Source organism: Epinephelus fuscoguttatus, linkage group LG8 (genome assembly GCF_011397635.1).
Source record: "Epinephelus fuscoguttatus linkage group LG8, E.fuscoguttatus.final_Chr_v1".
Taxonomy (NCBI): Eukaryota; Metazoa; Chordata; class Actinopteri; order Perciformes; family Serranidae; genus Epinephelus; species Epinephelus fuscoguttatus.
This window is the reverse complement of record NC_064759.1, coordinates 18347763-18473088: the sequence shown is the minus strand read 5'-3', so window position 1 is coordinate 18473088 and position 125326 is coordinate 18347763. Positions and strand designations below refer to the sequence as shown.

The 125326-nt window shown below is 42.2% G+C and overlaps 2 protein-coding genes across 9 annotated transcripts; one reads left to right on the top strand and one right to left on the bottom strand.

The window, feature by feature from the left end:
• Positions 1-22584: 22584 nt before the first annotated feature.
• LOC125892904 (polycomb protein SCMH1) lies at positions 22585-109590 on the top strand. Of its 7 annotated transcripts, XM_049583238.1 has the most exons (19): positions 22585-22609; positions 23070-23159; positions 24689-24864; positions 84133-84264; positions 87286-87337; positions 87609-87686; positions 87944-88014; positions 88142-88376; positions 89681-89769; positions 90032-90278; positions 97912-98156; positions 98750-98944; positions 100085-100211; positions 100460-100660; positions 101041-101211; positions 102674-102796; positions 105101-105232; positions 106836-106969; positions 108713-109590. In XM_049583238.1, exons 5-19 carry the CDS (start codon positions 87313-87315, stop codon positions 108830-108832), a joined length of 2193 nt encoding a protein of 730 aa, XP_049439195.1. In that variant the 5' UTR covers positions 22585-22609; positions 23070-23159; positions 24689-24864; positions 84133-84264; positions 87286-87312; the 3' UTR covers positions 108833-109590. The 7 variants fall into 7 exon arrangements, with proteins under 7 accessions (XP_049439195.1, XP_049439196.1, XP_049439194.1 ...); XM_049583239.1 differs by lacking the exons at positions 22585-22609; positions 23070-23159; positions 24689-24864 and adding an exon at positions 44601-44807; XM_049583237.1 differs by lacking the exons at positions 22585-22609; positions 23070-23159; positions 24689-24864 and adding an exon at positions 83364-83504.
• A 12227-nt stretch (positions 109591-121817) lies between these two features.
• Positions 121818-124983, bottom strand: cited4b (Cbp/p300-interacting transactivator, with Glu/Asp-rich carboxy-terminal domain, 4b). Of its 2 annotated transcripts, none has more exons than XM_049583255.1 (2): positions 124736-124983; positions 121818-123830 (listed from the first exon to the last, which is right to left on the bottom strand). In XM_049583255.1, exon 2 carries the CDS (start codon positions 123823-123825, stop codon positions 123058-123060), a length of 768 nt encoding a protein of 255 aa, XP_049439212.1. In that variant the 5' UTR covers positions 123826-123830; positions 124736-124983; the 3' UTR covers positions 121818-123057. The 2 variants fall into 2 exon arrangements, with proteins under 2 accessions (XP_049439212.1, XP_049439211.1); XM_049583254.1 differs by having other exon boundaries at positions 121825-123834; positions 124736-124980.
• Between the last annotated feature and the right edge of the window lie 343 nt (positions 124984-125326).

Here is a 125326-nt window from a genome sequence, read left to right as displayed (position 1 = left end):
GAATACATACTAAGGTTAGGGGGGCATATTACATCCAAGGTTGCTAAGCAACCATAAACAGCACCGCATCACAGCCTACTTACCTGTAATGCAAAGTTGTGGAGGTGATCTTCTTTCAGGCGTTGTTTTTTAAACTTGTATTAGGCCTAAAATGTTGCCTGTAGAATGGATGTTAAAGGGCCAGTGTGTAATATTTGGCATGGTTTATTGTCGATCTGAATCTGAATCTAAATATTCTACACATTAATATGTTCATACAAGTGTATGATCGCTATAAAATAAAATTCGTTTGGTTTTCATAGCCTTATAATTATGCTTATATATATATATATGTATATATATAGCAAGGGCCTTGCTTTAGAGAGATTGCCATCTTGCGCCGCCCTGTATGTACGGCAGACCGAGTGTACAATCCAGCCAGCCAGAGAACGCGTTTCGTGTGTATAAATGAACCAACAAAGACAGTGGAAGGAAGGAAGAAGGGGGAGGAAACAGCAGAGAGTGTTAGTAGTTCGTCGATAGAGAGTAGTGAAAAGTTTTTTTAGTTATAAAGTTTGCGAATGGACCACACTTACCACGCAACAGGAGAGAATGAACCCGAACCGTCATCTGCGAGGAAAAGAAGATGCAACTTCACTCCTTGTGATGCACTCTCTGCGGTGCTTTTCCTCCTGATGATATATCTCCCCAACGATGGTAGCAGTAGCACCGAATCCCATTCTGTGCATTCAGCCTCTCTTCTCGCCCGCTCAGCATCAAACACATGGAGTTCCTCATCTGTATGCTTCGGCTCAAACAGGTATGGCTCAAAATCGCGTTCAAAGTCGTCCATTGCAGCTGCTATAGTCCGGAGATATCGCTAGGCTAAATAAACAGCTGAGCACTGTTTACAGGCTACGCTGTCAGTCAGTGTGCGGGCTGGAGATTGGTGGAGCAGAGAGGGGAGGAGGGTCCCCACTCAGTATGGTAAACGAGTATGTGTGTAAAGTTATGAAGCGTGTCTGTTACACTAGAAGAGTCAGAGTTTGGGACGGAGTGGAGTGTTACCGGAGTTTCTGGAGCGCTCAAATAAACTGGCCTTTTTCCTCTGGTCTCCTGCTCATGAGGGATTCATTACAATATCGTAACATGGTTTAGATTTCTAAATAAATATTCACCTCGTCGCTAGATAGACCTACTCCTGGAAAAAACGTGCGCAAGGCTTTTTGTCCCTACGAGGCCACCGTCATTTACCCGACGGGAGGGGTGAGCGAGTGAGCCCTGCAATCTAGAATTTGACCACTGATGTCACTGTTTTCAACCCATTTTACACACTGGCCCTTTAACCCATTTCCACAATTCATACTTGTTATTCCTGTGGTCTAAGACAGTCCAAAAATAAAAATATGAACAGTTCTTCCAAATCCAAAAACTATTGTGCTAAAACTCAAACTTTTGATGTTTTTGATGATGATATAAAGTCTGGAGCTGTTCCATTGACAGTGAGTTGGGTAAGACATTATGGATGACACTGAGAGCAGCCAGGGGAATGTCCTGAATATAGAGGCACACTTTCTGTTTTAGAGGTGAGAACAGTACAATAGAATAAAGCTCATTGGGGTATATAAAGGAAAACAAATATTATGTGGATCCAATTGCGCTGCCATTCATTGTCTATAGAGTGGCTCCATACTTAATACCCTATGCCAACACAAGTTTGAAACTGACTTCTCTGGTTTCTGGCTTTGACAGAGAGAGAAAGTAGCTCATGTGCACAAATATTGCTAACACTTTCCTAGGTCAAGGAAATAACATACTGGAATTCTTAATTTAGGTGGCGTTCCCCTTTAAGCTCTGGGAAGCCCTGCTGTAACGTGATCAACTTCTTCATATTTATCATAGACTGATTTTTTACGGAAGAAAGGGAAGATATCCACTGGCTGTGTTCTCTCATCATGTGACATGCAGTGAGTGTTGCTGCATTCCAAAAGTTGGAAGAATGCTTGCACGCCACAACAATGTCACTCTTGTTTTTGAGTGCACCTTCTGTACGTCTACACTGAAAACCAACCCGGTCTCACTCCAAAGTCATGGAAATCTGGAGATTGGCAGTGACTTGCGGCATCAGATACCGACAAAAGAAGCATCCTGTAATGTCGGAATGATACATAGCCAGTTGCTGTTTTAGTTTAAAGGGGCCCTGTGGTGTCGGGGGGAAATGCAATTAGACAAGAACGTAAGTTAAGGTGACGAAAGTCTGAGTGGGGTGGGTAGTGGATGAGGTGGTGGTGGACTTTCACCCAGGAGAGCAGTGTTCGCATCCGGTAAGATTATGAAGCCCAACCTTCTTCTTTTTTCTGAAACTTAACCACGTGTGTTTATGTTGAAGGAAAAAAAAAAATTGTGGTGTTGTACCAACGTCATGCATTTATTTTGAAAGAGACTGTATATAAACAGTAAATTTCCTTTGAAAGAAGACAATGCATGTAACAGGCAGAACTTGACATCCCAGGACATCAACAACCAATGCACAAAGGGTAGATCGTATCTGGACATGGAATGAGGTTGGAGTGGAAATGTGTTATGAAAACAATGAATTTGAGGGCGCTAAAATCATGGTATGTGTACGGGCCCCCACAAGTTCACCCCCATGGGCTCTAGTAACTAGAAAGTAAAAAAATTGTTCTCATCATGTGGCAGTTACATTATTAGCACATGTGTTTCCACCTTCTGCACCTATTATGCTTACTTTCCCTGAGCTGTTGTCATTTGCCAACAATATAATTTTGTTACCGTGTAGCTCGGTTACCTGCTGAGTAACCAAGCTAGACTGTAACAAAACATTGCTAGCAATTGACAACAAGTTACCTCATTAACTTGCCATAGATGGTTGGTGTAGTTTGTTCGCTTTGAGTGGAGATAAAAGGCGGATGGATTTGGCGGCAGCAGCAACAGGTATTTTTCCAACGAAGCGACAGGACACAAAGGCTTCCCTGCCTGCTCAGACATAAATCCCTATTGTCTCTGCTCTCTTTGTTTCTTTACCAGCATCTTTGTGTTTTATGTGCATTCATTTTTAAATTTCGTGCGACATCACGAGGGAACAGACGTTGGTATCTATCAAGCTTCCTTGCTGGTTTTGGTGGCCTTTTTTTTCCCTTTATACTCGTGAAATATTGAAGCAGCCTAATGGCTAACGGAGACAAGAGTGGAGATGGATTCTGGGGAACATGTGTAACTGAGTACTTGTGATGACTTTGCCAGTGGAGAGGTCTCACCAGAACAACAGAGGTCCCCCTGGTGTTAGCAGAGGTCCCGTGGTGGAGCTCCGCCATGGGCTTGTCTATGAGGAAATAAAAGAGGCCTCTGCAAGCTAGAGTGTGTGTGATGGTGGAATTTGGAGGGCAGATTTTTTTTTTTTTTTTTTTTTGTCAGCCTGTGAGAGTAGAGCCCTAACAGGCAATCACAGTGGAGGAGGGTGTGTGTGAGGGCATCCATCATAATATTGTCTGCCCAAGGGCCAGTTTCTCACACACTCGAATTATAGAGATAGCAATGACAGTAGCACACACTGTCACTCAGACATGTCTGTGCACGATATACACAAACAAGACACACTCATTCCCCACAAAATACAGCTCTGCCAGTGTACCCCTCAGACACACACACACACACACACACATGGCCAGTGCCTTCACATGCTGCTTCTACACACCTCCTAGACATACACCCTTCAGACACACCACTCTCCACACACACACACAAACCTTGCCTCTCGCTATTCCCTCAGCAGCAGCAGCAGCAGCAGCAGTAGGCAGGCAGGGTACAGTGTGTGTAGTACAGTGCAGTGTGGTGGTGGTGGTGATTCTTTGCTGAGAGGAGCTGCCCAGTCTAGACGGAGGCGATAGACATCTCATTAGGCTTTTGCTTGCTCTCCCTCCTCTACAGCACCCGCCGGCTAGCAGCCTGTCCTCACTCTGAGGGCCAGAATAGAGAGGAAAGAAGGGAGGAAGACGGTGGAAAGGAGGAAAGGTGGGAGAGAAGGATGTGAGACGTATCAGAGAGGGAAAGAAGAGAGAGAGGCAGATGAAATGGGAAGGATGGCGGGAGGGAGTAAAGGAGGGGAAAATTAGACAAGGATAATAGCAATAATAGTCTTGATCCTCCAGGAGGCCCACTCCCAGAGGCTCCTTCTCTCTCCTCTCCCTCTCTCTCTCTCACGCTCCTTCTCTCCTTCAGTCCCTCAGCCGCCCTCCCTCCCATCTTCCCTCCTGCTGCTGTTTCACTCTTAATTAATTTCTCACTACTCACCAGAGCCCAGAGCTGCAGCTCTCCTCAGCCGGCCTCAGAGACTGCTCTCAGATCAGCGCTCCCATTGCCTCACAGCCACAGCGGCTCATCTCTGCCTGCACCGCGTTTGGCTTCAAATCAGTGCTGAAGGTAGGCCTGCACCGTGACATTGCCACGAGGCATGGATCTACACTTAGATCAGTTTCACTTGCTAAAGTCACTGTGAGGCTATGTGCTCTGTCAGTCCATTAGGCTTCATGGGGGTCAGATGATGTGCACTTGGGTGTGCGGCAAAGTCAAATGGCCTGTACTCAAATCAGATTGTTTTCTTCCATGACCGCAAACCACTTGTGTGATTTCTAAACACCACACCAGTCATCTGCCTGCATTCGGTGCTCAGCAGTGAAATCCAAGCAAATTACACCAAAGAAACCAATTGCCTTTTAAACTGTCTTCTTTAAAGGTGAAAGCATCAAAAATGGTGGAAAATATTAAAGAATAAATCCAGTTTATTAAAAGTTAGATCTTATTCTTGTGGTTTGATCACTCCTACTATCAGTGTTAGGAAGATTTTACTTAGGGTTGGGGGTAAACCCTGACCATTGTTTTAACCCCCCAAACGTAAAACCTAACCAGCATCCTGTAAGTATCTTGTTTTGAGATTTTCATGTGGATGTATTATATTTAGAGGAGGTAATAACATTTGAATGGAGCCCATGCACCATGCGCTACACCCTTGTGATGAAGACCACCTCTCTTTTAACATAATCCTAACCCTGCTAGAAAAAGTTGTTCAGATAATCATACAAAAAATCCAAATTAAAAAAAAATAGCCAAACAGTAAACTTAGTGCCTCTGCTGTCTCTTAAATACATCAGTGGACTCCTAAAATTGAGCAATGGCTGCTTGTGACCCCTAATCACATGTTATGGCCCTAATGTAGACATGACTGGTGAGCAGCTCAACCAAAGAGATTTTCAGATTGTTTAGTATGAATGACTTTTAAGGCCCAGACACACCAAACCAACAACAAAGAACAAGTGACGACAAAGGCAGACTGTTGTGTTGCCTGATGTTGCCAGTGTCTGAGCCAAAAAGTTACACTTGAACCCAACACAAAAGCCCAGATTTCACCGAGGAGTACAGCACGGTACCGTTCAGTTTGATACTCATTTTATCCCAGTTCCACGTTGAAAAGTTGTGGATGGTACCAATGGAATCCGCTCCGTACCGTCCCCATTTTTGGTCCCCCCTCTGTTGGGGTACCTAGCACACAGATCTGGTACCAAAAGGTGGAGCTGTGAACACTGCAGTCTGTTGATTGGTCAATAGCGGATGGTCACTCATGTAACCACTGTTCATACCGTGGAGAGTTTTACATACATTAGTAAACTAATTATAAATTGAATTATAAAGGATGTTTTGCTGCCTCTTACAGTAGCTGTAGTCCGAGATAAAAAAAACAACAACTTAATTTATCAGGCAAACTGCCGGCAACCTGCATGAGCTGAAGACGTGAATCTTTGACCATTACTTTGGTTTTTATATGACACACACTTTTAGTAATAAGAGGATCTTCAATATATTTCATATTATATTATAATATGTTTCATATTATATTTATTTCAACCGGATTATGTGAACTGCATATATTCTAATCCTCACTCAGAGTAAAAAGAAGCGTCTCGGAGTATCGTTCCTGTGGGCTACAGCAACACCAAACCCCTGAGCTTGCCTGAGAAGGACAAAATGCACAACACACAACAACCCCGCCCACATTCAAGAGTACTGTTTGCAGTGGAAACGCTAGGGTCTAGGTACCACGTCTGAAGGGTTACTTTTGGTTCCAAAGGTACCATACAAAAAGTGTTTTGTGGAAACAGGGTTAAAAACTACAGCAGTGATCAGCTAGCATGTTCTGTTCCGCTCCTGCTGAGAGGAAATATCTCTCCATATCAGCAGGCAGCAGTAGTCTGTATTTGTCATTCAAAAAGAGAAACCGGGAGACTGATAGGATGGATTCAATAGTTGCCCATATTGATGTAACATGGGTAACTTGCTTTCCTTACTGCTGTTTATCTTCATGTCCACTGAGCTGAACTGCCAGTCAGAGTGGTTTTATTCACTAACAGGCTTTGTCGCACAAAAAAAAAAAAAAAAAAGCAGACAAGGGCCGACTAGTGCCATCGATGCAGGACAAAGTGCAAAAATTTGAGCGACAGATGCTCAGACAGATGACCGATGGCTAGCCTTCCCTTCACGGTCCCAAAGAGGTGAAAGTATCCAGTCATTTACAACAAATAATTAAAAAATTAGTTAACAGACCAACTTCCAGAGTCAACTTTGACCCATTGTGCTTCCCATATTCATGGCCAGAACTACAAAATGAAATCCCAAGTTGTATCGAAAACTAAATCATCTCCGAAACGGTCGCTGGGCCAGATTGATTCTTCAGACCAAATACACTCAATCTCTGCTGACATCAGCAGCACCTTAACACACACACACACTCTCTCCAACATACTTCCACACACCCTACACACACTTACCTCTTCGACCTTTGCCTTCCTCGCTAATTCCCAGCCAATAGTAATCCTAGCCCAGGGCATACCCCAAAGTGCTCACTGAAGCTTTTTTTTCTGCCAGCTTCCTAGTGCATCAAGAAAAGAGGAAGGGGCCATGACCCAAGGTTTGCCACCACCCACCCACTCCCACACACACACACACTCATATTCACACACATTCACACACAGTCTCTTATACCCCAGAGCACTGGGTCTCTTCCCTTGGCAGAAATTGAGATTCATTTATTTGTGAGCTTCCTATAGCGGTTATTTGGTGAGTTAGGGGAAGGATGGTAGGACAAAAAAAAAAGGAAAAGCGAGAAACTAAGCAGACAATCTCAAGGTCGTTCTGCAGTGTGTGTGTAGAGACAGAGAAAGAGGGAAAGAAAATGCATGGATGAGCTTAAGGCCAGATCTGTGTTGTGACCTTCCTCAGGGGAACCAATCACTACTGGCCTTTAGGTTTGACCTTTAACCCCTGTGGCCACCAATTTAACTAAGAGTAAACCCTACACAGCACTGCACTCCCTCTTCTCCCAGCCCGACTACTCACAGTGTTTATCTCTCCCTTCAGAGACCACTTGCCCTCTCTCTCTCATTCAGTGCACTTTACTTACCTGGATAGTCTCAGTTGTCTGCTGCTTTTCTTGCATCCCACGTCACGTTGCTAAAACGGGAAATAAAGAATGAAGATAGAGATGGTTGACACAGCTGATGGAGATACTGGATTTCTTGCCCATAAACGAAACATGCGTGCATCTGTATGACAATAAGACAAAGAGTATCACTGTGCAGCAGTTCAGCTGGATGAAAGGAAATATCTGTACTCATAGCAATGTGTCCTTGGATCCAAAGTGACTGAATACAAACTCTGATTGAAACTGAAAAGTTTAAATAAGTCACCTTCTGTGGGCACATTAAACAGATTTCAACCAGTAATCAGTTTTTTTATGCATGTAAATTTAGCAAACTCCAATTGTCGTAGTGACTAAACAGTGGTACTGCAATTTCCGTGGTCCATACGAGACGCTCTGCTTTTTCCCAAGAATTTTTCCTGTAGACTTACATGGCAAAAGAGGCGTCTGTAAATTTGTGGAGCGTTTTAAGCATCACAATGACTTGCGTCACCATCAGGTGTGATCCATTTGGTCTGATAATATTTGGAAAGTCTAGAAGAGCTGCAAGATTTAATCTTTTTATCCCAATTCGAGTTAGAGGCGTTCTAAACCGAACGTTAGCCACTTGGCTAGCCAAAATTAGCCTCTCTGTCACACTCGGCAGAGCTCGGTGGGTGCAGTGTGCTTTCTCTATGGGCTGCACAGTGTGTAAGTAGTGCCAATAATCCCTGGATCATGCACGTAATTTTATACGCAGTGGAAAAACCATTTTGGCTTCATGTCCCCCTGAACTCTCACAGGAATGACCAGGCTCCACATTAAGTACTGTATCCAGTTCTCTTAATACATCCATGAAATGTAGTCATTGTCTCAAACCTCGCTCTGTCTGAGCTCTGTCATTCTTCCTCTCCTCTCCTCTCCTCTCCTCCCCCTCTTCCTCTCCCTCTTCCTCTCCTTTCCTCTGCCTGCTTCCCTGGTTAAATGAGCCACAGGGGAGCATCAGACAAGCCATAACCTAGCAGCTGGAGCTTCCAGCTGGGTTAAGAAGGAAGAAGAAACGGAAAGGGAATGAGAGACACGGTAGAGTCTGCTCATGGAGACGGCAAAAAGCAAGGCTTACTGGGATACAGCCTGATGCTTAAAGTCAAATGTGTTGTTTGCTCGACTACACATTTAGGAATACAGAAAATATACTCTCCACTGCTCTGTGTTTTTAACCATCTCCTTCTTTTCTCGCAATCTCTTGTTTGTAAAAAATACACAGTTGTAGTATATTACAAAGGTTTGGACTGAAATCACATGAATTGGACTTGAGTCAGACTCAAGTCACAAATCTGATGATGTAAGGCTTTACTTGAAAAAAATCAATGAAGACTTGCAACTTGACTTGAAACTGGAATACTGCACGATGTAAACACTTTGTCCAGTTTCCTGATCAGTATCTGCTCTCAGGTGAGTAATCAACAGGAGTAATGTGGTACATACTCAGAAATAAAATCAAGACAGATGCTATAATGAGGAAAAGTTGGACATCACTTGTAGCTTTATTTTTCCACTGCTAGTAATAAGATAGAGGTGCTAAATCCAGTGTAAAATGCAGCAGTACACCTGTGTATTTGAGAACAGGGTAAGAATCATAACCAGGATACTGGTTTTAAAAAGCTGTGTCTTTCTGTTGCGTCATTAGCCCCAGTCTCTCCGTCATCCACCATCTTCTCTTATGACTTTGTGCAAGTATCTCTCTTTTTTGTCCTTCTTCTTTCTTCTTCACATCTGTACTCCCACCTCAGACCACAAACCAGCAACCTGAGGTTTAAACTGGAAAAAAGGTAATGCCCAAACCTGATGGGAAGATACCACTGGGGCAAATATGATGAAAATCACATGGCTAACAAAGAACTAACCTGGAGCCTGTTTCACCAAATAAATCATTTACCCTTTTTGACACATATTACTCATCAAAACAAATGCCCTCCTTGCCTCCAAATAATGGACATGCGAGCTCTGTGGGACTTGCAAATTTGACATAGCTGCTTGCAAATTGTTTTTATGAACCAGTCCCCTGAACCACATGCATACAACTTGCATACACTTAAAGTCTTGCACTTTGGATTGATGTCAGTGTATGCAACCATAACAGCACAAGGTTCAAAAAATAGACTTCTTTCTGGCCCCAGTACTGCTTGTTGCCTCCTTTGTTCTCATGTTGGTGCCATGATTTTCACTACAGTTGTCCTCGTCTCCTAACCTGACGACACATTCTCACTTCAACCTCGTCACATACTGATGTTTGGTCATGGACCTTGCATGTCCAGATACGATGTGAAAGGTACCCTGGGTGCGTTGGTTGTTGATGTTCTGGGACGCGCTTCTGTTTTCACAAGAAAATTTAGTGTCTTTCAAAATAAATGCACTATGTCCGTACAACGTCTCGAAATGACTTTTTTTTTTTCCTTCAACAACTAATGCATGTGGTTAAGTTCAGGCAAGAAAAAAGGAAAAAAAGAACAAGATTTTGCCTTATAAACTTGCAGGACGTTTTCCCCTAATGTCATGGAGCGCCCTTAAACTGTAACATCGACCAGCCGCGTGTCATGTCCATGTTAAAGAACGGCTTTTTTCATCAGTGTCTGATGCCGCAAGTCACTGCCCAAGCACCTGATTTCGACGATTTAGGGAGCGAGACCGGCTTGAACCTGATGGAATTTGACCTGATGAAGACAGGTACAGCCAGGCCAGTGTCGCCAGTTGTGATCTCTTAAGGCCCAGACACACCAAATTGATATCAAAGAACTAGTGGTAGAGAAGACTGACTGTTGTATCACCTCATGTCCTGTCTCAGCCAAAAAGTTGCACTTGAGCACATCGCAAAGACTACAGCCAACAGCAAATTAGCTTGTACGTTCTACACTTGCATTACTGGAAATAACTGTATACCAGCAGGTGACAGGATGGATTCAAGATGCTAGTTAGCCAGTTAGAACATTAACAACACAATCCAGTGTTGAAATAAAAAATTATATTTACTATGTCCTAGTGAACAATAACACAAACAGTTACAAACCATTTCTGCTAAAGAGCTCAATGGCTGGAAAATATAATCGTACCTAATCCTAAGGTAATAAGTTGTTTCAGACTCAGGCCCTCTTGACTTTAGTTTGTTTACTTTCCTCACTTCCATCTACGATGCTGATTCAGCGACCAGCAAGCGCAGCCTAGTGCCAATGGTGCGAGACGCACTGCAAAAAATAAGGCGACAGATACTCACCAACAGCCATACACTAACCGATGGCTGATATATAGAGCTTCCAACTACAGCTTTTATTGGAAAGATATCTCAGCATGGTTGAATGTGACATCACCAAAGCTTATGAACTTTCATGCATGCCACTCTCACATAAAGCTGTCGGGTGTAATATATAATTTTTTGTCTGTCAGTATAAATCAGATAATTAGTAGAAATAATGTAATGTGTTATTCATTGGGTCTAATAGGATCAGGAGGGATTGAACTGATGAATGAGTCGAGCACTCTGATGGTAAATTATGTAACTTTCCTCATAGTCCTGTGGGAGCGATGTTGACACAGGAGGTATACTTAGAAAGGTGGTGATAGTGAGTGCTAATCCAGATAATTTGGACTATTCCACATCACCCAAAAATGTGCAGCTTCTCGCACCTTGAACTACAAATTTACACATCACTTAAGTCTTTCGATAATGAGATTTGAACTGAATAATAAGATTTGAAAACATGCAGAGGGGTTAATCTGGGATTGTTATTTTTGATGCCATTTTACACATTTTGTTGCAACCATTTAATGTTTGATGACAAGCCTACCTCACCATCTGTGCACCATGAAAAACCATGATAAATGTAAACGTCTGACTTGAACGTGGCATCCCATGGGATTTTTTTTCTTTTATTTTTTTTATCCTCCATGTTCTCACATTTAGAATCACACTGTTATCACATTTAGGAAATTATATCAGATCAAACCGTCGGGAATCCCCAATGGTGTCTCATTCATTATGATTTGAAAAGCCCTGAAGTGAACCTAAATCAGACCTCCTATTGTGTACAGGGGATGAGGGGGGGTAAGGGGGTCGATGGTAAAGGCCAAGCACGAGCAGACGAGCAGGCCAAGTATACAGGGACTGCTCCCCAACCTCCCACCCGTGAACACTGACACTAATTGAGAGGTCTATGAAATATAGATGATCTCTGTGGTGGCCCCCCTCTCACTCTCCCCTCTCCTCTCCACTGTTCCTCTCATCCTCTGTCTGCCTGCTTGAGTGACTCGAGATCAAGATTGCATGCAGACGCCGTGTTGGCATGCACATGCCCCGCTGCACACTAGGTGTATCAGGGATGGTCCAATGGACATGATTGGTCAGCCAAGTCGGTCAGTGTGAGACAGGGACAGCAAAGACAGGGAGGAGGCAAATGTGAATGTATAGGATTGTTATTATCTGAACAAAAGCGAAATAAATCTAAGTATATAACAAGTTTATGCGCTTGTATGTGTGTGGTCTTGTTTGCTTTTCTGTATTTTTATTCTTGTAATCACAAAATACCCTGACGGGACAAGAAGGGAAATATGAGAAAAATACTTCAAAACAAAATTCCCCTTTCTTGAGACACTATTTCAGTGCAGCTTTAGGTTGAGGTTGTGGTTAGTCTGTTTAACATCGTCCACATCAGAAGGGGCAACTTGGTGGTAAGGAGTCATGGTGGGCAAGAATGTGGTGGGAGAGGAAGTAGTAAACCGGAAACTCACAACCCAAAGTATGCCAATACCAATTTAGGTGACAGTGCAGTGGGTGGCAAATAAGCCTGTGGGAAAATTTTCACAAGTTCCGTCCGCCGGCCGCAATCAGACTTAAATGCCAAACATTGTTTTGGTGGCAGAACTGCCATTTTTCATAGTGGCCCCGTATCTGTAAAAATAATGTTCCTATTGAATCTGCAGCTTGGGATTTCCGCTGAGTGACTAAATTCATTGACAATGCTGGAATTAGCGTGTTATTTAGGGTACGGAGGTCAGGGTAGTGGATGGGTGTGTGGTGTGTCTGACTTTCATGCCCAAGACCCAGAATAACAATCATCTTGGCTTTTTTAACTGTAACCATGATTTTTCCCTAAAGAAACATTTTTTGGGGGAAAAATGCATATTTGTTTTCTTGCTGGGTGCTTTATGAGAGGTATGATACCACTTTTATGCCTGTATGACAGAAATATGAAGCAGCCACTAGCAGCCAGTTAGCCTAGCTTGGCACGGACAAAAAACAATTAGCCAGAGTGTAAAAACGACAAGTTGCAGTGTCAACAGGGGATTACTGCACACACAACCCTCTGTAACACTGCTGTTTGTACACTTAAGTATAAATGGCAGTGTTACAGTTAGTTACTAAGCTTTAGAGGTGCTGGTAGGCTGATATTGTTGGAGAGGTGGGCCAGATCAGTGGTTGCCAACTGGTGGGTCGCGGTTCAAAAGTGTGAGTTGCCAGTGCACACTTTATTTTGAAGTCCACTGAATTTCCAGCATGTAGCTTTTATTTTGGAGTGCTGTTTCCTGCTGTAGAGTGTGTGACTAAAAGACAACTATTTAACAGAGACAGCAAACTAGCTCGATGCTGTATGACGCTGACGATTAAACTGATATCCAGCACCTGGCTGTAGCTACATATTAAAGGTGCAGTATGTAATTCTGGTGAAAGATGGTTGATTGTTGAGTCTCATTCCCAATGCAGTCTCATCAGTGGATTAATGCAGACATGCGTATCGGATTGCATTTGCAATTTACAGTCAACCTCAAAGGTCTAGTATGTAAGATTTAGGGAGATTTAGTAGCATCTAGGATGAGGTGAGGAGTGCAGATTGCAACCAGCTGAAACTTCTCCTCGTTGGAATTCCTTCAGTGTTCATCGTTCAGGAGGTTTTTACCGGTAGCCGAATTATCCACAGAGGTCTCCTCCTCTCTAAAATAAACTGACCTGGTGATAAGACCGGTAAAAACGCAGATTAAAGCAGTTTCATGTTAGAAATCAGTGTTTCTCTGATGCTGTTTGGCAGGTCAGAGACAGTCAGCTCGCCCACTATCTGCTAATGTGCACTCACCTTTTTTCTTTTGTAACTTGAAATCCAGACATTCAGGAGGTTTTCACTTGGAGCCGAATTATCCACAGAGGTCTCTTACTCTTCTTTCTGACGCTGCTAGTTACAGATGGGGTTCTAACTACAGTAGCCAAAGTGACAACAGGAACAGCCCAATCTAGAGCCAGTGTTTGGTTTGTCCATTCTGGGCTACTGTAGCAACATGACGGTGAACATAACAGCCCATTCTAAGGTAACGAAAACACAATTTTCAGGCGATTATACACTAAAGAAAACATGCTTTTTAAACCATATTCCATTTCTGCCAGTATATCCAACTAAATCCCACACACTGGACCTTTAAGTTTGTTTCTGTCTTGACTAAGCCAGACTGACAATCAGTAATATGGCTCTCCAAATGAGCCCAGGGGTCCAGGAGGGCGCTTACATGAAGACACACAGATCATCCAACAGTCAGGTGAACAAGGGGAGCTCTATACTAAAACTTGTTTGGAGTCAATTATGTAGCAGGCGCTTGCTCTTATCATCATGTGTGTAGTGCAGGGAGTGAAGGTCAGGGTGAGGGGTTAGTCTGTGAAGGTCTTCACAAGTGTAATTATACAAACTTGTATGAGTGTGTGTGTGTGTGTGTGTGTGTGTGTGTGTGTGTTTAGAGGGAGCACAAGGATGGAGAGGTCACTAACTCGCCCTGCAGCTGCAGAGGAGATGTTTGAAGGCCAGTGGTGGAGGACAGATGGGGGCCTGTTGCTACTGAGGTTATTTTTATGGGATCCACACCAAGCACATTAAGACCACAGTCACTGGGGAGTTACAGTATATCTAATGTATTTCTTTTGTCTTTCTCTTTAAATCTCTCAGTCCATCTTACTGCTTTTTTTAAAAAAATGTTTGGTTATATCGTGATATTGTTTGCTTGTTTTTCTCATTTCCCTTCATTTCAGTTCACTTAATTCATTTTAAATGGAGCCGTTATTCTAACTATTTAATATGAATATTACATAAGATGGATAAAAATACTTTTATCTTAAGAAGTAGTAAAAAACACTATGAGAATAATTGTAAAGCTCTGCCCCAGTGTATATATATCTGGCACACACACACACACACACACACAATCCCTCTTGTCCCAGCTTTCGAGAATTCCAGGAGAATGTTGCTTACCATCAGCACTTTGCCTTGGCTGTCAGTCGTCTCCCAGCTCTCTCCGATGGCTCACACACAAGTGGGAAATCATGCCTCTGTGTGAGTGTGTGTGAGCGCATGCTGTGTGTGTATGTGAGCGCTCTCATGTGCAGATGCACTTGACTGTTAGATTACATGTGTGTTTGTGCATGATCAGCTGAAAAACCTGGCGTCTTTCTCCGACAAACTGTGCTGCGGAACAATGCTGGGTGTAGCTCAGGGAAGCAGCTCACTCTGTCTGGAAATGAAAGATCTTAGTTTTCGATGGAGTGCCGGTGCTCAGTTTTGCCCTTTTCCAGATGATAAGTGACACAAGCTGACATCGGGGTCAGCCATGCAGTCAATTGTGGAGCCGTGGAAAGCCATTCTGGGCCACTCCAGCGATGTTAAGCCCCTTTAAATCTCATTATCTCCCTCATTGGCATCTGCAATGCATTTTCCGCCAAATGTCACATTATAATTTGTGAGAGTCCAAATCAGCCATACTTTTCTTTACAGGTGAGTGTGAGAAAATCAATGAAGTGGGCTACGGGAGAAAGTCAGGGCATGGGAGAGGAGACAGACAGCAATAATGCTCCTGTGCTTTCTTTCCCGTCCACTCATTTCTCAGATTATACATCCTTGATTACTTTCACATGCTCCTCAGATGGTGCCATTTCCAAAATTAAGTGAAAGTGCTTTTACACTACATGTCACGTTCACCCATTCACACACACATTCACACACTGGTGGCCAAGGCTACTGTACATGGTATCAACTGTTACTCGGTAACCATTAACACACACTCACGGAACAGCCATCAGGAGCAATGTGGGGGTCAATGTCTTGCCCCAAGGATACTTCTACATGCAGACTGGAAGAGCTGGGGATTGAACCGCTGACCCTCTAATTAGTTGACGATCCGCTATACCTCTGAGCCACAGCCGCCCCTGATATGTTATTTTATTACTCTGATCATGTAAAGTTTTAGGCTTTATAATACAAAGAAATTTTGTCCAGGCTTTCAAACTTAACAAGGTCACTCTACGTGGACAGCTTCTAATTGGTTACAACCTTATACCGCATTCCAAACTACATGTGAGCAAAACAGACATGCAGTATCTTACTATATAATGACGAAAACTTGTGTGTGTCTGTGGGTGTGTCTGTCTGTGTGTCTGTTCCACGTTTTTCTCCTCAATGACTTGGTCAATCCACGTGAAATTTGGCACAGTGGTAGAGGGTCATGGAAGGATGCGAATGAAGCAATATTACATCAATTGGCCAAAGGGGGGCACTATAGCAACCGATTGAAATTGCAAACTTTGAATGGGCATATCTCATGCCCCGTATGTCGTACAGACATGACACTTTGCACAGATATGCCTCTCCTCATGGGGAACAAATTTGCCTCAAGAACCCATAACTTCCGGTTATATAGATTTTCCACCATTTTGAATTTTTTGAAAAACCCTTCAAAGCGATCTCTTCCTAGGAAGTTTGACCGATCTGCATGAAACTCAGTGAACATAATCTAGGGACCAATATCTAAAGTTCCCTCTTGGCAAAAGTTGAAAAACTTACTAAAACTGAGCTTCTACAAGGCAATGAATATTGCGGAGGGCGTGGCTCATCACATAAAGGTGTATAACATCTCACAGGTTTCACAGATCACCACGCAACTTTGTAGACATATGACCACACATAGTCTGAGGGGACCCCTCCATTATTGACCCCATCAAACAAAATGGCGGAGCTAGAGAGTTAATTTCTTATCAAGGCCTAACCACCATATTGATTTTTACTAAACTTGGTAGATATGTAGAACAGGACGCTTCAAGGTGACTGGAGAAATTTGGTATGGTATGCTGTACATAATCACGGAAACTGTCAGTGTGTCATTCTGTCAGTCAGTCATTCTGTCTGTCCCACGTTTTTCTACTCACTGACGTGGTCAATCTATGTGAAACTGCACATAGGCATTGAGGACTGGCATAGGTAGAAGGTACAAAATAGAGAAATAAGAAGAGCCCTTTATGTAGTAGTGCGCTGTTCATTGCATCAAAGCAAAGGAACTCTCATACAGGTGAAAATCTTATTAACCTTTTAGTCCATATTTATTTTGAACATGCTCAGGGTTCAAATCAAGCCTGGAATATACAGTAGAGTGTATATAAAACTACATCTGCTTTAAAGGACCTGCACACCTACACAGGTGTTTTCAATTACCCTGGGTGATTAGACCTCTGTGCAGGTCTGTGCTGGGAGTTAATTCATGTTGTGACAGAACTCTATAAACCAATAGGAATGACAACCCCTACCTTATGCTGTCCTGGCCCAACAGGTGCAACAAGCCAACAGGAGAATGTGGGAAAGTATATAAGCAGAAATGAGTGGACTGTGGATGTGCAGGGGCTTTAACACACACAGTAGCAGAGAAGAAATGTTTTAAATTAGCTAATTATTTTGCTAACGACTACACCTGTCAAGCTACCGTACATGAACTAAGCTAGCCCACTTACCTTGGCCACAGCTGTATAACCTTTAAACATTAAGCTAATATTCCAGTGGAAACCTTGAGCTCTGGGTTGCTTCTAATACAATAGTAGTGGGTGAAAAGCCACTGGTAGTTTGCATTTTGACAGCACTGTTTAATTGAATTTAATCTAAAAGAGCTGTGGTGCTATGGCTTGGTTAAAGTTGTGCAAGGTTAAGTTAAAGCTTTTTTTATGGATTTTCCACCTTTTGTCTCCAGTGTGTACCACCAAAAAGACTTTCCTATTGGACGTTGCCAATGGACATTCTGAGTTCTCATAACGGAAGAAGCACAGGTGTAACTAACAGTGTTGATTACTGCTCTGATCCATTCAGGTGTTTCAGTAAGAGACTTGAGCAGCACTGATTCTCTCCAGACTTGAATACAAAGAATGCAGCCATTTTTAAGGTGACAAATGAGGCAACATTTCATCCAATGGCGGAGGTGATCCAAATAGTGCTGGCTCTAATTTTGCTAACTTTTTACACGTTAACATATAAATGTAAAGTTACTTCTTCCACTGTTTTGAAGAACAGAGGCATCAGGATTCCTGCTCCAGGTAGCCTTTCAATCCTAGCTTTTTTTCAGGCTTCTGATCGGCCAACATTTCCTTCTTCTTTTTTGTGCTGCTTTAGGGTTATAATGCTGTTTGTTGGTTTGACATGCTCTCAACGTTTTCATTTGAGTGGTTTTCTTTTTTATAACAGTGATTTTGTGGACAGGATTTCTTTTGAGAACGAATGAGGGGAAAACCCTGTTTTCAAAAATACCCATGTCCATGTGGACTAGACCTCAGACTGTGTTTCTTGTCATTGCTCACTGCAACTGTTAGACTGAGTGTAGACCAGTGGCAGCTGCTGGTCTTTCAAACGGGGGGGCTCACTTTAAGTTTACATCATAAAATTTGTCATATTGTAGTGAGGCAGTAACTTATAAAAGGAACATTTAATTGAAGCCATTTTTCAACCACACTCATGCCATAGAACCACAGCAAAACACACCTCAAAGATTTTCAGATTGGTTTAAACACCTGAACTGTACTGTTCAAACGGTGAAAATGAGCTATATGGCTTATGGAAATAAGGAACTCCGGACAGCACTCTGTCAGAAGACTCCACTCGTAAATATCCGCATGGAACTGAGCTCGAAATGCAAAACGCTGTCAATCACAAAGGGGTTCAGCCTTTTAGACTGTTCCTCCAATCATCATGCATACACCGAGCATCCTCTCCAACCTACCGCTCCATTAGGTCCCAGGGAAGCTGAGCCTCCCTGGAAGTGACGATTTTGTCGCAATTATCCAACGAGCATTTTGCTTTGCTGCATGAAAAAAACCTGCACAGCGCTGTCTCATAGGAATGCTTGGAGGCTCCGCGTCCACTGTGCTGACACGAGAATGTATGACAAGGAGGTGGCGTTTGAAAACTGGTGATAAACAGCTGACGTTTGAACATCATAGTGATGATGTTAGACGCATCCTAGCGCACGTTTAATGCAATGTAAATTCTTATTTTAATGTAAATTCAATAGCAAATATTTGACAATTTCTTCTATGAAATTTTAGGGGAAGTTCAGCCTCCCTTGTTGTCTCAGAGCAATCACCCCTGGTATAGACAGACCTTAGGTGCTTCTCAAAGTCAAGGATGCTTCCTTGGTGGGACAAATCCTTCCAAGTTGGGTCCTACAGATTCTAGGCAAGACTCCCTCCTAGCATCTGGTGAACATACATTGCAACAGGCTAGCTAGTGCACAGGTGGGCGTCACTGAAGAGGCTCCGTCTTCAATTCTGTGCCACAATTTCAAACATTTGTGGAAGGAGATGGATGCAGCATTGGCAATTGTTTTTTCCACCATTTTGTTGAAATAGAAGGCAAAATGGAAGAGGAGCATCGATGTCAGTCATCTCAAGGGAGAGGGAGAATGTACCGTAAGCGCCTTTGCCAACGACATGGAAAGGTAGGTCAATAATGAAGGTATACAGGTATACCTTCATTATGGGAAGGTAGGTCAATAATGAAGGTATACAGGTATACTAATTGGCAAATGTTAGCTTCCCACTTACACTACACTTTAGTAAGCATGTCAATAAATTAAGTATCCATAATTAGTTCTTTAGACTCTCTACACATAGAGTTATATACACTTGTATTTGTCAGCCACCTCTTGAGCCCTGTTGGTAGGAAGGTTGTTACATTAATGGTGGTTTACACTGTGCAAGTTAAAATGGCAATGCATGGAAAATAAATGAATCATTGAAATGATAAACACGTTTAATTTAAAATGTTTATATAGTTATGTCTTAGTAAGCTTGAGGTATAGTTCGCCATAATGTCTCACCTCCAATGTGATACAGTGCTTCCAAAAGCCACTCCTCTTCCCTGATTTCTTCTCTCTTTCGTAGCCCTCCCACCTCTCTTGTGTCTTCCTTCATGCGGGCCACAGTCTCTCCATCCATCTCTCAAATCATCAGTTTCTTTCTTCACCCACCCTCCCCTCTCCCTCTCCTTTTCTCCCCTTCCTTCCCTGTCCTCCGATTTCCTTCTCCCTCCTCACCCAGGTATGTCGTCTGCCACTGTGGCATGCTAACACTCTGACAATGCGGGGAGCTGAATAATTGATGTGTGGATGTGAAAGTTTGATGCCTGACTCGCGGGCAGATTGAACCTGCAGGCAGCATGCCTTTGCCCATCAGCCAACTCCCTGCTCTCTGCGCCACTCAACACTCTCTCTTTCACACATACACACACACACACACACACACACACACACACACACACACACACACACACCTCACCATACAGTATCTCCCAATGGACTCCTCCACTTCTTCTCTCAAACTCATTGTAAAACCTCTCAGATATTTGCTGCAAGATGCTGTAACTGTTATAGAAACTGACCTAAAATGTGTTGTGCTATCACTTATATACTGATGGAATAAACAACATTTACTGAAATAAAAAAACATAGAGCAAGTTAAAAACACCATCCAGGTGTTGAGAGAGGAAACAACTTATTTATTCAGTGCAACAGAATGACACAGTGACAGAAACATGAAGTCTGGAACTCATATGACGCTCATCATTTGACCCCTAACGTACATGTTGGACACACTCTCACAGCATATGATATGACGCATAATCTTGCATACAAAGTCAAACTGTGCAGCACTGGATTCATGAGTCTTTTGTGCATCGCTTGATTTATCACCTGAAGAGCCAGTCTCTCCTGTAACGACTAACCAGGAAATGTCTCTTTTAATATTACCTTCATAAAACTTAGACCGGCTTATAGGGGTCTGGATATCATTACATCTTGACAATACGTTTCTCCTTGACAGCCACAATCCACCCAGAAGAAGACGTGCTATCACCAAACTAGAGGAGTCAGTAAGTGCTGTGTGTGCAAGACTTGGGAATTTCAGTGTCAGTAACAGTTCAAGTAAACTTACATTACAGTTGACTCATATTTCCCAAGTGAGAGGATTTGCTGTAGGCTATACATCAATTAGTTAGACTCTAAATACACTCTCTAAGTGCTTAACTAGAACCTGGTTTACTTGAAAAACTTGATTTAATACACCTGTCTTTAGGGTGTTGTGTGGCCCACAACCACTTTAGAAACATGCACAGCAATGAATTATATTTGATATTACCTACTTAACCTATGCTTACAACCTGTGACTGCATTTACAAAGTCTTTAAGCATCTAATATTAGCTGAGGACTGCTTTCCTCATTTCTTTCAGCATCATTCATATTCAGCACCCACACAAATTAAAGATGAAATCAGGACTATATTTAGGAACAAGTCGTTTTCTTTTGCAGCTAAAAATAACTTGGTCACCACTTTTTTTTTTTTAATGCCAGTACAAAATTATATGTTCATGAACAGGGTCACACTGATTTTTTCCAATGAACAGTGGGTTTCATAGTGGTATATATAGGCTGCTAACTTATGTCCAATCATTAATATTAAAGGTGTAAACATTCATATTTACTGTCTCTGTGTGCAAGGCAGCCATAATACAGGATGGGGGGTTTTATGTGTTGCTTTTCAATGCCAGACAGTCACTTATAAATTATTGGAGATCAGGACTGCAACTAGGCCAATAAAGATGATTTTCAATGTCAATTAATCTGTTAATAATTGTCTCGATTAAAGGTCCACTGTGTAGGATTTAATGGCATCCAGCAGTGAGGTTGCGGAAGTGAGACTTGTAGGCGATTGACAGTGGCCAATGCCAAAATGCAAAAACACGAATGACCCTATCCAGAGCAAGTGTTTAATCTGTCCATTCTGGGCTCCTGTAGGGCAACATAGACTCCATGGACGAAGACCTACTCCAGATATTAACAGCTCATTCTGAAGCCCTGTTTCCACCAAACACTTTATCAGTCTGCACCTTGTTTATCGTCCACAGAGCGAGGCTGCACGCAGACATTATCAGAACAAAATGAAACAGACAGCAAAAAGAGTCTCTTCATGAGATATTTAGAAATAGCAGGTTTGTGCATTCAGTCCTTCGAAGGCAAGTGCGGGGGTTTATTAATGCCAAAGTCCACAGAACGTTTGAAGATCCACTCATTACTAAAAGTGTATGTCGAATAAAAACCTAAGTATTGGTCAGAGTCATCACAGTGAAATTTGAGGCGTTTTGACGGATTCACGTCGTCAACTCATGCATTGAGTAACATTACAAGTAAACGTTTGACCTTGAAAGTTGCCTGTTTTTTTTCTCCGACTACAGCTGCTGTTAGAGCCAGGGAAACATCCTTTCATTTTATAGTTACAGTCTACTAATAAAACTCTCCACAGCATGAACAGTGGTTACATGAGCCTCAAAACCAGCCACAGCTCAGCCCTGAGCAGAGTGACCGTCTGGACGTCTGGACCTTTTAATCTATTAATCATTTGGCTTATGAAATAGTGGAGAAAAAACATAATGTCCTTTAGCCCTAAGGATACTTCTTGAAATTGCTTGTTTCAACCATAGACTGTATAATAAACTTATTTTAGTCTATTTGTACGGCACAGTGCAACACTCCAGTACTTTAAGATATTCAGTTTCTGATCACTTGAGACAAAGACAAGCAGCATTTTCTCACATTTGAGAAACTGAAACATCTGAAATAGTTTATGATTTAGTTTCAGTCGATCAAATAATTTACTAATCGACTAGCTTGTTGCAGCTCCTCTGCATATTTCAAGGTGTCAAACACCTGAAACTGTGCATTTGCTGAGGATAGTCCATATTCCCAGGCCCCCTGAACTACCCATCATGTGCCCTCTTCTGAACTACGTGCGTTCGCTCTGTGTAACGGAAGGTGACCGGAAACACCTAGCCCAGGTAAGAAACTCGATGTAGCTAATACTAACAACCAAGTCAAGCTAGCAAATGTTAGTTTTTTTTGACGCAACGTCAAAAATAGCAGCCAGCCATAGCCTCAAATACCGTAGTTTTTTATTTTACAAACCTTCAACAATAACTCTCAGTGTGCAATGTGTCTCATTAAACCCTAATAATGATATAACATTACAGGGATAAAACTTAAAAGGTAGGCTATGCTAGCGCACTGTCTTGTTGACCAAGCACCACGTCACAGGTCTAAACTGTAGTAAAACTGGATCTAAATATTTCTATATGAAGCCTTGAGTTATACCCTAGTAGTCTCCTACAACTGCTGCAAGATGTAAAGGCATTTCTTCTTTAATCTACAAGGCCTCCTAAGTGTTTGTGCTCCTCTTGAATATACTGCGAAAGTTACTGTTTATAGCCCTAGGATTTGTGTCTCATATTTCTCCCCCAGGTCACAAGTGAAATGGGCCAAAAGTGCCTCCATGAACTTCATCTTAATGGAACTTAGAAATGGCTTTAAGCAGCAGGAGCCGCTCTCCAGGTGAGTTTAACCTGTCAATGAAGAATCTGAAGGCAGACTTAACTTAGACTCATCAGTGGCGTAAGATGGTTACAATGGGCCCCAGTGCACACCATGATGATGGGCCCTAGTGCATGCTATCCTGCACATATGGGGTCATCCCTATGTTTCCAGGGTTCTATGTTTCCCACTTAACCCTGCAAAAAAGCTTCTATGTTCCCCGCTTACACAAAAAGGGTTCTATGTTTCCCGCTTGGTTGAGCGGGCAACATAGAACCCGGAAAACGTAGAACCTTTCTGGTGTAAGCGGGGAACATAGAACCTTTTTTCCAGGGTTAAGTGGGAAACATAGAACCCTGGAAACATAGATACGCTCCCGCACATATTGTCTCGTCACATGATCAGAGACTTGACACTGAATAACATTAACATACATATAACTCAGCAATCATCAAAGCATATCTGTAATAATCTGTAGCATATCAAATAAACTAAGAAGTTCTTAATTTAATTTAATTTAATTTAATTTAATTTAATTTTACTTTAATGTAAGGATTTGCTGCCTTTCTTTGTCTTCTATAATAGTAAACTGAATATATTTAGGGTTTGGATCATTAGTTGAAACAAGAAATTTAGGGTGCTTTCAGAACGAGAGTTGTCTTGCTTTGGTCCGAATCAGGGACTAATTTTGTTACAAATTTGCATAATTGCCCAGACTTGGTTTGTGTCTTCACGGCAGCATTTACAAGCTGACCAGATACAATGCCTTGTGCGAGAAAGCTGCTTTTGATTGGTCAGAATTTCGATGCGGAAAAATTCCAGGAAGCAAACCAAACGTTGAAGAAGAGCACACTTACAGGATAAATGTGACACTTTCTAATGTCACAATGGAGGGACAACTACGCAGGTTGATTTTAGCGCTGCTCATCGTGGACTATATTGCTGTCATTGTTCATTTTAGTCAAACCACACAGTTTGAAAACGAGGTGCGGCTCCAACTAGAAAACAATGTTTTGATGCATTGGATGTGCTGAATGTGCATATTAAGGCAGTACAGGAGGAGGTGCACATTAATAATCCTCCAGGACTGTAACATGCTCGTGTTTAACCCAAACATGGAACACATTCTCACCACAAACGAACCGCACCAGAGTTTGTTTGTAACCGGACCGAGATTTCGCAATTGCTTTATTCACATCTGCTCAAACGAACCACACTAGGGGGGCAAATGAACTTGAGCTCGATTGAACTGAACCAAACAGGGCAGGTGTGAAAGCACCCTTAAAGAAGCATTGTGTAGGATTCATGGGACGGTGTGGACCGTGTTCTCCCATGTGCCAGGTGTGAACTCCTGAACTCCTCTCTCTGAGAATTATTTTAGTGTTTTTCTCTGATAACTTCAGATCCAGATGTTGAGGAGGTTTTTAACAAGAGCCAAATTATCTGCAGAGGTCTCTTTGTCTCCAAAACAAAATGGACCCAGGGATTTAAATAGCTAAAAACAGCCAGTAAAGCAGTTGCACATTAAAAAAAATATTTTTTTGTTTCAGACGCTGCTCCTCGCAAAGGGACTGCTAACTACGGTGGCTGACTCAGAAACACAAATGGTTCTGTCGAGAGCCAGTATTTGATATGTCCGTTCTGGGCTACTGTAGAAACATGGTGGTGCAACGTGGCGATGTCTGTAGATGAGGACCTGCCCCCTGTGTAAATGGCTCATTCTAAGGTAAAGAAAACACCAGTATTCTTCTTTTCAGGTGATTCTAAAGTAAAGAAAACAAACTTATTATATTATATCTTTGCCAGTATATCCCCCTTAATCCTACACACCGGACCTTTAAAGAAATCACCTTCAACTCCAGATGAAAATAATTGTTGGTTGCAGTCACTTTTGTGTTTGTATGCATTTTGCTCTGCATTTTGCACCCGTGTCCCCTCCTCTCTATCTCATTCTCCCTCTGTCTACTGTATGTGAATGTGTCATGGAGGAGACATAGAGCCCTGCATGCTGATTTATTCATGATATGACTTTTAATATCATTTACTGGGACATGGGAGTCTGCATCTCAAATAGGCCTGCCGGCACCTCTGTGTGCATGTGCGTGCGACAGAGGAAAAGAGACACAGTCTGCACTTCAACATGCTCACATGCATGTATATGTATGTGTGTGTAGTGGTGCATACATGTAGGTATGTGTGTAGGCATTGGTGCATGCTTGTGCAGTTACATTTGTGCGCGTCAGGGCCGAAATCGAGACAAATTGCGTTTGCGGCAAAGTGTGTTTGGGCCAGGGAAGAGGTGGACCTCATGATGATTGCCCATAGTAGGGTTGTGATTGAGTTATCGGACAACAGTAGGAAGTCATTGTGTAATGGGCAATAGCCAGCAATGGGGGCTGATACCAATCTGTTAAGCAGCATAGGGTGTGGAGAGGAATGTAGGAGGAGGTGTCTAGTTTCTGTGGTGGGTGACTGTTTTGTTAGCCAATGTGCGTGCTTGCTTTCTTTCTTGCATGTGTGTGATTCCATTTGATTTATTGCCATGTATTTGTCGGTACATGTTTGACAGTTGATACTGAGCGCTGCCAAGACAGCTAATGTAAAATTAGCTTTGCCTACTGTATGCTAAAAATCCAGTTTCCATGTTTTATTCTTCCTGAATATAGATTCGATTCAACAGCCACAAAGACAGATAACACACATATTTTTGTCAATTAGCTCCATATGTGTGCAGAGGTTTTTTTGTGCATCTAACCATACCTATTAGTGACTATAATTAAATGATGAGGAATAGGTGGGAGGATGGAACAGGAGGCAGACAGAGAAGGGGGCGGCTGGAAAGCGTGATTTAATTTGGTTATGATCTAATTTGCTTTGATTAAAAATGTATGCAAATCCCTCTTAGCATAAGGGATCAGTGAGGAGAGGCGACACCTCTTGCTCTCTCTTTCTCTCGCTATCTCTCCCTCTCACTCCCGCTGTCACCCCCTCCTCCTCCTCCTCCTCCTCCTCTACTTTTCAGTCCTCCTCCTCCTCCTCCTCCTCCTCCCTCTGTCTGTGGCCACTAAAGTGAGATGTGTGAATTGGAGAGCGTGGCGTGTACATGTGTGCATGTGTTGTTAGAGGTGTGTTCTTTTGTAAAGCGACGAGATGAACCCACTCACATTGGGTGTTATTGCACCTCATATCTATTGGCTGAGTATCTGCTACAGGCTGGCTCTTGGTGTGAGGTGGTTTTGTGAGAAAGTGTGTGTGTGTGTGTGTGTGTGTGTGTGTTTCTGCATGTGTGTTTGGCTTGACCCCGTCTGCCAGTGAGCCCTGTGTAGGAGTGACTTTGCCAAGCCGCACATGTCTCCCAGAGGTTGATCCTCCCCACAGCCCGACACTGAAGGTCACACCGCTGAATGCTATCTCCTCCTCCCAGTTTCCTTCAACATTCTTCATTTCTTGTTGATCTTTCTCTCGATCCGTCCGCCTTTTTTGCTTTCTTTCTTTTCTTTCACACATGTAGACACACGACCTTACCCTCCACCTTTGTCCAGTCTGTCCTCTGTGCTGCCGGCCACTGACAACCTTCAGCCTGAGAAAAATAGCCTCGCACAGTGTGCATGTGCACCTTCACTGTGAATGTTTCTGTGTGTGTGTGTGTGTGTGTGTGTGTGTTTGCCTGCTACTCTCTCTTTTGTGTTTGTGATTCTATTCTATTGTGTCTGTATAAGGAGCAGGCCATCTAGGTAACTGCATCTATTTGCATGGGGGCTCAGAGTATTCATGCCACTCTCAATTTCTTCCCGTCTCTGCACTCTCTCTCAGCCTGTCACCACTGCCTCTCCAAGTTTACTGTAATGAACTCTGGTTTGCCTCCATTCTCCTCTCCTCTCCTCTCCTCTCCTCTCCTCTCCTCTCCTCTGTCTTGCTCGCTGTCCTCCAGCCAGCCAGGCAGCCAGCCAATCAGACATTTTATCAGACATCTAGGCAGCCCGCTTACCTTATCAGTCATCCAGAGTCAGTCAGCCTGACAGCTGTCATGTCAGGAGGATGACTAGTTATGCGGTCAGCTGGTGACTCGACTAGGTCGCAAAGGTAGGCACACAATTGTTGACTCAGTTACAGCGAGGTTTTGACATCACAACTAAATGGACCAAATGCATTTCAGTCTCGGCCAATCGGTGCTGACCACTGGGAGAAAATATATTGCAGTGTGTGTTATTTAAAGAGTAGTTTCTCATCACAGCGGGAGAAAAAAATACAGGGAGAAAACTGTAAAAATAATATGATCTTTCGCAAGAGAGAGGGTTTTATTTTCTGATCCAAGGAAGGGTTTCTGTGCAGAGCCACAGCTTACCTGACGTTCATCTGCACTCTTACGGAGCTCTCGCTCTCCTCCACGTCTCTCTGCAGAGTTTTACAATTTTGCATTTTCTTGTCTTTTTCTTGCACATCCCAGCATGAATTGTGGGAGACATACTGTTTTTTAAGGATTTTGGTATAGGAACATATCAGCATTCATTCTCACAGGAATTTCGGGGTTGACTACTGTAGCTGTGCAAGTACCTGTTACATTTGATGGCTGACAGTGTGCAGATTGACAGGAAATGTAGGAAGAGAGAAGGTACCCAGGACACCTCAGCTGTGCAGCTCTAAAGGCCTGTACACACCAGAGGTGTAATATGATAATAAACGACACAAAAATGCAAAATACTTAGATGCGAATATTTCGCATTTAAACTGTTCATTTGGGCGATGTTGGGAATATGCAACAGTTGCAACCCCTGCCTAGTAAAAGCCATTGATGTGAATAGATTTGCCGGCAGTGACGCAAAATTGCGACAATACTTAGTGCAATTCTGTTGACCCAGAGCAGTCTGTCTGAGGTAAGCTGTATAACCTAAAGTACTGTAAGCTGTTTTCTTTAGTTTCCTTTTTGTGAAATGCTCTGAGTGAATTTGATTTCAGAAGCAGAATCAGAAATACTTTATTGATCCTTGAGGGAAAATTGTGATTCGTTACAGTTGCTCTAAATTTAAAGAACGGAGAATTATAATTGTTAGAATTCTAATATATAAGTAAGAATAAGAGTTTTGAAATAGATGTATGTGAGTGGAGTATAAAGCAATAAAATAAAGAAAACAGAAATGAAAATGTGCATTAAAAATATTTTATTTTAATATATTATGCTGCAGTGTAAAACTAGTACTTAAAATACTAAAAATATTAAAAATAAAAGACATGTTGAAAAATTTAACTTCAGTATATACATCAATATAATAAAACAATAAAATAACAGTAAACATACGAAATATGTTTGACTTAATTATTAAATTCAATGTTAAAACAATAAGGCCTTGAAAGTCATTAAAAAGTCTTAAACTTAAATTTGTGAGGTCTTATCTACTACAATTTTTTTAATCTAATTTCATTTATCCATTTTTTAACTTATTTTAATGAAAATGAGTGAAGCCTTTATATGTAAAAGTCCACATTTCCAATATTACATATCCTTAAAAAACTATAATACTGTCATTGTACTTCAAACTTGCACTTACCTGTTGACAAAATGTAGATTGACTTAACTCACTCTAATGACCATATTCCTACATAACACCTACCTCTGCACAAGACAACATATATGCTACGTGCCTGCAATTCTTACCTTCATTCATTCATTCATTTTCTGTAACCGCTTATCCTGTTCAGGGTCGTGGGGAGGCTGGAGCCTATCCCAGCCGACATTGGGTGATTGTAGAGACGCTCACGTTCACACCTACGGGCAACTTAGAGTCACCAGTTAACTTAACTGGCATGTCTATGGACTGTGGAGAACCCAGAGAGAACACACGCTGAGACACACGCCAAGACCAAAAATATGTTTACATTGATGGAAATGGACGTGTGTCTAGTTGTAAACTTCAGTGATCTAAACATGTTTTCAGCTCATCAGTCAGTCAAACCAGGCAGTTTCTTTTTTTGGCAGTTTGAGAGCCATTCAATCAGTCATCTTGTTTACTGAGTCAGTTGGTCAGTCAGTCAGTAACTCAGCCGTTCATCCAGTCAGTCAGTTAACTCAGTCAGTCAGCCTGTGTCTGCTCTCTTACATAAGCTGGGCGACAGATGCTGAATCATGAGCTGCCCGCTGGAATGCTCTCTCTACCCAGAGGGTGCCAGGAGGGAAGACAGCACACACACACACACGCACACGCACACACACACACACACACACCCATATAGTCCCCTCAAACACACACATGCACAAACTCAACCGTATGCATTCATGCAAACATTGTGCGCACACCGGCATGCATGTACAAACGCTCACACACACACACACACACACACACACACACACTGCATGTCATGCACTATTTCACATGAGACTCACTCCTCATGATTGAACTCCAGAGGGGAGATAGTAGAGGAGAGAGGGAGGGAAGAAGAAGAGAAACACAGGGGTGAGAGCGCGAGAGAGGTTGAGTGTGAGACAAGAAGACAGACTGAGAGAGAGAGAGAGGGAGAGGGAGCGAGGCTTGCAGATAGACTGACAGAGAGTTCAAGAGAAAGAGAGAAGAAAGGAGAGTGAGATCTTCCCTCAGCTGTCTGTGAGGGTTTTGATGTGGTTTAAAGGGTTTTTCATGTTACGCAACTTTGAAGACGAGGCGTTTGATGTTTAGTTTGCTAGTTTGTTAGCTATTGGATTAATCTCTCTACCTTCTACTTCTCTTTCTCTGCAATTTATCTGATTAGTGCTAGGGGCTTGCGTCACCCTCTTTTTGCCTTTTGTCTCGAGCGATACTCAGAAGGGTGTTTTTCTGTGTCTCTTCAGAAACTTGGCACCTATCATCTATTTATGGGAGAAGCAATTGAAACTGGAATAACGGCCCTATTTGCCTGCCTGTCTAGCCTTTCAAAAACACGACTGAAATGCTGATGGAACAATGACAACCATTTCTCCCTTTTTTTTCACTCTCATCTCCCAGTTTCTCTCACTACCTCTTCCAATCTCGCCTCTCCACGTCCCCTCAGCATGGGTGATTCATTTGTCTCCAACACAATATAGCACAACATGGGCTCGCCACCGTCCATATTGCCACAATGCGTATTTGTCGAACGCCGGGGATTTCATAAATGTATTTCCACATTCCCTCCTTCCAGCGTTTTCCTTCTCTGCCCTTCCACTTTCCCCCCTCATTCACTTATTCCCTTTCCTCTCCGGCAGCAACGCACACTTTCCCGGTCTCTACCTCCTCTTCCTCCCTCTCTCCCTCCTTTCCATCCCTCTCTCTTTCCCTCTCTCATCAGACGAATGTAAGAATAGAACAGGGGAAGCCCTCTCACCTCTCCCTGCACACTGGCTAATTAGCATATTCATGAGAGGTTCCATAAATTATACATGAGATCCGGAGGGGAAACAGAGGCAGAAGAATGAGACGCAGACACACATACTCTCTCTCTGTCTCATACACACACACACACACACACACACACACACATGCACGTGCACACATGCACTCCTATATGCAGGTATGCTCACATTCACACACACAAATAAACACACACATAGACACATCCTCACTTTCTCTTCCCCTCACACCTTCTCTCAATCACACAACACAGACGGCGATATACAGGCAGGTAATTGGTGAGAAAGAGTGTGTGGTACAGTACACTGGCAGTGTGCAGGGGGAGACAGCGTACACAATACTGAAAAGGGAGAAGTAGAAGTCAGTCTCATTCGAAAACAGAAAATGCAGTGCACACACAGGCACAATGCTTAGGTTAGCTGTATTTTTCTCCACACTTGAAGGTAAGAGGGTTTAGGCACTTTGAGGCACTAAGTAAGGTTAATGCAGTGAGGGTTAATGCTAAAAGGAAGCTCTAAAGTCGAGAGCGTTAGATTCAGACAGATTTGGAGGTCATGCTGTTACTTTATAACCAGTAAGAGAGGGAACTGAAAGGCCAGAAGGTCCCTGAGATTATTCCAAAATGTGACATCCGTGTTAGAGTTAAAAAAAAAAAAAATCGCAGTTTGCAGAGCTTGAAGGTGATTAAAACGTCACAAGTTTAGCCTCCATTTGGTAGAGCAAGTGCCGAGAAGTTATGCACCATCATTCAAACTATACCATATTTGTTTTAAATCCAATTAATGTGTTTTTCTCTCTTACTTGATGGATATCCCAATTTGGAGCCAGACTCTGACTCAGCACGCTGACGGATGATCTAGACATCTTTAGCCACATATATCATATTTACATGTGGTCCAAAATAAATGCAGGAAGATGAAAGCTGACAGGAGGCTGGAATACCTCCAAGATTTGTGTGCTTTTGGAGGGGTCTTCTTCAAGTCTTGAGAATAAAGACACTCCACGGCAGCATTGCTCAAAGGGACACTTTGCAGATTTTCAAGCAGCTTTTAAACAGTGTGGGTATGTGTAAATGAACTGGTAAACTCCGCTCCATCTTACCAGTGCCCAGATCTCCCTGCTCCTCTCCCAGCTCAAATCAAATTTTCACTGGCTCAAGGGCTGCTGTTTGAACTAAATATTATACTTGCGCATTTTCGTTTGCCGACCACCACGGACACAAAGAGTATAGAAGCAGATCTAGAGAATGACCCACCCTTCTCTTTCTCTCAAATGCAGACCAAACTCTGATCAAACTGTAAACCAAGGCAGTGCTGATCAAATACAAACAATGCTTCTGTTGCTGTATTGCCTGTTTCTCTTCTGAAATATCTTCAGAAATATTTTAGTGCACTGTTTGGCTGTAATGCAAAAATGTGTGAACAGGAAGTGGGCGCCAAACTGTTTCCTGAGGCTGGAAAAGCTTAGATCAACTTGTAAAACTAGGCAGCTCTGATCAAATATGACCCAAGATTCTGTTACTGCGTCGCCGATTTATCTTCTAAAATATCTTCAGAAATATTTTAGTGCACTGTTTGGCTGTAATGCAAAAATGTGTGAACAGGAAGTGGGCGCCAAACTGTGTCCTGAGCCTGGAAAAGCTTAGATCAACTTGTTAAACTAGGCAGCTCTGATCAAATATGACCCAAGATTCTGTTACTGCGTTGCCGATTTATCACCCAAATTGTTTTCAGAAACATATTTAAGCTTCCTGTTTTACTCCAATTCAATGTTTGTCATCAGCTGGCCACCATATTGTTTCCAGTGTCAAAATGGCCAAACTTGCATGACGTCACCCACCAATGAGAGCATTTATTGGGCTGGTGTGGCACAGTGCATTCTGGTAGTTCAAAAAGGAGAGACAGAAGAATTAAGTAAATCTAATATTCAATACAGAACATGAGTGTACACATTAACAGATGATTGGTGCTGATTAAGATTTAACAGAAGTCTTTGGTGCTTGGACACCAGAGGGAGGTATTTTGTGATCAAGGGACATCTGAGTGGCAGCAGGATAAATCCCCCCCGTGGAGTCCAGACACTGGTGGTGGTGGTGGCTGACGACTCTGAGGCTGATGCCTGATGAGGTGTATGAGGCTGGTGAATCTGTAAAGACTGGGGGGTGATTGGGTGGTGGAAGCACGCACAATGGTAGCAAGAAAGAAATGTAAAATGAGGAGCAGTAAGATGATAGGCTGGCAGAGAAGGAGTGTCACTGTGCTTTTGGTTGATTGTGAATCAGCTGATGACTCAACTGACCTACCCAGACAATGACACCTAGAGATGGTGAGTGAGCATATGTGCAAGGAGTGAATGGCAGAGTGAGAAAGAAAAGTATTGTCTTCCTGACTGAACTTTTGCCAGAGCATCATTTGTAGATTTTCTACCTCTTGTGCAAAAAGCAAATGCCACAGCCTTTTCCCTCATATTGGCTTGTCATGTAGCACAAATTTCAAAAGTATTTGTGTCTTTCTATTGCATAGACAGCCCAGTTTTTTGAAAAGACCTTCTTTCCAGCAGTTAAATGCTTCTTTAAAGGCTTTATATCCTTAAAAAGTGAATAATATCAATACATGAATTAGAATAAAAAGTAGTTTGATCTATAAAATAGCAGACGATTGTGAAAAATGCCGTAACAGTCACCTAAAGCCCAGATGTCGACATGAAATTGCTTGTTTTGTCAGACCAAAGACGAGACAGAGAAAAGCAGCACATTAGACAAGCTGGGACAAGAGTATGTTTGCAATTTTTACTTGACAAATGATTAACAATTGTCAAAGTAGTTAGGTCTTTAGCCCCGTGATAGTCTGGTGACCTGTCCAGGGTGTACCCCGCCTCTCGCCGGATGTGAGGTTGGATAGGCTCCAGAACCTTTGTGACCCCTTACAGGATAAGCGGTTACGGAAAATGAATTAATGATTGAACATAGTTCCAGTTGACTAATAGATAAATCAAGTTGTCATTTCACCTCCACTTCATGCATTCCTTTGTCCAGTCAGAGTCAGATTTTGCTAACATGATCCATAAGACGTACAGATGCCATCACAGTCTCTTTGAAACAGATAACACACTGAGATCATGCTGTATGAAAAAATAAATGCCTTATGTGAAAATTTCACACCAGTGTCTTTTAGTTAATAACTTCTTTGTTGTTTAAGCTGACTTGGAAATCAAGGTGTTTGAAAGGCACTGCATTACTGATGAGGCAACAAGCTTCTTCCTACAGGCAGCATGCAAACAGCGGCATATTTAGGGGCCCAAGTTCCACATATCAGTTCAAACTGAACATCCACGATTTAAATTTTCACTCCCCCATAAATCTCAGAAATAAACTATTTTTGATGGCAAGTGACAACATCGAATTTTAGATTCAAATACACAACATCAAGTAGATGCGCTGTATACCAAGCAGCTCTTACACACATTACATGAACTGGCTGTTAATTGCTTACTATCTGCATTTAAAAGCCTTGGACTTGCCTTGATGCCGTTCTTCAATGAATGCTGATTTAATCTATACTGTATCGTATTTGAATTCTACATTTGACGTCTCATTTGCACTTATTAGAGGAACTGCAAACAGGTGACAGCATGTTGAAACACATCCTGCAGGTACCTGCGCACTTAGAAGACAATCATAATTCCACTTCATTTGCATCAAGAAAAATGTGCTTTTATAGCTCGGGAACTGAGTAGATTAGATTAGAGCAAGATGTGCTGTTATTAGATAATGCTGTGCAGTGTGGATCCATATGGCACCCTTAACCACACTGCCAGGCATGACTGCGTGACAGAGGTCCTGTTGAAACGATGTGGATATGGATAAGTGAAACCACAGTCTGCAGTGGAGGCAAGTGATTTCAGAGAGTTCCTGCTACACACGATGGTATGTAAGTGTGCGATGTTACAGCTAAGAGGTTCCCCCCTGGCTTGCATTATGCTCTGTCACCATTCGAGCCTGTGAATAGGCGGTAGGGATCCTGCCATACATGCTTAAGTGCTTACGACAATTAGCTGATTCTGGGTGGTTTGGATCTAATTGAAACACAAGGGAACGAGAGCAATTGAGCGATTTGCCTCTCCAGCGTACTAGATGGAATATTCATGAACATGTTGCCAGGACTTATCGTGTTCCTTCAGTCCTTCAGTGTTTGCCCGAGAGAATCTGCTTCCTTTTATCAATTCGTTTCCTGGATCCATCAGTGTATTGATATAGAAACAGAGGCTGAGGATTTATTTCCTCATATATATGTTGTTTAGTGGGTTTGTGTGAGTGAGAGCTGACACGTGTTACTGTGATGTTTGTTATGGATTTGTTGTGCACTGTGTGGGAATTTTGTCAGCAGGAGTGTACACTTTCATATAGGGCTGAACAATTTTCAAAAAATATGTTATTGGGGTGATTTTTACTGAAACTGCATAGACCTTTCTCACAGAGGACATTTTGACGTGTCATAGCAGGAAAAGCACAAGTGAAAATGATAACATTAATGATGGCTCAGTTCCAGTGTCCCAGTGAGCTGTTCCCATGCACAGTGTCAGCGCCTCCCCTAAGTGGAATGCAGCCGCCATTAATGTGGCATGTCAAAATGTCTGCCGTGAGAAATGTCTGTTGTGATATGATTTGTAATAAGTGGAATTATCATTTTTACATCATTATTTTTTATTTTCATTGATAGGAATATTAAAATGGTGTAATTTTTTGCGGGGATCTATACTGCGCAAAAATGTTTTCTTAAGTCTGTAGAATATTTTGTGTAGGCCAGAACATCTCTGCAGCGTGACAACATTAAATTTAAAAGGGTATTTTGACACACATTTCCCCCGTAATAAATATTGCGTGTGCTGTGGTTCAAAAACTTTCAGTGGGCCGTATCGTGATTTTGATAAAATTTTGAATCGTTGTTCAGCCCTACTCTCATACACACAAAAAAATGTTGGTTAATGCACACAAAAAAAGTCATAAACATAAACCACCGCACTCTGAACACACCGCCCGTGACTTCCTCAGGTTTGCTCAGCACAATCACATGAGCGCTCACAGGTGTGCTAAACATACATGGGTCACGTGAAAAATTTGTGTAAATGTATCATGCTTTTTGGATGAATTGTAAATTATCTTTTGAAAAATGTTTTTGAAGAATGTGTCTATTGAAAAAGAATAACTGTGATAATTAGTCACATGACCCATGTATATTTAGCACACCTGTGAGTGCTCATGAAATTCTGTTGAGCGAACCTGAGGAAGCCACGGGCGAAACACGTTCTTCACTCTCAATAAAATCACAGTAATTCAGTTCAGTGTGTGGTGGTTTATGTTGATGATTTTCATCTGGGATGTTCCTGCAGCCGACCAGCACCTAATCCTTGAGACTGGCTGTGCAGAGGGAGTTCTGTTTACACAAAAAAAGTGTTGATTAACGCACACCTGGTGGACAGGTGCGCAGGAATGATTGAATAATGCCAAGGAAAAGCTTGAAATCCTGCAACATTTCAGCCATGAACGTTTGTCAGGCATCATATTCACAATGGGAAACAGCACATCTTTACACTAAAGTCACAGACTGTGACAACCAATCGAAAAGGGGAGCCAAACCTCAAACACTTGAGACAGTTAGTACATCAGTACTTAATATGTCCTTTAATGACAGAAAAATATACATCACATTCTTGTCAAGTTGTCACAACCTGTGGCTTTAGTATAAAAACATGTGTTGTTTCATGTTGTGAAGGTCCGTAACTGATATGTTGTGCCTGTAAAAATGAAAACAGGTGTGGGTGTTGAATCTTTTCGTTTACTCCTGTGTACCAACTTGGCCTTCACACACTTCTGTACATTCTGACTTTCACGATTTTATATTTTCAGTTGATAAATGTCATACTTTTCTGTAGGGCTGAGCACAATCAGGTCCTTTCAAAAGTTTATTGGATGACATCAAAGCACAGTGTCATAGTTTAATAGAGATTAAACAGTATGAAAATTTCATGTCAATATTATAGTGAACAAAGTGTCATGGTTATCAGTATTATCATGGTATGATTAAAATGTCTGAAAATTGTGTCTGATGTTTTTTTCCCGTTAAGGGTTTTTCTGGGGGAGTTTTTCTTTATATGCTGTGAGGGTCCAAGGACAGAGGGATGTCGTACTCTGTAAAACCTTCTGATGTGATTTGTGATGATGGGCTTTATAAATAAAATTGAACTGAAAATGTCGAAACAGTACTGAAACATACTGAAATATTTTCATCATGTTGTATACTGAAAACCACAAATAAAATTAGCAGCACTTTTTGTTTGCATGAACAGCACAACCACTGCTCCACCCAACTTAATCCTAGCAAGATGCTGGAAACATCAATGAATCTAAAGCGGTAGAAAAGATTTGCACACATTAAAATAGCCACTATAGTATGTAAACATATGAAAACAATATCAAACATTTAAGATTGCACCGTATGGCCACATGTCCAGGAGACTGTTGCTAACTTTGGTTGATGCTGGACAGTATTTACTGTACTAAGAGTTTTTTAAAGCACAGTATCAAACACAGCTTTAATGATAATTAAAATTTGAAGCTGTAACACTAAAGAAATACACTCCAAATCTGCTGCAAATATTAGAATACTTACAAAAGTTAAAGTACAAGTATTAATAAAAATACACTCCAGTTGCAGTGTAAAATGATAATAACTAGCTAGTTTGTGAGTTAGCATTACCAACAGTACCTTCAGTCTAATATGTGTTTTGATATTTCTGTTTTTTTGCAGCATATTGCCTTTGCCCTTAGGGGACACCATAGTTTTCACCCAAAAGCAGTTCTGCTCTTGTTCATGAATATGAATAACTAATTTCAAATGAGTGCCAGTGTGTGTGCGCCTCTGTCTGCCTGCAAATGTGCGCACGCCTGTCCACATCTGTGTGTGTATGTGTGTGCGCTCCTTTAGTGCGGGTGGCAGGAGCTAATATCAGATTACGGATGTAAATTGGCAGAGTGGCTCTCTCTCATTATCACTAATAAGACTATGGCCTCGCTCTCTGCGCCCTCTCTCCCTCGCTCCATGGTCGGTTAGATGAGAGAGAGATGAGCTGATAGAGAGAGAGGAGAGGGCCGCTACAGCCCTGTTCCTGAAAGCAAACGGTTTCAGAATGCACACACTGAGACAACACACAAATATAGCACGTTACACACAGATAGCAAAGCACGGATCCAGACTTGCTTTATCTGGAGGAGCACAAAAGTGGGCTCAGTCTGAAGCTCGTAACAATGATTCTTATGTGTATAAAACTGAATCCATCTTTCCTCTTCTCCATCTTCGTCATAGACACACTACACACCATCTTACACTGTTAACTGTAACATGTACACACCCGCTCGATGTACACATATATACACAGCACCATTCTTCTCACATCAGTCCAAGGACATTACACAAAATGAGACAGAGATGTATTTATAGTCGCAGAAAATTTCTGAGGCAGAACTAACGCCTAACATACAAACTAATTATTCTCTCTACTTATTGCCACAAACACAGTCGTTCATAATCTCAGCTGCAAATCCCTTTATTACATATGTGTTTCACCGAAGATTGACGAGGCCAGAATGACATGCAAGTGGTTCTAATGGCACTGTAAAGTCACAATCAATCATGTAGATTATTGGGTATAGAGTCATTTGAACATATGTGCACATGCTTGTTGGGACACACAAAACACTGGTGTGTGTGTGTGTGTGTGTGTGTGTGTGTGTGTGTGTGTGTGTGTGTGTGTGTGTGGGCACAAACATTCTGTATTTGTGGTCACATAAACGTGATTATCCCAGCACATAAACTTCGACCGATGCAAAAAAAAAAAAAAAAAGTGCACAAAATAGTGTGTTCATCACGTATTGATAACATTGTTCTAACTGCACACGGCACCAAAACGCTCAATGAATGCAATAATCACTCTCTCTGTCTCTCCATTCCTCTCAGTCTTGCTCGTCTCTCGGTGGACCGCATTCGTTCAGTAATTACATTTCAGCCATTATTCTCAGCTGACATTTCTGTACAGTTAATCATGCCCATTTTGCCATCACGCACAGGTCAAAGTGTGAGGGTAAGTATGGGAGCGCGCGCGAGAGAGACGGAGACAACCTAAAAGGATAAAATTACATGTGAATCATGCACCACAATGTCGGCTGTGAGCACCCACTTGACGACATGTGTGTGTTTGCGTTCTTGCATCAGCTGCGTATTTGCATGCATTACCATTTTATTTATCTCCCTTCAAAGTGTGTAATTAATCCGTCTGTGTATTGCTGCGTATGTACATGTGTACTGTACATGTGTTTGTTTGTCCCCACACTTTGTCACGGCACAGTATACGACCAGGGTAATGATGTGTAAAGTGATGATGTGCAACCACCCACTCTTACCAGGAGGGTCACAACCCTTGGCCTCGGTTGCACCCTTGCATACACTTGTGTTTGCGCGTCTCTCTTTATGTGTGTGTGTGTGTGTGTGTGTGTGTGTGTGTGTGTTTCAAGCCAATCTGGCTGGCGTCTGCTCACTCCTCTATCCACTGCAGGCCGTCTGCTGTCTTTTATTTCTGCTTTAATGACCTATAAAGGGACTGTTACTTTTTAAATAAACCATAAAGCAAGGGTCATAAAAGGGGAGTGCAGTGCTGGGCACAGGCCAAGCTCTGAGAGAAGTGTGTCTCGGTGTGTACTCGGGTGTGTGCCTGTGAGTGTGTGTGTGTGTGCGTTGCATATGTTAACACCAAGCTGAACCTGCAGCCAAGCAGATATCATTGTCTGAGAGAGCTCTGTAGCTCAGGTATGTAAGATGATAAACCTACATATGGTGACCTTGCTTCACATAGAGATGAGTGGGTGGGTGAGGAGCAGGTCCAAGGCTAGAGCGCTTTTTTTTCCTAAGCCACTGTCTTGGAGCTGCTGTAGTGGGTGTAGAAAGAAGCGAGCCTGAGGCAGCTTCAGTGGCGCTTCATACAATGAGTAAAACCCCTTTACAGCAACTTATATCACTGAGGACTCTTTTATATTCCCACGACCGACGGAGGAAGCTTATGAAAGTGCTTAGAGATGCTGAGAAGTGGTTGAGACAGGTTCAACCAAGCACTACTGACAGTAATATATGGGTCTTAATAGGTGCATGGTGGTGATATCTGCAGGAGGTGTAATTTCAGTAATGCTTGTGACAGAAAAAAAGAAAAAAAAGTTTAGGAAACAGTAAAGTGCCTGTCTTAGAAGAAAGGTCTTTGCACCATGCATATTTACGTCTTAGTTAGAGGAATGTGTGGGTGCAAGTCATCGCTCCCTGTCTCTCTCCTCTACCCCCTCCTCATGCGCTGCGATTCTAAAGCCAAACATAAAAAAGGGGGGAAAAAAAATAATTGCCCGTTTTAGCAGAGTGTAACGTCGAAAATGTGTGTCGCTCATGCAGAGCTTCAAACGGGCTCGGCGAGGAACAGAGAGCAAATCTTAGCACGCCGCGTTTAGGACATCAAACGGGCCGCAATCAACCGCTTCGCAGGGGGGGGGGGGACAGGAGGGGCTCGGAGGTGGCGGCGGCGGGGGGCTCATTTCCTTTGACGTTCATGCACTTCTTCTTCTCCCATAAGAAGAAGTTTAGCTACTTCCAGCATCTATCAAGAGAAGGAGAGAGAGATGCACCGACTGTGAGACAAGTTATTTGGTAATACAGACATGAGGAAGTGGAACAAAAGCTGCAAGAGGTTATGCAGAAGGTTACGTGGGTTATGCAGACTTGTACACAGGGACGGACGCTGCAGGATGGCGGAGAGAAATCCCTGACGTTTTAAAACATTTCCCTGAGATGTCATCATCTGTTTGAGGTCTTTTCTTAATTAGGAGGCAATCTTATTTTCCATGCAACTGACAAAATAGACTCCTCTCGTTTTTACTTCCAGACATTTCTTGTTGCAGTGCTTCTTCAGTTTGGCTCACCCCTCAAGAGGAGCTGTTTGGTGGAAAAAACTTATTGTATTAATTCAGAATAGATGAAGGGCTAGTTAAAACATGAATCAAACAAACTGATTTTACAAATCTTTGACATCAAGTATTCAAATGATGTCTTTCACCCAGAGTTGGAACATTTTTTTTTTCAGTTTGAGTTATCTACCAATCATATTTTTGATGAACCATTTAGTCCAGTGGTTCCCAACTTGTGGGTCATGGGTCCATTCTGAATGGACCGCAAGTGACTTTGAAATGTGCCAGGTTTGTAATACATCACTTTCTTCTGAAAAACAGTGAATTTCTGGCACATAATTTTATTTTGAAGTACTGTTTCCTGCTGCAACATATCCAAACGCAAGTATGACACTGAATATATTTAACTGTGTGGACCTTGAACTAATGACTAAGGAGAAATCTGGACCCTGTGGCTGGACCAGTTGGGAGCCACTGATTTAGTCATTGACTTAATAAAATGTCGCAAAATGGTGAAAGTAGCCATCAGTACTTACCAGAACTCAAGGTGACATCCTTGCTTTATTTGTCAGATTAATAATTCAAGGATGAAAGATACTCAAAAAGATTCTCAATTTGTCATGATTTTAGAACAAGAAAAACAAAGCAGCAAGTTGTCAATTTTGAGATGCTGGGCTCCGTGAGTATTTAGCATTTTTTGCTGTGCTAGCAGCGTGCTTTAGGGTTGGCAATATCGGCCTGTCAGTTAATCAGTCTGTCCCATAGATTATATAAAATAATGGACGTAGTTACTGTGACATAAGCCATTAGTTTGTGGACTCCTGTTCGGCCATCGCCATCTTGGTATTTTGGAGCGAGAAGTTACCATATTTAGATGAGGGAGGGAGTAATAGAAAAGTGAGGGATGCATCTAAATGAGAGCTCAAGGACACTATCCACAGACAGCCTGTCTCTCGAGCAGCCACACCCTTGTTTATGCATGATTTGAAGCCTTAATAAAATGTAAATATGTGAGTTACACAAAAAAATTCAACCCTTGTACGGTTGTCACAAATGTTTACATTAGCTATAGGGATCCAATTCCGGTTTTTATACCAGGCTGTGGACATGTTTATTTTTGCTGTAATGTTGGGCATTTTAACATGAGGTCTACGGGGATTGACTGGCTTTTGGAGCCAGCCTCAAGTGGCCATTCAAGGAACTGCAGTTTTTGGAGCTTTTCTGTTGTCAGTATTTTTCAGCCCTGGATGTTGCAGCGTACTCTTTCCATTGCTTTAATTCAGACCGAAGTTTCTCAACAAACTGATCTCTTAATCACTTATCATCAAAATAGGTACTAATACTTTAATTTATGATCAAATACTATACCTGTTGAAACCCATTATCATCAGCCGTACTTTGTTTTTAAAGCTAGTTAGCAAGAGTTATCATGCTAACATGCAAAACTAAGGTGTGAACATGGTAAACATGATATGTATTATACATGACACTGTTAGCATTGTCATTTTGAGCTTGTTAGCATGCTGATGTGAGCGTTTAGCTCAAAGCCCTGACTGTAATGTTGTCATTCAATCTATAAAATGTCACAAAATAGTGAACATTTTCCAAGAACCTAAAGTGCCATCCTCAAACTGCTTGTTTTGTCTGACTCATACTACAAGAAAGATCATTCCAAAGATGGATGTTCATTTTAGAAAGCCCTAAACTGTCGATAAACAGGAAATCCTCACATTTAAAACACTAAAAGTGTTTGACATTTTTACTTTTTCAGACTCACAATTATCAAAATTGTTGTCAATTAATTTCCTGTTCAGTTGATTAACTGACTAATCACTTCAGCGCCACCTGTATCAGCATATTGGATACCTTATTGTATCCATGATATTGGTATGTAATTTGCATCATTATAGTTTGTATCATTAGGGAAACGTAATGCGTCTCAAGTAACAAATTTGTGCTTTAAAGGGATGCATTGACATTGTTTGACATTGACATTTTAAAAGACCATTTTCATCAGCACTTGTCAAAAAATGTTCCAACATTTGTCCTTCACAATCACGCAAAACACGCTATTAGCGCGGGACTTGTTGTGAGGGATGTTAACAATGTGAACATTATTTACAGAAACTGCAGAACGGATGTTTTTCCGTCAGTGTGACAAATATTCGCTGACAAAATATATATATTTAAAATGTCAAGGCATGCCTTTAATTTCTTTGAAATGTACCTTTCCCAAATGCTACAAATTTGCCCTTTTACGGGCACTGCCACGGTGACAAGCTATTTGTTGCAAGCTGTTCTTTTAAAATGCAGACAAAACATGCAGGGAGAAAACATTTCCCCTGGATGCTTACTTCAGTGTAACAGTCTTTTATTTCATAAACCTGCAGTAGATTGACAGGCTGACAAGCTGCAATAAAGTGTTCTTTGATCCATCTCACTCTCAAAGCTGCACTCCGCTCATTCCAGTCTTCAACTTAACTTGTAACTTTTACATTACAAAGATCCTTGCCTCCAATCACCTCTTCAAACACGTCATCTCCCTGCTAGTCGCGCTGTATTTCTCCTGTCCTTGCCTCACCTCTCCTTTCTTTCGTCTGCCAAGTCGCTTTGTGCCTTTCTTTCTTAATGTTAATTCACCTGTGATCTTTCACTGCTCTCCCTCTCTCCCCACTCTGTCTTTCTCTCTTTTTTCCCCCTTCTTTTCTCGCATCTCTCCTGCACTTCTTTTGTCCTTGATTACCTAGTAGTGAGCTCCTGGCTGTGTCTCCCTGCCACTGGGTAATGGACTATTTGCATGCAAATGGCAGTGCCTGGAAAGATTAGACAGGGTGGAGTGGATGGTGGAGGAAGCAAGGGAGGAGGAGGAGGAGGAGGAGGAGGAGAATGAAGAAGGCAAGGAGACAGACAGACTTTATTGAAGGAGGGAAAGGAGGTGGAAAAGAAGCTCAAAACCAGATGAAAGGCAGGGATGAGTGCATTCTGCTTTTTATCGCTTTGGCTGTCTGGAGGTCTAGATGATTGTCTTCGTTAAGACGCCATTATTGACAGTTATTTCCATGTGTGTGCGTGCATGTGCTTCTCAGTGCAGCTGCATGTTTGTGTATGCAAGTGTACGTGATGCTCAAAGACAGAAAGAGGAAAAAGTTTGAACGTCTGTGCCTCAGTATTTGCATGTTTATGTGCGCCTAACTAGCTTAGCTCCGAACTTGGGGAAGATAGGGCACTGCGGCATCTCTATTTCTGAAAAATTAAAGCTGGAGACCAAAGGTTTTTTGTCTGGAGAGAGAAGCCCAGGCCTCGCTGCCTCCTCCCCCTCCTCCTCCGACTCCTCCAAATAAATAAGAATTTTTGATTACAGTAATCAGGGCCATTAATAATGCAGACGCTGTGATGATGCAGAGGAGATGAAAGATGGCTCTTCTCAACCTTTCTGTGTTAGGAGCGAGGGGAGATAGCTGCTAGCTAGCCGCACACACACAGACACACACGCACACATTTGCACATGCACATGCACACATGCGCGCACAAACACTCACCCACAAGTATTCAGCATCAGTGGAGACTTGAGACCCAAAACACAACCTTAAAAAGATATAAAGTTTTAGGGCTATTTTCATCCGACTCCCAATTACATTCGGTACAACAGTCCCGACTAGTTTTACTGCTTAGAACAAGGGTTACATTTAAGTCATCTTGAGAGTTGTTGATAGACGTTATTAAGACGCCACAGTGAGACGCTGCGTATTTTTTATGTTATGTCACAGAAAGGATTGTGAAATGGCGGAGTTGTGAATTGGATTTGTAGCGTCTGATTGTTGTCTTTAGCGCTCTTTGAACGCTCCCTCTCGCACCTACCTCTCTCTCTCACACACACACAAAATCAGAACATATTACATACCTCACCCTCCTCACTCTCTCTCTGCCACACACGCACTCCTCACACCGTGTATACCTCTCCCTCCCCGAGGGTGAGTTGGCAGCAGGCCAGCAGTGGGGAGAGAATGCATAAAGAGCTATTGTGGCTGTTGTCGTTAATCAGGCCCGTATGCTTTCTGACAGCAGCATGCGAGGAAGGGAGACTGTCTCTCCTATAGCCTCTCCATACACTCGCTCTTCTCCATTAGCTTACACCAGCCAGACAGACAGTCTCCTGTTACAAAATGCTAAAGCGTAATGGCACACAATATCGAAAGAGAAAAGGAGGCAGAGGGAGGGCGAGACGTGGGAGAGAGGTGTATAGCACCAGGGTGGCATAAACTGGATGCCCCGCCACCCCACCAGCGTCCCGAAATTCACATTGGAGCCAAGCTGTGGGTGAGTGAATGTTGATAAATGAGGGGTTAAAGATGGAGCAGTTTGTGTGTGTGTGTGTGTGTGAGATTGATTCTGTCTTTGTGTGTGTCTCCATGTTGGCTGTTGGCATATCTGTGAGCATGCACTTCTGCTGGGCACATGGATGTCCATATGTACATCTGGAATTGTGCACGGCCTCGCACATGTGCTTGTACGTTTGTGTGTGTGTGTGTGTGTGTGTGTGTGTGTGTGTGTGTGTGTGTGTGGGTGTGAGTGAGAGAGTGTGTGTGTTCATCACAGATCCACAGAGACCATGTCAAAGACTGTGTCTCCTACAGGTGTAAGCCCTGAACATCTGCCTGGCACATTTCAAACGCTCAGAAAGGCAGGAGGGGTGGGGCAAAGCCACAGAGGAGGGCTGTACCACAGTCATTAAACAGCGGAGCATCGGGGGGGTGGGGACCAGGACTGCACCACTACAGCATACACCTGCTTCTTGCACGTCTGTCTGCCCACAAACCAGTATTCTTCCGCTATGTGTTCATGCAGTGCAGTGGCCACCCATCAAAAGCGACGTGGCTAAAAAAGCAGGCATCTGGAGCCAATTAAGACCACAATGGTTTATCAGCAGTGAAGTGGAAATACCAGTTTACAGATTTAGATGCATTATTTTAACGGCAAAAGCCAATAAATGATGATGAAACTCTTTGAATGATGTTTGATTAAATAGATTCACCCAAAAAAGAACAAGTGGAGGACATTATCCTGTCTGATTCGAACCGATTGTCCTCAGAAAACACACATTGCCAGTTAAAAACAGAGTTTGTCTTGTTAAATGCTGACAAGATTTTCCGCATAGTTTATTTGGATCCCTTAACGCTGGTTACGAGGTCCTCCAGACGCGCTCCTCGGACAGTCTGAAAAAAGAGGAGGTTGAATAATGGGCTCTCTTCTGCCCATTTTTTTTTTGACTCTTCCAAACATAAAAATTGACAGTCACCCCCGCTTTCTAGGACGATAGGCCAGGTGTGGAAAGGTGTGAAAATAGGCAGAGCACCAAGCGTATTCTTTGTGTTGCCAGCAGTGGAGGTGTTGCACTTTCAGAAAAACGAGGAGGAAAGTGACTAAATCAAGTTCTGAGCAGCAGAATATATGCCCCGTCAAACAGGACTCAAAAGACAGATTCGTCCTTCACCTTGAGTTAAATTCTTGCATTTGGTATAAAAGATACAATATATGTCTTTTCCTTCTTAAAATGTTTAAGTTGAGCTCAACTATTTTATATATTTTGTTGAGTTGTGTACTTACATGATCCCAAATGTTTCTAACAATGTTTTGAACACAGAGAAATCTGAAATTTCATTCAAAGGTGTGTTTAATTTGGTCCTTGTCAGTGGCGTCATTCAACTTCTTCCCCCTGTAGTTGTTCTCCTTTTCCAAACATGGAAAACACCAGATGATGTCATTGTAAATCAGACAATACAATGTCACAGAATTTTACCTAATAACTGCATCCCATTTTGTAACACAATAAGCGAGTACAGACTGTCTATGACAAGTGGCTCATGCTTGCCATCCAGCCAATGTGACCGTAAGGGATGATGATGTACAGCGAACCGGTCATTCTTGCAAAATGAACCCTGACAGGTGATGCGTGACCCCGATGTGCTGGCTGCTACAGGATGCTAACTGAAGGTCCGCACCACCAATAGAATCTAAGTCTATGGGAAATGCTGTTATTTAGTTATTTTCAGTGTAATTGTTTTGAGCATGAACATCAGTGCCAGGCTACTCAACGATTAAATCTGCTACATAATCTTAGTTGCAGGGGCTGCGTGGATATGAAACGACACAACATGGATAAATGTAACCAAACGTAATGTGAATACAACTTGAGTACATTTCCTTGTCTGTAAACATAATATCTGCGTGAGTCTTGTCAGATGGATTTTCATCTAAAGAAGAGAGAATGTTACTCAGACATACATTTTCTATAAGCAATCTTGGAATCTATCGGCTATCGTCTGATGACGATCAAGCCTCTGGGGTGAGGGACAATATTTCAGGCTGATCTGGTACCCTCTTCCATGTCCTAGTCATTTCAACTAAATTCCGTGAACATATATCTGCATCTGCATATGTTCTAGTTCTCCACAGCACTAGGTGCTGCTGTCAGATTTCCTGTCTGATTTTCTGTCATTATGTCTCGTTTTGCGTTTCTCTCTTCTGCTGTTTATCTGAGCTTTGTTACAGATATTTCTGTCATATTACCATTGTTGGTATTTAATCATCCCTGCAATCCCGAATATTTTTTTTTTTTTTTGCTGCTACGAGCACTTTGTCGACTACCAACAAGAAAACCAGTGCTTTATCTATGCACATTCCTGCCTTGCACTTTATATCAGGAGCTGCCTTTTAGTGTTTTGTAAGTTGTTCCTTCCTGAACTGTAACAACTTGGTTATTTTAAATGTGGAAATTGTATGTCTGTATTGTCTCTGTGCTGTCCTCTGTTCATCTGTATTTTAGGTTTCTTTGTATTTTAGATTGTGGTCTGTATATGTTGTAAATTATATGTTGGGACTACAGATGGAAATTAGCAGTTATTGCTAAATCTGGTGCAGCCATCTCTTCATTTCTTGTAAATGATTAATGCTATTGCATACTGTCCCTTGATAAACTAAATAAACAAAACGAAACTAAACTAAACTAACCAGATTGTTAACCTGTTGCTTAAACATGATTGGTCAATGCTACTCGGACTAGAGACGGAGAACAAAACACATCAGATTCTACATACATATGCCGATATCTGTTCATGGGATTATTCTATAATACCATCAGAGAAATGTAATGCAAGTAAATACAGTGAATGACACATTTCTGAGTGCAACTCCCTCCGCCCTTGGCTCCTTTCGACTTTCACAAAAAGAAATGTATATATGTCATATGGAAATTAATAAGGGTTATTTTCTATATTTTAAATTTTCATTTGTCAGTGCTGTAGGCCTAAAATGATTCTGACATTCTCCAATTGTGAAAATGTGTAGCCTATACACAGAATAAAAATCTTCAGCCTAGTGCCTTTTCCTCTACATTTTGCCAAATCTCGAAAGCGGTGGCTACAGTAGTCTTGAGTCTCCCTAGCTTGGCTAGCTATCGATTCCAAATCCATAAAAGGAAAAGTTTTGGAAGAAAACAGAATCTTATTGCAAAGTTAAACTTCCAAATAATCGTACATAGCCCACTGCACTGCCACCTGGTGGTTAAACATATTAAGGACTGCTCATTCAGACCTATTTGTAATGTTGACAGGCTAATTTAGATTTAAAAGGCTGTGTTACCTTCATTATATGGCTTAATGTGTTTTGGGGCACCAGATTTTTAGAATTATTTTTGGCTAAAAATGACTCTTTTGATAGTGAAGGTTGCTGACCCCTGATCTAGGATAATACATCAGTTGGTCAAAGCACCGTGGCAACCCACAGATTTTCATTGGCAGCGGTGGTTGACAATGACAACAACTCCCACAATCCCATGCTACTTCACAATGTCATTAAAGTCAGCAGAAATTACATATTGTGTGTTCAATCACATACTAAATGAAGCAGCTACTTGTGCCGTTTTTTAAATCTCATTTTTTTCAGTGACTACTTGTGCTGTATTTTTAACCTCTTTTCTGTTTTTGCTCTAAATGAGTGTTGGCACCTGTAGAAAGGAAATATCAAAATGTTTACAAGGTTTCTGAAGCCTATAAGCTTTACTATGCTGAGGCTTCATGTATGTCATAATCAGGTCATAGGAGGATGTAATAAAAGATAATCTGTGATGGTGGTCAGGGCCAAAGGAGCGTATATATATTTAGAATTAGTTATTTTTACCATATACCGCTGGAGCATCTTGATGTACACAGTAATAATGTAAGCCTTAGGCATTTACAGTGTGTTGATCTTTTGCTGACATTTATTCCACATTAACGGACTCATTACGTTATGCAGAAGGCAAGCCAGTAGTTATCTACGGACAACGCTTGACCTCTGCTGAATTCCAGTTACATCATCTCCAGCCGGGCTTAGCGCTGTACACATACACAGCATGGAGTTTACACATGGATGATGGAAGCACAGTGCCGGATTTAACATTCACACTATGGGCACTTGCATGTCAGCACACATCAGCCGGAGTCAACTACACACATGGTGTACGTGATTCACATGACAGAGTGGTGAATTAGGCTCAGAGCAAAGATTCTCAATGGGGTCCGCGGCATCGGTCACGTCGGCTTCAAACGAATCCGGGTGAGTCAGGTTGAGGGGGGGATGCGTGGTCGGACTCCCAATGCTTGTTCTGTTAGATCTCGCAATGGAGCCCCGTACGGGCTTTTTAACTCAACCTGCTCGGATCTGGCTCATAGTTGCTTCAGTCGTGATTCAGACTGATTCAGACTGGACGTCCACTCAGTTTATCGTCTGTTTTCATTTGACAGAGAGTCACTTTATGTGACAGCAAAGTCTCTCCACCCCGACTCAGCATGAATGTGCCGGTCCAATCTACTCCAGTCACAGCCTGCGAGTCGTGTTGCATGTCTTCTGATGCCTGCTGTGCCTGCAGATGCCAGGGCGGCTACCTCTGTTGTAGGATAGGGCACAGGTCACCACCCCTCTGCCTCTATCTGTCTCTCTTCCCCTCTTTCTCTCTCCTTTTCCTCTCCTTCAATCTCTCTATCTCCCTTCTCCTCTCGCCTGCCTCTCCCCCTCCCTCACTCCTCTGCACTGACACGTTAGTCAAATCTGCCCATTATGCGCTTCGTTGGCCATGCATTGCTTTTTATATCTGGCATAAAGCAGTCAATGACACTGAAAAGAGAGTGCACATGAAAGGAAGAAAAAAAAGGTCCACATACTCAGAAAAGGGTCTCATGGTTTGGTAGCCTTTAAATGTGAGCATCTAAGAGTAAGCATCAGTCTTCAGTGTCACTGTTTGTTTTTCTGAATGCTTCCTCGTCATTGGTGTATACAGGGTAAGACAGAAGGCTTGTTACAATAATTATACACTGTGCAGTACGGCCTATCATTTGGCACAAAAGACAGGAGCATGTGTCTCAACAAGAGCAGGCCGGAGCTGTTTTACATAGAAAACTGTCGGGGTGGATGATTTTTGTATTTGTACTTCGGCTATATTCGAAATTTTCACTGTAAAGTATTTAGATATATTATTTTCTAGGGCTGTGTATCGGCAGAAGTCCAGCGATGAGATACGCATCATGATACAGGGATTACAATTCAATATTGGATATATTGCAATACTGTGAGCAAGGCGATATGTCATGATCTTTTAAAATCTCATTTTAGGAGCTGGTGGTGCGGCTTTTTTGAGTCTGTCTGTTTCATAGGCTTGTGTAATAGTCATCAATCATATTCATATTGCAACTTAGGTCTGCCCCTGACTAAGAGTTTTCCTAGTCGCCCAATAGTCGTCATTTAGGGCCATTAGTTGACTAGTCGGCTGCTTGTTTACAATATTAATTTAATTATTAAATTATATATTTTGGGCGGGGCAACACAATGGTTTGAGTTGAAGGTGTGAGAAAGAATAATATCAGTAACATTGTTAACACTGTGCTACATTACAGAGAAATACAAAACCGTACTAATGAACCTTCATTAATATAGGCCTATATTTTATCTACAAGTGCACGTCACACACTGAGCGAGCCGCCTGTTAATGACGCTGTCAGCAAAGCAGTAATAATTGTGCTAAGCGGCTAATGGGCATGTAGCTACTTCCATGTTTCAGATGATACATCATGTTTGTAGTCGACCAATGAAGATGAGTTTACATATCACCTTGGGTTCATCCTTCACCTTCTCAAAATGATCCCACACTTTGGATTTCCTGCCCGACATGTTATTAACTAGCCTGTGGAATAACCGCAGGTACCAGCCCTGGAAATGTATGTGACTCCTGTCTGACTGCTGAGTGAGGCCACTTCCTGTGTCTGTCCTTTCAAATTAAATTCCCGCATGGTCCAGTCAATAGGTTTTGTTTTATTTTGATGCAGCTCCTAATAGAGTTTTACGTTTCTTCCTTTGTTGTTTTTTTCCCTGCGACTAAGTGACCAATGAAATCATACCGACTATTGACCTTTCTGGTCGACTAACGTTAGGTCGACTATTGGGCGGCAGCCCTACTGTGAATCCATAACATGAACCCACTTGACTTTGGTCAGACTTAGCACAGCTGCGTGTGTGAGGGTGAGTGATAGAGAGGGGGCAGAAAAGGTGGAAGGTGGACTATTGCATGCAATGTTTCTGTAAAATATTAATAGCTGGAATGCTGAAGGTCGGGCTGCATCAACAGATGCAAAGCAAGCAGTTGTCAGCCGCAGATACCCATCTGCAATTTGTCTCACCTGTTACTTTTCCTTGACAAACAACCAATTTAATTGCCTGAAGCAGGGGTCATTGTGTTGAGGACACTGGCCTCCTTCAGTTTCCTCAACCAGTTTACCAGTGAAAAAACAAAACGACAAACAAAGCGTTCAAACACTGATTTAGATGTTGATTACTATGGCAGTGACTGAAGCTTTGACACATTCCAGTCAGCTGCACAAGTACCCACATGATACCTGGGTCTAAATACCAAAACAAGGCTTCTTTTCAGTTCCTCAGTTTCAGTGTGAAAGAAGCAAAAGTATTAACACGTTGTTCTCACTTTATATATTTAGATTATTTTTTTTTTTTTTGCTTTTTTGGCCTTTATTTGATAGGCAGATAGTATGAAAGGGGGACAGAGAAAGAGAGAAAAGGACATGGAACAAAGGACTGCAGGTTGGACTTGAATCTTGGCTACTGTGAAGGACTCTACATGGGGTGCATGCTCCACAAGGTGAGCCACCAGGGTGCTCCTGTACTTACTTTATTTTCACTATATTTTGGTCCTCAGACTTTTTTCAGGTAAAATTCATTTATTCATACCTTACCTTGAGAAATACTAAGATTTTTTTTTTCTGCAAAAGCCGAAATGTCACGTGTTACATTTTGTCTAACTACAGCCAGCTGTGCAAGAACTTAACTAAATTTAAACAGTCGGATTTAAATCAGAAGCCATCTGATCAAAGATTAGGTAAACAAGATTACAAATCTGACCAGGTACAGTCACATTTTTTGTCTCTACCAAAACATGTCCCATTACGTTTGAATACTCTATTTTAATGCCAAACAGTCGGGTGGTATAGCTTTTAAATTTTGTTCCGGGAAGCCAGTGGCCGAACTGCTGGAGGCATAAAAGCAATTCTGGATCCTGCACAGTGTTGCAACTTTTTGAAAATATAGGGCTTTGGCCGTGGCTATAGTTGCCTGTGATGGGAGTGAGCTGTGAAGACTATAATCAGTGTCAGCTCACACAGCCAGACCTGACACCGCACACTGCGAGACGCAATATCTCTCCCTCTGACACACTCATACAAACACACGTATGCACATCATGCACGCACACACTCTCTTTCTCAATCTGTCTCTCTTTCTCGCTGTCTCTCTCTGTCTCAGTCTCACACCCACACTTTTTTTCCCCTGCTCTCTCTCACACACACACACACAGATGGATGCTGGGTACCATTACAGTGAGTGACCAAGCACACAGGCATCTGGGAGGGGGGAGTGGACAAAGAGATTGTCACTCTACATTCAGTGTGTTGAGTGTGTATTGCTCTCACCAACACGAGGATGGCAGGACTTGTGTCTATCTATGTGACAGTGGATGTGATTCCCAGTGAAGTGTGTGTGTGTGTGTGTGTGTGTGTGTGTGTGTGTGTGTGTGTGTGTGTGTGTGTGTGTGTGTGTGTGTGTGTGGGTGTGTGTGTATGTGTGTACTTATGTGCATTCCTTGCCTTTTTATCTGGGTATAGCCTCAGAGCAATTCACAGCCTGTCACTCACTCTCTAGGACTGGCAGTAAGAGTGAGAGGGAGAGAAGGATGAGGTGGAGAAAGAAAGGGAAAGAGAGAACGAGCAGCAGGAGGAAGAAGAGAGATTAACAACAATTGGGAGATGGAGAAGGACAGCGAGAGGCTGAGAGGGAGGACAAGAGAAGGAAGGGGAGAGATGGTGATATAGAGAGCGGTAGAGGCTGTTTGCTCCCTTGGGTGCATGGGTTAGGGCAGCCCGCGGGCGCAGTTGGCATGCAGCTGGGCGCACTGTCGCTCAGTCCCTCCGGCAGGCTGTGTGCTCGCACTGCCTTCCCTCGGAGAGCAGAGGTCGAAGGCAAAGAGGAGTGTATGTGTGTGTGTGTGTGTGTGTGTGTGTGTGTGTGTGTGTATATGTGTGAGTGAATGTGCGTGTGTGTGGCTGCTGCCTCATCAAAAATGCCAACACTGCTACACCATAGCCCATATCTGTTTATGGGCTCATTGCTCAGTCCTGTTGTTGCTCAGGGGGACCATTTGCAGTCAAACTTGCATAATGATAATAATGGGGTGACTTGGAGTGGTTGGGAGAGTGTGCATGAGTGTGTGTGTGTGTGTGTGTGTGTGTGTCTTGACGCTAAGGCTCGGCAATATATTGATATTATATTATCGTGATGAGAGATTAGATTTTGGATATCATAATATTGTAGGTAGGGATGCACCGATATGGATTGTTTCTACTCACAACAAATAATTACCTGCTTCTCATGGCTGATAACCGATAATTTCACAATTTTTGTTTTTAAAAAGAAGTGTATAACCTGTAGTTTATGCACACCTGAGGGTAAGACAGGCTAAGATGTAGTGAGAAAATATGGATGATTAGATATTCCATAGCCCTGACCGAACCAAATCAAACCAACAACTCCGTTGCTAACACAAAAAAACAAACAGTTCTGACTCTGTGCAATCCTGTTGTCTTCCTCTTGAATTGCAAAAGACATCTACACCACGACATGTTTTGCCTTCTCGACAGCGTGCTGCAGTTGTTGTTGTTCTTTAAACCAAATTTAAAGGTACATGAACCACCACCCACTGTGCCGGGTGTGGAGATGCTGCCCTAGTTAAGTCAGTGAAAGCAGTTCGTATTAGTAGCGCTATTTATTGGCAATAATTTAAATTATTGGAATAATTATAATAATCATAAAAATGTCCCATTATTGGCCGATAATTTATTGGCCCGATATATATCGTGCATCCCTAATTGTTGGTGTTGTCTGGTTTTAAAGGCTGCATTACAGTAATGTAGTTTTCTCAACTTACCAGACTGTTCTAGCTGTTCCAAATTACTGATGATTATTTATCAGATATCTCACTGTGTAAATATTCTGTAAAAGCCCTAATAGTCAGCCCTCGTATCGTTGCAATATTGATATCGAGGTATTTCTTTAAAAATATTGTGATGTATTATCTTCTCCACATCGCCCAGCCCTACTTGACACGTGTTTATATGCATGTTGGCTCCTTCCATTTCCTCCCTCGCTTCATTTGTCCATCCTCAGCTCTCCTCATTTCACCCGCTTTTACACTTACCTCAGTCAAACCCCCCACCGCTCCTCCTCCTCTTTGATTGTCCCCCTATCTCCTCTCCGCCCTGTTCCTGCCCCGTCCTGCCTCCGTCGACCAAGCACCCACACACATGCCCTGGCATGACCCTGTGGGCACACCACAAACTGCCGGGCCACGGCCCACTTTAACCATACATTGGAGGCAAGGTGATGATTGCATCACATGCATCGCCGGTCCTCTTGCTCCTCCGCTAAAACCAACACCCCACCAACCCATCATTAGTTCACATGCCACATTGGGCGCGCTCATTTTTCTTCCTCCCCTTTTCTAATTTTACAGGGCTGGGATCATTTTACACCCAGTGTGTTTTTTCTTTTTTTCTTTAACCGCAGGGTGGTTTGGGCCTGCAAAGTATTTTACAGAGGGAGAGAGGAGGGAGAAAAACAGAGACACAGTGAGCGAGCAGGCCGTGAGTACTGCAGCTTATATACTCAGTGTAGTACTGTACTCTGTGGAAGAAATGTAATGAAATTAATGCATAAAATGTAACAAGAATATAAAAAATAAAATGAAAAAGTAGAAATTAGGTGTGGAAAGAAACAAAAGAACTAAAGTGGTGTGTTGAGTGCTTCTTAATCAAACAGCAGCTGCTCCTATAATTAGGTAAAAACAACCTTTTGAACATCCTTTTTCAGCAATTATTACTCTGTACTCATTAGCCTACACTTGGATTAACATTCTTATACATACAATAAATGTTTTTTTTATTTTTAAATTGGCTGTGCATGTTTACTAGAAATAGATTAAAAGTTTCATTATAATCATTTAATAGTAAAATTAGCTCCTTTAGATTTATGGCCAGCTTGACTGAAACTTGTTGCAGCGGCATAGACAATGCAAAGGGAGAGCTGGGAGGATTTTGTGGCTTAAATAGACCGCCAGCTTGGGAGGGTGTGTTTTGTAGATGACATATGGAGAGAGGCGTATGACGTGTGTGTATGAATCTGTGCAGCTCTAGTTGACTGCCTAGCTTGCAGGCATTGCTCCATTTGTTCCAGTACTGATACCAGTGTCAGAAATACCTCAGATGCTGACTAAAATGCTGGATCGGGTACCGGCGAGTGCGCAATTATATGCACTGATCTGACACCACGTAATAAACTTTGACCTGCCAAAGTTGTTGATGTTGCATACAATGTTAAAGTACTCTGTTTACTATATTTAGAATATCTCTTGAGTGCTGTTGTCTGCAAAACTCAATTTAAATAGCCTCAGCGTTGTCACCATTGTAGCTTTTAGACTAGCACTGCTGTGTGATTGTAGCTGAAGCTTTGTAATCGAGAAAGAAACTGCAGTGTTGTTATAGAGACTTTATAAAACTAATAAATCCAACAATTAATGTCTTCTGGGATTATTTATTTTTTATGCATTGAAAGCAGTTCTTGTTGTCCTAAGCTGCTAGCTGAAGCCTACTGAGGGCAAGCTGTATCCCAGGATGCATTGGGTCAGGCTTCTTGACATGAAAATGGGTTAGTAGTGTACAACTCTATTTTATTTTATATTTTATTTTTTTTTTAATTTTTATTTTATTTTTATTTTATTGCATCAGAGCAATACACAGTATCAGCTGATTGCAAGCTCAGGTATTGGAAAGGAAAAAATGGTATTGAAACATCTCCAATATTTTCCCACTTTTGAGAAGAACTGCTCCTTCATTCCACAGACATACATAGATTGATTTACAGAAAGGTTCCCTCACTTCACTTTTCACACCATCTATCTCATAGTGTTGGCAATCTCTGAGTTGCTCACTGAACGCTGGCGAGGGTACAATCCAGCCGTACACTTGCTGTACAGGTGTCATTAATGCTTGCGAGGACGAGATTCCTCAGTGAAGATGCCTCTTGTCAGCCTCAATGCCGCGCGTTCTGCCAGCACAAGAAACAACAGCGCTGCTCATCCTGCAAATTGCAAATCCTACTCCTGAATAGACCAAGGACGGGATTTTTAAAAGAAGAGAGTTTTTGATCGCGTTATGTGGTGCCCATATCGTTTGAGCATCTGTGCCCGCATATGTGTCTCGGAGGCAGAAAAATATGTGTGTCTGCCATGCCACATTCCTGCCATCTGACTAACCACATTCCTGCCATAGCCCAGCAATTAAAAGCCTTTACCTCCAAATCCCCACCACATAACCTAGCCCAGCAGTGAACTAAGAGCACAGAAAGCCCATTAAAATGGGAAGTGCATGCCAGCTTCTTAATCGAAACACATGTAAGCCATTAAGAGTACACTTTGAATTCTTCTCTGCGAGCTAAAGGGGGGAAACGAGACACAGAGGGAGAGGGAAAGAGCCAGAGACAGACGTCAACTCAGAGAGAAAATTAACAAATCTTGTCTCACTTAAACAACTTTAAAGTCAGCAACAGAAGGAAAGAAATGCAGATAATAGAAAAAGAGACGTAGACAAAAACACAGGGAAAGTAAAGAAGAACCGGGGGCTTTGATTAGTGGGCCGGATGATAGCACTAATACGGGGTGTTTAAGCACTGAGTCCACGCTCTCGCTGTGCCTTCGCATCTTCAAATCCCCCCCTTCCACATCTTTTAGATGGTTTGGCCGGGGGTTCTTTGAATTGGGTCCCTATGGCGACAGCCCGGCTGGCGGCCAGAGCAACACTCTTTCCTGATGCTGTTTGGAAGTGGCAGGGATCACAGAAGGCCACTTCTGAGCATAGACTCTCTGCGAGGGCTTCCTGTCTGTCTGTTGAGTGAATCCACCTCTTGTGCTTCAGCTCAATTATCACAGGCAACATCACCAATGCCTCCCTGTATTGTGGTAGTTTGTGAGGCCCAAATGAAGTTTTTTTTCTGCTATGTATTCGTATAAAATGCTCTGTCTGTGGTTCCCTTCTGCCTCATTGTCTCTCTTTTTATTGCACTCTTCCTCGATTTGTAATTCCTAATTCAACCTCCCACTGTCTGTGTCTTGTGGTTGTTACATAAGTGAACCCAGCTTCACACATGCACTCACGCACACGCACACACAGTGCCCATTCATAGACCCCTCTCTCTCCTTAGAGACGCACATTCACAGCATCTCTGTTCAGGTTTCACTGTTATGTAATGTTGGAGGGAAGCACCAACATTTTATAGATTTTATAGATTTAGGCTCATGGCATTTGCTTGTGTCGATATTTGACATGTATAGATCTGACCTAAAATCTCCAGCGATTTTTGAATTTAATTTTCTTTTTTTTTTTAAGCTTTCAAAATAGTAGTTAAACTCTGGCACTCTTGATAACATAATGATAAAATAAACCAAAATTAACCAAACTAAATGCATTTTGAAATCTGGTCTCTCTGCCTGATTTGAAAGATCTCATAAGTACAAGGATAAATGAGTTGGTTGGGTCTTGTCGTTGTGCGTAGGTGTTCTAATATTTGAGCATCTTTTATGTTTTTTATTGTGGGGTTTTTTGACCGGTTTCTTAAATGGTGTCTCAGTTGTATTTGCCCAATTTAAATATATTAAAGGAACACCCACAAAATGACCATTTGGGTATCAGTTAGTCAGACCATGTTACCATAAATTCATAAAAAAAACTTTGTTATTCTCGCATGCCTCCACAGAAAACGGTGAACCATTTATTGATTGATTGGGGACCATGTTTAACAACAAAACTATATATAAGGGCTGCAACTAGCGATTATTTTCATTGTCGACTAATCTGTCGATTATTTCTTCGATTAGTCGACTAATCATTTTATCGAAAAATGTGTTAAAATGTTGAAAAATGTCGGTCTATCTCTCCCAAACCCCCAAATGATGTCATCTAATGTCACAGCAAAGGGTTTTAGCTCACTGTAATGGGAGAGTGTGTAAAGCTGCCAGTATTTGAACGTAAAAAGCTGCAATAAGAGTATTTTGGGGAACCTTTTATAATACTTTTCATTGAAAAATGAAAATGACTCAAACCGATTAGTCAACTACTAAAATAGTCACCGATTATTTTAATAGATTCGATTAGTCATCGATTAGTCGACTAATTGTTGCAGCCCTACTATATATATAACTACTCATTTATCCAGTTGTATACGCAATACTTCTCAAACACATGCATTTTCCACCTTACTCTATTAGGAGCTACACCTTATCGAAATAAATCAAAACCTATATGCGGGAATTTAGTTTGAAAGGACAGGCACAGGAAGTGGCCACGCTCAGCAGTCAGACAGGAGTCATGTTAATCTACAGGGCTGGTACCTGCGGTTATTCCACAGGCTAGTTAATAACATGTCGGGCAGGAAATCCAAAGTGTGGGATCATTTTGAGAAGGTGAAGGATGAACCCAAGGTGATATGTAAACTCATCTTCATTGGTCGACTACAAACATGACGTATCATCTGAAACATGGAAGTGCCCATTAGCCACTTAGCACAATCATTACTGCTTTGCCGACAGCGTCGTTAACAGGCGGCTCGCTCAGTGTGTGACGTGCACTTGTAGATAAAATATAGGCCTATATTAATGAAGGTTCATTAGTACGGTTTGTATTTCTCTGTAATGTAGCACAGTGTTAACAATGTTACTGATACTATTCTTTCTCACACCTTCAACTCAAACCATTGTGTTGCCCCGCCCAAAATATATCATTTAATAATTAAATTAATATCGTAAACATGCAGAGGACTAGTCGACTAATGGAGCTAAATGACGACTATTGGTCAACTATTCTTAGTCGGGGGCAGCCCTAGTTTTGATATGGCTTTGTTGTTGTTAAACAGCAAAAATCGACCTCTGTTGGTCGCCAGTCAATCAATAAATTAATATGTTTGCCATTTTCCGTGGGGGCATGTGATAGGAACAAAGTTTTCTTCACGAATTCAAGGTAACATGGATTAGGATTTTCTCCAGGAAAGTGTGGTAAGCCACGCTGAATCTAATTAATCAAATAAATTTAATTTGTAGATGATGGCCTTAACAATAGAGACAGTCATTCAATATACAGTATTTCCTGTGTGAAATAGTGCCCCTGCTATTTTTCTCTCAATATTAATGTTTCCTCATTTTTATAAAGAATATAATCCTTTTTCGTTGGTCCTAATTTGACTCGACGTGGCCCACTGCATTGCATCAGATTTGTATGAAGATGAGTCAAGTGTCCCAGACTTCTAACAAAAAGACTTGTAAATCTGCAAGTGAACTGTGTGTGTCCTTCGGTGTCCTCTAGAAGTGTCCTGGGCAGAGAGAGGTTCAACACTGGCAGCTGCAGGGGACACACACTACTGAGAGGCGGACTCACGTGCACACACACACGCACACAAACACATCTTATGGGCTATTTCCAAAGTTTTCTTCACCCTCTCTGCTCAGATTTTTTTTCTTCAGTTGTCCCTCTGACTTTTTTCTTCCTTTTGTTGTTTTGATGCCACTGATGTTTTTATATTCCTTTCTCTTTTTTCTCTGTCTTTCTTATTGTCAAATCCCTCATGCACTCTCTTTGAACGTGTGGACGCACACATCACAAACACTCACAGATATACTCTCCTCTCCCTGACCCGCTCATGCTTCTCTCCCGTCCCCCCTGTCTATCCTTTTCTCCTCTAACCTTTCCTCCTCCTTGTCTCCATCAGTTTGTCTTTCTTGTCTTTGTCTCTGTTAAATGTTTCTGCCCTCCCTCTCTCAACCCTTAAAACATTCCCTAAGATGCTCATGTTCCTCCCCGCATCCATCTGTCCCTCACTCTTCCTCCTCCACTTCCTGCCTCGGTAACTCCTCCCTCTCTGTCTTTGATCCCGTTGGTCAGCCTAGCCGGGGTCATTGCAAAGGAATCCCCATTCAGCCTCGCCCCCTTTCAGTGCAACATGGACATGTCTAGCACATGGCAACAGTCACACTTAACACTGACAATAAAGGCCTGACACTTTTTCGCTCTGCAGTCTGTGACCTCCTCACATATCCATGAAAGGTAAGAATGACAAGAATAAGTCTTACCTGCTGTAGACGTTTAAGCACTTGTATTGTGTCTGTCTTCACGTGGATATAGAGTATGCAATTTTCTTATGAATGTGCATAGGTATGGATGTGTGCAGTGAAGCTGTAAGCTTTCAAACATTTTATACTGTATTTTGACAGTTTGTTTGGAACAGTGACAGCCGCTGTACTCAGCCACTGAAGGCTCGATCCTGCTTCCTCAAGCTGCACATGAGCAAACGTGCACAGGTGTTATATGTAGATGTTTGCATGGCTGTTATGTAGGGGTGTAAGGATACATCAGTCTGGATCGATTTTTTGATTCAAGGAACAACAATTCAATATTGAAGTATATTAATACATATTGTCATTTTTAGGATATGCCTTTATTGTGAAATTCCCATGGCAGGTCTGTGACACCGTTTCCATCCAAGCATTTTCCTAAACATTTAAACAGTGCAAGCAGCCTAGTGCCAGGTGGATAATATTAAGCAGCCAAAAAAAGATAATGAAGACCAAGGGCTTAAATTTTAGACAATGCAGTTGCACTGGGGCCCATGAGATGGGGGGCCTATAGAGAGAGTGGGCCCTTCAACAATGCGTTGGGTGGAGAATGGGCCCTTATGGGTAATTGCCAACTTCAAAATATGCCTGTATTCAAATAACTTTAATTAAATTAAAAAGAGTACCATTTGTTGTAGAAGCCTTGAAAAATAATTAAATTAAAATTTTCTTATTTTCTTTGGTATTTTTTGGCATATACAGATATGCAGTAATGATTGTTGGGTAATATGTACTGTATGTTGATGTTAACCAATGTCAGGTCTCTGATCATGTGACAAGACGATATGTGCACAATAGCATGCACCAAGGCCTGTCATAACAACCTTACGGCACTGATGAGGATATTTACTGATATTGTTTCATATCAATTGCAGGCCCCTGAACTGAATTTAATCAAAATCCTGTCATAGCAGACTTTGTGACATCAGTAAATATTGTATAGTTTTCAAAAGAATTGATAAAATATTGAATTGCAATGAAACATGTAATTGACACCTGTAGTTTTGTATGTGACATTAAAATGTTTTTCCCTTTGAAACGTCCCTCAAAGAACAAACCCTTTTCTACCAAATCCACCTGTTTAACCATTTGTAATAAATGATGCATTCCTTAAAGGGATAGTGCAAAAATGAAAATTCAGCCATTACCTACTCACCCATATGCCAGTGGAGGCTCAGGTGAAGTTTTAGAGTCCTCACATCACTTGCGGAGATCCGATTCAAACGTCCAAAAACACATAATTGAAACCACAAAATATCTCCATACTGCTCGTCCGTAGTGATCCAAGTGTCCTGAAGCCCCGACATAAAAAGTTGTTTGGAAAAATGTCATTTGAACTGTTTTTAGCCTCATTGTAGCCTGTAGCTCTGACTGCAAAAAACAGAGTTTAAATGACGTTTTTCCAAACAACTCTTTGATCACTACGGACGAGCAGTATGGAGATATTTTGTGGCTGGGTACTAACAATTGAAGAGAAAACAAAAGACAGTTTTAGTGCCATTTTAAGAGCTTAAAGCATATTTAGATGATTATCAGGATAATATCATGAAGTGTCATTATTTTGGCCAGAACAATCATAACATGAAATTTCCATGCCGAGTCCGTACTGAAATAGAGCAGTTTGTTTGTGAAATTCAAATTAAATTCATCGATGGTTAACTGCTCTGACTTGCGGCCTGTGGTGCGCTTCAGCTGCCGCTGTCTGCACGTACAGTCAGGTGGATGGTCAGGGATAATAAGCAGACAGAGATGAGCAGGCAGACACAGGAAGGGACTGAGAGAAAGACAAAAGCAGGAGCAGATGTTAACTGCCCAGTGACAGCAGCGGGGTAATTGTACAGTGACTGTATTCCTCTGGAGCGAGCAGTCTATATGTGCACGCATAGACTTGTGTTTTTACAGTATCCATGTGCATGTAAGGGTGTGCGTGTGTGCATGTGTGTACATTGCAGCCACAGGCAGACACATGGGAGCCTGAGGAGCGGTGAATATTACAGAGGAGTGGACCACAGAGGGACCAGGCCCATAGCCAACAGACAGGCCCCACTCATAAATCCTCTCCACACTGACGCCTTTCCCCTCTGTCTCTCTTTCTCTGTCAATCTGTCTTTTCTCTACTTATCCCACTGTGTGTGTGTGTGTGTGTGTGTGTGTGTGTGTGTGTGTGTGTGTCTGTTCTGTCTAACTCACCCACTTCGCATCTCTTTCCGTAGCTGGGAAAATAGTCTCATGAACAATTTGTAACCCTCTAGTTCTATGAGCTTGGGCTCTGTGGACTAGTTTGAGGTAATTGGAGGTGGGTTGAGAAATCACTGTGGTGGCATCTAACTTGTAAACCTCCGCAAAAACATTGTGGTGTGCCACTTTGGACAGATTTTAGGAATTTGCATGTGTACGGGAGATTCTGATGAACTGGCTACTTGTTGAAATATATTCACAAACTACAAAACAAAATGGACTGTGGCCACTGATAACATCATGGACTGCTCATCAGTTAGCACCTGAGTACAATTTGACTTTCTTTCTGGTGTCTGATTGCAATTATTATTTAGTATACATGTTGCTTTTGCACCAAGAACTCAGTAGGCAGAACAATGACAGAAAGAAAGAAAAAACTGAAGTTTTCAGATGGTGAGCCACAGGTCCTGACATACAAGGTAGAGAGGTATTCCTTAGGTGGCACGGTGGGGTGGCACGCCTCACAGCAAGAGGTTTCCTGGTTCGAGTTTGCATGTTCCCCCAGTGGGTTTTCTCTGAGTACTCCAGCTTCCTCCCACAGTCCAAAGACATGCAGGTTAGGCTACCTGGTGACTCTAAATTGCCCGTGGGTGTGAATGTGAGCATGAATGGTTGTCTGTCTCTATGCGTCAGCCCTGTGACCTGTCCAAGGTGTACCCTGCCTCTTGCCCAATGTCAGCTGGGATAGGCTCCAGCCCCCGCGACCCCCAACAGGATAAGCAGTTATGGAAAATGAATGAATAAATTAATTAACTGGTCGTGGCTAGAAGTACTGATCGTAGTGAATTGGACTGTTTTTGTAAGTATAGGCCTATTTGCATGGAGAGGGGCCAATTTTGCCCAAATGTGTGCATATTACCTAATAGGGCTAGACGATAGTATTTTTATACTTATATTTGAGCATATACCTTGACATTAGAGCTTAGATCGGGCCCAAAAAATTCAGCCCGACCCGGCCCCGAGTCTGTGCACGTTAGGTCCGGGACCAGCCCGGCCCGTCCAATTAACTGTAATTATGGGCCCGAGCCCAATTTAAACCTGACATTTTTCAATAAGTTGGCTGTTATGATTAACGCTAAGGACACACTGAGCGCGTCAGTGCCGCGGAAGTCCTGCGAGTGTACTTGCAGGTGCTTGACTGTCCACACAGGCAGCGCATTTCTCCTGCCGTCAGTACTCGTTTTTTTCACTTCAACAGGTCATTTTAGACATGGGTAAGTCCATATTTTCATCGTTTTTTATGACATAATAAGTTAATGACAATTTGTCATTGCATGTCCATGTATTGAGCGTGTTGGGTAAACACTGAATGAATAGGGCATATTTTTTGGAGGCACGGAAAGCTGCTGTCCCTCCCACTTATCTCTACCACCCCCCCTCTCTCTTTCTGTATGTGTGAATTGCAACCCCCAACCTGTAGCCATCTCTCTCTCTCTCTCTCTCTCTCTCTCTCTCTCTCTCTCTCTCATATCTGACCAGGCCCGGCCTGGGCCCATCAGAGGGGTGGGGGGGTCTCGGCCTGACCCGGCTTGGGCCCGCAGGCCGGGTCGGGTCGGGCTTGGGCTCGGGCAGAGAATCTAAGCTCTACTTGACACTGAATAATGTTACAACACTGTAGGGTTGACTATTGGTGCTTTCATATTATGTTTACATGATGAGATTTTTACAGTGATGAATGTAAATAATAGAAAAGCAATAACAGTCTGTTAAGCTCAGAAAATTACTTCACACTACAGTTATGCACCCTTTAAAACCTGGCATAGACAACACTTACGATATTACGATATACCCAAAATCTAAGACGATATCTAGTCTCATATCACAAATATTGACGCTCTTTGCTTGGCAGCACAAAACAGGGTGCTTTGCTTTGTGCTAAGAATTTGTCCCATGGTCTTTTAATTGAGATAACGGTTTTGTAATATTTTTGTTAGGTCTTTAGCTTTAGCTTTAGCAAACACTTAGGTGTCCTCAAACCTGCAAGCCACACTGACTGGACTGTGCTAGATCTGCCTCTCCAGTGCAAAATTTCAAAGCTTACGTTCCATTTAAACCTCCACCAATTTTATTTTAAACTCCATACACTCCTCCTGCTCTGTCTGAAACAGCACATGTTCCCTGGCCTCAAAGATGTAGCTGTATTTGCGTTAGTGTGATCATATGCTAGCAAACTAAGTTCTGAGAAAAAGTAGTTAGGGAAGAGTGGTGTAGTTGAATTACTACACATCACTTTCACATCTGTCCTGTTGAGGTGTGTCAAAATGATTAAGTCAACATTATTAATTATTTTAAAATCTATGTCACGATTTCAAACTAGTGTTTTAAGACTACACTAGACTGCCTTAATCTGTCAGAGGTATCAGTTAACGACAGATTAATTAAGACACTGGTGCTTTCACTCTTACATAACCTTCATTTAATTTAACTATGTCGAGGCAGAAGGAGCGGTGTCACTAGAGACACACACACACACACACACACACACACACGCAAACACATACATAAATAAACCGGTGAATGAGTCTGTAAGCTTACCCACTCAACCCTGTGGAGCAGCGCACTAAACATTGTGTGTATTGTCTCATCCAGTACTCTTCCACTGTAGAGGTTTAAGGCAAGGCCGTTCTGTCTGAGCTCAGTTGACCTCAAAGGCCAACGAAAAACTCTGAACACCTCTGAAAGGGGAGAAGGTGGCAGGCCAGTAAGGGTCAGCGTCTGCTCAAACAGAACTAGCTCATACGAAAACAAAAGTTTACTTTCTTAAACTTGTACTTGTTCGGAGCCGCAACAATGGAGGGTGGGGTGATGAGTCAGCTGTCACAGAGAGGGGAGAGACGCTCTATCGTATAAATATGGGGATAACGGCACACATTTTCAGACAGTGTCTCCTGGAAGGCATTCATTGTGCTGCACTTGGTCCTTCACATGAAAAGTGACAGAAATAGTTGTGTCAAGATGAAAAAAAGGAGAGAGCTAAGGAGAGAAGTTCAAAGTGGGTGCAAATGTTGGATAGTCTGCTTCGGAAAGTTACAGAAATGGTCGGACACAGCTTCCCTTAATACTACATCGGAAAGGTGCGGGGAAAAAGGGGTTTCCAAAGCTGTTGGACCATCTGACAAGCAGCTCTGAGTATAATGACATCTTAAAGTGCCACAGCCTATGTGCAGTAGAACAACACTTTTTAACATACTGCACAGCAATAGAAAAGAGGATCCCGCTCACACATGACGTTGGCCCTTTGTTCATATATCTGTACGTTTTTCTCATCTTTTTTTCATCTTTCTGTCTTTCTGACCTCATTCACAAACAATATATACGCACAAACCTGTGTTTTAGGGTGCTTCCGAGTGAGAGTTGTCTTGCTTTGGTCCAAATCAGCGACTTATTTTGTTACAAATTTGCTTAACTTCCTAGAGTTGGTTCTTGCTCTCACGGCAGCATTTACATGCGGACCAGATCAAATGCCTTCCTCGAGACAGCTGCTCTTGATTGGTCCGAATTTTCATGCGGGAAAAATCCAGGAAGTAAACCAAACGTTGAAGAAGAGTACACTTGCAAGATAAATGTGACACTTTCTAATGTCACAATGGAGGGACAACTACGCAGGTTGATTTTAGCGCTGCTCATCGTGGACTATATTGCTGTCATTGTTCATTTTGGTCAAACCATACAGTTTGAAAACGAGGCGCGGCTCCAACTAGAAAACAATGTTTTGATGCATTGGATGTGCTGAATGTGCATATTAAGGCAGTACAGGAGGAGGTGCACATTAATAATCCTCCAGGACTGTAACATGCTCATGTTTAACCCAAACAATGTGTCATGTGACTGCAGTTGGTTCAGATCAAGATCGGAACATGTTCTCAACACAGAAGAACCGCACCAGAGTTCATTTGATACCGGACAGAGACCACCTCTTCAAGAAGGTCTCAGTCCGGTTGTTTTGGTGTTCACTGGAGCGGGACTGATGTATTCACACCTGCCTAAACAAAGTGCACTAAGGAGGCATACAAACTTGAGTTCAATTGAAGTGAACCAAACAGGGCAGGTGTGAAAGCATCCTTACAAACATTTTACACATAAATGCAGGATTCATTAACATTTTCCTACCTCAAATTGTTTGTGCTCTGCATACAGATTTAGAGCTGTCTTAGACCATGCTTACACACAAATTGTGAAGGCCTGGCTGTGTTAAAAAAAAATTAAGCACACACCTTTTTCACTAAATGCGTAGCATATTAAAACAGCATTCATTATATAAGGATTTATTGGCAACAATCTTTTAAACAAGGGCGGCACGGTGGTGTGGTGGTTAGCACTCTCACCTCACAGCAAGAGGGTTGCCGGTTCGATCCCGGGCGTGGGAGCCCTTCTGTGCGGAGTTTGCATGTTCTCCCCGTGTCAGCGTGGGTTCTCTCCGGGCACTCCGGCTTCCTCCCACAGTCCAAAGACATGCAGATTGGGGACTAGGTTAATTAGTGACTCTAAATTGTCCGTAGGTGTGAATGTGAGCGTGAATGGTTGTTTGTCTCTATGTGTCAGCCCTGCGATAGTCTGGCGACCTGTCCAGGGTGTGCCCTGCCTCTCGCCCAATGTCAGCTGGGATAGGCTCCAGCCCCCCCGCGACCCTCAAGAGGATGAAGCGGTTAGAAGATGAATGAATGAATGAGTGAATCTTTTAAACATTTGTTAAGTAGGCTAATGTACTGGCCAAATGCATTAGCCTAAATAAGTATGAAATGGATGCCCTTTGATCATCATCAATTCGTCATCCTAGCTAATGATGGAGTATATAAGAACATCCATATTGAAATGTAACAATTTCTAAAATGTAAGTTTCTGATTTACCTCCAAGGCATATATAGCCTTGCTGCAGAATAATGCACCCCGTGCATACAGGAAAAGCGCATCGTTGAAGACCTGCATAACATGTTTCATTAGAGTGACAAATGGCTCGTGTTTTGCTGCAGCTATGTAATTCCCTGGAATGGCATCTAAGTCATCAGACTCACAGCTCTCACCCGATACCTTCTCAAGTCCTGTCTACCATCACTTTCCTAGCTGGGAATGTATTTCCTTATAGAAATGGGGGCGTGGCAGTATGCTGAGTGGAAGTAGCGGGCACGTACCTAACAGTTGAGAGTAATTCTGATTCTCTAACATACACATGGTGGTTAAAACAAAAACCCAAAAAAACTAAAATGGCTGGTGTGCACATGTCATGAATCTGGCGTGCTCACTTATTTTGTGTGCAAAGGAAGAACATTTCTGTGAACATTTAGCAAGTGAGGCCCATTGTCGCCACGAATTAACAAAAGAACAGCACCACCTACCACAGCTCATCATTTATTAGCAGCCAGTTTGCAGAAATTGTGGGCTATTGAGAAACTTCAACATAGATGGCTGCCATTCCTGCCCATCTGTCCACTTTGACTTCCTCCTCTTTTTCTCCCCCAGCTGAGGTGTCACAGAGGCTGAGATCTTTTCAGCAGGCAAAGTGTGTTGTGAGTGGCAGAAATGAGATTGATTTTAATCAGAGAGCCTATAATTACATTGCTGCTGCTGTTGTCACTGATGCTGACAACATCCAGCCCTCCTATCTGCCTGTCCTTCAGTATGACTATATCTCTTTGTCTCCCTGCCCGAAGCCTGTCTCACAGTCAGTCTGCCCGTGTCTCGCTCTGCCTCTCCGTGTTCCTCTTCCTGCTTACCTGTCTGCCTGTCTGTACGTCTGACTGTGTTTCCTGTCTCAAAGCATGTATTTTTTTTTTGTCTGCGTTTCTTTTAACGGCCATGTAATCAGCAGTGTAATCACTCGGCTCTTTGCATGTTTTTGTGACACAGGCATACAGGGACGCTGTTTTTCGCCAGAGGGGAAAAAGAGCACGGCAGCCTTGGAATGACAGCTGAAAAAAAGAAGTGACCTTGATTCACAACCTTCTGCCGAAGTCTGTTTGTCCTGCTTCCTGTCTGACTCGTTTGGGTGTTTGCTGTCGCATGTTTGTGTACCTGTCCTGCCTTGTGTATATGAATGTACTATCTGTTGTAATGGCTGACCTTGTGCATCCTAAGACTATTACAACACCTGCCTGTAAGTCTGCCTTTGGGTCTACTTTCAACCAGTCACATCTACAGTTCAGAAGAAGCACACAAAAGCTGATTCAGGCTCAATCAGTTAAAGCTACAGTTGGTAACTTTTATGAAAATAACTTTGTGTCATATTTGCTAAAACTGTCACTTTATCCTGAGAGAAGAACATAGCACAGATTATGTGAAAAAAATCATGTCCCTCCTTTCTCCTATTGCCTGTATTGGCATTTGCTAGAATCGACCACGGTGCACCAAAAACAACCAGTCAGAGCTGAAGAGTCTCTGACGCAGCTGTCAATCAAGTCAATCAGTGTTCGTGAACTGCGGTCAAACAGTCAAATTAGAAAGCATGGTGGTGTAGTGGTTAGCACTGTTGCCTCACAGCAAGAGGGTTCCTGGTTCGAACCCAGGGTGGAGGGTTCAAACCCAGCCCTTCTGTGTGGAGTTTGCATGTTCTCCCCGCGTCAGCGTGGGTTTTCTCCAGGTGCTCTGGCTTCCTCCCACAGTCCAAAGACACGCAGGTTACATTAAGTGGTGACTCTAAATTGGCCGTGTGCGTAAATGCTTGTCTGTCTCTGTGTGTTAGCCCTGCGATAGTCTTGGCCTCTCGCCCAGTGTCAGCTGGAATAGGCTCCAGCTAAGGGGTTACGGAAAATGAATGAATGAATAATTATATATGAATCAAGAGTCTGTTACTGCATTGACTTTTTCTCACCTCAAATGCTTAAAGGAGCATATTATAGTGTACTGTTCAGCTGTAAAATGAGACAGTTTGTGACCCAGCCACCATGTTGGAAACAGTCAACTGAAGCACTAACAGTCCAACTTTCTCATTTTACAGCTAAACATTACACTAAAATACTGTAAAACTTCAATTAGTAACCCGGGCTATTATTTGCTTAAATCGCTGAACACATCAAGAGTATATTTGGGACAGGCCTTTAATTCCTTTCACAGAAAACTGTTGCTCAGCAAACATGGGGAAACACGATCAAGTCGTTTATTTGAACCAGTATAAATTACTTGTTTAAAATGAAGCTTTAGATAACATAAGTTATGAGTAATTCATTTAATCTAAATCAAAGACACAGCACATTTAACTTGTCTTTAAATTAAGATAACAGTTTTGTAATAATGTCTTAGCTGGATGCCTTAAAAGAAAAAAAGACTCTTCTTTTTCATTCACCACAATTCTGCCAGATTTGGCAAACACCTAGTTGTAATCTGCAGACCACAGGTTAAAGTATGACACTCATTTTACAGCACCCTGTCCCTACAGAATACCAACCCAGCACCACTTTATCCTGTTAAAACTTTGAGCCCTTTTGATTCCTTTGATCTGAGGACCCCTACGGACTAAAGGTATATGAATAACTTACAGGGTAATTGAGGAATGGAGAATCTAACCGAGTTAACAATATGTAGCATCTCCTTACTGCTAAAGGTTTAAACATCTATGCACTTACTAAACAACTAACTAACGTTAGCTCACATGGGTAGCCAACAACCTGGTTTTATACATCCAAAAAACTTGTAGAAAAAAATAAACCGCTTTGCAACCAGACCAGGTGTCTAACTGAGAGAGGTGTTTATTTGTCAAAATGTGTTGCTACACCAGGCTAGTAAAAGGGACTGGGTGTTTAATTGGGACTAGGCTTTTAATTGAAGTTTAACAGTATGATTCTGAAAACATATGAGGTGAAAAATATGCAAGGAGTTACAGAATATTGATTCATATTTGATCAGCGCTGCCTAGTTTGACCACAGTTCATGAGTAGTGATTGACATGATTGACAGCTGTGTTGGAGACTTCTCTGCTCTGATTGGTCATTTCCGTTCAGGTGTGGTAAGGCCATTAGAAGGGCTACATGACAATATAGGAGGCAGAGGAATATGATTTTGTTTTCCCACAGATCATCTGTCTCATTTAGTGCTGTGTGGATATACAGACAAAAGGTTACCAACTACAGCTTTAAATAGGTCGGGTGCACAACAGGAAGTATTTTTCCTGTTGATGTGTTCATGCAGAACATGTACGACAAGACACATTTCTTATTTTTCTAATAAAAGCTGTACAACCTTTATCTGGATGTGTATCTAAAAGCAATGACAAAAAACAGTTAGGTTTTTAAAACAAAACAAAACAAAACAAAAACAACACATTAAGGGGGTCGATGATGGTTCGAGTTTACATCACAGGTGTCTCCTTTGTCTGCAGTTGTTCACAGGGCATTGTTTACATGAACAGTAGAGCCTGCCATGCTGCACTGCAACAAGTGTTCAGCATCGCATTACAGCATTTGGATAAGTGTTTTGTGTTGGCGGGAGTGATGTGTGGGGTCACAGCTTAGCAGTTGGCCAATCAGAGCTCCTGCTGCCACATATGAAGACCCAAAGTGTTCCTAAAATAAAGTGTGTTATATGCAATATAATTATGAAAACAGACTTAGAACTCCCCCGAAAAAAATTTATAGACTCATAAATTAGTAATCCCTCTCAGTCATCCCTTATGACGCACTAGAAGTGTGTGCTGGTGTGCAGGTGAGGTTGGGGCTTTTTAAAGAGGTAGCAGCGAGGTGCAGGACAGTAAGCAGGAGGCATCCAAGAGATGCAGCGCTGAAAAATACGCATACATAGCGAGGTGAAATGCCAATTAAGTGAATTTGGGGTTGGCTTTTACTTTCACTTTCACTGGTGAGCCAGTTTCCAAACAGTATCCAACAATCCTGCATAATATACCATTAAACATTAATTGCAACATTCAGAGTTTCATGTTTGTGCAGTATTTTCCCTCTGTATGATTATTTATTTCATGATTTTAATACTGAACACTTTGGGTCCTCATTATTTCTGCAGGCTTACATGTATGTAAGCGTATGTCGACGAAGATGAACTGTGAGGTGGAATATGATAAAACGTTGAAATCCTTTTGACAATAAATTTTGCAATTCTATTTAAAAAAAAATCAATTTTTAATTCAACATTTTAAAGGCAGAATTAGGAAACTGAATAATTAATTGTCAGACGTAATTGTCTTCTTATTCTAATGCATAAATCAAATGCAAATCTAATTAACTGATTTATAATTGCTTTTTCTGAAGTCATCAATGTATTAATTGCTCATAATTAAACACTTAAAGCATAGAATTATTCTGATGGTGCACTGCAGACTTCATAGATTGCACCACTTAGTAAAGGTTAGTAGGCTAACAGTATATTTGACAGATTTATGTCAGTTCTTTCCCGTTTAAAATAAACATTCACATCACTGACGCTGCTCCTGTACTGTGGCTGAAGTAAATCTAGATGCAGCAACATTGATTTTGTGTCACTAGAAATGTCAGTGAGGTGCAAAAAGTTTGAATTGGACATATTCCTATAAAATTAGAGCCACAGGTTTGCATCGGGGTCGAACCAAGAGGTCCTTGTGGCTCCTTGTTCAGGAGCCGGTGCTTTCGTCTGCCTGTTTCATGTTTGACATGGCAGGGTGCAGCGTGGTGAACTCTGCTGCCTGGTGGCACAGAGGACTTGTGACACTGCTTATCCCCCACACAGTGAAATGCGGACGCCGCAAGCAACGCAGAGTGGCATAGGTCAACTCCTCTCTTCTCTCTCCATCACCCTCAGCGCCAGCGGTCGGAGCGGACTCCCAATTAAGTGCCTGTGATTCCCTCATAAACAAGGTCAAAGAGACCAGAATCAGAGAGTGAGGGAGAGTCAGAGCGTGAGGTTGGACCACGGATGCAAAGTGGGGGGGGAGGACAAGCTGAGAGATGGAGCAGCGGAGGAGGAGAGATAGAGGCTGGGTGAGTCAGGGCGGAGGGAGGGGAGTAACTGGGAGGAAAAAAAGCGAAACAGAGAGAAGGGGAAAAAGAGAGGGAGATTTGAGAGACAGAAGGAAAAGGCAGTATTAATATTCACAGACTCCCAGCGCTTCCTAAATATTTTATTACTTCCAGCTGTTTGATGTTAAGGAGACTCACCAGAGAGCCCCCCACTCACACGCACACACACAAACTCACACTAATAAAAATGGATACGTGCACACACACTATCACAAAGCCACATTCACAAACCCACATCCAAGTAAATACCAACACACACACACAAACAAAAACTCACAACCACAAACTCACAGTCGCATGAACAACTTGCACAGGAACATGAGCACCAACAAACACACACGGCAGCAAACACACTTTTAACACACGCATGGATGACAGCAACTACACATATGTGCACAGCAGGAAATGCACAATAAAAACATGCATGTTTACAGCCCCAAACTAGCACACACCAAACCACATGCAGCGCAGATATATACCCATACATAACCATAACACACAAAAGTAAAAATGCGTTTAGAAAAACTCACACACGCACGTGCAAACGCACGCCGCTCACTGTACATCGATCATAATCTGTCTTTCAGGAGTTCTGTCACGTTTATTCATTTATTTATTGGCTTATTTATTTATTTGTGTATTCATTATTCGTTGGGCTGACTTTCTTTTTATTTGCCAGCTCGGTTCCGAGGGGAGAGCGGGAGAACATTCATCTTCTGATGAGAGCAGTCATTAATTCAGAACAGGCCCATCCCTCGCTCTCTCCCTTTGTCAGTCTGTCTCTTTCTCTCTGTCCATCAGACGGGTTCTCTCGCTGTCTGTCTCTGCCCATCAGCTCCAACTTTCTGCCACTGTCTCTCACTCTGTGTCAGTCTGTCTCGCTCTCCCAGAGTTTCCCAGCAGTGCGTTCTCATTCTTTTGCATCGCCACGACTATGCCCACACCAAGTGTATGAATTATTGAAAAAAAAAAAGCTCTGCATCCAACTCCACATTAGCTTCCAGGCCATTTTCGTAAAGATCTCCTTCCACACTCAAACACCAAAACAATAGGGAAATTGCAAAATCTCCTCTTAGTTGCCGTCCTGTGTAAGATCACAAACAACGCCACAGCCAACATCTGGGACCGACCCGGCGTGGTTACTCTGCTGAATCTCAGCTGATTAATCCTCCGCTCTGTCCTCTCCCGCTCTCTGTCATCACCTTCACTATGTTTTAATACAGCCGGTCTCAGTTTGTTCAGACAAGAGGCATAAAACAGTGATTTAATTGTAGAGAGATGTCAGTTTATCTTAACTGCTACACAGCATCTGACTCGCATGTTTCTTTAAAAGCTCAGTTTTTTTCCCTCCACACCAAAATGTGAGGCCAGATTTTTTAGATTTATTCACTCTGGGTCTGAAAAACATCAGCTTTTTATGGATGGAGGGCAAAAATGGCCACCTTACCAATCGTTCAAACTGAAAACAGCACGACATTGAAAAACTGTGGGCGGCACGGTGGTGCAGTGATTAGCATTGTTGCCTCACAGCAAGACGGTTCCTGGTTCGAACCTAGGGAACCCCTTTGTACCTGTGTCAGCGTGGGTCTTCTTTGGGTACTCCGGCTTCCTCCCACAGTCCAAAGACATGCAGGTTTGGTTAACTGGTGACTCTAAATTGTCCGTAGGTGTGAATGTGAGTGTGAATAGTTGTCTGTCTCTATGTGTCAGCCCTGTGATAGTCTGGTGACCTGTCCAGGGTGAACCCTGCCTCACGCCCAGTGTCAGCTGGGATAGGCTCCATGTCTTTGGACTGTGGGAGGAAGTCGGAGTACCAGAAGAAGACTCACGCTGACACGAGGAGAACATGCAAACTCCGCACAGAGGGGCTCCCTCCTGGGATTGAACCAGGAACCCTCTTGCTGTGGGGCGACACTGCTAACCACTGTACCACCGTGCCACACGCAGTCCATAATACCATGAGTAATTTATAACTCTGGATGTGCCCTTGTATATATAGCTGGGTCCAGAGTTTATTAGTATTATTGGTATTATAATTATTTGTGAAGCTGTGTTTTATTATTGATTTAAATGATTTAGAAAAACATTCACAGACTTGGTGTCATTAACAAATCCTAAGTGCTATACTGTAGGTAGCTGGACTTGCTTGAGTTTCTTGAGGACATTTCCCCTCTCATCCAACAGGCCTCTTCAGTTCTAACAGACGGTTGCAGAGTTGCAGGCTTTAAACTCTGTGTGGGTGTGAACCTTTACAGAGTCGTTGAGGTCACATCCTGTGTGTCATCAGGAGAGATGGGTCCAGGAGTATATGGGTGTTCAGTCGTCTGGGGAGGGATCCCATTGTCTTTAAGAAACTCAAGCAAGTTCATTTGCCTATGATATAGCACTTAACATTAGATGACCTGGATGATTGGGAATCTTCACCAGCATGTCACTAACAAATGAATTGTAGGTCTTTTAGACACAAGAAGATGTTAAAGGTCAAATAGTTTTAGCACAGCTAAAATTTGGTTGTATGCCCATTTGCCATTTTCACTTCGTCCAAATGCTCTTGGTAGCCATTAACACTTTTCTGGCAGAGTTCTGGTTGTATCTTTGACCACTCCTCAGGACAGAATTGGTAAAGTTCAAACACATTTGTTGGTTTTCTTGCACTGACTCGTCTTTTCAGTGCAGTCCACATATTTTCAGTGGGTTGAGGTGAGGACTTTGGAAAGACCACTCAAAGCGCTTATGATATTATGAGGAAATATTTTATGAATCTGGAGACAGTCTTTTTTTTCCTGCGAACTAAATCACAGAAATATGGTGTTCACATTAGAAAGTAATCTACCAGGAATGTGTGCTCGCACGTCCAGTAATTGATTGGCCACCATGTTGCATTGCTGGATGACACTGCATTGTGTTGATCCAGCTTCAACCTTTCTGACATATGACCTTGCATTTTTATGCCTCCGTGCCAGCGACAGCTGTGGCTGGAGGCATTATGTTTTTGGGTTGTCCGTCCATTCGTCTGTTCATCCCATTCTCATGAGCACGATAACCTAAAGAACCTCTTGAGGGAATTTCCTCAAATTTGGCACAAACGTCCACAAGGACCCAACGATGAACTGATTGGATTTTGGTGGTCAAAGGTCACTGTGATCTCACAAAACATTTTACCCTTTACTCAAGAATTCATACGCTATCTATGACAAACATTTGCGCAAATGTTACGTTATACTTTATTATCTTAATTGATATTTCATGTTTGTCATGTAGGATGTATCTTACGCACATTGAGTTTATGCTTGTCGTATGAAATGTGCGATATAAATAAAGTTGACATGACTTGCAAAAACACTTTTCTAGCGTCAAAACGGAGGAACAGAAGTGGAGACATTTGGTCCGATACCGAATTGGTGACACCCATATTTGGTCCTGATTGTTTAGATCTTCTGTGCTGCTTGGTTGAAGATGTGTGTGAAACATCTGTGTTTTAGAATTTGTTGCCTCTTTGCGGCAACATCCATATTTGAAGGATTATCTACCGTCATGGCTACATATGAGTCTGGAAAGACATGGATGTAAACTGCAACTCGAGGCATACAAGGAGGCAGTAGTGCAGAAGTCTTCTGCATCAGTACCAAAGCTGTGCCAACCCCGGTGGTCTCACTGAAATGAACGAGGAGGCTATGTTTTTTCTCCACACAGTTCCATGTTGGTCGGGATGGTTTATTGTGGACAAACTCTAACTCTTATTCTTTCTCTCCATCTCTGTCTCTCCCTCCTCCATCTATCTCTCCCCCTCTGATCCGTCTACCCCCCGTGTTCCCAAGCCTGTTAATCAGCAGATTGTTAATGAAGGCCTGAGTTCAAAGACACAGAGAGAGAGAGAGGAGGCACAGAGTGGTAAGATAGGGAGGAGTTTTGGACCAACTGTCTGTTTGTCAAAACATGTCCACCCGTCTGTCTCTCTGCCTGTCTTCTCCTCTGATGTGAGTCCCTCAATGAGCTCCCCGCAAGGACCACAACACAGCATTTGCTCTCTGGGTTTCCCTTTCATGTTCCATTAAATGTGAACGAGAAGGAGACAGAGAGACAGCCAGAGAGGGTGAGAGAGAGATTAATTACATGTTTCAATAATGGAGATTAATTAGTATTATTTAAACATTGACAGTATCAACTAGACGTCAAGCATTTTGCGAGGCGCACACTAGAGTTCTCACTTTAATGGGTAAATTCATGTCTCTCCGTGGCAGCCTAAAAGTCATCTCTTCACATCTTTTCCCTCCTTCCACTGCTCCTTCAATACTGTACATCAACCCCGCTGGCATCCAAAATTGTTGTTTTCGTGCATATCATTTCATGTTTATTCCTACCTATATTAAGCTTCGCAAGCTTGAAATAATCTTCCTGACATTTATCTTTTGCTGTTTTTCCAGCATATAGACAAACCACAGCTTTTATGGAAGACAGCAGCACAGAGAAAACTCTCAAAGTGGAAATGGTCAAGTTGGAAGCACTAATGAGTCAAACCCTTTCCCTCCCCTTCCCTTCTCCCGGTGGAGGCCGACACAAAAGTGGCAATACAGAAACGGAAAAATCAAGCGTAGTGGCTGTGAAGATGTCACACAGCCCCTGAAAACATGCCAGTGCTCTCCAGCCTTGGCCCCAATTTTAGAGGGTGACAGGAAACAGCGAGGGGAGAGGGAAAGATGGCAGAGAGTTACTGTAGAGAGGAGAGCGTGAGCTCTCAAACCACATCCCGACACCACAGGCCGACTTCACCCTTTTTAACAGCACCATATTTCCCCAAAATGTATCAGACACAGCACGTGATAGCCAAATGGCAGTGAAATCTCTGATAAATCCAGGGAGGCGTTTTTCTCTTGAGGGAAGGGCTGTCTGCTAGAATCATTTACAAGGGAGTGACGAGGAGATCTATAACTGTTCAAATAACGAGAATGAGTAAAAATAACTCGAGCATATTGGCACTCATGGTCAAAAACATGCAACAATAGCCCTATTTCCACCAAACACTTTCGGTATGGCGCCCTCCAGACAAGGTAACACTACTCTTTCATGTGAGCAGGGTTGTTGTCACTCACTGCTCCGTGCAGCGCTCACTGTATTTCCTCATTACTGGTGACACAGAGGGAAGTCTGCACCTTTTAGTACCAGATCTGTGTGCTAGGTAACCCAACAGAGGGGGGACCAAAAATGGGGACAGTATGGAACGGTGTCATTGGTACCATCCACGACTTTTCAGAGTGGAAACAGAAAAAAAAGCATACCGAACTGAAGTATACCGTACCGCACTGCTTGGTGGAAACGGGGCTATTGATGTACTAGTCTTGATTCCATCCTCTGACTTGTTTTTAAAGCTTTTGCTCATCCAGGGAGCATAGGAATGTATTAGGTTGGTGTTTCTGCAAAGACCAGCTTCACATTTATGGCATTGGCTTTACATGCCCTGACACTTTGGAGCTGTCCGGTATTAACCCTGAGGTCTTTTACTATTGAGCAGCTCCAATACTGAAGAGCAGCATGAAGCTTCCCTCTATGCTAGGTTGGCGTGAGGGTTGAAGATGTATACCGAAGTAACAAGATCTCTGGTTGAACTCTCACAAGACGGAGATGAGGGAAGTAAAGAAAAACCAAACAGCGGGCATCCGCCTCATACTCAGCTCTACGGGGTGCATTGGTGTGCGTGCATGCATGTGTGTACGTCTGTGTGCGCGTATGTTGTGGGTGTTTGTGTATCCTTTCTCCAGCAGGACCCCCAGATCAAAACCGCAACCCACTCTCCCTCCCCATGCCTCTCTCTTTCTCTCTCTCCCTCTTTCTCCGTCTCTCCACCCCCTCTCTCATTAAAAACTGCAGGCCCTGGCTTCTAATTAAATCCCACTTGAAAAGTCTTAAAGTCAGCCTCAGATTGATTCAATTTGCATTTCTGAACAGAGAACATTGCCTAAAAGGATTAATAAATTGGACGAAAAAATTCCTTCTTTCTGCGCCATGCCGTCAGAGCTTGTAAGACAACATCCAAAGAGAAATATCCCCCCTCAACAAACGTCTATCCAACATATGCTCTTGCTCTCTCTCTTGCACGTCCCTCCCAGGATGCCAGCAGAGATGGGAAGTGTGTATCAGGACTCTATGTGTGCATGTGTGTGTGTGCGCATGCATGTCCTCGTCTGTGGAACAAGCGCAGAGTCCTCTGAGGCACAGTCGGAAAGGAACACACGCAATCTGACTCTCGCTGTGTGTGTGTGTGTGTGTGTGTGTGTGTGTGTGTGTGTGTGTGTGTGTGTGTGTGTGTGTGTGTGCACGCGCATGTCTATTTATGCCTGTGTGAGTCTGGGTATTTGTGCATGTGTGAGAGGGGCGACTTTGTTGGAGCATGCCAGAGTGCTGAAAGTGACAAGGAGGCACAGTGGGAAAAGATCCTTGCTGTACTGTCTGTATGTGCAGAAACAGACCACGGTGGTGGAGCCATGCCATTGGCGAGTGGACACCTTCAGCAACATGTTTCAAAATCCAAAAAAAACACGTCGCCAGCTCCGAGAGCCAGATTCAATTAGTGCGATAAAATGAAAAGAGCAAGAAAGACGTTTCAAACAGGCCAAAAACCGATGCTGCTGCCAAAAGAGAAGAGCAAACACTAATATGAGAATTTGCATTTGCATTGACACAAAAGGTCTGTCTCCAACATTGGTCTTTTAGAGGCTCTCTGTGTATTTGTATTATGTGTAAGTGTGGAACAGTGCTAACAAGATAAGAGGAAGATTATCCCTGAGATTTCTTCTGAGACAGCAATCAAATGCACCCGCAATTCAAACCTTATAATTTCTTTATGTATCCGAGGACTCTCACTCACTTCACTCATGAGTTTTCCTTTCACAAAAACACTTTTGCAAGACTCAGAATTGTATCTACTAATGTGTTTTGTGTATACAATTTGTTGAACCTTGGGAAAGTATGATTTGTAGAAGTGCGGACTCTTGGATGGGACACACTGTCGCCGTTATTTGCCAGTCAAACTGACTTGTATAATGGCTGATGGCCTTTCATAGACTGCTTGTAGCTCGGTGGTTGAAGCACATGGAGATCTTGACATACAGGGAGGCACGTAGTATAAAATAGGCACGGCTTCACCGCACAACACTCGGTTTGCCTGTAATTACAATAACGCAGACAGAATACGATTATTCCCTTAAATACATCGGACTAAGAACTGTCTGAAAAGGAAACGAAACCAAAGAATTTTGCATAATAAAAAAAGGGAAAATGTTCCTTGAAAAGAAATAAAAATCCGTAATCATCATTAGAATAGAAGTCTGAGAGTTTAAAGAGGATAGTGAGTGGCAAAAAAATTATGAGTGCTACTGTGCTGTGCTCAGAGGAAAGCACAAAATAATCATGATGAAATGAATGTAGGGAGAGGAAAGTGGCAGCATTATCCTGCCCTGCTTTGTATAACACAACACTGACCCCTAGTGATGTTAGTGAGGACCATCCGGAAAGTGATTTGCATAATGCCTGTGTGCATGCAAGTGTGAACAACCTTATGTCTCTGCATGAAGAGGATGGATACTTAATATTTCTGTACGAATGTGTTTCTGTGGGCGTTTTTTTTTTTGTTTGCTTGGGTTTCTTTCGTGTGTGTGTGTGGTCATACTGTGAGTGCATGTGTGGTCATACTGTGAGTGCATGTGTGTGTATACCTCCACATACAGTACGAACCACGAGAACATTAGATTTAAGTACAGAATCTGTGTACAGTGCGTGTGCATGAGGTGTGTGTGTGTTTGTGTGTTCTAATAATGGTGCCTGGTGGACTGGGGCTTCCTTTGATGCGATGAAGGCTGACAGGCGTGAAACAGGTCCAATCAGGCGCGTGGGCACTGCCAATTAACCCTTTTCACCGTGTGAAACCAAACATAATTGCCTGGGGTGCAGGGGGCCACTGGGCCATGGCCTGCCCAGCGTAGGCTGAAATGGGCATTAGCAGTGCTGCCAGGTGACCATTACACACAATTGAACTGCTGGGTGTTTCTCCAAATCACACAGTTACAGTTGCTACCCAGATGTAATTGGCATGGCATTACCAAATGGCCCCTATTTCTAATTTTCACACCCACACAATTTATCTGGAATATCTTCAGAGATATTGTACTGTGCCAGGTTTATTACACTACGGCAGGCGGACTGTATTTCAGTGGCATTTTGCTCTGATTTCACTCTGGGAGTGTGGATTACGTTATGTTTGAGATATTAAATGTCACTATTTGTAATACATTTTGACACTGCTGCGATTCTGTTCCGAGTGTTATAATAATCTTAACTGGAACAAATAGTGGTTAATAAGTTAAGCTTTGTGTGCACTGATAATCAAATTTTATTCATGTTATGCTCAAGGCAAATACCCCACATTCTTAGTCAAACACCCAAAAGTAGAGCACAGTTTAAATGAAAGTAGAGCAGCACTCTGTACGGCAGTAATGCTGCAATAATAATGTTTACTGAAATTCCACTCTCTTTTGTCTTCTTTTAATATTCTTGCAATAAATTAATGATCATGACTATCAAAATTGTGTGATAAAATGGCTGCTTATTATTAATGAGACTTTATTTTAAATTAAAGAGCTACATAGAAACTGAAAAACTCAATTTCTGTAGTGTTCTTAGCAGCAATTTAGCAGCCTCGGCAGAGCTTGTTGGGGCTTCAGAGATTGTTTGTTGGGGATATTATATAAATATGTGCTGTAACATACAGCACAATGTGTGCAATAACATTTAACTACATATTCTTAATTTATAAGCAGGCTATACGCTGTAGGTCTACACATACACACTCAGCTGCCAGTTTATTAGGCACACGTAGCAAAACCAGTGCTGTCAAATACAATGGTGTTACATTAAATTCCACCTCCATGAAGGTTATAATGTTGTCAGTCTGCAGCAAACAAAATAACCATAAGTTCAACACCTCTCAAAAACTGAACATTATAACCTTTATGAAGGTAGAATTTATTGCAGGGCTGTTGTATTACACTGCACTAATTTAAACTAGGTGTGCCTAATAAACTGGCTCCTGACTATATGTATTATAACTACACTCTGCTTATAAATTAATATGATGTAGTTATATGCAATTACACAAATTGAACTGTGTACAGTTTTGGGAGGGTTAACTCTGAAACTTTAGTTAGAGGTTACTATTTACCTTGTTAAAAATGTAATGAGTAATGTAACTATTTTAATTACTTCATCGATGTAATGTCACTTATTACATTTCTTACAAATGTTTGAAACAGGGCAATAAAGCTATAAAATGTCCAGAAACAGGCTGTGCCAAAAGAAGGCAGTCCTGCACAGTGAAAAAATGCAGAACAGAATGAATGTTATATTCTATAAATAAACTTTTTACTGACAAGAACATATTAAGATGTAACGCCTTTGCAATCACCAACATTGTGATGAGTAAATGTAGTTTAATTACACATTTTTCTTAGTACCTGTAACTGATTACAATAAACTTATTTTGTTATTGAATTGCATGTAAATGACATGAAACTGGTTTCTCGCCAATACTGAAAATGACCAGAGCTTTAACACCTCATAAACTGACTGTTATAACGTTTATGAGGGTAGAATTTATTATAGACTGCATTAATTTGGTGTGCCTAATAAACTGGCAACTTATAAGTACTGTCTGCTTAGAGCCTAAATATGTGAGGGCAGTACGGCAAAGTCAGATAACTTGGGACAGTTTTTGATACATTACTAAGAAAACCACCTAAAACTCAGAATACTACTTTAAGTGTTGAACCTCTGCTGTATTTCTATTAAGAAAGTGCCAAGTAAAATAATTCAAAAACTTGAGACCTTCGAACACATCAAGACCCTGACCTCACTGCCATGACATGTTCAGGTAAAATGGGACAGTCATGTTTGTTTGTTTTTTAAATGGTTAAATCCATTTATCAGATATGTAATTAATTAATTAAATCATAAATGTGACCTGTGGCTATTCATTAAATATAACTGTCCAACTTTTCTGCTGTGCTTTCCCTAATTTTTTAACTGTCTCTTTCCCTGGTGCCAGCTTGTGTACAATGGACATGTGTAATGTGTATGGCTAATTCTGGACTAGTGTGGCTGACATTGACTTGCTGCATCATATTTAATGTTTTTTTTTTTTTTAAATGACAAATATACTATAAATGTCTGTAATATGACGGGGTGGCACACAGTAGCATAAGTCATGATTTTATGGCTGCTGGTAGCCTAAAACATGCTGCTCTCACATCAGAAAAATGTCCAAATTTACCTGAATACATTTAGTGTTCACGCAAAACCCTTTCCCCTTAAAAAGTAGAGTGTGAAACATTTAATAATATACAACATCCTACTACTGTTCTGTCGTTATACTGTTAATGTTTTAGCTACAGTACTCTACCAAAAAGTAAAAATCAACATGCCTTATGGCTGAGCTTGCAAGTGCTATGACCAGTGAGTTTTTTAATCTTTGGTGTGCCCATCCTTGATTTCTCAGACTAACAAAAATGATTGTTTCATGTAAAGCACATATGTATTAATGATGCAATAACATGTTTGGCGATTAGCTGCAAATATGTGAAAAGTGCAGGATGTAAAACCTTATTGATCCCATTTTACCTGATGTCCCACAGGACCTGAACTCACCCCAGATGTTGTGGTATTGCAGTGCAAAAGATACCAGATAAAAGACCACTGGAATATTAGTGATATATTCTTTTATTTTTATTTTATTTATTTTTATTTATCTATTTTTGTTAAGCCTGGGACTTGGTATATTATATTTCATTTCATTTTCTTTTTTTGCCATGCTTGAAAACGTTTGGCCACCAGGGGTCGTTGTTTCACCCCTACTCCATCCTTTAACCTCCAGCCTGCCTGCCTGCCCACCAGAAATGTTGGCAAAAACACCCCCTCCTCATCGTGTAGGGAAAAAATGGCGGACAAGCGCTAAGCCAACATCAGAAACAAACACACACGTTACAAAGCAAGGTAAACACCCTCGGATACACCGAGCAACGTCGCCTTTTAGGGCTCGGCTTCGGCGTTGAGCCCAGATTACCACCGGCTAGCCTCTGCGTGCTACTACGCTCCCGTTTTGCTAATGCTAATATTTATAATCAGGTCAACGAGCTAGCGAGCTGCCTAGCATGCTAACTAGCATCCCGGGCAGTGGGCATGACTCTGTGTAGCCGTGCGTAGCATAGCATGCTGGAAGTGGTGTCTGCACGGCTGCACTAGCTGCATGCGTGTTTGGTTTCCTTTCTGTGTTACACTTGTCTGACCTACACCCTTGAGAGGCTGTCAATGTGATGTTAACTCCTGAGCAGCATAATTAGCGATGCTGTCAGGCAAATGAGCATCTAACGCGCATGCAAATATAGCACAGGAGAGGGCGGGGGGTGTCCATGTGTTGGCTTTGTGTTATGAATGGAGCTCAACACATTTCTGCAAAGTAACGCGCGATATTTTGGATAAAAATGGCCACTGCGTCCCGTGTACATGTCAGAAAAGTGGCACTAGCTGTGCGTTGAGTTGTAGGACGCACGGTTAGCAACAGGAGGAAGGTGTACCTGGCTGCTGGGGCTCTCTAACGTCAGTCCTCCTGTCACTGTCCCAGACGGAAAAAACAGGGACCGGGCCGCTTTAATTTGGACGCCACCCCCCTCGGCGGAGGAAAAAGGCGCACTTCCATTGAAAAGAAAATCATCCGGGGTGGAGAGACGCTGCTAAACGGTTATGAAGTTTTAAGGTAGGTCTGTTGTGAGTCCTCTACCATTGCTGTTTGTCTATGTGAGCGTACAGTTAATTTATAATAAAGCTGCTGTGTTTCTGTGGGCATATTCAAATATCTGGCTGATGGTTAACAAGTGAGGCTGTTTCTGTGTGTCAATACCTGCTCGTGCATGCATTTTCTGTCACTGCCATGTCTTGTTTTATGATCATACACTCCAAATCTCATTATAATCCTGGTTTAGTTGGCTTCATGTCATGTCTAATAGATGTCACAGTGGACCATGGTTGGTGTAAGGCTGGAGAAGCAGCCACTTAGAGCACTTGTCTTGTATCAGTCTGACCTATTGACCTGGATGTTGTGTCTGGTTGGTGATGTTGGTTAGCCCAGGGTTTAGGTTACAAGAGACACTGAGCCTGACAACATGTTTCCCTTCTCTAAACCCTCGTCCACTGATTGTTCATGAGAGGTTTTGTACACATTTAGCATGGTAACTTTTACATAAAGGGATCAAATGATAATAGGTTTACTCTTTTATGTTGTAATAATAATAGAAGAATATTTATTTGTACAGCACTTGTCCAAACAAGGTCACAAAGTGCAGAAAAATAAGACAAAACAGTACAGAGGAAATAGAGCATAAAAGTTACAAATCACAAAGTACAAATCAGGCATTAGCTTTCCTATAAAAATATGTTAAAGCAATGATTTAAAAACAGGTAAAGCGCTAACCAACCTAATTCCAGAGCGTCGGGGCCTCGATGGCAAAAGCTCGGCCACCTTTAGTTACCAGCCTTGATCTAGGGGCTGCTACTGAGGGTAGGCTTGAGGATCTCAGGTCACGACTTGGAGCGTATAGGTAGTCAGAAGCTCAGCTGTATAACTCGGCGCTTAACTATGTTGAGCTTTACTTTCTTATGTTGTTATTTCATGGGTGTGTTTAATTGTCATCCTGTGGAATAACAATAGCACTTCCAGCTTAGTGATACTGACAAAACTTAGTTTCATAGTGATTTTGGAAGCTATAGTTGTGCCTCTGTGTTTCTAATATTTTGTCCCCTTCATTTATATCAATTGGTCTGCACATGGCGTTAGTAAAGCCAGGAACTGTAATGCATTTTGATCTTTAAATGAATCTTTAAGGTGTGAAATAGCTAATTAAATCCACATGAAGTACACTGATCTGGGGGACTCTTTGTTGGACTGTGCCTCCCATGACGACCCCCTGCCTGCAGAGAAGGCCTGCGAGCTACAAAGATAACAAGGGCAGCTCTCTGGTTTCCCTTTGAAATGAAGCACAGTTAACATGCAGTAGCCTAACCTTAGGTCCGAATACCGCTGAGTTTTATTAGTGCGATCACTTACTTGGGTTACACTCTTCATTACCCATGTCGTTAACCCCATTTATGTCTCCCATTTTGTAAGACTTTTATTTTGGATTTACAGAAACAAAAACACACACAAGATAACTACACACAGGCCCCATCCTGATACAACCACTGACATGTAATAAAAACAAAATTTGGGTAAATAAAAAGGTCGCCAAAGAAGCAAATAATTGTGCATGCATGCCCAGATATGCTGAATCTCTAGTGTCTGGGATTGTCTGTGCATTGTCACACGCAGCGGATGTACAAATGTGCAAAAAAGCCATACTCAAAGGGTACAAAATCAACTTAGACTACTTAGTTGCAGGAAAGTCAATTTGCTTGCTGATATAATCAGTCAGAGACCCCAGGGACGGTCATCAGGGACCCCAAACCTTACAGTATGAGTCATATGTTGGGTATTTAAAAAAACATAGAATCGAGCGATAAGGAGGGGAGGTATTTCCATTCTCTCAAAATAGACCTTTTAGCCAAAAACATAAACACCTGCAGGGTCTCATGTTAGTTTAAGGAGTGTTCCAAACTAGGGCTGCCACGATTAGTCGACTAATCGATGACTAATCAACTATTAAAATAATCGATGACTATTTTAGTAGTCGACTAATCGGTTTGGGTCATTTTTCATAGAAAAGTACTATAAAAGTACCCCAAAATACTCTTACTGCAGCTTCTTACATTAAAATATTGGCAGCTTTACACGCTCTCCCGTGACGGTGAACTAAAACCCTTTGGCGTGAGTACGAAACAAGACATTAGATGACATAATTTTGGGGTTTGGGCGAGACAGACCAACATTTTTCAACATTTTAACACATTTTTCGATGAAATGATTCGTCGACTAATCAAAGAAATAATCGACAGATTAGTCGACAATGAAAATAATTGTTAGTGGCAGCCCTATTCCAAACAACCTCAAAGAGCAAGGCATTTTGTTTGGTTTAGGGTTGGAGAAAGTCACATATAACAGTGCCTTTTTATATAATGGTTTTCAGCATGTTACAGCTCCTATATTATGTGTGATAAAATTCTGATCTTAGACTCTAGTTTTCTGTGGCTTTACTGTTGTATCAGTTTTAAATATTTTACATGTCTTGTGCATCATATTAAACATTTCCCCACAGTTAAGCCATCCTTTCTGTGGCCACTAGAATTTGAAATAAAGTTAAATGAAGAGAGTGTGGCTGTGCAGCATTAGCTTGTCATGTGTGTGTCAGTGAGGTTAGATGATGCTCTTTTACGGCTGCACTGATATTTTAGATTCTCTCTGTGCTATTTCTACACATTTCTCCAAACTTCAAGGTAACATGTCTGCTGTCTGTTGTTTGATGTTGCGATAATGACTGCAATCCACAATAGGCCTTTCTCACGGCAGACATTTTGACTTGTCATAGCAGGTAACGCACAGATGTTACTAATAATGCTAACGACGGCTGTGTTCTAGCGAGCAAGTGTGCACACTACCTGCAACCTCAAATCAAAGCAGCTCAACAGAGTTCAGCCGTCATTCAGTTCATTATTTATACCTGAGCTTTTCCTGCTGTGACAAGTCAGAATGTCTGCTGTAGAAAAGGGTCTCTAATGTGGTAAATTAAATTGTCAAAATCTATTTAGTTCACACAGCTACTTCTATGGCTTTTTTTCTTGTCTTTAGAGTGGACGCCACTGTTGTTGTTGGAGCATGAGGAAACCAGTCCCACAGAAAGGTGAGAATTTACTACTATGCCATTTGCAATATGGTCCCTAACAGTATTCATAGCAGCCTGCAGGTAAAGAGGAAGAGAAGTGGCACATTTTGGTTCATTCCAACCAGTTGCTTTATTTTTCTGTGCAGGCAGATTCATACATTATGGTTTAATAGTCCTGTCATTACGGACAATGTTTGGAGCAGTGAGTGTGGCAGGTTTCGCAAGGTAGTGACTGATGTGAAAATCACCCGTGGCTGAGAGCTTATTCTATCTTTCTTGGCTCCTCCAGCTATAGAGTGGAAAGATGCCAGAAGGATCAAGCATGGCCGGAGTGGACGGCCCTCCCGGGTGCCCTCACAGTACCAAGGTAAATAACCCACAGCAGGCGGTGATATATGAAGTCAGTTTTGGGCAGTTCCAACAGGAAACAGCGCCCAAGGATTGTCTTCAGCATAGTTTCATTAATCATCGAGACAAAGTTTGCTCCAATTGTCGATAACAGATTTTAAAGCTTCTTGTGTCTTTGTTGTTCTGTGCTGGGGCTCGCGAAACAACTGGAAACACACATCTCAACACTACTGTAATATGATGTGAATGTCTTGTCGCTCTTTATCTTCTGTACAGGACATTTTAGTTGGGAGAAATACCTGAAAGAGACGGGTGCCTCCGCTGCACCCTCCACTTGCTTCAGACAGGTAAGCAAGACTGATAGGTCCTCTCTCAAGCATCTCCTGTGATTATTTGATCACACTGAAATCCTTCTCCACTGCTGTTATTATGCCGCCACTCTCCAGCTAATACATGTCCGTCATTACCATCTAGAGCCTCACACCTCCGCTCAACGAGTTCAAGGCCGGGATGAAGCTGGAGGCCCAGGACCCACGAAACACGACGTCCACCTGCATCGCTACGGTGGTGGGCCTGACAGGCTCGCGGCTGCGGCTGCGCCTGGACGGATCTGACAACAAGAACGACTTCTGGCGCCTGGTGGACTCCTCCGAAATCCAGCCAATCGGTAACTGTGAGAAGAACGGAGGCATGCTGCAGCCGCCGCTGGGTAAGGACGCACACACAGATCACAATATGACGTCTCTGTTTTTTTAATCAGCGGAGTAAATGATTGTCAAAATCTTCTCTACTGATTCCACAGTGTCTTTTCAGTTTTTTATTTTTAGGGGGTTTAGGGGTTTTCATTTGGTCCACTAGGTGTCAGTGACTAACAGCTCAGAATGTCAATGTGTCATGTTAATGCTATAAATAACTTCTTGACAGAGCTTAGAAAGCCTCCTACCCAGGACATTTCTGCACTGAATACACATGGGGAAAAACACATGAGCACGCTGCTTACTGAGACTGTAACCACAAAGTGTTGTTGATAGATTTTAGGGCTGCAACTGAATAATACTTTTATTATAAACTAATCTGCTAGTTATTTTCTCATTTAATCATTTGTTCCAAAACTCATAATTTCTCAGAGCCATGGTGACGTCTTCAGGTGTTTTTTTTTGTCTCACCAACAGTCTCAAATATATTCAGTTTACAGTAAATAGTAGGGCTGTCAAGTGATTTAAAAAAAATCTAATTAATTTCATGCTCTGTGATTTATTAATCTAAATTAATCACATACATACATTTTAAAAATTTCAGTTCAAATGAATTTTTGCAGATGTGTCGTAATAAAGTTGCTGGATTTTGGACACAGCTGTCCCCCTGTCCTCTACCACCCAAACTGGTCTGCAGTCCATTTTGTGAGCGAGTTAGTCAGTCTGTCACAGGTGGACTTCCTCAGTTTGCGTCTGAACACCTGCTTGATTATGACTCAGCCAGGCTGGCTGCCAGATGCTAGCGCTAGCATCGGAGGCTGTGTTAGCTCAGGACCTCTGGGTTTGCTGCTAAATGCTTTACGTGGAAGTGATATTTCAGGCTTGAAGTTCTTCAATGGTACGAAAATTCCTTACTGCAGAAATTGCTCCTATCAACAGTTTAATCTGGGCGTTTTTTAAATGTAAATGTTCTATTCATGGGGCCAAGCAGCGTTGTCTCGTTTGCCTCCATCATGTGACAAAGGCCTTCTATGACACACCACGTCAAAGGGCACGATGGAACACGATTAATCAGTGTTCATTTTATGAACTTGTTATTTTTTCTGTGATTAATTAATCAAATTTAATCCATTATTTTGACAGCCATGGCAAATGGCAAATTTTCTTATTTAAAAAGCTGGAGCCAGAGAAAGATAGCTGTTTAGTTTCTGCTTGAAAACTGACCAAAACGATAAATGTATCGCAGCTCCTCAAGTTTTCCCTTGATTTGTCCATGTGGACTTCACCATGTTGTAACAAAAATTGTCCTCCTCTTCAGGTTTCCGTCTCAACGCGTCCTCTTGGCCCATGTTCCTCCTGAAAACACTAAATGGAGCTGAGATGGCCCCCTCTCGCATCTTTCACAAGGTACCTGTACAAGGCTCACAAGCTCAGCACGCTCTGAAAAAGTAGAACTCAAGCATGCTTATTTACAAGGCACAGTTACTTATTTATACGAGAGAAATCTTTTCATCCACAAAAGATGTCTTACTGTCTGGTAGAAGAAAACTTATCAATCATAGCAAAAATCCATCAGCATGTGGTTGATTTTAATGTACTCTCTCAGTACAGATACTCATGCCTGCCAACTGTAAACCTGACCCCGTTTCTCTCTCTGCCTGTTCCCCAGCAGGAGCCTCCCGCCCCAGAGCAGAACTCCTTCCAGATTGGCATGAAGCTGGAGGCGGTGGACCGTAAAAATCCCCACTTTATCTGCCCGGCCACAGTGGGTGCACTGCGTGGTGTCGAGGTGTTGGTCACCTTTGATGGCTGGCGAGGAGCCTTTGACTACTACTGCCGCTATGACTCGCGTGACATCTTCCCTGTTGGCTGGTGCGCCCTCACTGGAGACAACCTTCAGCCACCTGGCACCAAAGGTACGGACCTTCACGGTAGGAGGGAGGTTTTATGACAAAGGATGTTACATGCCCTTTTTTTTGGCACCATGAGCACTACAAACAAAACTATATTCCCCTCCACTGTGTTGTTGAAGAGGTGGAAGCATCTGAGACACATGATTCAAAAGCTCAACATGTGGACCCAGATCTTTTCAGGACAGTGTAAGTGTGTACAGAATGTGCTTGACTGACATGTTCCTCTTTCTCCAGTTACAACTTATGCCTACCACATACACTAGAATACCTCGACAAAAGACTTTTCCAAGACTACAACTACATTATTTTTTAGATTATTTTCCATCCTGCTCCTGGTGGAAAGTGCTACACCAAAGTCCCTTTAAGAAATATGAAATTTTAGCAATTCCTTACATGTCCACAAAAACACATAACTGTAGAAACACAAGATAAAAGGTGTCAAATGCTGACAATGTTCTTGTCAATTCAGCATCAATATAATCAATGTAGAAACTGTATTTGCGTACAAACATTTTGTTGCCTAAACTTGCTGCCAGCCTCTGTTGGTTAGCTGGACTATTTTAGTCGGAGAAGACTGTGGAAATGAGAGGTGAACCATTTCAAAAGTCAAGATTTCTCACTAGAATAAGCGGTGGTTGGTGAATCAGATAGATGCAGAATTAAACACTGACTCTTTACTGTTTACTGTCTACCTTATATGCTGCTCGGTGCAGGATAGAGCACAGCTATTAGTTGATGACAAATTCACGTTATGAAACTGCAGCATTTGCACCAGCCAAGACTAAAAACTTATACGATAATATTGAATATGTTTGATTTTGTTGGAACATCAAGATGAGAAAAAGACTACTTTACACCAAATGATCAAGTTCTCAGGAGCACGCACCAACTGAGGTAAAACGATCATGACTTAATTCCGACATTAGAAAATTATAACTGCATGAAAAGTCATTTAGTGTAAGGCTGGCATTACACAGTTATCATTAATGGTGTGTTGAGATCGGCGACCACAAAAAAATTCCATCATAGCTCCGACAAACATTAATTTGAAGAGAGATCCACTTATCTAGGTCAGTGGTTCCCAACTGGTCAAATTTCTCTGTAGTCATTAGTCCAAGGTCCATGCAGTTTAATATAGTCAGTGTCATACTTGCGTTCGGCCATGTTGTCGAGCTAGTTTGCTGTCTCTGCGATGCAGCTGTCCGTTAGTCACTCACTCTACAGCAGGAAACTGCACTCCAAAATAAAAGCTCTGTGTCAGAAGTTCACTGTACTTCAAAATAAAAGTGTTTTTTTTACAAACTTGACATGTTTGGGAGTCACTCGCAGTCCATTCAGAATGGACCGCCACCCACCAGTTGGGAACCACTGATCTAGGGTTAACTAAACCTAAGGGGAACACACACACACACACACACACACACACACACACACACACACACACACACACATTACATTTTGTTGCTTTAAGACATATTTACATTTAGTATATTGTGTCCAAATGGCAGTAACTAGAGTTGAATTAACACGTGTATGTCGAAGTCGAAACAAAAATGTAACCTTCTAATCTTCATAAGGGGTGTCACTGCTTTACACTGTAAAGATTTTGCTTTATTTTGTCCACATGCTGTATTTTCACATTCAAGCTAAATCTGAGACCCATTTTGCAGCATATCCAGTGCATAACAAGCACGTATTGTGGTGCTTATTTTAGGACGACCTCGAGTGGTGGTATTTGTTTCACTTCTCTCTACTTTGCTTTGAAATTTAACAACTGTTGGCCACAATAATGAGCAGCTTTCATCAATACATTCTGCCGGAGTTTTACCATTACTTTCTGTGCTATTTGTGAGTGTGGTTGGGGCAGCACGGTTCGCAGTGTGATGCAAGTACATCGTCCGCCTGAAGGCATCATTAGCAACAGTTGATCAAGTCATCAACATGAGCTTGCTATTTTTAATTCCTGGTGGTGTTGAATTCTCTCCAGATAACTTTGAACTGTGTTTGCAAATTTTAATATTCAGTAACATGCTGTCCAGTGTGTAAAATGATACAGTAGCATGCCTGTAGCGTTCATTTGAAACACAATCTGATGGTGAACAGAGCTACACTGTACATTGTTTCTTTGATTTTCCATCTAGCAAACAACAGTCAGTCTCTCCTTAAAAGCTCAAGCATTTCAGAAGTTGTAGCCATGTTTACTGTCTCATGATAAAGAACCAGAGGAAGCAATTTGTTATACAAGAGACATAAAAGGAAGGAGGATACAGGGGTTATCAGTCACAAGGTCATCCGTACTCATCTGTTTGAATCCACAGTATCTAAAGGAGTGGAAAAGGAGGGAGGAATATGGAGAAGCAGGACATGCCTTTGTAGCCTGCTAGTGTTTTATGAAGGCCTGGCACTCCCCCAGTTGGCAGACTCGGGCCATGACGTGGTTGAAACAAGCCTGGGTTCCCCTGCACAGGCCTCTCGTTGGCACCCTGGCTAACAGGCTCTGATTAGACACCTCGGAGAGAATTGAGTGGGGATAGACACGGAGAGAAAAGGCAGACGTACGCTGCGAGAGGTGGATTGTTTACATTGTCAGCAGATGGTGGGAGGAGAGAAGACGAGGAGGGAGGAAAAAGAGAGAGAGGAGGAGCGACACGGAGGGAGAGTGGGAGAGCAGGACAGGACAGGGGGAGAGGGTGAATCTGAGGACAGCTGTGCAGACAGCCACAGACTTTTGACTTTTGTTCGAGAGGTGAGTAAAGATGAATGAAATTACAGAAAGGCAGCCGGAGTGATAGTTTAAAAGTTTGTGTGCAGTTATCTTCCTGTAATGTGAAGCTGGCAGTGGTGGCTTTGAACTCAGTGAACTCAGTGCACTCAGAGGAGAGGGGGGAAAAAGGCTTTGCTCATTACGCATTTGTTTGGCTGTATTTACAAGCACTGCCATTGATCAATGAACATGTAACCTCGAGCCCTTTAAACCTTTTAAATGTTATCTAGGATTCGTCCAATCTGTTTAGGATCAATCAGATGCCTTTTTTTTTTTTAGCTGCACTATGAAAAGTCTCAGTTGCCTGCAGTACGAGCTCTGCATTGATTGGTGTGCCCGTGTGTTTAATAAATACAGCCCCACGGGCCAAGACCTGCATTAATGAATGTGGCTGCTCCTCTCGTAAATCTGTCCTTGGTTAATCCTTGATGAATACCGGTGTGTTTAGTTTGTGCATTGTGTGTGTGTGTGTGTGTGAGTGTGTGTGTGTGTGTGTGTGTAGGCTTGCAGGTGCATGTGAAGCCAGCTATCCAGGCTATACTCTGGTTCCTCTGTGTGGTAGTTGCGCACATTCTTGAAGTTTTGCCAACTCCATGTTGGCTTCTATAAAGTACATGGCTTATTTGGTTATTTTTATGTATTTAATATAAGCCTTGCTCTAAATGATTTTACCATGTGCGTGCTCCCTCAGCGGTTCATGTGATTTTTCTGAAATGCTTCCCGTCAAGAAAGGAAGGGTGTGTGTTCATGGGTGGGAGTGCGGAGAGATAAATTTTTAGACTGTCTCACAGCTGTCAGCAGCTTACTTCTTTATTAGGGTTTACTCCTCAGGCTTTTAAGGTGTTCGCACATTTCTTCTTTATATTCTAGCCAGCAGGGATCTGAAGGTAGACCAAAAGAAAATCAACTTTGATTACTTCAGTTCTTTCTTTCAGAACAGCTCGCTTATTTCCCCCGTTCACCTCCTGCCTGAGATCTTCCAGTCCTTGTTTTTCTTCTGCTTCATCTTCATCTTTTGTTGGTTGTTATGGATCATAGTTTACACAGGTAATGCCTATTTGTCTGATTCCAAAACGTAGTACTGTACTGATATATTGTAGTCCACCATAGTGTTATTCTGCCATGCAGATGGTTGGGCTTTATTTGCTCAGGTTTTTAGATATAAGTCCCTGGGATTAACCCTGCCACCCTGTGCGTGAGTACCACAAACAAAATTCCATTGACATATTTCTCAAAACCTGAGCCTTAAACCAAATGCATCCATCAGAGCTTGGTGGAAAACATGTTTATTTGTAATGTGTATGAGCTAACCTTTATCACTGCGAGAGAAAACACCATGATTAGCAGTCTTACTGCAAGATGGTATATCATGATTTATTGTTGCATCTACTATTTTGCTGACTATGATCTGACTAGAGAAATCACATTGCAGTGATTTTCTCAAGACTCTGAGATCTGTCTTTATTTATATGCAGAAAAAAGCCGACTAAAACTTTTGAGTTCACTTGAAGGCTGAAATTCACAGAATGAACAGTCTTCTGAAGCGAACTGGAGCATGCACTCCTCGATGTAACCTCTCACCCTCTTTCAGTCTCTCTGGCTGTTCGCTGTCTCACTGTGAAGCACTCTACAGTCTGAGAGCTGTAGAAGTGACATCCTCGTGCTTATAACTGAGGAAGGAAGTTCAAGTGAGGGAAAAATGTTTCACTGCTGAGAATGTTTGACCTTCTCTGCTGCAGAGACTCAAGTTCAGGTGTTACTAAATGTCTGGATTTATTTCTGCTTTGAAGAAAACAAGGATTTTTGATACTTAATAGGTTTGATGATACAGATGAGAAAGTATGTGGAAAAAGAAGTGGTAGATTCTTGTTCCTTATTTGAAAAAGGTATTTACAGAGTAGATTACTGGTGGTAATACCTGATGAACCACATACACTGCAGAGTGTGTAATGTGTGTATGATACAACTTTTTTTTAACAATACATGTATTGATTTTTCACTCAGTGATGATACTAGTCACTTCACAGGGCAGTGTTACAGCTAAGTGGCAACTTCCAGGGCAGACTAATGAAGCCAACACGGAGGTTCCAAAAACTGTAGTTTATCAAATGGCAACTTGAAGCTCCAGAAATGAGTCAGTCCCTGTAGACCTCAGTGTCAAAATGCCCAAATTTACGGCAGAAATAAACATGCTTACAGCCTAGTAGAAACACTGGTTTGGGTCTCTAGCTAATTTCCCCCTTCATGACCAACCATCTCTAGGGTTTACAGAGGATGGTTCCAAAAAGAGAAAATATCCAGTGAGCTGCAGTTCTCTGGGTGAAAATGCCTTCTTGATGCCAGAGGTCAGAGGAGAATGGCCAGACTGGTTCAAGATGATAGAAAGGCAACAGTAACTCAAATAACCACTGGTTACAACCAAAGTCTGCAGAAGACCATCTCTGAACCAACAACACGTTGAACCTTGAAGCAGATGGGCTACAGCAGCAGAAGACCACCCCAGGTGCCACTCCTGTCAGCTAACAACAGGAAACTGAGGCTACAGTTTGTACTGGCTCACCAAAGTTGGACAATAGAAGATTGAAAAAACGTTGCCTGGTCTGATGAGTCTTGATTTCTGCTGCTACAGTCAGATGATGGGGTCAGAATCTGGCGTAAACAACATGAAAGCATGGATCCATCCTGCCTTGTATCAACGGTTCAGCCTGGTGGTGGTGGTGTAATGGTGTGGGGAATATTTTCTTGGCACACTTTGGGCCCCTTAGTACCAACTGAGCATCATTTAAACACCACAGCCTACTTGAGTATTGTTATGATTGTGTCCATCCCTTTATGACCACAGTGTATCCATCTTCTGATGGCTACTTCCAGCAGGATAACGCACCATGTCACAAAGCTCAGATCATCTAAAACTGGTTTCTTGAACACGACAATGAGTTCACTGTACTCCAATGGCCTCCACAGTCACCAGATCTCAATCACATAGAGCACCCTTGGAATGTGGTGGAACGGGCCGACAAATCTGCAGCAACTGCCGATGCTATCATGTTAATATGGACCAAAATCTCTGAGAAATGTGTCCAGCACCTTGCTGAATCTATGCCACGAAGAATTAAGAAGGTTCAGAAGGCAAAAGGGGTCCAACCCGGTACTAGCAAGGTGTACATATTAAAGTGGCTGGTGAGTGTAGTGTCCTTGATCCACTTCTCCACAGCTCCACCCTCTTGTCCAAATATGGTCACTTCTAGCTCCAAAAATCCATGATGGCAACAGCTGAAATGTCAAACAAAGGCTTCAAAACTGGAGTCTACAAACCAATGGTTGATGTCTCGGAAGCTGTGTCCATTATTTTATGCAAACTATGGTTATATCATATCAATATGAACATAGTTAGTACAAATCAGAAATACTTTATGCATCCACAAACATCATGTTTATCCCATTCAAGGTTCTTCTCTTAGCGATTTAAGATATCACTAAACATCTGACATTCGACCTATCCATCCTGTGTCTCTTCTACCCCAGAAAAGCACATCATTCAAATCACCTTTTCCAGTATAATTTATAAATGGTCCCCAAGCTTTATTGTTATAAAAAAGTCCTTTTTGCCCTTCATGATGTAGGTTATCTTTTCAGTTGAAAAACAGCAGGAAATTTCTCTCAGCCGATGACCTATACGAGATCTGTTAACATTTTTCCGCAGAAAGGGCAATTAGAGGTCTTGCTTGTTGTAAGCACCTATTAAGAAGAAGAATTTGTTCAATTCTCTGTATACATGGGGTACCTGGGTACACTTCCAAAGTAAAAACCTTTGGGTCAAGAACATCTCAACAATTGCATTGCTGATTATCCCCCTACTTATTTTGGCACAGTCCCAGAGACAGTGGATTAGCATCCCCCTTTCCAGGCTACACTTGATGCTTGTATCTGGATTATTGCTGTCAAATTTGTATGATTTAACTGGACTAACATGAGTGTGCATCAGCCAGTGATATTGTAGCAACTTGTGTCTGGTATTCGGCCATCCATCAAGTGTAATCTGCACTTGTATATCCTCCCTCGAGCCATATAACCTTGATTCAGAGGATTCTCTGCAGCCAGAGACCAATAGGTCAAATGACACAAGAACTCCATCATCAGGTCTAAAGACATCTTAGATTTTTGCAACACCGTTATTGGCCCGTAGTCTCAAACTTCCATCAGATCGACTCGGCACGAAGTCATCATTACCCCAGATTTGGGCTAAAGAAAGAGCCCGAAATATTTTTCCACATCATGCCAGACAATCATATTGAAAACACAGGGGTTGGCTGTGTTTTCCAAGTTTCTTTGTACCTGCAGAGTACAAATGCAAGTGAAATTGTAGGCTAACAGACTTCAATCTCCAGCCAAGATGGAGGAGTTTCACATGAGAATAAAAAACAGTGTTTCGACTCAACTTTCTTGTTGATTGGCTGCAGCTAGAGTCAAACGGGGACATTGTAGCCAACAGCGTAAAGGCTTCTTGGATGTGTGAGCAGACGGCTACATGACTCATTTGGCTGTGTTATGTGCTTGTTATGTGACAAGAGTGTGGTGTAGGTGATTTTGAATGAACCTGTTTCTGCTGTCACTCACATCACATAATGTAGTCTAGATTTCAGATGAAACGCTCACACTGGTGAAGGAATATTTTTCTAAACCCACAAATGCAGTAAATGAGAAAATAACTACTGTGACTGATCAAACGTTATTACATTTCTGCGTACCCCCTGTGATTAAATGGGGGAGCCGGGAGCTATAATTGTTAATTAGTTACTTGTCGCTGTTATGCCACAGATTTTTACTCAAGTCTCCTTTTTTGTGTGTATCTGTCCATCTTTTCTTATGCAGTAGTGTTGCCTAAGAGCCTTGGGGCATTGACAGACGGGAGTGTGGAGAGCCCAGCCATGCATCCCACGCCCACAGTGGGCAGACCTCCAGGTCAGAGAGGACGCAAGCCAGGCCGCAGGAAAACCAAGGTGACAGGGCCTTGGAACCAGAAGGGCCCAGGGTTTGGACCACAGAACATCCAGCCAAGCAAAAGCCTGGAGCCCATCAAGATCCCCAAGAAACGAGGGCCCAAGCCTGGCAGTAAGGTAGGCGAGAAGAGGTTCAGATGCCATCAGGGACGAATGATTGCCTTTATTTACAGGGTCAGTTTACCCAAATAAGAGTAAAAATATTTTTTCATTTGTCTGTAATGGTGTCTAGCCGTGCAGATAGTTTTATTCTCCCAGGTTTTCTGATATCCATGTCTAAGTTTTCAACCTCTTCTCACAGACAGTAGAGGTGAAAGCTAGACGACTATTTCTCTGGTCCACAGTGAGGTTTGCGGATTACACAGGAAACATTTTGAGAATTTAAGACATGTTGCTGTTTGAATTTTTCGATGACATGAGTACCACAGACAGAATTCCACTGCAGTGTTTTGGGGTGTCAGCAGAAATCTCAGAGGCTGCTGTGTCAAAACCAAACTACTGTATCTATATGGCTAAATAACATTTGAGGTAAAACAAAATGAGCTGAGTGACCCTGAATAGGCATTTTTTTGATGAGCCTTGTTGGCATGTGAACATTTTTGACCCTGTGTCACATCTTCCTCTCTATAGGGGGAGCATTATCATTATAAAGTGTCACAGCATGAAGAGTTACCTCACTTGACTTTTTTATCTGTTATGCTCTTGGTTAGCAGTTGGGCTGGGCAAAGAGAGCTGGCTGGCTGGAGGATGCCATGGCTGGCCCAGGACGGCCGGTGACAGGCCCAGGGCGAACCAGGGGCAGACTGCCTGCCAACTGGGCACAGAGGATAGCTCTGCAGCAGGCCCAGACTCTGGCAGAACCCATCAAGATCCCAAAGAAAAGAGGTCCCAAGCCTGGCAGCAAGGTAGCTATCCAATACATACGCATTAACACAGGCATTACTGAACTACAGAATATCACATTATAGCATTTTGACTACATTAGGAATTTATTGGATGTATATTGTAAAACACATCATACATCATTTATCAGCATTTCAGTTATGACTCTACCCAACTCAGAATTATGTTAGTCGAATCAGAATTTGGTGATCAGAACGAATATTCAACAGTTCATTCCTTTTTTTCCCCCCACATATCGATTGAGAGTTTGAGTCACTTAGACTCACCCTGGGTCTGTGTCTGCAGCTGCCTGTAACGAAGAGCAGTGTCAAAGTGAGGATTTGGGAACTAAACTTCCCCTGTAGTACACTGTACTCTGACTAACAAAAAAAAAAAACAAACGCTCGACTTGAATAATCTCAGTCGGCTGAGGGGTTTTCGACTGATGATTTGAATCTTTAACTTTCAGGGGGGCAGCCCTAACTTGGATAGTCACCAGTATTTGTTGTCCATCGCTCACCTTCTTAACTTAGACACGTTGTTTAGTCTGAAACTAGCCCAGTTAAACATAAAAGAGAGATAACTGTTTGGATGTGACACATGTTGATAAGTTTGTTGTCTTTATCTCTGCTCTGCCACGTCCTGCTCTCCTCTCTGTTGTCACTACCTTCCTGACCGGTCAGACCGGACCGTACCTCAGGAGAGTATGTTTCAAAACAATAAGCAATTTGAAAAAGGGTCTATCTTTCAACATGTCAGTTTTGTCTTTTGTTCAAATTCATAAATGAATCCCCCGTTTGTTGATGTTTTTGAAGTCAGGCAGATTGAGCTGGTTTCCATTTCAAAGGCAACAACGGTACGAAAACACGGTGGTTGTCCACAACAAATGTTGGCAGGTGGCTGCGCTCGTCAGGCCCCAATAATGTACTGAGGAGAGATTAATGGAAATACTTGGCAGAGCCATGAAATTTCCTTTTGATGTTTGTTTTGTTTTCCAATGGTACACCATGTTGCATTTACAGGAAGGCACTTTGTTTTAGAGTTGAAATATAAAAATAACTAAGTCACCCATGATGCTACATTATTTATAAGTATTCCTAATAGTAACAAACAAGTAAAGAGACAAATGCTGTAAACGTCTGAATGTGTGTGTTTGTATGCAGAGGAAACCACGTGTGGTACCTAATCCAGTCCCCACGTCTCCCACCAGCAGCACCCCAGAGCCCGACACCAGCACTGTGCCTCTGGACAATGCCACCATCCCCAATTCTGCACTACAGGCCCCCACAGGTACATGACATCCACATATTATTAATGGGTATTCCTGGCTGGGATGTTCAGTGCATCTGTCATGCTGTGACACACACTGTCACTGCCTTTTGTGCTGTGTTGGCAGAATTTGACAAATAGTTGTTAATACATGCAAACAAGGTTTAAAATAATAGCTGTCCCTTTTTTGAAATTACAATACCATTTAGTTGATCTCAAAGTCGCAGACCTTCAATACTGACTACTCTTTTGTCTGATTTCCCCTGTAGTTTGTGTGTACCTAAACAAGTATGGCAAGGTGGGGCCCCATTTGGACCAGCGGCGAATCCAGCAGCTCCCGGACCACTTTGGGCCAGGCCGGGCCTCCTCTGTGCTCCAGCAGTGTGTTCAGGCTTGTGTGGACTCCGCCCACAATCAGGGCACAGTCTTCTCCTGCCTCAAGTCTGGACAAGGAGGCGAAGTCATTTCAGGTGGGAATTAAACTGTCATTATAAAAAGAAGAGTGTGTTTTCACTATCACTCTCCTCTTCGTGTGTTAAGTCCCCATGAAACTGCATTTTAAGAGTTTCTTGCTTTATTGCTTTCTTGTTTGTTGTGGCGTTCACATCTTTGTTCAATTATCTTCCATTAGAACAGAATGTTGTGCTGTTGTCAAAGAACCCCCACCAAAAAACTACCAGACCACACGGAGGGTTTATTTCTGTTGTAGTTGTAGTATAGCACAAAACGTGAGGTTTAAAAACCTCCACATGAAGCTCCGATTAGCAAACATCCTCTACTAATTTTTCCCATATGAAACAAAAGACTGTGCGCTACATTGAACAGAACTCCTCCGTCTTTTCCCATCTAGCCTACTTTGACCAGCAGCAGCACACCCTGACCCTGCCCACAGTCAGCAGTGTCACTTACGTCCTCCGCTTCCTGGAAAAACTCTGCCACAACCTTCACTGCGATCCTTTGTTTGGCAGCCAGCCTGTAGCCAGAGGAGGCCTGCACTACGACAGTCACACATACACTACAGGTCAGTGCTGCTGTATTCTAACTGTGACTTCACATGCATCCATCTACATAGTGATAATAAGCGGTACAGTGTTAATGCCGTATTTGATTTACAGCAGTCATGTTGAGATATTTGTCCTCTTCAAGGACTGACACTTGAATTTTAATGTGGGGCTTTCAAGGTTTGAAAAGCACTTGGATTTTGAATATAGTGCTTGAATTTGTTACTGCATTACTTTCATAATAAAACACTATCTGACTGAACAGTTGCCTTTTTAGATAAAGAAATATATTTTGTTTCTTTAACTGCCTTTTACACTGAATGAAGGTGACTCTGCTCAAGGCTTGCTTGCCACTTTGCACATATGTTATCCAACAATCTTTTTTGATTTGTGCCCTCTGATGGAAGAGTGGGAGGCTAACAGACGATGTTATACCAGGAGGTTGCCATTTAAATGAGCGTAAGGTTGAAAACGATAAATATAAATCATGACTGAAATGAGGACTGAAGTGCTTCAGAGTGACGTAAAAGAAAAGCGTAGTAGAAAGGGGGAGGGACCCTGAAACAAACCTGGTAACTGGGGTGTTGCATTCAAGGATTTATTACATCTGAAAGCAAAAGTAGCCTTAACACATTTCCAGATCACTGTTAGATTGCATGTGTACGTATAGTTGAAGTTGACAAGAATAAAACAATACAGAGTCCACTCTTAATGTCTTATTGAGCCAGGCTTTAGGGCACCAGCGTTGGTCCTTTCTTTGTCTTTTTTTCTAAGCTCTGTAGAAGATGAAAATTCCCCACAGCAAAAAATAAATAAAAAATCTTGTGTGCTTTGCTCATGTGGAGTTGTTGGCAGTAACCTTCTAAGAAGCAAATCTTGTAAATGCTCTGGGGAGGTGCACCGTGGGCCTCCCCTGAGTATCCGCACAGTATGTTTTACACTGCTGTACAAAAGGCAAATAACTTTGTACCACGCCTGGAGTTTAGATTTCTTGGGAAGAAGATAAATCAGACATAAAAGAAATGTTGTTGGCTACCAGCTACACAGCCATTATTAATGGTGTAGTAACAACAAGGTTCTTTATTGGAGTGGAGTGAAAGAAGAAGCATGAAATATTCTGGTTATTCCCATGATGAGTGTTTGTTGTGATCACCTGCTTTGATTGATTGTACAAGTCAAAACCTTCTAATGTGATCATGTAGAGGGTTGAACTGTTACAGTGCGTTCATGCTGATGCATTTTAACTTCCTGAACTTATTAGTTATTGATTAAAAGGACATAATATTCACTGACACAAACCAAATTCACTTCCTGCTTTGACAGGTTCTATATTTCCAGTGCTCAAAGTAAAAAACGTCTTTTGTCCATTCAGCGTCCGTAACTAAAAGAAGAGTGTAACCAAATGACTGCTCCGCTTATCTGTAACTCTCACACCTCTAACTGTATCACATGTCTCCTTCCATCGTCTGTGCTGATTTCCAGAGAGGAGAAGTTTTGGAGACAGCCTAACCACAGGCCCGGGCAGAGGCACCAAGCGGTTCCTCCAGGACTACAACAGTCCGCTGCCTCAGAAACTATCCAAAATCCCTCGGCACTCCACTGATGGTATGTTACTTTTGTGATCGTAGTTATTTTTTCTTTTTTTTAAATTGTAATCCACCGTTGGCCTCATTAATGTACCTTCATGTTCTATAAAGGAATACTTATTTTTTGCTTGTTTATATTTAGACAGAGCGAGTGAGAATTGTGTTTCTGTGACTATAGATGTTGATATTATTAGCACTCAGACAGAAGTCATATCTGAACACAGAACAGTGGTTACGTTTACATGCACAAAATATTCAGTTTTTCCCCAAAATAGCTTAGCAATATTCTTGCTAAGCTGTTTACATGGCTAATGAAAATTAATCGTCCACTAATATAACTGTTTACATGCAGCCCTGCATCCTCTGATTAGCATGCCCCGGCATTTCATTTATCATGTCAAAATATAGCAGAGTTGAACAGCTAAAGCAGCTTGTTGTTTTCCTTCCTTGCATCAAAATAGCAATCTTACAAAGTTTTCCTCCAATGGCAGAACACAGCCTCCCTCTTTCATTCCTTCAACCATCTTCTTGAAAAGGCTGCTGTTGTGATACTTTTGCATATCCAAGAACCTGTTGATATCCAAGTCTTACGATGTGTAAAAGTAGGCATGTTTTTTGGCTTTTCTTTTGAGTATGCACCTCTAGCCCAGCCTGTACAATGCATCCATGACAATACACAGAGCCAGCTGTTAAGAGGCAAGAGGCTGTTTGTCGGAAACTGATAAAAACCCTTGTTGAGAAGCATATTCTGAATGTGCTGTATACATGTCCAAGGAGTGCTCCTCTTACCAGCGTATCCCACGTCTTAATCAGAAAATGCTACATTCAGAAAAAGGCCTAATTCAGAATATCTAAACGGAACATGCTGTTAACATGACCCAGATCAAATTCAGAATATTTTCATATTCAGAATAATATTGGAATATTATCAGGCATGTAAACGTAGCACATGTCAGTACCAGATACTGGATTTTATCACAAGTTTGCTTATTCCTTATTAATGCAGTGCATTACCACTTTTACATTGTCTGGAGTTTCCCTTTCACACATGTAGCACACAACTTGGAGAAAAATGTTTGCCTGATCAAGGTGTAGTCACCGAAACTTTGCAGCATTAAAATCATTATGTTCACAAGTTAGACAGAGTGCAGGAGTTTTTTCTACAAGTTGTGTTCTGCTTGTCCCTCTCTTAAGCACCTGTTTGGAAATAGATGTGCGTAGTATTCCTTTACTGTGAGTTACACATGTAGCACACAACGGGAGATTGTCTGTGTCAGATACATTCTCACCTATTGGCTGGAGATACTCGGTTTGGTTTAGGTGAGAGGTGGCGCCAGGGTAGTGCATGCGGGAGGCAGGACATGACATGACTGCGGTTACATAGCCGCGTTGTAATTTGGTCAAAAATAACACATTCTGTTGCAGTTTCTTTAATTTGTCCGACTATTTCAGCTTCAGCCTGCACATACTTTTCTGAATCTCGTCATCTCTCCAGTTGAACATTTTCATTGCCTTCTTTTTGTAAACGACCCTTCTTCTTGTGTTTAATGTCGATCCAACTGATTTGGACATTTGCGTTTTCACATGTAGCTCCTCCGGGTAGTGTCTAGACAATTTGCAGGGCATGTGTGAAAGGGGCTAGAGATTGTTTTTTTATTCCACTATTGGATCAATAATAAACTATTTCTCTCATATATTGAAGGATAAGCTGTTGCGCACCACCACAGTTCATATGCTGAAGCTTCTTGCTAGTAAAGTTCTGTTTTGTCTTGTTTCTAAATGCCTGTATCATAATTTTCCTTTTTCTTCTGTATATATATAATATGCAGTATTTGTCTATATAATCAGTGGCTCTCAGCTCTAAAGCTGCACCATGTTTTATGAAGGACATTTAATTCTAATAATCGACTGCTCTGAGTTGTCCAGTAAAGCCTTATATAATCATGTAAAGGGAGGTAGTAAAACAGAAGAAGCTCTTGGCTCAGGATCCAGTCGTATTAGTTCTGGGGCAGGAGGTTAATCATTTAATCATCTTTCAATTTCCTTAGATTTTAATTAAGTTAATGGAATATTTGAAGAGATTTATGTAAAAGGGTAATATGCCCCTTAAAAGGGCCTTACACTTTTATAGGCGGCCCGAACACACACTGAAATCACTGTAATACTGTCTGGGGGTTACAGGCATGTCGCTGTGTAGTATCATCAGAGCATTTCATCGAGTATTTCACTGTATTTCTGTGCATTTATATTCATTTTTTTCCCAGGCTAGTGTTCCTTGTTTATTTAATCTCATTGGTGAGTCTTCTGTGTGCATCGTCTCCAGGTGAGTCCTTCATGGAGAACAGTGTCGCAACATCAGAGCACTTAAAGAAGAGCCCTCTGTCTCCAAACTCTACGGTACAAACCCCTGGGCTGAGGTCTCCCTCCAAGCTGCTGCATCATAACAACTCCACAGGTAGGAAGAGACACTGGTCGGATGTCCATCCAAATGTAGCACAGGTTTCATCTGAATATCTGCAAAAGAAAATGTGAATTTATGCCCTATATCATCCCTTATTGTTGAGCAAATATTGGGAGTTGGTTCATTGAGATGAGCAGTACAGCAGATGTCGCTAATGCTCCAGTCAGGACTCTAATTCAAAGAGTGTTATTCAAAGCTCAAACGAAGGAAAATAATGGATGTGGAAATATATATTTGCTCTTGGAAGATTACTGGTAACAGCCCTGTGTGCATATAAGTGTGTTAAAACCCATTCAGAGACAATGAGAGAGCTTGCAGTGGCCTATGCAGCGACAGTACATCATGATATTTCACTGCTTCAGTGTAGCAGTTGTAATGCTCCCAAGTGAGCGATCAGACCAAAAATAGCCCTGTATTCTAAAAAATAAGCAATGGACTGCACTGGTTTGGGCGTTGTGCTTTAAGTAAAGGTGAGACAAGGAACATGATCCACAAAAGATTGCGAGATGACTAATATGTTACAAAGCAATCTACATGGAATGTGCGCTTGCTCATATTTAATTGGCCGTGAGCACTTGCCGGATGATGACCCTGCATTTATTTACTGGAGCCCTCTGCGTTGGCACCTCTATTGTGTCGCTGGAAAGGCCCCCGTTCACATGACTGAGGGGGCTGCGTTTTCCCCCCCCCAACAGTGCTGTTGTCTGTCTGCACACAGCCTAACACCTGAGCAGGAGAATCATATTGACTCAAATGTAAGTAGGCTTTAACCAGTAATGTTTGAAGGCTGATAGTAATGATGCATTTAAACATTTGTGTCACATGGGGTGCCGGTGGCTTGGTGGTGGAGCGGGCGCCCCATGTACAGGGCTGTTCCCGCAGCGGCCTGGGTTCGGCTCCAGCCTGTGGCCCTTTGCTGCACGTCGCTCCCTCTCTCTCTCCCCCTTTCACGCTTGTCTGTCCTATCCATTAAAGGCTGAAAAGCCCCCCCCAAAAATATCTTTAAAAAAAAAAACAAAAAACATTTGTGTCACATTATTGTTGGTGAATTATAGAAAAATCTATCTTTACAAGACGAAAAACGTTTACAGATTGAAAGCTTTCAAAACTCTAACAGGTGGAATTACTCAGGGTGTGTAAATGGGCAGATGTAGTCTATAAACAGTGAAATGTTCTGTTTATACAAGATTCCGTGTCATGGCCGTGTTCAGATATGTTTGTTGGCATTTGCAGTTCACATGATTTTAAGTCTGGGTTCCCCTCAGACCCTCGCAGGCAGATAAGGACTGATAAGTCACTCGTACTCTCACAGTCATTCGGATGACAAAATAGCAATTTGAGCTTCAGTTGTTTTGTCAAAAAGGAAAAAGCAGGTTTTACAACTCCATCAGACGTACAATCTTTTTGATAAGTTAGAGTGTAATTGGCCCCGACACTAGATGATCAACATATTGTATTTTCTGAATGCTATTTTAGTACTGCAAGCTAAAGTGTTAAACTATAGCACTTATAGCTTGGCAAAATGAAAACATTATGACTGATGAAATACCCAATGATTGACCATCATGGATTTGAGTGTGTGCTTCTGTACTCTCAGGCTCAGGCAGTTTCAGGGAGAGCCCGAGGCCAAGTGGTCAGGACCCCAACCTGTGGACGGTGGAGGATGTCATGCAGTATATCAGAGATATCGACCCAGTGCTGGCGCCACATGCTGACCTATTCAGAAAACACGTATGTATTCTGTCATAACAGTGAAGATACCTAAAATACCTGTATCCTGCATTAGAAAATATAACCCCATATTTTTTTCTTAAAATGACATTTATATTTTTTAGAATAACCTAAACATAATTTTTTTGTCAAGTGCATTTGCACATCTTCACTTTATTTAGTAGCAGTTTATTTCAAACATGTAAGCAGCAAATAAACAAAATAATCATATAGTAGTAAACAGACATAAAAAAGAAAATGGATTACTAAAGGAAGCATGAAAACTGGGCGGCTGTGGCTCAGAGGCAGTGCGGGTTGTCCACCAATCGGAAGATTGGTGGCTCGATCCCCAGCTCCCCCAGTCCACTGTTGAAGTATCCTTGGGCAAGATACTCAATCCCAAATTGCTCCCGATGGCTGTTCCATCGGTGTGAGAGTGTGTGAATGGTTACTGAGTACCAGTGGCACCTTGTATGGTGGCCTCGGCCACCAGTGTGTGAATGTGTGCGTGAATGGGTGAATGTAACATACAGTTTTAAAAGCATTTTGAGTGGTCAGAAGACGAGAAAGGCGCTATACCATTTACCAAAACAACATATAATGATTTGATTTACATGTCCAAAAAGGAGTGGGGGGAAGTACAAACTTACTTATTCCCATCCCTTCTCCATAAATTAATAATAGTCAATTATGTAGCTCCCCATCAATATGAAGCTGTACAGTAATTAATTCTCCTAGACCTATTCTAATATATTAAATTAATTACCAATAATATTTCAGCAAGATATAAAATTACAAAAATTCCTATATACCTACCTTATTAAAGAAAAAAATCTCATCTTTATATCCTTTTCCAATCATGACGTGTTTTTCTTCATCAAATTATGTGTATGTCTACACAAACTATGCACATATACACTAGCTATGTATATATACACAAGCTATGTATATACACACAAGCTATGTATATATACACATACTCAAAACTGATGGCTATAAATAGAGTTAAGAGTTAACACCTGCTGATAGTCAAACACATTCTTCATTCTTGTACCTTCTTAAAATCATCTCCTAATCCTTTTTAAACTGGTTTATGTCTGTATGTCACACAGATAGTCTTAAAAAAATAATTTTCCCCTTAAGTTATAATGTCCTTGCCTTTCGATAAATAATTTTTGAATATTTACTGGTAGTAAATTGTTTTTTCCTTTAAATATTATTTGTGCTGTCTTTAAATTCAGTTAAACTCAATTTTATTTATAAAGCCCAATATCACAAATCACATTTTGCCTCAGAGGGCTTTACAGCATACAACATCCCTCTGTCCTTTTAGACCCTCACAGCGGATAAGGAAAAACTCCCCTCCAAAAAAACTTTAACGGGGGAAAAAATGGTAGAAACCTCAGGAGGAGCAACTGAGGAAGGATCCCTCTTACAGGACGGACTGACGTCCAATAGAAGTCATACAGAACAGATCAACATGATAAATTTACAGTAATTCATATGACAAAATGATACATAAAGAGAGACAGAGGCAATAATGAGTTTGTATAATCCCTACATCCTGCCTTATGAATGACCCAAATTGCTTTCTTCTGCAAAGCAAGTAATGGATGAATTGTTCTTATGTAGTTGTTGCCCCAAACCTCTGCACAGTAACTAGCGAACAGTATAGAACATGGAGCGACTAACAGCTTTGCTAAAAAAAAGACAGTTAAAAAAACAAACAGTTGTTTTAATTCCCCCTCCCTCCCTCTGCTGCAGGAGATTGACGGCAAAGCGCTCCTGTTGCTGCGCAGCGACATGATGATGAAATACATGGGCTTGAAACTCGGTCCCGCCCTCAAACTCACCTTCCACATCGACAAGCTCAAGCGGGCTTGAGGAGGTCAGCCGACCATCGCAGCCTTCCAAAGGACTAAACTCCACCCGCATCTCTCCGTTCTAGGATCAGTATATCATGCACTGCATATCGGACGTATACTGACCATCTACATGTAGCGACTTCCATCAGACCACCATATCTGGTATTACATAACCCTGTCCTGACCTCATCCAATGAGGAATGTTTATTTTGTGTAGCACAATCCAGCCTTAAGGCAGCATGGGATACGTAGGATCACCCACTTGTCCGTCACCAGTTTTGCATTTCAGTATAACTTGAAGAGTCATATGTGGCCATCTTAACTGTAAAAGGCTTTTTTTGGGCCTGCTTTTATTATGTTACATTTATTCTGTACATTTCATATTTTGTACTTTATGGATATATGGACATGTATTTTTGCCTTTTTCGATGGTTTGTGTGGAATATGCTAAAAGAACCCTAAAGGAAGCAGAGAAAACACTACATTCGTCCCAAGAGTTGGGAAGGCTTCTGGTTAACGTCTCAGTTTGAGGCAGGATTTTGCATCTACAACGATATTAATTATGAGAAGAACACGTTTTATGAAAGGAAACAAGAAAAAACTTTATTCTGAAAATACTGCCATGAGGAAATCTGTTTCTTTATTCTTATTCTGGATGTTGTTTACAATGCCTTGTCTTGTCTTTGTTATTTGTACTTTTTTAATTTTTATACTATATTATTAGAGTTCCTACATGGAGAGCCCTATCATACTTAACAGCAATTTGTTCAATAAATATATAATAATTCATCTTCTCTGCCTTTTTGTTCTGCAACATCAGCCTTTAAAGCTATGATTTGTGATTACATCGCGTTTACACTCGTGTTTACATAACTTTTCCACATATATTTCAATTAGTACGTTATCTATGTGCTTTTAATTGCCTGACCTTTTCATATAGACTTATGATATGCCTCATACAAATGTAGGTTTGACAAGTCTGACATTTTGAGGTTGTCTACATCCACAACATTCAAACCACTGACAGGTGAAGTGATCACATTGATCATCTTGTTACACTGCAACGTTCCGCTTGGAAAACCTTGGGTGCTGACATTCATGTGGATGCCACTTGACACGTACCACCCACAATAACGTTGCTGCAGATCAATTACACCCCCTCATGGCAACGACACTCACTGATAGCAGTGGCCGCCCTACCAGCAGGACCACACGCTATTCCACACCACAAAAAGTGCTCAGGAAGGACCTGAGGAATGCGACAAGGTGCTCAGGAAGAGCCCGACGAACGTGACAAAGAACTCAAGGCCTCGACCTGACCCAGATCCCGATCTGATCAACCATCTGTGGGACGTGCTGATACCTCAAAGGTCCTGAGTCCATGCCTCGACAAGTCAGAGCCAAGTCCGTAGTGGGGTCTCTGACCTGTTGAGGCAGGAACACAGAACCTCTAAGGGTGTCCTGTGGTGTCTGGCATTGGCTGCAGATCCTTCCAGTCCTGTGGGTTTCAAGGTGGGGTGCCTGCACGTCCCATGGGTGCTTGATCAGATTGAATTCGGGAATTTGTATACCTTGAGCTCTTTGTCACGTCCCTTAGGCCATTCCTGAGCAGCTTGTGCGGTGTGGCATGGCCCGTTGCCTGATTTCGGAGCAGTGCCGTTGCCATGAGTGGGTGTACTTGGTCTGCAACAGTGTTTTGGTGGATGGTACGTGTCAGTTGGCTCCACATGAATGTCAGCACCCGAGGTTTCCCAGCAGAACATTGCACTCAGACAAGTCAGTCAATGTTATTCACTTCACCGGTCAGTGGTTTCAATGTTTTGAAGAATACATTTACTGCCATGTACTGGGATTTTTTTTAATTTTATTTACAGTAGTTCACCAACAGGGGGCAGCACAGCCTCATTTACCTTTTTGCAGTCATGTCTCCTTGCTGTTTCTCCTTGGGACTCACTGACATGCACTGCCATGGGTGGCCATATCTCCATCTGGTAGAGTCAGCATGATAATCTCAGTGATATTTTTATACCACGTAAAGATTTTATCATGTGGTTGTTGTGATTTTGTTGCTCCAGCGTCAGTATTTTCTCCTGTATTGCTTTGCAGTTATTTTAACGTGTTCTCCAATATTTAAAGACCTCCTCTTTTATGATTATCTTAACCTATTGTTCGTGCTGCTTCTGGTAAATATTGCTGTCATTGTTTCTGTCAGTACATGAGTGGGCTATTAAGCTTGTGGGCGAAAAATTACTTGTGTCTGCCGAAGCAACTCAACAGAAGACAGAAAATCTTAACCACATCCTCCCTGCGAAAACAGGAAAACATATCACGTTAGGTCGAAAAACAGTGACCAAACCCACCGATTCTAACTGACATGGACGAGTATGAATGCGTTTCTCTGTGTGTGAGCATATGACACATACTCACAATCTGTGCTGTGTGTTATGCTCAGGCACATGTGACAAGCTCAGAGCTCGTGGCTGATGCCTGTGCTTGTTGATGTGTAATAGTAGCCAAAGTGTTGTGCATGAAGCCAGTGCTATTTATAGAAATAACAGCTCCTTGTGCTTCATATTGTGTTTGTGAAGGTTGTGAAGCGGGTTTTTACTCAAGCGCCTAAATCTACAGTGATTTTTATCAGGCGCCATTCTTGTGTTGCTGAAAGGGCAGCAGGCAAAGGTGTTAAAGTATTGAGGTGAATATTCAACATGACTGGCTGGGTTGTCTGAAAACACACAAGCAAGATAGGTTATCTTTATTGTTATGACATACAGTGGTATTCAGCACCTTTGGGGGAATTCTTCCCCTGATATTTACCAACAATGCTGTGCACTGCTCCTGAGTCATCCAGTGTGTTTGCCTCAACAGTCAAACACCATATAGAGCAGTGAGACAGTTTCAGTATGCATGAAAGGAAGTTTTGCGGGCTTGCAGAGCAGTCATAACTGTGAGGAAAAAAACCGACTCTCAGATCTTTGCTTCAAGTGTCATGATATGGCATGGAAATACCATATTCTCTGCAGAACCAGCCTGGCACATTGTAATCTGCAGACAAGTGCGGGCACGGCAGGAGAGAAGCAACACAAAAATAAGGTGCTCAGTCCATCACTTTCTCCCCAGCTGATACCAGAATTCCCAGCATGCCTTTTGGGCTGACAGTTGAGGTGCTTTGGGGTGAGCATCCTGCTGGCCTCAGGTCTCTGTGTGTCTATAAAGCCCTCAGTTATAAAAGAATGTGCTTGAATTTCTTTGTCAGGTTGATCTTTGGATTATATTTCCAGGCTGTGCAATAAATGCACGATCTAATTCCTTCAAGAGTTGTGAGGACCGACAAACTAACTGTCAGGGTTTCTTATTATTATTTATTCATGTCTATATGTTCTAGCTTTATTTTGCCCTGCAGGGAGTTCAACATACAACATTCTTCTGCAGTATGGGACACTTTTGTCTGTTATTGGTTAGTCATGAGACAAAACCTCTGGGGGTTTATGTAACCCAAAAATGAAGGATGTATGTGACCACACTAGGGCTGCAGCTAATAATGTTTCCATTATCAATCACCCCATTTTTCTTACCTTAACAATGTTCAGACCAACTGGCCACAGTCTTTACCAAAAAAACAACAACAAAAACACTCGCTAAACTCCCGCCAACATCTTGCTTTTTAATGGTATAGGAAAGGTTATAATCGGCATTCACACCTGCGTCAAATGACTGCAGTAGTCACAGGTATTTATCAGTTGCACCATTGGCATTGATGGAAAAACAACACCTCGGTGAATGCATTAATTTTCGCCCCTTCAGTGGAGAGATGCAGTGATGACGTGAATTTGAAAAAGACACTGAATAAGTAAGAGATGTTTAAAATGCTGCTTTCTATTGTTTACTAACCTGTTTTCCAGCCTGTCCATGAAGGGTGAAAAAGCACAAATAAAGACTCACTCTTCTTCTGTAGAGCCATGTACACAGCTCTGGTGTACTGGCAAAGGGAAAGGAGTCTTAAACTATTTTTCAGCGGGTTTTCCCATGTTTTAAAAACCTGCAAAAAAAGCCAGCCTCTTTCAAAAACTCTACCATTATAACCATACTTGCATCATATGAAACTAGAGGACCCAAGGAATCCATTGGTGCCAACCATGTCATGCCAGCTTGAAGGGAAATCGGTTAAATAAATAAATAAATTTAGGCCAGATTTTGGTGAGGGAAAAACAAATATGGCCATTTTCACAGGGGCCCTTTGACTGATGACCTCAAGATATCTTAACAGCAATGGGTTGTGCGGATACCCATGAGTCCCCTCTTCATTCACATGCCTACTTTGTGCTAGTCCCAAACAGTTTGGGACAAATACTATGCAGGTTTTTTTTGCATGCAGTGCAAATGTGTTGTTATATTTCTGGATACTGAAGTCCATTGACAGTGTTGGAATTACATGGAATCAACTTGGATATGATTAGAAAGCTCAGACTCTTGTGAATTAAATCAGCCCAGTTTTATTTGTATGTGATAATGTTAGCCTCCATATTAGCCATTTGATTGTAGCTAGAACAGTTTTTAGAAACTTCACTGTATAAAATGACCTACTGGGGGCTCTAGCATGGTCACAGCCTCGTGAAACTTCACAGCCACAAACCAGAGACCTCAAGCATTCAGAAGATGTTTGACTTCCTCAGATACATTGACAACAAGAGGGTTTCTTAGCAGTTTCCAGATCAGAAGTGATTGCCATCCAATTGCCAAAAAAATTCGTACAGATATCTCTAAATCTTTTTACCATTTCGTCAATTCACAGTTGATTAAAAAAAGCTTATATTTAGCCTTAAATCTGTGTCACAAATGGTATCAACCCAAAAATTGCTGCAACAACTTATGAGACATGATTGAGCATGGGGATGGCCATCGTATACTTCCATCATAATGCTCTATTCCCTGCTTTCAGATGATGTCACCTCTATGTGTCATATATTGTTGGTTTATAAACTCCCCCTAAAGATCCCCTGCACCCCTTAAAAAGAAAAAGAATGGTTGTGAATGGGGAGTTGAAGAGGTGAAATCAGTCACATCCCACCTGATGGACCCACTACAGCCTGCATATCGACCTAATCAGTCCACAGACGATGAAGTCAACCTGGCACCGCACTTCACCCTCCAACATCTTGAGTCCAAATATGCCTGCGCAAGAATTCTGTTCATCGATTTCAGGTCCGCTTTTAATATTGTCAGCCTTCTGAAGCTATTCAGGAAACTCCAGGATATGAACATTAACATCTCATTGTGCCTCTGGGTCCTGGATTTTCTCAAGGATAGGAGCCAAGTGGTCAGATTCAATAACATCACTTTCCGTCCCCTGACCACCAACATGGGGATGCCACAGGGATGTGTCCTGTCTGCGCTGTGTGTCTCTCTCCTTACCAGTAATTTCAGATCATAATCAGCCTCCATCAGGATTCTGAAATACGCAGATGATACTACTTGAAGGACGATGAAGCTGGGTAGAGAGGCCAGTCAAATGGTGCAGGTAATATGACCTGGTCCGAACATAACAATCAATAAAAGCACCTATTCCCATCGACAGCCAACCAGTTACAATAACCGACTCAGACTATAAGTTTCTTGGCACAAATATTAGCAATAACCTGAAATGGAACCTCAACACTAATCATCAAATACGAAAAGCCCGACAGAGACTTCATTTCCTGAGACAAGTCAAGAAACACTGTCAGGCAGGGTCTACTGGTCCAATATTACACAGCCATAATCCAGAGCATCCTGTCACTATCGATTACTGTCTGCTATAGAAACACTTCCAGGCACACAGCAAAGATAATGAACAGAATTATCACCAGAGCATCAAAAAAATTAGGCTGCAAACTTCTTCCCAAAATCTGGCAGTTGATAGACACACAAAAAGTTTTTAATCTTTGCAGTTATGTCCCCGTGTAAGCTGTAATGTTTTATTTGGTGTCACTGCCATTCCATCTGTACTGGGATTAACTCCACCAGCAGTGTAGAAAAAATAGACACCTCACTTTCTCGATTAATTGTTTTGTCAATAAAATGTCAAAATAAAAATAGTGAGACATGCTCTGTGAAGCTTAATTTCAGAGAGCCCAAGGTTTATTTTGTCTGATCAACAGTCCAAAAATCCAAAGGTATTCATTTTGTTATCATGTATGACGAAGAAAAGCATCAAGCATCATTTTCACATTTAAAGGTCCAGTTGGTTGCAATCTGCAACCTCATCACTAGATGCCACTAAATCCTAAACACTTGACCTTTAAGCTGCATGAAATAAATCAGCAAATGTTTGGCTTAAATTTTTGCTTAAAAAATTACTTAAATTATTATCCAGTTACCAAAATGCCAAATTGTTTTCTGTCAATCGGCCAATCGATTCATTGACTAAACACTGCAGCGCTAGATCACACTTCAAAGGAAGCATGACAACTCAGGAAAGTACTCCCTACTTTTACTTACTTACTTTTTTAAAGGTCCGGTGTGTAAGGGTGCTTTCAGACCTAGAGTTGTCTTGCTTTGGTCCGAATCAGCGACTAATTTTGTTACGAAGTTCCATAATTGCCTAGAGTTCGTGCTCTCATGTCAGCATTTACCAGCGGGCCAGATAAAATTCTTTGTGTGAGAAAGCTGCTCTTGATTGGTCAGAATTTCCATGTGGGAAAAATCCAGGAAGTAAACCAAATGTTGAAGAAGAGTCCACTTGCAAGATAAATGTGACACTTTCTAATGTCACAATGGAGGGACAACTACGCAGGTTGATTTTAGCGCTGCTCATCGTGGACTATATTGCTGTCATTGTTCATTTTAGTCAAACCATACAGTTTGAAAACGAGGCGCGGCTCCAACTAGAAAACAATGTTTTGATGCATTGGATGTGCTGAATGTGCATATTAAGGCAGTACAGGAGGAGGTGCACATTAATAATCCTCCAGGACTGTAACATGCTCATGTTTAACCCAAACAACGTGTCATGTGACTGCAGTTGGTTCACATCCAGGTCGGAACACGTTCTCACCACAGAAGAACTGCACCAGAGTTTGTTTGTAACCGGACCGAGACCTTCTTGAAGAGGTGGTCTTGGTCCGGTTGTTTTGGTGCACACCCGAGTGTGATTGCTGTGTTCACACCTGCTCAAACAAACTGCACTTAGGGGGCAAACAAACTTGAGCTCAATTGAACTGAACCAAACAGGACAAGTGTGAAAGCACCCTAAGATTTAGGAGGATTAGTGCCATCTAGTGGTGAGGATTACAAATTGCAACCAGCTGAATCTTCTGGTTAGAATTCCTTCATTTTCCATGGTTCAGGAGGTTTTCACTGGGAGCCAAATTATCCGCAGAGGTCTCTTCCTCTCCAGAACAAATGGACCAGCTGATTTAAACTGGTAAAAACACTGAGTAAAGCAAATTCATGTTAAAAAGATGTGTTTCTCTGACGCTCTATCTAACACAAAAACACAAATGGCCCTAGAGCCAGTGTTTGGTTCTTCCATTCTGGGCTACTGTAAAAATATGACAATACAACACAGTGATGCCCGTAGACAAGGAACCCCGTCCAATGTAAATAATAAAAGGTTAATTATAACAAAACATGATGGTTCCTGTTTTCAGGTGATTATACACTAAAAAAAATTCATATTTTACAGTATTATGCTCCATTCCTACACATTGAATCTTTGAACCCAAAAAAAAGTTTGTCTTACATGACACAGACAGCCATGCTTTGTGACAAATTTTACTAAAAATCTGATTTCATCACCTTCCACAAATGAGGCTACTGACCTGATTCGCCTGCTTGTCTCCAGTGACTTTTGATTGGGAGATAAAATCTGCTAAGAACGCTGCCTTGACAGCACTCAACCCAACACGCTTTCCCTGTGAGCCTCGTGCCTACAGATGGTGTGGGCCGGCTAATGTCAGGACTTTCCTACAAGGAAAATGTTTGTCACACGGCAGCGTGGGTATTATCTTTCAACAAATGCAAAGAACATGGATCACACATAAACACACCCAAAAAACAACAACAAATACGCAGGTGATTATGACATGTATGTGATTCTCCCTGCCATTAACACATAGATATTACAGTACATGGATATTCTACCAGCAGGATAACACTTGTAAAGCCTCACAAGAACTGCTCTCTTGTATTAATTCCACCCCCAGCCTATAGCCTGTTATTCTGTCTCTGGTAGCATGTGCTTGCCACTGTAGCCAGATTAGCACGCAGGCTTAAAGCCCTGCTCACAAAGACACTGTGTACAGAACATAGCCTGTGCTAATACTGTTTCCCTCTATTCTAACCTATGAACCTGTAACTCTCCCAGGCAGCACCGCATAATTTCCCTGCTCACATTAAACGAGCCGGAGTCAAGTAAAATTGCCAGTACAGGAGGTGAACACAATATGAACTTCTGAAAAAGCTTTGCAACAAAATGAAACCTTTTGTGAGGCTTACGGTGCTCTTCACTGAGACTGTCAGATACACTTGAGATACTGCAGAGTAGTCAAGTGTCATGACAGGAGTATCTCGCCGACACTTTGTCAACAACGATGAAACATTTTAAGTTTCAAATGGGTACTATTTGCTTTTGTTTCGGATTGTATTACTTTGCACAAGTGTTGCTGTTAAATGTTAGTATTCCCCTGTACCATGCTTGGCAGATTTTGACACATTGAACAACAAAACAAAGGAGCGGGTAAAAGGAGGGATAATTAAAGCGTATTCCTGTAGCAGAATCAGTTTGAAATGCACGATAAAACACTTTTCATTTGGTAATGCGTGCAGTTAAAAAAAGGAAGGAACAATATAACATTTTAGCTCTATGCGCTGACACCCAGGTTAACTTTCTGCCACTGTTGCGAAACCGCAACTCTGCTCAGTTTGGCTCAACTGTGTAAATCACACAGCCCTTAAATATTTACCACCTTTAGACATTGTTGGGACTCCACAATGTGTTTGAGCCGCTTCGACGGAGAAGTGTCAGCTGTGCGCAGGAAAATAAATTATTTACACCCCCTCCTTCTACTTCAAAGAGCTGGCAAACCATTCAACCCCAGATTTGGGGAGGGGGGTCGGAGGAGGAGTTGCTAGTCACTAGGCAACCCCTGTGTCACCTGCCCCGACATGCCAAAATCAGCAACTTACCTCTGGAGGCTGCATTTACAAGGTACATGGCTGCATTTAAAAGCCTCCTCAGCAGGATTCATATGGAAAACAAAACAATTACCGAGACCCGGCTAAACTATGTGGCTCTGGGAAAGAAAGTGTGATGTGATTATATTGCTTTTTCCCTCGTGTGCAAAAGAGAGGAAAGGTTTTGCTGCTCAGAAGACGCTGAGCTTTACTAAAAAGCCCGGGAGCGGGATTCAACAGTGCAACAACTGATGTTTTCTAGACAAAGCCTGTTGAATTGAAATATCCGTGAGATGTTTGTGTTTTTACGATGGCAACTCGATGCGCGGGGAGGGGGAGAGCGGGGTCCAATAAGACTGCACGTCAGGTGGAGATGCAAGGTAACTGTTCAGCTAGAAAATCAGGAAGTTTGGCTTGAGTAACATGTCCACTGGATGAACCCTGCCCTGAGGGATTTGCTGTTTATTTGCCCCCTGCCGGCTCACGCGCACACTCATACACCACTACACACAGCCACACACACACAAGGTTAACACAAAACATGCCAAAAACCTCCAACCTCTCTTGTTAAAGCAAACAGGTTCAAACATGTGCCCTCTTCACACAATATACACACACACACACAGATAGAAACGTGCACCTTGTTGTCAATAAATAACTCATCCTCTCATCTGGGAAACTCGAGTTTTCTTCTCACTTTGTTTCTCACTTTCGTTGTGTATTTCACTCTTTGCTTTACAGTTACTCACACTGGGGGATTCTTGACATGAGTCCTTTTAATACCATCTCAGAGTTTGAAAGGTAATGCTTAGTTCAGTCATACCTGTTTCGAAATTACAAATTTAAAGTGATTTTTTATTTAAAGGTCTAGTGTGTTGGTAGAAATGGAATATTTTCTTTAGTGTACTATCACCTAAAAAAAAAAGAATCTTTGTGTTTTTGTTATCTTAGAGTGAGTCCTCCTCTATTGAGATCATAACAATGCACCGCCATGTTTTTACAGTAGCAAACAAACCAAACACTGGCTCTACATGTGATCATTTGCATTTTAGCATCGGCCACCGTAGTTAGCAGCCCCTACGTGGCGAGGGCATTGGAAAAACAGATTTTTTTAGTGTTAAACTTCTTTCTTCAGCATTTTTACCAGCTTTAATCACTGGGTCTGTTTGTTTTGGAGAGGAAAAGATCTCTGCAGACAATTTTGCTACCAATAAAAACCTCCTGAACGTCTGGATTTTACGTTATCAGAGAAAATAAGGGCAAGCTGGCCACCTGCGACGTGCCAAATATTGTCGGAAAAACACTGAGTTGTGACATGACACTGATTTATTCAGTGTTTTAAACCAATTATAATCACCTGGGGGTCTCATTTATAAAACAACGCATAGGATCCATTCTAAAATTGTACCTATTGTCAAAATTGTCAAAAGCCATAATAGTTTGCACCAAAAATAGTCATCAGTTTCTAAAATCAGGCCTCCCCTTCACCATCTGAGTCACCAGTTTCCTGTCTCCAAAGTGTTTGCAAGCATGGGTCAAAGTTTCTCTCATCAAGTCTGTTTTTATAGATCACAACTTTTGCATGGGAGGTGGCATTTGCCTCTTTCACACCTCATTTTGTGTCTACCCAATGTTTATAAATGAGACCCCTAGTTCTTTGTTTGGAGAGGTGAAAACCTCTGCAGCCCCTTTGAACAATGAACACTGAAGGAATTCCAACCAGGAGAAGTGTCAGCCAGTTGCACTCTGCAATCCTCACCACTAGCTGCCACTAAATCCCCCTAAATCTTTCCCACTGAACCTTTAAGTGATATTTTCTGGATGTTCTTTCCCTCATTGACACCACTAATGGATCCACCATAATCTACCAACATACTGGTAGTGTAATGATCACAATGACCACAGATGAGATTTAAACCCTTTATCTTCCCCTGGCTCCACACTGATAGCGAGGTATCCCTGTTAGCCTGTTTGATCAGACTGTGTGCTGATGCTGTGAGTGTGTACGCATGTGAAGACCTGGCCATGCGTGACAACGGCAAATGACCACCTATCCATCATTGGCGCTACGGCCTGAGATTACCACGAGCGCAGGCTTGGCACCAGCTGGACCAAAGCCTGGAAACAGAAAACTAGACACTGCTCAATGTACAGATACATACAGTATGTATACACAGATATGTGGCAGAGGAGAGGAATGTTATCTGGATTGCATTTAACATACCTCGCGTGAAGGGTTTTAAATGGAATCATAAAAGACTTGTGGGAAAACCCAGCTAAGAAATCCCCAGGGACCACAACAAAACTAAAAAACCCTCCACCTAATTTCTAATTTTCAGCTGAAGAGATCCTGACATTTTCCCTCCCCTCTTCTTATGTCTCGTCTTTTTCACTTTGCATGTCTGCCTCTCTATCAGAATGTGGCTTTTGGTCTCTGACTTATATTGAGAAAACAGCACACCGCCACAGGAAGACAACAGTGTTGTATTGAGTAGTTGCTGTGGGTGGGCTGAGAACGAGAGTAAGAAAAACAGAAGTAACTGTAAACGTCTCAGAGTGTCCCACCCTGCTTAGCATGCGTCTAGACGGGCCTCTGTGAGGCGGGCGGCAGTCATAACAAGGGATTGGGAGAGCAAACAGGGCTGTTTAGCGTAGTTAACCATTTCGTCTATGGAGTCACAATCAAGACACAAAAAAACATGCATTTAATTGGGGCTAAAGAAGGAGCTCGCAGTGCAGCATACAATTATGAGATATATGAGGAGACAGAGCTCTGACAGAGTGCCAACGTGCCCCATGTGCCACACACCAGAAGACCATCTCACCAGATTGGCATTGGGCAAGGGACCTGCAACCGTTACTAAGCACTGTGCCAAGGCTGTTGGCCTACTTATAAGCCATTCTCTTGACAGTGCAAAGCCAAGAAAATCCACACACACACACACACACATACACACACCCTTAAGCAGTCTCTGTTACTTGAAACAAGCCCACATTCAGGCCAGGATATTTCAGGCTGGATCATCCATGATACCGTGTTTTACATCGAGCACGACGGCCTTTAACACAATTGGACAAATGAGAGGAGATGATGCCGCTTTAAGAACAGAGTTGAGTCAAAAATTGAGCAATCAGCAAACACTATTCTTGGTTTTGAACCACAGTGCTCTCATTTTCCCCCCGTTACTCACTAAAGATGCCTTTGTTGACAATGTGAAAAAGCTCGACGCGGCGATGACATTCCCAACATGACCTCAATCAAGCGTTTTCATAGCCTGCAGGCACAAAACAATCCAACAAACTCAGCCACCGCAGACAATCTCTTTACCCTCATTTCATAATGAATGCAATTATATGAGGAAAATTGTTTTACTCCTCCAACTGGTTGTGGCTCAGACCTGAGCGGGGTTCATCTGAATTTGCATAAGTCATTTGTTTTTATTTAGAGCCGATAGTTTCTCTGACCATCCGCTGGGTGAGCTGAGGAAAAGCGGTGCTGTCTTTGAGTCAGGAGCTTACGAGCTTTTAAGTCAGTTAAACCCCCATCAAGGTAAGCATTCTTTGGTCATTTTCACCTCCCCCAACCACACACGGACACACACACTTGCATTAACTCTTTACACACAGAAAAGAAACAAATGTTTGTGGTGCTGCAGAGGAACCAGTGTTATTCAGATGCTGCTTTTGTAACACCAACAACCTTTAAATGAATATCTCGCCTGCATATCTTAAATTGTAACCGCCTCTAATGTCAGTGCTTGGCATTTGCTTGGATAACCATCAAGAACAAATGTTGACTAGCATATCACATTTGGTTATCACTATCTGGGATGTGACATCAGATGCACACTGACATGTAATGCAGCTCATACTTTGCTAACCAGCAGAGAAACATGTCACTGTGACCGTGTGTCAATCATGTCTCTATCAGTGACATCAGTGGCCTTATTAGCAGTTACAACAGTAAATTGAGGAAAATATAGGATTCTGGAAACCCAGGAGATTTGGAGTCAAGTATATATCCCTCTCAAAAAGCATAAATATTGCATCCGTTTAAATGCTTCCATCCCAGACTGGAGAGAAACTGAGGTTTCTCTTCACCCACAGGTTAACCTAAGCACTCAGCTTTCTCTCCACTGCCCGAGGGGAAGAACTGTGCAATGAATGGAAAAGCAGGCCACATTTCTATCCAGGCCATCTTTATTGATCCTCAAAACCCCCTTCACAAAGACCACCCCCCCATCTTGACCACAAAAAAGGGGACAATATAAACAACCAATAAATAAGAATCTGCGCGATTAAGGCGGTTCTACATCTCCAATAGAACACAACAGTGTGGACACGTTGGAGTTATACAGCTTCATACAGTAAAAGCAGTAGGTTTTTTTTTTTTTGAGAACATCACATCTAAAAAGGCAGCACTTTACCAAAAGTGAACCATTTTTTAAATCTGGATGAGGCTCCCATTCAAATGAGATAGCATTGTACTTCTATCGTGTCTGACTTATGATAGAAAATACAGGCTCTTCTTTAAATGACCTTGTCATCTGAGCTTATTTAAATACTAGGCCAAATAGAATGGGAAAAAATCATGAGCAGAAAACTTAATTTGAATTTTCTCCCCCATCCTACTCTCAGAAAAAAAAATCATAAGAACCACATCCCAAAATAGAGAAGGTGGTTGTTCTTTATATCAGTTTTCTCAGATAGGAATAAATAAATACACCTTTGTACTGGTAAACTGTCATGGAGTCCAGGCTTTGAGGCTACACAGTGTCATAGCATTGTTCAGAGTGGCTTTTTAAGATTTTCAGCATTTCTTTATTACATTCATGTCCAGGAAATGGGAGAGGTGGAACTCAACCTTGGAGCCAGCCACCCTCTGGCCACTGGCACATGTGAGACTCAAGCACTGTGTGTTCCCTGTGGATATCCATAGTTCTCTTCTGAGCAACCTGCGCCACAACACTGCTTAGTCGCACAGGGTCGGTGCTCGCTAAATAAAAAGTGAAGAGATGAGCGCTCTTCATCCACCCTGGATAATTCTCATTCTTCCGTCTCCGTTTGTGCCCCTTTGCAAATCAGGTCCTCTCAGCAACTAACAGTGCTGGGCTGCTGTTTGCTGACAAAGTCTGAGATGAAGTCAAACTCATTCTGGCCCAGGAAGAGTTCTGGCAGCTCCTGGACCCGGTCTAAGCCCAGCTCCATGACCAGCGAGGTCAGAACCTCCTCGTCAATCATATCTGCGTCCATGCCGTTCAGAGCCAGCGCTGGTCCGGCCATGTGCTGCATGTTAGCCAACTGGGCCGGGTTCATGCGGTACTGGGTGGTGGGCCCCATGTGGTTCCCACCCATAGGCCCCAGTGGGTGTCCATGGTACTGGGTGTTGAGTTTCTGCAGCTGCATGCTGGCCATAAGCTGCTGGGATGTTAACCCTCCGCTCATGAACTGTTGTTGCTGCTGCTGCTGCTGTGGGTGCTGGGCTTGTTGCTGGTGCTGTTGTTGGTGCTGCTGTGGGTGCATGTGATGCTGCTGCTGAGGGTGATGCTGCTGCTGCTGGGGCTGGCCGTTGTACATCATGTTACCAGAGGTCATCTGGTGGTGACCCATCTGGGCCCCGTTCAGCTGTCCATTCATGGGTCCACCCACCATGCCCTGCCGCTGCCTCATGGCCGTCTCCATGTTGGCCTGGGCGCCACCGTAGTGCATCATCTGGCCGTTGGGCAGCGCCCGCATGCCCTGCTGGTTGGCATGCTGCTGGTGACCTGCCTGCAGGCCGCCATTCATGCCCATCCTGTAACCGTGGAGACTGGCGCCCGCTGAGCTGTGATTCATGGGCATCATCAGATGGTCTGCCATGCCTCCTGCCTAGGAGCAGAGAGGAGACACTGTTAAGATGTTTAGAAACATTTAAGGGGAGGTGCAGCTGGATCAACGCTGACATGGCAGGAGCATATGTAGCTGTCCAGTTAAACCACTATCAGCTAATAAGATGCACAGCAATTGTGTTAATGGTGCCATGTGTCAGATGTGCAGTGCAAGAGATTATACTGAACTGACTTCTCTGATAGTGACCAAACAATTCACCATCAGTGAGAAATAAAGGCACAATTTTCCTTGTAATGTCACATATCCACCTCAAGTTAAACCACCGAAACGCTCCAGGAAGAAAAGAAATATCTGCATGGTTGTTGTGCCAATTGGCGAACACTGAAAACCACACTCGTGTGTTTAGTCTTCCTAAAACCTCCCCTCTTTGTGCCAAGGAATGAACGCCCAGGTCGCAATTACAGGTTAACATACATTGTTTGGGTATTTTTTTCCCCCAACCAGATAATTCATGCACGACGGGATCAACAAAACGGAATAAAAAACGCGTGCATCGCCTAATGCATCGCTTTAAATCCCATCCATGTTGCATGTCAGCTGAGGCAGAAAAATCTGTTACATTTTACGCACGTAAGGTTGCAACAAAGAACACTGACATCATGCAACATCTCCCCAACAGCTGAATCACCACATTTCTAACAAGGCAGAAAATCCAACAAAAGGCGCTTCGCTTTTATCCGATTACTTTGCACCCGATTGCTTTAAAATGTTCAGCATTCATTAATCTTGCCCGCTGTGGTATTATATTATCGCATTTTGTTAGTTTGAAACAGAGGATGCAAACAATGGAGCAGCAAGCGAGCAAGCAGCAGCCCCGGAGACCACCACAGACCAAAACCCCCAATTCCTCCTGCAAATAAACCCGATAAAAATCACTTACCCGTATCCGCTACGTTTTCACAAAGTTGCGCGACTTTGCTTCGGCTCCGTCTATTTAAACAGTTTTCCTCCTCTGCAAGGCAAAAAAAGCTCCTCTGAAATTACAGTGTGTATTCCACAGGGTTACGCTTCATGCTCAAGCGGGGACGGTGTGCACAAAGACTGCCGCATCAGATCTTGAAACGACTGCCTATTTTCTGGGTCAACTCAGGGATTATGTACATCTAAAAAGCTCAGAGGAAGGCAGTCGGGGAGAGGTGGAGCCTCGGTCCTGCCTCTTCTTTGTTCCTATTGGCCCTACTTAATATAATTGTGCATGGGCGTAGAAAAAAAGGGGGCTGTTTGGAGAGCTGTGACACAGTAGCCAATTTAAATACCCTCCTCCCCACTGTTTCTTTTTGAAAGAATATTTGGATCTTGTTTGTCTTCATTAGTAACTGCTGCTGTGTTGGGTGAATCATGACTATCATAAGTTTTATTCTAGATAGATAGATGGGACTGTATTTGTTTATGCATGCTCATATCTGCCTGTGTGTCACAGAGCATAGTAGAAATCCATGCCCTCATCTTGTCTGCACCTACTTATCTATTT

Coding starts and splice junctions, on each gene's coding strand:
- cited4b (XM_049583255.1), bottom strand. CDS start 123,825: ATGGCAGACCATCTGATGATGCCCATGAATCACAGCTCAGCGGGCGCC.
- LOC125892904 (XM_049583233.1), top strand. Junction 90,279..97,911: donor TCAGCCACCTGGCACCAAAG/GTACGGACCTTC, acceptor TTTCTTATGCAG/TAGTGTTGCCTAAGAGCCTT. Junction 105,233..106,835: donor GCATCATAACAACTCCACAG/GTAGGAAGAGAC, acceptor CTGTACTCTCAG/GCTCAGGCAGTTTCAGGGAG.